Source organism: Bufo bufo, chromosome 4, assembly GCF_905171765.1.
Source record: "Bufo bufo chromosome 4, aBufBuf1.1, whole genome shotgun sequence".
Lineage (NCBI taxonomy): Eukaryota > Metazoa > Chordata > Amphibia > Anura > Bufonidae > Bufo > Bufo bufo.
In genome coordinates, this window is record NC_053392.1 from 374,258,843 (window position 1) to 374,403,021 (window position 144,179).

A 144,179-nucleotide genomic window follows, 5' to 3' on the forward strand; every position below is an offset into this window, starting at 1 on the left:
GCGTCATCCACAGATATCCCCCATAAGTGCGTCATCCACATCTGCAGACAAGTTTAATAAAAGTAAAAAATGATAAAGATAAAATGAAATAATAATCAAGATCCAAATAAAAGAAAGTACATATAAAAGTATGTAAAAACACACTTTGGGCTCATGCCAACGAATGTAAGGGCGCCGTGCAAATAGCGGTCCGCAATGCACGGACACAGACCATGGGGCAGCTGCATGAGGATTGTGGACCCATTCACTTGAATGGGGTTCGCGATCCACATCCGACTGCCCGCACCGCAAAAAAGTAGCGCATGCTGAAGTGAATGGGTCCATGATGCGGGCTGCACACAGCCAGTGCCCGTGTATTGCGGACCCACCGTTTGCGGCCTGCAATATGGCAACGGCAGCCACACGTCGTGTGCATGAGCCCTAATAGTCCTCACTGGTACTGTTGACGCAATATTTTAGGTTTTAAAAATGTGGCTCTCGAAAGAAATTTCAATCGTGGTTTTGGCGATATTTGGCTCAGTTGACAAAAAAGTTTGCCCACCACTGGGTTAGGTGAACCCCTGCATCCACTGCATACAAAAAGTAGAGGACAATCTGCTTCCTAGCTTTCTTACATTAACTCCAAAGCAGCCTTAGTTAGGATCAGGGAGTACATTATAGAGAAATATTGGCCTGTATGGATATAAATAAAGCACTTTGGCTGAGACAGAAACTGTCTATTCATCCTTCATGGAGGATTGTGTCTCTTGTCTCCGAGGTCTTGCCCACTTCTCCTCCATATTCATAGACTTGTATTGATATTTGATCTTTCAATGAGCTGCTTTATGGTGGTGATTTTAAAAGAAAGTTCAAAGAGAAAAGCATTTAGCAAGTTGTGGGAGGGAAACCGCTTATAACAGGAGAACTAAATATTTATTTCTGATAAAATATACAGTTGCAAGAAAAAGGATGTGAACCCTTTGGAATTATATGGATTTCTGCACAAATTGGTCATAAAATGTGATCTGATCTTCATCTAAGGGCTCTTTCACACTTGCATTGTCCGGATCCGTCGTGCACTCCATTTGCCGGAGGTGCCCGCCGGATCCGGAAAAACGCAAGTGAACTGAAAGCATTTGAAGACGGATCCGTCTTCAAAATGCGTTCAGTGTTACTATGGCAGCCAGGACGCTATTAAGGTCCTGGCTGCCATAGTAGTAGTGGAGAGCGGGGGAGCAGTATACTTACAGTCCGTGCGGCTCCCGGGGCGCTCCAGAATGACGTCAGAGCGCCCCATGCGCATGGATGACGTGATCCATGTGATCACGTTGATGTGATCCATGTGATCACGTCATCCATGCGCGTTGGGCGCCCTGACATCACTCTGGAGAGCCCGGGGAGCCGCACAGACGGTAAGTATACTGCTCCCCCGCTCCCCACTACACTTTACCATGGCTGCCAGGACTTTAGCATCCTTGCAGCCATGGTAACCATTCAGAAAAAGCTAAACGTCGGATCCGGCAATGCGCCGAAACGACTTTTAGCTTAAGGCCGGATCCGGATTAATGCCTTTCAATGGGCATTAATTCCGGATCCGGCCTTGCGGCAAGTGTTCAGGATTTTTGGCCGGAGCAAAAAGCGCAGCATGCTGCGGTATTTTCTCCGGCCAAAAAATGTTCCGGTCCGGAACTGAAGACATCCTGATGCATCCTGAACGGATTTCTCTCCATTCAGAATGCATTAGGATAAAACTGATCAGGATTTTTCCGGCATAGAGCCCCGACGACGGAACTCTATGCCGGAAGAAAAGAACGCAAGTGTGAAAGAGCCCTAAGTCACAACAATCGACAATCACAGTCTGCTTAAACTAGTAACACACAAATAATTAAATGTTACCATGTTTTTATTGAACACACCATGTAAACATTCACAGTGCAGGTGGAAAAAGAATGTGAACCCTTGGATTTAATAACTGGTTGAACCTGCTGTGGCAGCAATAACTTCAACCAAACGTTTCTTGTAGTTGCAGATCAGACGTGCACAACGGTCAGGAGTAATTCTTGACCATTCCTCTTTATAGAACTGTTTCACTTCATCAATATTCTTATGATGTCTGGTGTGAATCGCTTTCTTGAGGTCATGCCACAGCATCTCAATCGGGTTGAGGTCAGGACTCTGGGCCACTCCAGATGTCGTATTTTCTTCTGTTTAAGCCATTTTGTTGTTGATTTACTTCTATGCTTTGGGTCGTTGTCCTGTTGCAACACCCATCTTCTGTTGAGCTTCAGCTGGTGGACAGTTCTCCTGCAAAATGTCTTGATAAACTTGGGAATTCATTTTTCCTTCGATGATAGCAATCCGTCCAGGCCCTGATGCAGCAAAGCAGCCCCAAACCATGATGCCCCCACCACCATACTTCACAGTTGGGATGAGGTTTTGATGTTGGTGTGCTGTGCCTCTTTTTCTCCACACATAGTGTTGTGTGCTTCTTCCAAACAACTCAACTTTGGTTTCATCTGTCCACAGAATATTTTGCCAGTACTGCTGTGGAACATCCAGGTGCTCTTGTGCAAACTGTAAATGTGCAGCAATGTTTTTTTTGGACAGCAGTGGCTTCCTCTGTGGTATCCTCCCATGAAATCCATTCTTGTTTAGTGTTTTATGTATCGTAGATTCGCGAACAGGGATGTTAGAATATGCCAGAGACTTTTGTAATTCTTTAGCTGACACTCTAAGATTCTTCTTCACCTCATTGAGCAGTCTGCGCTGTGCTCTTGCAGTCATCTTTACAGGATGGCCACTCCTAGGTAGAGTAGCAGCAGTGCTGAACTTTCTCCATTTATAGACAATTTGTCTTACTATGGACTGATGAACAGCAAGGGTTTTGGAGATACTTTCATAACCCTTTCCAGCTTTATGCAAGTCAACAATTCTTAATCGTAGGTCTTCTGAGAGCTCTTTTGTGTGAGGCATCATTCACATCAGGCAATGCTTCTTGTGAAAAGCAAACCCAGAACTGGTGTGTGTTTTTTTATAAGGCAGGGCAGCTGTAACCAACACCTCCAATCTCATCTCATTGATTGGACTCCAGTTGGCTGACACCTCACTCTAATTAGCTCTTGGAGATGTCATTAGTCTAGGGGTTGACATACTTTTTTCACCTTCACTGTGAATGTTTACATGGTGTGTTCAATAAAAATATGGTAACATTTAATTCTTTGTGTGTTATTAGTTTAAGCAGACTGTGATTGTCTATTGTTGTGACTTAGATGAAGATCAGAGCACATTTTATGACCAATTTGTGCAGAAATCCATATCATTCCAAAGAGTTCACATACTTTTTCTTGCAACTGTATCAAAAAGTTTCTTATGGCTGCTTGCATAAAAGCAAGTATATTTTTTAGTAATTGCAAAAAATGTAATGGGACAAAATAAATTGCAGTAAACACATTTTTGTTATACACTTTATGAAATGAATGTCACAAAACCATTCATTATAGTAGCAAAACTTAAATTAAAGGGAGGAGTGTTTCCATCAAATGATGGAGATGAATACCACCTGATAGGCTGCACTGACTATAATGGAATATGGTTTCCATTAGCAAACTTGATATTTTGCAAGATAAGAAATTGCAGCATGCTGCTTTACTGTCCAGTATTTTTGACAGCATCTGCAACAGAGCGTTTGGGCAGATCCTCCAATATAGATGTGGGTGAAACCTGGCATGGACTTTTGTATATGTTATCAGTCCACCTCTGCATCAGTCACATCATACCTAACTGTCACATATGGCGGTCTTATTCTATAAAAACAGTGAGAAGATGATCACTTCCCCTGTTCCTAATTAGGCTGTTTTATTGACACTATGACCCAGACATTTATTGGTGTCTGGATCACAGTATCACATTAATTGCATCAAAACTACATATTGTAACAGCGGTTGCTGTCCACCGATGTCCCTCTGCTTACCGCCGCAGTCCCGGGCTCTGTGTTCGGCGGTGAAGCTGCTCCATGGGTTCCTTCCAGCCCTGGGCACAGCATACTTTCAGCTTGTTCCCTGTAGGACTTCCTTAAGGGCTGACACGTGTCACTTCCTGTAATTTATGGGTTTAGCACATGTGACCGTGCTGACCAGTCCTAGCCCTCTTGCACCTCTATAAGTGGTTCACCTCCCTTCCCAGATGACTGAGCATCAAGGCCTTTGTGTCCTGCAAAGGTTGCTGTTATTTCTGCTTGTTTTCCTGTTTACCTGACCCGTGCTTGTGTTTCTGGATTACGCTACCTGTTTGATCCCTCCCTTCTTGCCTCAACTCTCCTGTTGCTGAACCGGATTGCCTGACCTGTACCTATGCCGCCTGCCCTGACCAATTGCTAGTTTGACTTTCCCTCTGCCTCAGCCTTCAGTCCTACACCGTTGTTCCTGGTTACGACTTGGCCTGCTGACTATGCCTGTTCCTCTGGTACCTTGCTCTGGTACCCCCTGGTTCACTTGGACTAGTTGCCTTGTGTGCCAATCCTCCTCAAGAGGTAGCAACCTGGTGTTCCCCTCAGGAAAGTCTATTCCCACCATCAGGGGTATTGCGAAGAATGAGAGGGTCACTTATACAACACCCTTAGAGGAGGTTGGTCATGTTGCACAGTGGGTTCATAACTGCTGGTTCGTGACACATATACTGGTTAAATTTCTGTTACAATGGTGGTTCATGGCAACTACTATCCTATGCACACAGGTGCTGGCTTCCCGTGTTTGAATTAGAGCTTGCATTCTTTGTACCTCTGTCTTCTACACTGCTAGGATTAATCTTTTCCTACTCTGTGAACTTCTGCATGGCTGTGTCCAATTGTGAGTAAGCTGCTCCAGCAGGTGAAATAAGTATTGAACATGTCACCAATTTTCTAAGTAAATATATTTCTAAAGGTGCTATTGGCATGAAATTCTCATTGGATGTCGGTAACAACCCATCCAATCTACAAATTAAGTTATGTGTAATAATGAGAAATGACACATGAAAAAAGTATTGGACATGTGAAATAGAGGTGCAAAAAGCCATGGAAAGTCATGACACCAGCTGAAATCTATCAGTAATTAGAAAGCAATCCTCTCACTTAGAGAAAAAAAATAGCTGGTTTAACTGATGGCCTATAAAAAGGTGTCATTACCAAGGTGCCACACAAGCATCTCATGACAGGTAAAACCAGTGAGCTCTCTCAAGACTTTTGCAATTTTATTGTTGCAAAACATACTGGTGGCATTAGTTACGGAAGAATTTCTAAACTACTGAAGATTCTGGTGAGCACTGTTTGGGCCATAATCTGGAAGTAAAAAAAGAATATCATTTTACCATACACTGGCCATAACCAGGTGCTCCCCGCAAGATTTCAGACAGAGGAGTGAAAGGAATTATCAGAAGAGTTGTCCAAGAGCCAAGGACCACCTGTGGAGAGCTACAGAAAGACCTGGAATCAGCAGGTACAATTGTTTCAAAGAAAACAATAAGTAATGCACTTAACCTCCATGGCCTGTATGCACGCTCACCACGCAAGACTCTGAACAAATGCATGTTCAAGCACATTTAAAGTTTGCTCAACAACATTTAGAAAAGACAGTAAAATACTGGGAGAATATAGTCTGGTCAGATGAGACCAAAATTGAACTCTTTGGATGCTATAATACACACCATGTTTGGAGGCCAAAAGGAACTGCATATCACCCCAAGAACACCATACTAACAGTAATGTTTGGAGTTGGGAACATCATGGTGTGGGGATTTTTTTCCATAATTTTCTACAATTTCATATAATTTACGGAAGGATGAATGGACAAATGTACCAAGACATTCTTGATAAAAATCTGCTGCCATCTAACAGGATGATGAAGATGAAACGAGGGTGAACATTTCAGCAAGACAATGATTCCAAACTAACAGTCAAGGAAACTCTCATTTGGTTTCAGAGAAAGAAAATAAAGCTGCTAGAATGGCCCAGCCAAACACCTGACCTGAATCTAATAGAAAATCCATGGAAGGAACTAAAGCTCAGAGTTCATAAAAGGAGCCCATGGAATCTTCAGGATTTGAAGAGTGTTTGTGTGGAACCATGGGCCAAAATTATACCTGAGCCGTGCATGTGACTAGTTTCTCCATATAGGAAGCGTCTTGAAGCTGTCATCACCAACAAAGGCTTTTGTTTGAAGTATTAAATAAATTTCAGTAAGCGTGTTCAATGCTTTTTTCCTTTGTCGTTTTTCATTATATCTTAATTGTTGTTACCGATATCTGGTTAGACTTTCATGTCAATATCACCTTTAGAAACCTGCTTGTATATACCTGGCTGTTTCCTTGAGTCCTTGCCTGTGTAATTGGTCTCTACAAATCTTGCTAAGCTCTGTCTAGCTAACTAGAGCCTATGATAAAGCTATTATGCCTGTCTGATTTCTAATCCATGGTTTCTGACCTGTGCCTGTTTGCATTCAGATCTTGTGCTTGCCTGCTCATTACCTTTGTACAGTTTCACAGATTCGCACAAGCTCTGCCAGCCTGACCTCTGCCTGTATTCTGAAAACATCTATTGTCTGTTCCTTCCGGTGTCTCCGATGCCCCTGGGTTAGCATCCAACCATAGCAGGACCATTCCAAAAGGTAGCGGCGTGGTGGCTCCCCTGCAGTGAAGTGTAGATCCCTGAAAAATTGGGGAATGCAATGATAATGTCCCCAGGACTGTAACAGTTTCCATGCTACTCTGTCTTGTCTATCAATACCCATTATAGGCTGCAGTAATCGTGATAATAACTATTGCAAACGAGGAGTATCTAATATATTTCTGACAGATGGAGAAGGTTGCAAAACAGTCTGACATTTTCTGTCACTGACTTTCACCATAAACAATTAGTTTTACAAAGCAAATCAGTATGACAAACCAGGGCAAACTGAGCTGCTGCACAGGACTGCATGGTTCGGGGGTAGCACTGGAATAAGTGGAGAGGATATTTTTTTTTAGCTTTCTTGCTATTTGCTTTTCCATATAAGCTCATTCATTACACCTGTCCAGCGTTCACGCATGAAGCAGCTCATTTTTGGCTGCATTTTAAATTTAAAATTACAGGGAAACTTTTTTTTTTTTTAAGGTGGTGCAAAACTCAAAATATAATCAAACTATTAATGTAAAAAAACACCCCAAAACCACAACTCCTTTTTTATCCATGTAAGCTTGGCTTGGGAAGGGTGCAAATAGTGAATGAGGCTCAGGTGAATACGCCTCAATATTATTTCGAGATGCAATATGAATATGGGCCCACCATACAGGGGAGGTGGCAAAATATACTTGTTAATATATAACTTTTAATATGATATACAATAAAAATACACCACGAGGATGCATCAACATAACATACATGCAAATAAGGGGTCCAAGCCTGGTACCCCAATACTGGTAGAGAACAAATAAGTAATTAGATCTGCGGCACCTGTGCGGGTGCACGCAGTCTTACCCGACCAACCAGATGGCTAGGATCAGCTTGGCTTAGGTATTGCCTGGACCGGACGGCGTCCCGTGATGGCGTGATATCAAAGGAAGTGATGATGGAACTGTTCCCTATATCACCCTAAAAAGAGGGGGAAGGGGACTGCTCCTATACTGCCTACCTACACAGAGCACTTGCCCCGAAAAGGGCGACCCCGTCCGGATACCTGTCCCTAGTTTGGGACCTGCTCACTAGCACAAAAAAAATTTAAGTTCCTTCAGACCTCCCTTGGGAAGGGTGGCAACCTTGACTGTAAAGACTCCTTCAGACTCCATGGAGGAAATGTATCATAAGGGAAACATTTGAAGTCTGTCTTGCTTGAGTTGGCATTGGCATGCTTTGTTTCAAATTTATTAAATGTTGCATATTATTTGTTAAATTTGGCCCATTTTTAAATCTAGCATGCTACTCCAGTTTTCTACTCCCCCCTATTGTAGTGAGTTTTCAAATTTTAGTGACTTTTAAAAAATTCACAGTGGTAAATCTGGAGCGAAATTAATTAACATGGCAAATCACTGCCATTTTCCACCAATTTTTCAAAACTGGAGTAAGGGTACTTTCACACATGCGTTAAACTTTTCCGGTGTTGAGTTCCGTTCTAGGGGCTCAATACCGGAAAAAAACTGATAAGTTTTATCCTAATGCATTCTGAATGGAGAGCAATCCATTCAGTATGCATCAGGATGTCTTCAGTTCAGTCACTGTACGTTTTTTGGACGGAGAAAATACTGCAGCGTGCTGCAGTATTTTCTCCACCCAAAATTCCAGAACACTTGCTGGAATGCCGGATCCGGCATTATTTTCCATTGAAATGCATTAATGCCGGATCTGGCCATAAGTGTTTTGGAAAAGTGTTCTGGACCCGGAAGGGGTACTGAGACCGCTCTGGTCAATGTCCAGGACGATCTACTGATGGCATTCGACCAGAACGACTCTATGGTCCTAGTCCTTCTGGACCTATCATCCACTGTCCTGTGGAGTACCACAAGGCTCGGCACTATCTTCAGTCTTGTTCAACATCTATCTGAGACCATTAGCCGACATCATCAGGAGCCACAATATTCAGTTTCATGTTTATACGGATGATACACAACTGTACTTTAGGCTTGCCAAAGGAACAGTTGATCAAGTCGATCTGGCCAGATGTCTCTTGGAGATCGATCACTGGATGAGTGCCAATTATCTAAAGCTTAATGGCACCAAAACTGAATGTATTACATTCAGTGACCAGAAAATTACACCCTCAGCACCCCAATGGCCATTGTCTTTTGGACCTGTCCCTGAGACAGCCATCCAGGTCAGGGACTTGGGAGTGGTCTTGAACTCCAGATTAACCCTGGCTCCTCAGATAAATCAGGTGGTTAATATCTGCCACTACCAACTGAAACTTCTGAGGAGGATCTTAAAATACATTTAATCCCCTCTCAGGAAAGAGTTGGTCGGAGCAGCGATCAGCAGTCGGTTGGACTATTGTAATGCCTTGTACATAAGACTCCCTAAGAAGAACTTGCATAGACTTCAACTTGTGCAGAATGCCGCAGCAAGGCTACTAACGGGTGTTGCCCGCCGAGAGCATATCACTCCCTCTCTTAATGCCTTGCATTGGCTCCCCGTCCAACAACGGGTGATGTTCAAGATTGGATGCTTCATGCATAGGGTATTCCATGGTGTGGGGCCATTGTACCTGCGACGTAAATTCACCAGGTACGCCCCGTTAAGGACATTGAGGTCTAGTAACTCTGCAAATTTTAACATCCCACACATTAATAAGATCAGACGTGGAGGTAGATCCTTTTCGGCTCAAGGGGCCAGATTTTGGAACCACCTACCTCTGGTCCTGAAAATGATTCCCAGTCTTCTCTCATTCAGACGTGCACTGAAAACCTTACTTTTCAAGCAGGCGTTTGATCTTCCTATATAACATTTATTTTTGGTTCATATAATTTTGGGGGTTTTCCTAAATCTTAGTTTATAAATTCACAGTTGGTAATGTCCCTTCTATTTTAAAGATACCTTTCCCTCACGTTTATAAATTTTTGTTCTCTTCACATTTTCTATATCTCGTCCGAACCCTTTGAACCTTGAGATCCTCCTACCTTCCCTCCTTTCCCTCCCTTCACTACCTTCCCTTTTTCTTGATTTTCCATTTGATAAGTGCTAGGAAATTGGTCTCTGGAATAGGTGCCTTATTCTCTAGGCCTTTGCGGCCCATGGCAAAGTGTCATGCCTTCTTTTCAGCCAGCTAAGCGCATCGAGGCCCTAAGGGTAAGTCTGCGTGTACACAAGACTATACATCATCATCAAAAACGGATCCGGTTTTGCGGTCTGCGCATGCGCAGACCTTTAATTATGTGAAAAAGATAAATACCGGATACGTTTTCCGGATGATAACCAGAGAGATGGATCCGGTATTGCAATGCATTTGTGAGACGAATCCGTATCCGAATCCGTCTACAAATGGTGTCCAGAACAGCCTGCCGGAATCCAACAACGCAAGTGTGAAAGTACACTAATGGGTGTAAAAGTACAAAAAGTTGCAAATTCTGAGCAAATAAGCCCAAAAAGCCACAAAACCCAATTTTGCTATTTTTTTTTTATTATTATTATAATTATTATTATAAATTATTCCACCCCACCACCACAACTATGTGTATTTTACATATGGAGTCTAATGGAGCTTTCTACACTTTTTATTTCTTATTTCAGATGCATACAGAAGTACAGTAGAGGCATTCACACCTATATGGCACTACTTACAGCTCCATACAGAATAGAGAAATAAGACAGCCATGCGCATGAAGTACTGGTCACATACCTGAGAACTGAAACCCATAACTTTCTCATCTGTCGACTGCTTCTGAGCGCTTTTATCTGCAGTTACATTTTTGTTGGTGCTACACTGCCTAATATCACATTTGCTCTTTGCCATTCTAGTTTTCGCAATAAATCAGGGCAAGAAACATAAAAGAAGAAAAAAAAAAGTACATTCTAAACGTTTCAATATAAAAAAAAAAAATACTAGGGGCACTATAGAGGGGCATATATCAACTACAGGGGCACTATAGAGGGGCCTATATCAGCTACTGGGGCACTAGAATGGGACATATTTCAACTACTGAAGGCACTATAAAGGGGCCTATATTAACTACTAGGGGCACTATAGAGGGGCATATATCAACTACAGGGGCACTATAGAGGGGCCTATATCAGCTACTGAGGCACTATAGAGAGGCCTATATTAACTTCTGGGGCACTATAGAGGGGCCTATATCAACTACTGGGGCACAATAGTGGAATGTGAATTAACTACTGGATCACTATAGAGGAACCTATTATAACTACTGGGGCAATATATAGGGCTCTATATTAACTACTAGGGACACTATATAGGGGTCTATACTAACTACTGGGACACTATAGAGGGTGCCTATAATAACTATTGGGGGCATTATAGAGGGGTCTATATTAACTACTGGCGGCACTGTAGAGGGGGCTAAATTAACTGCTAGGGCACTGTAAAGGGCCTATAACTCCTGGGACAGTATAGAGCAGCTTATATTAACTACTGTGGCACTATAGATGGGCCTATATTAGGTACTGGGCCACTATAGAGGAGCCAAAATTAAATAATGGGGGCATTATAGAGAGGCCTATGAAAACTACATGGGGCACTATAAAGGGCCCTTACAACTTGGGGCACTATCGGGGGGGGGGGGTATAGAGGGGCCTTATTACTAATGAGGGCACTTTAAGGGGCATTATTACAACTGGCGGTACAGTGGGGGGAATTTTTATTGAGCACAATATGGAAGGCACTACTACCAACAGGGGCACTCTTAGGAAGTATTATCAGTGTAGGGGGCACTATTAGTATTTAGGGGACTTTGGAAGAGAATTATATTCAGTGGGACCTTTGCGAGCACTATTAGTATGTGGGGACTGTATGGCACTGTTATGTCTTCAGTATAGTGTTTGGGGGCATTGGGGAGCACAAAAGGCACAGAATTGGGGGTAGCAGCATGATAGCACTGATGGAGCACCAGAAGGGGAAGAATGTTAAAAAGGGGGGAACAAAAATGTCTGTGGTAAACTCTGCAGATATAAGGCATGACTGGAAGATGTCATTATAGTTGCTCTCAATAAAAAAGTTGAGGAGATGGAACATCTACATCAGAGGAGATGTCACTGGAAGTAATAGGCATTTAGTGCTCTGTTCTCCTGGATGTGTGTAGTGGTAAATGTATTGTCCTTCCAAATAATCCATTAGCACTGGGGTGCAAACATATTTCACATGCACCGCGCAAAAAGTGGGCTTGTCTGTTTTAAAATGCCACGACTGAATTTCAGTCCCAGTCCAGCCCTGTCCATAGCAATATACGTCACTCTCACCCTGACAGTACTAATGCAGTCTTCGCGTTAAAGACCTTGAAAAGGGAGAGAGATAGAAATTAATTAAATAAATAAATAAATAAATAAAAAGACAAGAGAGAAAAAAGAGTCTTAGGAAACCTCAGATTTTTAGGTCAACTGTAGCACTTTTGATCAGGATGAATTTATTTGTACCCAAATTAAATCTTTTAACCGATTAGTTAGATTCGGACCCGAAATGAATTTCAAGACATTCACTCATCTCTCATGTTTATTAATGCAATGTTTAGTGCCCCGCTTCTGATAGGAGGTCCAAATTACTTGCGTAGACAAAAAGTAACATTTTACAATTCTAGCTGCCGTTAGAAACCACCAGGGGAGTTTTGGAATTGCTGCATACTGTTGTTACATTATCCTTAAGTAATCATAATACAGTAATATTTATATATATTTATATATATTTATATATATATATATATATACACTCACCTAAAGAATTATTAGGAACACCTGTTCTATTTCTCATTAATGCAATTATCTAGTCAACCAATCACATGGCAGTTGCTTCAATGCATTTAGGGGTGTGGTCCTGGTCAAGACAATCTCCTGAACTCCAAACTGAATGTCAGAATGGGAAAGAAAGGTGATTTAAGCAATTTTGAGCGTGGCATGGTTGTTGGTGCCAGACGGGCCGGTCTGAGTATTTCACAATCTGCTCAGTTACTGGGATTTTCACGCACAACCATTTCTAGGGCTTACAAAGAATGGTGTGAAAAGGGAAAAACATCCAGTATGCGGCAGTCCTGTGGGCAAAAATGCCTTGTGGATGCTAGAGGTCATAGGAGAATGGGCCGACTGATTCAAGCTGATAGAAGAGCAACGTTGACTGAAATAACCACTCGTTACAACCAAGGTATGCAGCAAAGCATTTGTGAAGCCACAACACGCACAACCTTGAGGCGGATGGGCTACAACAGCAGAAGACCCCACCGGGTACCACTCATCTCCACTACAAATAGAAAAAAGAGGCTACAATTTGCACAAGCTCACCAAAATTGGACTGTTGAAGACTGGAAAAATGTTGCCTGGTCTGATGAGTCTCGATTTCTGTTGAGACATTCAAATGGTAGAGTCCGAATTTGGCGTAAACAGAATGAGAACATGTATCCATCCTCTGATGGCTACTTCCAGCAGGATAATGCACCATGTCACAAAGCTCGAATCATTTCAAATTGGTTTCTTGAACATGACAATGAGTTCACTGTAATAAAATGGCCCCCACAGTCACCAGATCTCAACCCAATAGAGCATCTTTGGGATGTGGTGGAACGGGAGCTTCGTGCCCTGGATGTGCATCCCTCAAATCTCCATCAACTGCAAGATGCTATCCTATCAATATGGGCCAACATTTCGAAAGAATGCTATCAGCACCTTGTTGAATTAATGCCACGTAGAATTAAGGCAGTTCTGAAGGCAAAAGGGGGTCCAACACCGTATTAGTATGGTGTTCCTAATAATTCTTTAGGTGAGTGTGTATATATATATATATATATATATATATATTCTAAGCCTAGTGACAGTTGAATGAGCACAGAATACCAAACATAAAACAATATGGTAGTAAAAATTAGACATTTACTTTGAGGGTACTTTCACGCTAGCATTAAAGTTTTCCGGTATTGAGTTCTATCATAGGGGCTCAATACCGGAAAAAAATGCTTCAGTTTTGTCCCCACTCATTGTCAATGGGGACAAAACTGAACGGAATGCTCCAAAATGCATTCCATTTCGTTTAGTTGCCTTCACAGACCAGAGAGGAAACCGCAAAATGTTGTATTTGCTTTCTGTCCTGGGAAAAACAATCTGCCACAAAAAAAAAACGGATCCGTCCTCCATTGACTTTCAATGGAATTTTAAATGGATCTGTTTTGGCAATGTTAAACAAATGTTAAAGATAATACAACCGGATCCAGCAAAAAAGCTAGTGTGAAAGTAGCCTAAGAAAATTGATACTTAGATATTTAGATAAATTAAAGTAGTCATCTAATTGTGTCTCGTGTATATTTTGAGATAATATACATAGATACCGGTATATAGATAGACACCCATAGTTGTATATAGTAGTATAGTGTATGATAGAATATTGCTTGGGTTTTCTATTTATGTAAAGTATACTTATTCAGACAGTCATATTGTTTCAGTGTTCATTATTTTCTAAATTTTTTGCTTGTCTTGATGGATTACTCATAATATAAAATAGTTCTAGAAGAATCAAACTGAAAAACTTTTCCAAATAAAATCAGTTTTAGTGCTCTCCGGAACCACATATAGAAGAAAGCATAAACTATTGGGTTGAAAGCTGAATTTAAATATCCAATCCATACAAATGCATCAATGACAATGGGTGGAATACCATAGTTCAAAAATGGACCAGTAGCTGTGGAGAAAAAGAAAGGTGACCAGCAAAACAGAAAAACTCCCATAATTGTTCCCAGGGTTTTAGCTGCTTTCCTTTCTCTGCATCGGGATCCATGTTGTCTTCCATTAAGATCAATCTGGAATTGCATCTGACTTGGAATGTCTTTAATCGATCTTGCTTGTCTTCTGGCAATGACGTATATTTTTCCATAAATACAGATCATAATGAATCCGGGAATAAAGAAGGACAACATGGAGGCCACTATCCCTGATATTTCAGTGAAAAACACAAAGCAGCCTCCAATGCAGCTGACCTCATTGTAGAAATATGATTCAGAACCCTTTATATTAAGTTCAAGGAAGATCATACCAAAGGCAAAAATAGCAGGTAGCACCCAACTGACAATAATCATTATAAGTACAGTAAAAAGATTCATTCTTGTCTTATATCTCAATGGATCACATACTGCGTAATATCTATCCACGGAGATAAATGAGAGGTGGAATATGGAAGCTGTACTGAGCATTATGTCTATTCCAGTATGGATTTTACAGAAGATTTCTCCAAAATACCAGCAGTTCTCCACTGACCTAACCATGCTGTATGGCATAACAAGACACCCCAATAGTAAGTCCACAGTGGCCATGGAAAGAATCAGGTAATTTGTTGGGGTGTGAAGCTGCTTGAAATGAGCTATGGAGATGATCACGGCAAGATTTCCAGCTATTGTAGCCAAAATGGTGCTTACCATGAACACATACATGGGAATCCTTATGTTGTTTGCCCAATTATTCTTTTCACATGACTTGTTTATTGTCTCAAAGCAGTACTGTAGTTGCATTGTACCTTCAGATGGCATGCTTCACCTTGATGCATGTGTTGCAGTGGGTAAAGGTAGGGTAGTGAGTCTTATAATAAATAACTTTGCTTTTTTAACTGCCTCTTTTTGAGAAAATCTGTAAAACAAAATATTGGATGTAAAAGAGTTTGTGTGGTGGATAATAAATCATGAGAAAAGAGGTAAAATGGATTGAAAAAAGGAAATCAGGAAATACCTACCTGGTTAATCCCCTGACACTGCCATTTCAATTCTTCCTGTGTCTCCTGCTGTTTCTGCATCCATGTGTCTCATGATAACTGATTCAAGTAGGTCACCACCACCAAGAAGCAGAAACCAGAAGGGGACATAGAAAGTATCAAAATGCCAGCATTGCAGATTGGTGGTCACTATTGCTAAATATAGCACATAATAGTTAGGCCACTATTTTGACAGGGAAACAGGGTCAGAACCATTCTACAAAAATCACCTCAAATCGGCCTACCATGGTTTTCTATGGGAGGCAATGACTGCAGCTTCTTTTTTCAGAAAGCTGAAAACCTCGGTGGGTGGGCGCACACTGACCCAGCCCCGTTGGATGGGACTAATCATTGTGCAAATCCATCGCAGAACCTGCTGATGAAAACCAATGCTCTGCCTCAGATTTCTGCCAAGGTTTCCAAAAGCACAATATTTGTTGGATTTTTCAAACAATTATTTTGCTCAAGTGAACATACCCTTAAACTACTTAATAGTGAGCTTGTGCACCCATGCATATGTCATGAACCATCCACGTTTCCTATTTTCTATGTTTTAAATAAACAGTATACATGATACTATCTACTATTTGTACATTATATGTATGAAAAGTAAAGAGAATGAAGAAAAGGAAACACTATTCTGGCACTGACAGCAGGGACATCATTCTTGGTAGGTATAATAAGAATGTGTTTATTAAAGTCAACATTTCAAGGTCAAAAAGCCCTCTTCTTCAGAACAATTACATACTAAAAGACTGGCATGACATGCGGTTTAAAAAACAGAGTTTTGGTGCACTGGCCAGGAAGTACGGGGCCCGATCGAAACGGACAACAGAAACATTATATCATTCAATACATACAACATTTGGTTAGGCAAAACATGGTTAGGTAAAACATGTACTTAATAACAGCTTTAATAAGTGGGTGAGAAAGGGGACAGGCTGGTAGGCCCATCTCATTTACCATTTTCTATGCCTGTTTTTATACATAGAAAATGGTCATCCTTGCTGTCTTACATTTAGAAAGGAAGGCGGATACACCGAAGTTATGTAGAGGCCGGCGACTCTACATAACTTCGGCGGAACCACCGCTAGCGCAGGAACTTTTTAAGACCGGAGTCTAAAACGCCAGTCTTAATAAATGTGGCCCTTAAAGCTCAAACACACAGTGAGACAAATTAAAATCCTAAAAACTGACATATGGGATGCCTACCTAACATGTCATATCCTCTTGGTATAAGTAATAATAAACAGATATATGAATCCCAGATAAACCAGAAATATGGTTGTTTAAAAGCAGTTGTTTGTTTAACCCCTTAAGGACAGGGCGTAACAGTATGCCCAATTTCCCGAATCCTTAAGGACTCAGGGCGTACCGGTACGTCCTAAGTTTAAATCGCGATTGCGGCGCCGCGGGGGTTAATCTGAACAGGATGCCGGCTGAAATCATTCAGCCGGCATCCTGTCACAACGCCAGGGGGGTCATGTGACCCCCCCGTATCGGCGATCGCAGAAAACCGCAGGTCAATTCAGACCTGCGGTTTGCTGCGTTTCCGGTCCATTCGGGTCTCCGGTGACCTGATGAACTGGAAAAAGACTGCGATCGGTGGCGTGATTACACACCACCAATCGCAGTACGAAGATTTGTAGAGGCGGTGCTGGCCATGGTGCTGATGCCTGCTGTCCAGGGTGCTGATTGGTGCAGTTAGAGAGGTGCGAGATTCAAACTTCCTGCGCTCCTCTCTTCCCTCCTCTTCCTGTTCTGCACGAGCACCCTGCAGCACCGTCCTCACCAGGCTCCTGAGATCCCCCCTAATCGGCACCCATCACCGTCTAGTGCAAAAACCCAGTGTCAGGCAATACTGGAGTGGGGACGTCCTCTACCAGACCCCACTCTACAGTATGGCCATGGCACGTCCCCGGTTTGAGGCCATCCGGAAATGTCTGCATTATTCAGATAATGCAGCATGTCCCCCCCGAGGTGATCCTGCCCATGAACGTCTGTATAAGATACGGCCGGTCATCGATCACTTCGGGGCCAAATTTGTACAGGCCTACGGACCTGGAACGGAGGTCGTGGTTGATGAGTCGCTCGTTGCGTTTAAGGGGAGACTCAGTTTCCGCCAATACATTCCCACTAAGCGGGCGAGGTATGGCGTGAAAATGTACAAAATTTGTGAGAGCGCCTCAGGGTACACTTACAAATTTCGTGTGTACGAGGGGCGAGATTCCCATATTGAACCCCCAGAATGTCCCCCCACTCTGGGTGTTAGCAGGAAACTCGTGTGGGACCTTATGTACCCACTGCTAAATAAGGGTTACCACCTTTACGTGGATAACTTTTATACTAGCATTCCCTTGTTCAAGTCCCTTGCCGCCAGATCCACGTTCGCTTGTGGGACCGTGCGGAAAAATCAACGCGCCTCCCTGCCTACCCCCTCCAGGTACCTATCCCCAGGGGTGAGACCCGTGCCCTTACTAGTGGAAACCTTTTGCTGGTCAGGTATAAGGACAAGAGGGATGTCCTTATGCTGTCCACAATCCACGGTAACAGCACCACCCCCGTCTCTGTGCGAGGTACCGTGGCAACGGTCCTCAAGCCCGATTGTATCGTCAACTACAATCGGTATATGGGAGGAGTTGATCTCTCTGATCAAGTCCTCAAGCCATATAATGCCATACGCAAAACCCGGGCATGGTACAAAAAAGTTGCGGTCTACTTGGTGCAGGTTGCCATGTACAACTCTTTTGCACTATCCCGAAGCGCTGGCAGCACAGGGACATTCCTCCAATTCTATGAGGCAGTCCTCAAGGTCCTGATCTTTTCGGACTGGGAAAGAGCAGGCCGGAGTACCTTGGGAATTGGAGGCGCCCGGATCGTCCCTGGCCAACATTTTCCAGGTGTGGTCCCCCATACTGGAAAGAAGGGACGAACCCAAAAAAAGTGCAGAGTGTGTCGCAGGAGGGGGATACGGAAGGACACCACCACTCAGTGCGACACGTGCCCTGATCATCCGGGCCTCTGCGTTATCAGATTGCTTCAGGGTGTATCACACTTCCATGGAGTACAACATTTTTATAAACCCCAACAGTCCCCTAGAGAACATAAAAAACTATGGCTCTCAGACTTTGGAGACACGGAAATTTTTTTTTTTCCCAAATAAATATTTGTTTTAGTGCAGGCATCCTCAAACTGCAGCCCTCCAGATATTGTAAAACTATAACTCCCAGCATGCCCAGACAACCTACAGCCATCAGCTGCGGCATGGTGGGAATTGTAGTTTTACAACATCTGGAGGGCTGCAGTTTGAGGATGCCTGCTTAGTGTCTCCAAAGTCTGAGTGCCATACATATTAGGCATCGACGCGTCCGTAAAAATCTTCTCTATAAAAGTAACATGTAACCCAACCCCCCCCTGATGAACAGCGTTAAAAAAGAAAAAAAAAGTGTAAAAAAAAGCTATTTTTGTCACCTAACATCACAAAAAGTGTTATAGCAAGCGATCAAAATGTCATATGCACCCCCAATTAGTGCCAATAAAACCGCCATCTCATCCCGCAAAAAATTAGCCCCTACATTAGATAGTCGCCCAAAAAAAAAAAAAAACTGTAGCTCCCAGGCTATGGAGATACTAAAATAATTTTTTGGGTTCCTAAAATGATAATATAGTGTAAAATCAAAATAAATTTAAAAAAGTAGACATATTAGGTATCGCCGCGTCCGTAAGAATCTGCCCTCGGATGAACAGCGTTAAAAATATAAAATAAAAACGGTGCCAAAACACCAATTTTTTGGCAAAATTTCCATTTGAGTCCTTTTTTTCCAGTAATAAAAGAAGGGTTAACAGCCAAACAAAACTAAATATTTATTTCCCTGATTCTGTAGTTTGCAGAATCACCCCATATGTGGTCGTAAATGGCTATATAGCCACACGGCAGGGCATAGAACGAAGGGAACTCCATATGGTTTCTGGAAGGCAGATTTTGATGGACTGTTTTTTTTTACACCATGTCCCATTAGAAGCCCCCCCTGATGTAGCCTAGATTATAAACTCCAAAAAGTGACCCCATCTAAGAAACTACACCCCTCAAGGTATTCAAAAGTTACTTTACAAACTTTGTTAACCCTTTAGGTGTTCCACAAAACTAAATAGCGAATGTAGAAACAATTTTAGAATTAAAATTTTTTGTTACCTTGCCTCAAAAAAGTGTAATATAGAGCAACCAAAAATCATAATTACCCTAAAATAGTCCCAAAACAACAACCACCTTATCCCGTAGTTTCCTACATGGGGTCACTTTTATGGAGTTTCTACTCTAGGGGTGCATCAGGGGCCTTGAAAGGGTACATGGTGTAAATAAACCAGTCCAGCAAAATCTGCCTTCCAAAAACCATATGGCGTTCCCTTTCTTCTATGTCCTGCCGTTTAGCCAAATAGTAGTTTATGACCACATATGGGGTGTTTCTGTAAACTACAGAATCAGGGCAACCCATATTGAGTTTTGTTTGGCAGTTAACCCATTTTTTCCAGTAAAAAAGTAAGGGATAAAATAGAAAATTTTCCAAAAAATTAAAATTTCTAAATTGTTTCTCCATCTGCCATTAACTCTTGTGGAACACCTAAAGGCTTAACAAAGTTTGTAAACCCAGTTTTGAATACCTTGAGGGGTGTACTTTCTTAGATGGAGTCACTTTTTTTGAAATTTCTATTCTAGGTGTTCAACGGGGGGCTTAAAATGGGACATGGTATAAACGAAACCAGTCCTGCAAAATCTGCCTTCCAAAACCCATATGGCGTTCCCCTCCTTCTATGTCCTCCCGTTTTGCCAAACAGTAGTTTACGACCACATATGGGGTGTTTTTGAAAACTACAGAATCAGGGCAACCCATATTGAGTTTTGTTTGGCAGTTAACTCTTACTTTATTACGGGAGAAAATGGGTTAAAATTGAAAATTTTCAAAAAAATAGAAATTTCAAAATTGTTTCTCCATCTGCCATTAACACTTGTGGAACACATAAAGGGTTAACAACGTTTTTAAACCCAGTTTTGAATACCTTGAGGGGTGTACTTTCTTAGTTGAAGTCACTTTTTTGAAATTTCTATTCATGGGGTGCAACGCGGGGCTTCAAATGGGACATGGTATAAACAAAACCAGTCCTGCAAAATCTGCCTTGCAAAAACCATATGGCGTTCCCCTCCTTCTATGTCCTCCCGTTTGGCCAAACAGTAGTTTACGACCACATATGGGGTGTTTCTGCAAACTACAGAATCAGGGCAACGCATATTGAGTTTTGTTTGGCAGTTAACCCTTGTTTTTTTCCTGGAAAGAATTGATTATATTGGAAAATTTTCCAAAAAATCTAAATTCTTACATTTTATGTCCATTTGCCATGAAGTCTTGTGGAAGACCTAAAGGGTTAACAAAGTTTGTAAAAACTGTTTTGAATACCTTGAGGGGTGTAGTTTCTAGAATGGGGTCATTTTTGGATGTTTCTATTATGTAGGCCTCACAAAGTGACTTCAAACCTGAACTGGTCCATAAAAAGTGGGATTTGGAAAATTTCAGAAAAATTTCTAAATTTGCTTCTAAACTTCAAAGCTATGTAACATCCCCAAAAAATAAAATATCATTCCCAAAATGATACAAACATGAAGTAGACATATGGGGAATGTAAAGTCATCACAATTTTTGGGGGTATTACTATGTATTACAGAAGTACAGAAACTTTATGCAAAAAAATTTACTTTTTTGACCCAATTTTAGCAGTGTCATGAAGTACAATATGTGACGAAAAAACAATCTCAGAACGGCCTGGGTAAGTAAAAGCGTTTTAAAGTTATCAGCACTTAAATTGACACTGGTCAGATTTGCAAAAAATGGCCAAGTCCTTAAGGTGAAATAGGGCTGAGTCCTTAAGGGGTTAAAAGTTTCCATTACATGAGCATGCTTGGTTTCTCTAAACAAAACTATAGTCTAAGATCAAACATTTATTTTGCAGTCTATTTTTTTGGCTTATTGTATTAAAAATACTAATTAATTGCTCAATACTGGAAAATGTAGCATATAATTAGATAAAAATGTAGACAGCGTCATAACAAATGGGCTGATAATGTGCATTCATTTCAATTCATTTTAGAACTACTACTTAACAGAAGATCTGTTAATTATTAATCTGTTAACCAGTATACACAATAATTCATGTTCATTGTTCCATGTTACATAAATGTTTTTTATTTTAAGATTATTTAATTCAATACAATTAGTATCAGTTCACAAACATCAAAAAGGAATATTTTTTTAAGGAAGTATCATTTCATTAAAGTAGCGTAGGGTGTTTTAAGTATAAAGACAAAAAAAATGAATGAGGTATTAGAAAAAAATATTGTAGAACTGACCAGATTTTAAAAAAACGCAAAACATCAATACAGGGCTGTTTCTGACATCAAAGGAGTCTTGTGGCTAATCGCAATGTCGTTCCTCAAACAGTTTACATCGTAAGGCCCAGTGGTTTATATCCCTCCTCTAACCCCAGTGTGATAGACCAACAAAAAGTAGCAAGTATGTGTTAAGTGAAAAGAAAATTATACAAGGTTTTTAAAAGTTTTAATAAATAAAAATCTGGAAAATGCAGCGTGCATAATTAGCCCCCCTGAGTCAATACTTTGTAAGACCATCTTTAGCTGTTATTACAGCTGCAAGTCATTTGGGGTATGTCTCTACCAGCTTTGCACATCTGGTGTAACGCCTGTAGGTAGGAAACAGACACAGACAGTGAGCCCTAACCTAGAATCCAGCCTGCTTTGCCTACCTACTTGCAGTGCAAGCCCTAGGTAGCAAGACTGCAACTGGTCAATAGTCCCTATGCTACAAAGGTGCAGAGACAGACAAACACCTAGAGACAAACGACACAAAGATAGAGTCACACATAAATGGGTCAGAACCAGGAGGACAACGCAGTACAACAACAAGAGACAGAGAGAGGTCAAAAGACAAGCCAAATGGGATGCACAGTACAAATCACAAAAGACAGAGAATGGTCAAAGGACAAGCCGAGGTCAAAAACACGAGCAATCCAAATAAGCACAGGAGCAAGAACCAGGACCCAAGCTAGTGAACCCAAACAAGTCTATCACTGGCACTGGTGTATGGCCACGAAGGTGTTTAAATAGAGCACTGGGTCAATGGATTAGCACCTGATAGGCACTCCATTAATCAGAAACACTAGCACACAGGAATAGAACAGCTCAACAAATGATCCACTGTTCATCTCCTCCAGCACACGCCTGCTGCAGGGGGAAACAAAGCATTGCTCCACATCCCCTGATGCTGTCCCATCACCAGGATATGTAGCTCAGTAGCGCCTCTCTCCCGTGCGGCCATGCCCAGGTGAAGGATCGTGCCACTGGAGCTCGGACAGATAATTTTATAATATTTAGAGGCTGAAATTTTTGCCCATTCTTCTTTGCAAAATACCGTAGCTCAAGCTCAGTCACATTGGATGGAGAGTGTCTGTAATCAGCAATTTTCAAGTCTTGCCACAGATTCTCAATAGGATTTAGGTCTGGACTTTGACTTGGTCATTCTGACACATAAATGTATTTTGATCTAAGGGCTCTTTCACACCTGCGTTATTGTCTTCCGGCATAGAGTTCCGTCGTCGGGGCTCTATGCCGGAAGAATCCTGATCAGGATTATCCTAATGCATTCTGAATGGAGAGTAATCCGTTCAGGATGCATCAGGATGTCTTCAGTTCCGGTACGGAACGTTTGTTGGCCGGAGAAAATACCGCAGCATGCTGCGCTTTTTGCTCCGGCCAAAAATCCGGAACACTTGCCGCAAGGCCGGATCCGGAATTAATGCCCATTGGAAGGCATTGATCCGGATCCGGCCTTAAGCTAAACGTCGTTTCGGCGCATTGCCGGAGCCGACATTTAGCTTTTTCAGAGTGGTTACCATGGCTGCCGGGACGCTAAAGTCCTGACAGCCATGGTAAGTGTAGTGGGGAGCGGGGGAGCGGTGTACTTACCGTCCGTGCGGCTCCCCGGGCGCTCCAGAGTGACGTCAGGGCGCCCCAAGCGCATGGATCACGTGATCACATGGATCACGTCATCCATGCGCATGGGGCGCTCTGACGTCATTCTGGAGCGCCCCGGGAGCCGCACGGACTGTAAGTATACCTCTCCCCCGCTCCCCGCTCCTACTATGGCAACCAGGACTTTAATAGCGTCCTGGGTGCCATAGTAACACTGAAAGCATTTGGAAGACGGTTCCGTCTTCAAATGCTTTCAGTACACTTGCGTTTTTCCGGATCCGGCAGGCACCTCCGGCAACGGAAGTGCATGCCGGATCCCAACAACGCAAGTGTGAAAGAGGCCTTAACTAGGCATGCTCAACCTATGACCCTCCAGCTGTTGTAAAACTACAACTCCCACAATGCCCTGCTGTAGGCTGATAGTTGTAGGCTGTTCGGGCATGCTGGTAGTTGTAGTTTTGCAACAGCTGGAGGGCCGCAGTTTGAGCATGCCTGATCTAAACAATTCTATTGTAACTCTGGATGTATGTTTAGGGTTGTAGTCCTGCTGGAAGGTGAACCTCTAACCAGGTTTTACTTCAGAACGGCCGTGTCAGAGGGGCCCAATGATAGAGTGTTGAGGTGGCAGCAGCATGATGACACCACAGAGTGGCCAAGTGACAGAATTGTGAGGTGGAAGCAGCATGAGGAGACCACAGAGTGGCCCAGTGACATAGTGGTGATGTGGCAGCAGCATAAGGAGACCACAGAGTGGCCCAGTGAAAGAGTGGAGAGGTGGCAGTAGCATGAGCAGACCACAGAGAGACACAGTGACAAAGTGATGAGGTGCCAGCAGCATGAGGAGACCACAGAGTGGTGAGGTGGCAGCAGCATGAGTAGACCACAGAGTGGCCGAGTGACAAAGGTTGCAGCAGCATGAGTAGACCACAGAGTGGCCGAGTGACAAAGTAGTGATGTGGCAGCAGCATAAGGGGACCACAGAGTGGCCCAGTGACATAGTGGTGAGGTGGCAGCTGCATGAGGAGACCAGGGTGGTGAGGTGGCAGCATCAAGAGCAGACCACAGAGTAGCCAAGTGACATAGTGGTGAGGTGGCAGTAGCATGAGGAGACCACAGAGTGACCCAGTGACATAGTGGTAAGGTGGCAGCTACATGAGGAGATGACAGAGTGGTGAGGTGGCCGCAGCATGAGAAAACCACACAATAGCCCAGTGACGTAGTAATGAGGTGGCAGCAGAATGAGGAGACCAAAGGCTGGTGAAGTGGCAGAAGCATGAGGAGACCAAAGGGTGGTCCAGGGACATAGTGTTGAGAAGGCAGCATAATGAGGAGGCCACGGAGTAGTGAGGTGTCATCAGTATGAGGAGACCACAGAGTGGCCCAGTAAAAGAGTGTTGAGGTGGCAGCAGCATGAGGAGACCAAAGAGTGGCCCAGTGACAGAGTGGTGAGGTGGCAGCAGCATGAGGAGTCCACAGATTGGTGATGTGGCAGTAGCATGAGGAGAGCACAGAGTGGCCCAGTAAAAGGTGGCAGCAGCATGAGGAGACCAAAGAGTGGCCCAGTGACAGAGTGGTGAGGTGGCAGCAGCATGAGGAGTCCACAGATTGGTGAGGTGGCAGAAGCATAGGGAGACCACAAAGAGGCCCAGTGACATAGTGGTGAGGTGGCAGCAGCATGAGCAGACCACAGAGAGACAGAGTGACAAAGTGATGAGGTGCCAGCAGCATGAGAAGACCACAGAGTGATGAGGTGGCAGCAGCAGGAGTAGACCACAGACTGGCCCAATGACATACTAGTGGCCGAGTGACAAAGTAGTGATGTGGCGGCAGCAGCATGAGGAGACCACAAAGTGGTGATGTGGCAGCAGCATAAGGAGACCGCAGAGTGGCCCAGTAAAAGAGTGTTGAGGTGGCAGCAGCATGAAGAGACCATAGAGTAACCTAGTGACAGAGTGGTGAGGTGGCAGAAGCATGAGGAGTCCACAGATTGGTAAGGTGGCAGCAGCATAGGGAGACCACAAAGAGGCCCAGTGACATAGTGATGAGGTGGCAGCAGCATGAGCAGACCACAGACTAGCCCAGTAACATAGTGATGAGGTGACAGCAGCATCAAAAGGCTATAGAGTGGCACAGTGACATACTGGTGAGCTGGCATCAGCATGAGGAGACCACCCAGTGGAGCAGTGACATAGTGGTGAGGTGGCAGTAGCATGAGAATACCACAGAGTGGCCAAGTGATAGAGTGGACAGGTGGAAGCAGCATAAGAAAACCACAGAATAGTATTGTGGCAGCAGCATGAGGAGACAACAAAGTAAAACTGTGACAAAGCGGTGAGGTGGCAGCAGCATAAGAGGACCACAGAGTGACCCAGTGACATAGTGGTGAGGTGGCAGAAGCACGAGGAGACCACAGAGTGGTGATGTGGCAGCAGCATAAGGAGACCACAGAGTGGCCCAGTAACATAGTGGTGAGGTGGCAGCTGCATGAGGATACCAGAGTGGTGAGGTAGCAGCAGAAGGAGACCACATAGTAGCGCTGTGAAATATTAATGAGGTGGCAGCAGCATAAGGAGACCACAGAGTGGCCCAGTGATATAGTGTTGAGGTGGCAGCAGCATGAGAAGATCACAGAGTGGCAAAGTGATAGAGTGGAGAGGTGGTAGAAGCCTAAGAACACCTCAGAGTAGTGATGTGGCAGCAGCATGAGGAGACCACAGAGTTAAACAGTGACAGAGTGTTAAGGTGGCAGTAGCATGAAGAGAGCACAGAGTGGCCCAGTGACATAGTGGAGAGGTGGTAGCAGCATAAGGACACCACAGAGTAGTGATGTGACAGCAGCATAAGGAGACAACAGAGTGACACAGTGACAGAGTGGCTAAGTGGCAGCAGCATGAGGAAAACATAGAGTGACACAGTGACATAGTGGTGAGGTGCCAGCAGCATGAGGAGACCACAGGGTGGTGATGTGGCAGCAGCATGGGGAGACCACAGAGTGGCCTAGTGACATAGTGGTGAGGAGGCAGCAGCATGAGCAGACCACAGAGTGGCCGAGTGACAGAGAAGTGATGTAGCAGAAGCATGAGGAGACCACAGAGTGGTGATGTGGCAGCAGCATGAGGAGACCACACAGTATCCCAGTGACATAGTAGTGAGGTGGCAGCAGCATGAGAGGACCATAGAGTGCCACAGTGACATAGTGGTGAGGTGGCAGCAGCATGAGAAGACCAAAGAGTGGCCAAGTGATAGAGTGGAGAGGTGGTAGCAGCATAAGGACACCACAGAGTAGTGATATGGCAGCAGCATGAGGAGACCACAGAGTGACACACTGACAGAGTGGTGAGGTGGCAGCAGCATGAGGAGACCACAGAGTGACCCAGTGACATAGTGATGAGGTGCCAGCAGCATAAGGAGACCACAGAGTGGTGAGGTGGCAGCAGCATGAGACCACAGAATGGCCCAGTGACATAGTGGTGAGGTGAGAGCAGCATGAGCAGACCACAGAGTGGCCGAGTGTCAGAGTAGTAATGTGGCAGCAGCATGAGGAGACCACAGAGTTGTGATGTGGCAGTAGCATAAGGAGACCAGAGAGTGGCCCATTGACAGAGTGGTAAGGTGGCTGCAGCATGAGGAGAACATAGAGTGGTAAGGTGGCAGCAGCATGAGGAAATCACAGACTGGCCCAGTGACATAGTGGTGAGGTGGCAGCAGCATGAGGAGACCTAAAAGTGGCCCAGTGACATAGTGGTGAGGTGGCAGCAGCATGATGAGAACATAGAGTGGTAAGGTGGCAACAGCATGAGGAGAACACAGACTGGCCCAGTGACATAGTGGTGAGGTGGCAGCAGCATGAGGAGACCACAGAGTGGCCCAGTGACATAGTGATAAGGTGGCAGCAGCATGAGGACACCACAGAGTGGCACAGTGACAAAGTGGTGAGGTGGCAGCTGCATGAGGAAACCACAAAGTGGCCGAGTGACAAAGTGGTGAGTTGGAAGCAGTATGAGGAGACCATATAGTGGTAAGTTGGCAGCAGAACGAGGAGACTGCAGACTGGCCCAGTGACATAGTAGTGACATGGCAGCAGCATGACGAGACCACAGAGTGTCACAATGACATAGTGATGAAGTGGCAGCAGCATGAGGAAACCACAGAGTGGCCCAGTGAAATAGTGGTGAGCTGGCAGCAGCATGAGGAGAACATGGAGTGGACCAGTGACAGAGGAGTGAGGTGGCAGAAGCATGAGAAGACCACAGATTGGCATAGTGACATAGAGATGAGGTGGCAGCAGCATGAAAAGACCACAGAGTTGAAAAGTGATAGAGTACAGAGATCGTAGCAGCATAAGGACACCACAGAGTAGTGATGTGGCAGCAGCATTAGAAGAGCATAGAGTGACACAGTGACATAGTGGTGAGGTCGCAGCAGAATAAGGAGGACCACAGAGTGGTGAGGTGGCAGCACCATGAGGAGACTACAGAGTTGCCCAATGACATAGTGATGAGGTGGCAGCAGCATGAGGAGACCACAGAGTGGTGAGGTGACAGTATCATGATGAGGCCACCGAGTGGTGAGGTGGTAGCAGCATGAGAAGACCACAGAGTGGACCAGTGACATAGTGGTGAGGTGGCAGCAGCATGAGGAAACCACAGAGTGGCCCAGTAACATAGTGGTGAGGTGGCAGCATCGTGAGGAGACCACAGAGCGGTGATGTGGCAGCAGCATGAGGAGACCACAGAGTGGTCATGTGGCATTAGCATGAGGAGACTACAGAGTGGTAATGTGGCAGCAGCATGAGGAGACCATCGAGTGGTGAGGTGGCAGCAGCATGAGGAGACCACAGAGTGGCACAGTGACAGAGTGGGGAGGTGGAGAATCATTGTGCAAACCCATGGCAGAACCTGCGGCTGAAAACCAATACTCTGCCTCAAAAGCACAATATTTGTTGGATTTTTCAAACAATTATTTTGCTCAAGTGAACATACCCCTAAACTACTTAATAGTGAGCTTCTGCACCCATGCATATGTCATGAACCATCCACGTTTTCTATTTTCTATGTTTTAAATAAACAGTATACATAATACTATCTACTATTTGTACATTATATGTATGAAAAGTAAAGAAAATGAAGAAGAGGAAACACTATTTCGGCACTGACATCAGGGACATCAGTCTTGGTAGGTATAATAAGGATGTGTTTATTAACACATCCTTATTATACCTAAGGGCGAAAAGACCCCTTCTTCAGGACAATTACATACTAAAAGACCGGCATGACATGCAGTTTAAAAAGACAGTGTTTTGGTGCGCTGGCCAAGGGAGTACGGGGCCGGACCGGGGGGGTGATTTACATGACTGACTGAAAATATATCCAAACAGACAACAGAAACATTATATCATTCAATACATACAACATTTGTAACTAGTTAGGTAAAACATGTACTTTAATAACAGCTTTAATAAGTGTGTGGGAAAGGGGTCAGACTAGTAGGTCAATCTCATTTACCATTTTCTATGCCTGTTTTAAGCATAGAAAATGGTCATCCAAGTTGTCTTACATTTAGAAGGGAAGGCGGATACACCAAAGTTATGTAGAGGCTGGCGCCTCAACATAACCAGCGGATACACCGCTAGCGCAGGGCATTATTAAGAGTTTCCTCACTGAGCAAGGACTCTCTGGGGTAGATGTGGGGGATGGTGGTAGCGAGGAGGTGGAGGAAAGTGAGGGAGCTAGCTGGGTAACAGTTAGAAAGCAGGGTAGAGGGAAGAGTACAGGGAGGCTAGCCCTGATCTGACACAGCCCAACAAGTTTGCAATCTTGGCAGATGAGGAAGATGTCGGTTCAGGGAGAGCACTGCTGCAGCCGGACACTTCCTCTGCCAGTCAGGGGAATTTTAGCTCCAGTAAGCAGGGGACCAGGAGAGCAGGGCAGGCCAGACAGGTGCTGGTAGTGGGAGACTCAAATATTAGATAGGGCGATCTGTCACAAATAACGGGATCGTCGAACGGTGTGTTGTCTTCCTGGCGCTCGAGTTTGGCACATCGCGGATTGGGTTGACAGATTACTGGGAGAGGCTGGAGAAGATCCAGCAGTCATGGTCCATATCGGAACCAATGACAAAGTTAGAGGTAGGTGGAGCATCCTTAAAAATAATTTTAGGGATTTAGGTCACAAGCTTTGGGCAAGGACCTCAAAGGTAGTGTTTTCCGAAATTCAACCTGTGCCACGAGCGACACAAGAAAGGCAACGGCAGATAAGGGAGGTAAACAAGTGGCTCAAGAACTGCTGTAGGAAGGAGGGGTTTAGGTTCCTGGAAAACTGGGACAACTTTTCTGTCGGCTACAAGATCTATCGTAGGGATGGGCTGCACCTCAATGGGGAAGGGGCAGCTCTATTGGGGGAAAATATGGCTAGAAAGTTGGGACTGGGGAGGGTAATTATAGGATGGGAATATAGTGCAGATAGAGACTGAGGCAAGTTAATGGGACTGGGGCAGGAATGGAAGGAGGGACTAGAACAGTTCAGAAGGAAAGGTGTAGGCTAACAAATATACATAAACCTCTTAATTGTATGTATACTAATGCCAGAAGCCTGGCTGATAAAACTGGGGAACTGGAATTAGTGATGTGTGAGGAGGACTATGATATAGTGGGGATAACTGAGACATGGCTGATTGATAGCTATAACTGGGCAGTTAACATACAGGGTTACAGTCTGTATAGAAAAGATCCCCAAAACCAAAGAGGGGAGGGGTCTGCCTTTATGTAAGGTCCTGTCTAAAGCCCACAGTCCGAGAAGATATAAGTGAGGGACGTGAACATGTGGAGTCACTGTGGGTAGAAATACATGGAGGCAAAAATAATAACAAAATACTAATAGGTCTCATGCACACGACCGTTGTGTGTTTTGTGGTCCGCAAACTGCGGATCCGCAAAACACGCATGGCGTCCATGTGCGTTCCGCAATTTGCGGAACGGCACAGGCAGCCTTTAATATAACTGCCTATTCTTGTTCGCAAAGCGCGGACAAGAATTGGACATGTTATATTTTTATTGCGGACCACGGAACAGAGCAACAGATGTGGACAGCACACGGAGTGCTGTCTGCATCTTTTGCGGCCCCATTGAAGTGAATGGGTCCGCATCCGAGCTGCCAAAACTGCGGCGCGGATGCGGACCAAAACAACGGCCGTGTGCATGAATGAGGCCATAGGAGTTTATTATAAACCGCCTAGTATACCAGAGTCCACAGAAAATCTACTAATAAACATGATAGACGAGGCGGCAAATCAAAATGAGGTGGTTATTATTGGGGACTTCAACTACCCAGATATATACTGGGAAACTGAAACCTGTATATCTCATAAAGGAAAAAGATTCTTAGCAATAACCAAAGACAATTACCTTTCCCAACTGGTTGAGGACCCGACTGGAGGGACGGTCATACTAGACTTAGTATTAGAGTTGAGCGTGAATATTCGAATAGCGAATTTTAATCACGAATATCGGCTCTTCGAGAATTTGCGAATATTTAGAATATAGTGCAATATATTTGAAAATTCGAATATATATATTTTTTTTTCCACAGTACACATGATCCCTCCCTGCTTCTAGCTTGTGGGACAATGAGAAGGCTGCAAGAGCTTAGCAACTTCCCTAGCAACCAATAGGAAAGTTGCCTACCCCTTACTATATAAGAGAACCTCCCCACAGCCATTTTGTGCTGTTTCATGCCGTTGTGAGAGAGAGAGGAGTGTGATCTTTGTGCTGTGCTGAATTCCTGTGACTTCTGATACCTCATATACAGTATATAATCCAGATAGTGTTAGATAGTGTAGGTTAGTGAGTGAATAGTGTAGCTGATAGGTTCCAGTGTAGGGTGTTAGTGACATTATATAGTAAGCTCATATATACAGTGGGATGCGAAAGTTTGGGCAACCTTGTTAATCGTCATGATTTTCCTGTATAAATCGTTGGTTGTTACGATAAAAAATGTCAGTTAAATATATCATATAGGAGACACACACAGTGATATTTGAGAAGTGAAATTAAGTTTATTGGATTTACAGAAAGTGTGCTATAATTGTTTAAACAAAATTAAGCAGGTGCATAAATTTGGGCACTGTTGTCATTTTATTGATTCCAAAACCTTTAGAACTAATTATTGGAACTCAAATTGGCTTGGTAAGCTCAGTGACCCCTGACCTACATACACAGGTGAATCCAATTATGAGAAAGAGTATTTAGGGGGGTCAATTGTAAGTTTCCCTCCTCTTTTAATTTTCTCTGAAGAGTAGCAACATGGGGGTCTCAAAACAACTCTCAAATGACCTGAAGACAAAGATTGTTCACCATCATGGTTTAGGGGAAGGATACAGAAAGCTGTCTCAGAGATTTCAGCTGTCTGTTTCCACAGTTAGGAACATATTGAGGAAATGGAAGACCACAGGCTCAGTTCAAGTTAAGGCTCGAAGTAGCAGACCAAGAAAAATCGCGGATAGACAGAAGCGACGAATGGTGAGAACAGTCAGAGTCAACCCACAGACCAGCACCAAAGACCTACAACATCATCTTGCTGCAGATGGAGTCACTGTGCATCGTTCAACCATTCGGCGCACTTTACACAAGGAGATGCTGTATGCGGGAGTGATGCAGAGGAAGCCTTTTCTCCGCCCACAGCACAAAAAGTGCCGCTTGAGGTGGGCTAAAGCACATTTGGACAAGCCAGCTTCATTTTGGAATAAGGTGCTGTGGACTGATGAAACTAAAATTGAGTTATTTGGCCATAACAAGGGGCGTTATGCATGGAGGAAAAAGAACACAGCATTCCAAGAAAAACACCTGCTACCTACAGTAAAATATGGTGGTGGTTCCATCATGCTGTGGGGCTGTGTGGCCAGTGCAGGGACTGGGAGTCTTGTCAAAGTTGAGGGACGCATGGATTATACTCAGTATCAGCAGATTCTGGAGACCAATGTCCAGGAATCAGTGACAAAGCTGAAGCTTCTCCGGGGATGGATCTTTCAACAAGACAACGACCCTAAACACTGCTCAAAATCCACTAAGGCATTTATGCAGAGGAACAAGTACAACGTTCTGGAATGGCCATCTCAGTCCCCAGACCTGAATATAATTGAAAATCAGTGGTGTGACTTAAAGAGAGCTGTCCATGCTCGGAAGCCATCAAACCTGAATGAACTAAAGATGTTTTGTAAAGAGGAATGGTCCAAAATACCTTCAACCAGAATCCAGACTCTCATTGGAACCTACAGGAAGCGTTTAGAGGCTGTAATTTCTGCAAAAGGAGGATCTACTAAATATTGATTTCATTTCTTTTTTGTGGTGCCCAAATTTATGCACCTGCCTAATTTTGTTTAAACAATTATAGCACACTTTCTGCAAATCCAATAAACTTAATTTCACTTCTCAAATATCACTGTGTGTGTCTCCCATATGATATATTTAACTGTAATTTTTTATCGTAACAACCAACTATTTATACAGGAAAATCATGACGATTAACAAGGTTGCCCAAACTTTCGCATCCCACTGTATAATCCAGATAGTTATTGGTAGATAGTCAGTGTAGGTTAGTGAGTGAATAGTGTAGCTGTAGTGTATTTTTCTGTGTTTTAGGGTTAGTGTTTTACGGTTTCATGTTGGTAGTGATTAGTGTCAGCGTCTTTTTCTGTTAAAAAAAAACAAAAAAATAAGTATTTTTCCTTGTTTTAGGTTTTCGTGTATTTTATTTAACCTTTTTTGCCCCATTGTCCCCAACCCAATAAAGTTTGCCCAAATTCCCTCATTATTTTTTTGTATATAAAAACACATCATGAGTGCACATGGGCGTGCCGGCAGCCGTGGTCGTGGTAGGGGAGTTGGTTCCAGTGTTGGACTGCTGCCAGCATGGGGCCGCTCCTCTACCCACGGAGGGTCGGGCGCAGGTGGCAGGGGCGTCTACCTCATCCGTGATTTTTTTTGGGCGTGGAAGTCTCCCCATTTCATCTCAAGATGCCGAGGCAGTGGTGTCATTCGTGACACAAGCTAGTGGCACAGAGTCCTCTGTCCCGGCTCTGAGCAGCAGCAGCTCTCTGCCACCTGCAGGACCAGCTCCCAGCCCCCAAGAATCCACCCTGATGCTGTTTGACAGCGACAGTGAGAGGGACATCTTGGGTAATGCAGGAGAGTGAGCTAGAGCTTGGTCCGGATGCTCAGGACCTTTTTGAAGGGATGGAGGAGGAGTAGGAGGAGGAGGGGTACCGCCCATCAGTACCCCAGTGACATCCCTTCCAATTGGTGTGGGTGGTTTTAACCACAGAACCCCCACACCTAGTCAGACCCAGGCGTCAGCGAGGGGACAGCGGAGCCAGGTCAGGGGCTCCACGTCTGCTGTTCCCCTCAGTCAACCACTGGTCGACCTTGGGTTTGACATTACAGGGGATGAAGAGGAGGGTGACTTAGAATGGGTGCCACCCCTTTGTCAGGTGATAGCAGCACTGATGAGGAAGGTAGGGACCCAAGGCAAACGGTGCGCCAGGTCACCAGGGAGACCAGTGGCAGGGGCTCCACTGGTAATGGTAGCAGGTGGAGGCGGCAGCAGCAGGTGCCGCCTCCACCTGTGCGCACCGAGCCTGAACAGGCACAAGCCAGCACCACCCCATCTGAGAGGAGGTCGGTGCATAAGTCGCCTGTTAGGGCTTACTTCACCCTGGCATCAGACGATGTGACAATTGCCATCTGTCATCTGTGCCATGCCAGGGTGAGGAGAGGGAGGTCTGTTGCTCGGCTGGGTACCACTACCTTACCCAGCACCTGAGAGTCAACCACTGGCAGGAGTGTGAACAAATGCAGGGTGGTCGCAGCAGCACCAGCAGCAGTGTGCAGGAGACAGCAGCTCCTGCCACTGTCCTGCAGCCACCCCACCCCCTTCCAACAATGCATTCTCACTCCCCCACTCCCTCTCCTAGAGGTACTGGTAGCGGCAGCCAGACCTCTGCCTCCTCTGCACACTCCTCTATTGCCTCCACCGCTGTCCGGCACTAGCCGTCGGTTGACGACACATTTGAACGCACAGCGCCCTTCGCCCCCGGGGACTGATGCGTGCGTTCACTCAATGCGCTCCTGGCAAGGGTTATCGCCCAATATCTGCTGCCCTTCAATATTGTGGACTGCAATCCATTTTGGCAGATGTTGGAGCATGCCCAACCCAGATGGCGTGTCCCCAGCTGCCATTTCTTTGCCAGGACCGGCGTCCCTGCCCTACACCAGCACATTGTGGGTGCATCTGACAATGGATGCCTGGACCAGCAGACATGGGCAGGCACAATACATCAGTTTTACAACCCATTGGGTGTCCCTCTGAGGCACCGGGGAGGGATCATCAGATGTGGCATCTCAGTTTGTGGTGCCGCCTGGGGTGTCCGGGGGAGAACTGCTGCTCTCTCTCAAGCCACTGTCTCCACCACACCTGAGCCCCCCAGCAAGCATCCCCGTAGCTACACAAGTGTGGGGCAGGTCCACTGCCAGGCCGTGCTTCAGCTTGTGAGCTTAGGGGAACATAGACACACTGGACCTGATGTTCTGGCCACCCTCCTGGCTCAGGCAGGTATGGTTGTCTGTGAAAATGGCAGCTAACTCCTCGCCGCCCTCAATGCTGGCAGTATAACACACGTGCCCTGCATGGTACATGTCTTCAAACTTGTGGCACAGAAGTTCCTATGCACATACCCAAGGTTGAGCAACATCGTGCAATGTGTACATAGGATTGGCACACACTTCTAATTCTCCCCAACTGCCACCGCATCCCTGTCCAAACTGCAGCAGGACAACAACCTGCCACCCCACAGGCTGATTGTTGACAGCGTGACTCGGTGGAACTCCACCCTCCACATTCTGGAGAGGTTGTGGGAGCAGCGACGGGCGGTGAAAAAATACCTGCTGGACCAAGGCACTTCCGGGCCATCACACCCACTCCCCTACATCACCAATGCGGAGTGGGGGCAGATACATCAGGTATGCCATGTGTTGGCCCCATTTGAGCAGGCAATGACATGCTCCCCATAGTGTTCCTGCTGGACAGGACACTAGATCGCCTGCTCGATGCTGGGGAGAGTACCTTGGTGGAACAAGAAGAGGCAACAATGCTCCACCAAGATCAGGCCCCGGACGAGGAGGAGAAAGAATTTGTTGAGGATTTTTACGATGTCCAGGAGTCTGGGCCTGGTCAGGAGGGAGAACCGGTGCTGGGGGCACCGTTAGTCCAGGGGTGGGGTGGCTACCACAGGGAGCAGCAGGAGGACCAAGATATCATGGTCCCGGGCAGCCAAGAAGAGTCACAGCGGGCTGTCCTCTTCCCCATGGCTGCCCACATGCTGTGATGCCTCAGGAGGGACCCCGGATCAAGAAAATTAAGAAGAGGGATGATTTTTGGTTGGCCACCCTTTTAGACCCTCGCTGCAAGGGGAAACTGGAGCAGTTCATCCCAGCCAGCCAGAGGGATGCCCGTATGAATAACCTGCAGGCCTGTCTGATCCGGCTGGAGCAGGCAAACCCTCAGCATCACGCTCCAGTTCTCCTCGCCCATCTCACCCAGCAGTTGGCTTGCCCATGCAGCTCCAGCCAAGTGATCTTATGGGTGAGATGAGGTTGTTCTACCAGTCTGCGCGATCCAGTAGCAGCAGCAGTAGCATCAGCAGTCACGACCAGTGGCTGGCCCGCATGGTGGCAGACTACATGGGGTCCGTCGGTGCTTCCGACAGCATAAGCACCGATGACCCCATGGAGAACTGGGTTGCCAGGCTGGACACCTGCCATGAGCTCGCTCAGTATGCGCTAGAAGTACTGTCTTGCCCCCCCTTAGAGCATACTGTCTGAGCAGACATTTAGCGCAGCAGGTGGGGTGGTCACCGACAAGCGGACCCGTCTGTCCACTGACTCCATGGACAGACTGACATTTATCAAAAGGAACGAGTCCTGGATCTGGCGCTGAAGGGTCCTTTGCCATTCCCTCTCCTTGGCTCTAACTCCCAAACTTTGTTGTTTTTTAACTTATATATATTTTTCTTGATGAATTAATTTATTTTTTTATATATTTATTAATTTATGGATGAAGTTTTTTATATATTTATTTATAACTTTATTTATATATTTCTGTATCGATGAATTTATTTATGTATTTATTGATGATTTTATTTATGTATTTATTGATGAATTTATTTATGTATTTATTTATTTATGGTTGCAATTTTAATATATTTATTTATTTATTGATGACTTTATTTATATATTTCTCTATTGTTGAATTTCTTGACTTATTTTTTTGGCGAACAATATATATATATTTTTCCAATCGATGAGTTTATTTATATATTTTTTTCATTAATTTATTAAACCTCTTATTGATTTATTCATTCATTTAACTAATTTTTTAAATACATACCCATACATGATCAGCGCCATACATACGCCGTGCTCTAGCCATCGGCAGCACCCAGCCGTACTCTGCCCATCAGAGCACAGAAGCCAGTGAGGAACCAGGTTGCCTCAGCCCGGGTGTGGAAGTGTTCCCTGGCTCTGCCGCTGGGATCAGTTCCCCTCCCTTCGATGATGACTCAGTCACGGTTCCCGGCTGCTGGCGGGGTCCTCGGCGGCTGCCTCTAGTGCGCAGCCAGGATCATCGATCGCAGATCATGCTGCAGAATAAGCCTTTAGCTGCGAGGCTTGGCTATACATGGCGGGTAGTTTCAGACAGTCGGGGGCAGACTTCACCAGGAAGGGGCTGACAGGCACTGGGGAGCACCTACACTGTCATCCAGCAGAGCGGAGTTTGAAGTCTGTTTTGAAGGCACAATGTGTTCTCGAGTTACATCGAACAGCCGGTAAACTTACCCCACAAAACAAATGCAGCTTTGCTTCATCTTTGTGGACTTGACATAGAAATTCATATTCCTTTAAGTTCATGAAAAACATACAGTAATCCGGTCCTCTACAATGCAGATGTCTGTAGGGGGAGAAAATTTCAGGGCTTCCAGGCAAGATGGGGTAGATAGATAGATTATAGCATGATGGACAACATGTATATATCTATCTACGCCATCTCTCCCTGGAAGCCCTGCATTATTCTACCCCTCCAGACCTCTGCATTGTATAGGACTGGATTACTGTACGTTTTTCATGAACTTAAAGGAATATGAATTTCTATGGCAAGTCCACAAAGATAAAGCAAAGCTGCATTTGTTTTGTGGGGTAAGTTTACCGGCTGTTCGATGTAACTCGAGAACACATTGTGCCTTCAAAACAGTCTTCAAACTCCGCTCTGACAGTGTAGGTGCTCCCCAGTGCCTGTCAGCCCCTTCCTGGTGAAGTCTGCCCCCGGCTGTGTAAAACTACCCGCCATGTGTAGCCAAGCCTCACAGCTAAAGGCTTATTCTGCAGCATGACCTGCGATCGATGATTCGGGTAGTGATGAGCGGCAGGGGTCATATTTGAATTTGTGATATTTGGCTACTATTTTGTAGAATATTCGTCATATATTCGCGAATTTGTATATTCGGTATATTCTACATTATTATTATTTTTTGCGCAAAATTCGGCAAGGTAATGATCGCGTAATATGTGAATATTACGCGCTCAATACAGGCGTGGGTCAAAAACAAATATATAGCACTATAGAATATAGTGCTATATATTTGTTTTTAGAATATTCGTCATTTTTTTCCATCTGAAGTCAGGATTCCTCCCTGCTTAAGTTGCTTGTGGGCCAAGAAGCAGGGAGGAATCTTGTGTTCAGATAGAAAAAAATGACGAATATTTGTCATTAAATATACCGTATAGCACTATATTCTAAATATTCGCTAATTTTCGAAGTGCCGATATTCGAGATTAAAATTTGCTATTCAAATATTTGCGCTCAACACTAGATCCAGGCTCTGCACTGGAGGCAGTTGCTGAGGACCCCGTCAGCAGCTGGAGACCGTGACTGAGTCATCTCCAAGGGGAGGGAAACTGATCCCGGTGGCAGAGCCGAGGACACTTCCCACCCAAGCTGGTTCCTCACTGGCTTCTGTACTCTGACGGGCAGAGGATGGCTGGGTGCTGCCGATGGCTGGAGCACAGCGTGTGTGCGCCGTTGATCATGTATGGGTCGTGCGATCTGCGGTAACCATGCCTCTTCACAGACAAAAGGAGAATGACAGAGCTGCTGCTAAACCACACCAGTCCTGCTGCCCTCTGGCTTGGAGGAATCAGTACACGGGGCGGCAGGCTGCGTTACCGCAGTGTTCTTCTCTAGACTCGATGTGCCCAATATGGAAACTGAGAGCAGACCGGTGTGGGCAGCATGTGGAGCTAATGTAGTACTAATTTATTGTGGGCTGTACAAACTTAAAATACAATCGATAAACAATTTTGTCAAAGGAAAATATTGTTTTTTGTATGTATGGGAGCACATTCCTGCTCTAGACGATGAACCTGCTGCTATAAGAGGAGTCTAAGTTTATTTTTGTTGTTGCCCAGGTCTGGTGGGGGTCCATTCCTGGGAACACATTCTTGCTGCAAACAAAGAACCTGCTGCTGCTTTCAGAGGTGTCTAAACTTAAAATACAATCGATAAACAATTTTGTCAAAGGAAAATATTGTTTTTTGTATGTATGGGAGCACATTCCTGCTCTAGACGACGAACCTGCTGCTATAAGAGGAGTCTAAGTTTATTTTTGTTGTTGCCCAAGTCTGGTGGTGGCCCATTCCTGGGAACACATTCCTACTGCAAACAAAGAACCTGCTGCTGTCTGTTCCTGCTGAGTTAGGCCAGGCTATGTGTAGGCCTAAGGCTCCATTCACACGTCCGCAAAATGTGCAGTGTGCTGTCCGCATTTGCGGAGCGCGGCCCCGATCTTTGGGTCCGCAGCTCCGCAAAAAGATAGAGCATGTCCTATTCTTGTCCGCAGCTGCGGACAAGAATAGGCATTTCTATAGGGGTGCCGGGCGGGTGTGTTTCGGATCCGCAATTTGCGGGTCTGCAACACAGCACGGACGTGTGAATGGAGCCTTAGACTCGACCATTAACATGTACCTTCTGCTGTCTGTCCTGATCATATTAAGTTATGTGTAGGCCTTATACTCCACCGTTACCTTTATCTGCTGCTTCTGCTGTCTGTCCTGATCTTGATGAGTTATGTGTCGGCCTTGTCCTACAGCGTTACCATTTTCCTGCTGCTGTCTCTTCTGTTCCTGCTGAGTTAGGGCCAGCTATGTGTATGCCTTATACGACAGCGCTACCATTTCCCTGCTGCTATCTGTTCTGTTCCTGCTGATTTACACCCAAATATGTGTATGCTTTACACTACAGCGTTACCATTTACCTGCTGCAGTCTGTCCTGCTCCTGCCGAGTTTGGTCTAGCTAGGTGTAGGCCTTATACTATACCCTTAACAATTCCCTGCTGCTTCTGTCTGTCCTGATCCTGCTGAGTTTTGTGTAGGCTGTTTACTCCACCATTACCTTTACCTGCTGCTGCTGTCTGTCCTGATCCAGATGAGTTTGCCCCAGGACTAAAGGGGCTATCCTGCAACCTTATAGGTTAACATTAATCAAAAACATAACAATATCTAAAAATGAAAGCACACGTTAGAACGTAAAGAAATATTTATTAACAATGTTAAGGCAACTTTTTCAGTTGTTTATAGAGGTCCAGCAACTCCTGGATCCCCTTATGATGGAACTCCTCCAGCTGATGCACCTTCTTATCCAGATGCCGCTGCTGCTGATGTAACCTCATTTACTGTTAGGATTTAAAAAAATATTAAAATTACTTTCAATTAAGATTAGGAGGCAATTAGTGCATTGTGTGTATTATTTGTTAAAGCACTGATAATTTACATTACAATTCATTAGTTAATGATATTTATGATGATTATATAGTTTGTTAGTTTGTGATAATTCAGTATATTATAATGTTATTTAGTTGGTTAGTTAGTGCTAGTTCAGTACAGTATAATTGTATTTAGTTGGTTAGTTTGTGATAGTTATGTAGAGTATAATGTTATTTAGTTGTTTAGTTAATGTTTTTTATGTAGATTACATAGTTAGTGTCCAGTATTGTTGTTTTCTATTACTGTAGTGTGTGTTGTCCCCTCATTTTTGGCCTTTTGTTTCTGTACATGTTATGGATACAGAATTATATTGCTGTGTGCACATATTTACCCTCCTGGCTGGCTGGTGACAACCTCCTCCTCCTCTTCTTCCTCATCAGGAGCTTGGGGGGGGGGGGGGGGAATGTGGCGGCAGAGAGGGACCAGCCTCTTTGGCCTCCACCATTTCTCCAATATCAGGTGGTGTTGGAGCATTTGCATGCTGGGAGGGTCCAGCATGCTCTCTCTTCTCCTCCTCCAATGCCGATAATACAACCACCACCATATCCTCTGAAGAAGGCCTGCGCCGTACAGAGGGAACTGGAACCCCTGTAATCACACAATGTTTAGAATTTAGACAAACAACTCAGAACTCATAATGAGAATTCACCCCTTAATGACGGGGCCATTTTTCTCATTTCTGCCCAGGCTATTTTGAGAAAATCTGACATGTGTCACTTTAAAACGCTTTTACTTATCCAGGCCATTATGAGATTGTTTTTCTCGTCACATATTGTATTTCATGGCAGTGGAAAAATTGAGTAAAAAATTTTCATTTGTATTTTTTTAAAATACAAAATTTACCAAAAATTTAATCACTTGGCATTACGCTTTTTGTGATGTAAGGTGTAAAAAACAATAGCTTTTTTGACAGTTTATATTTTCTTTTTTTTTACGGTGTTAATCTGAGGTGTTAGGTCATGTGATATTTTTATACTGCTGGTTACTACGAACGTGGTGATACCTAATATGTATATTTCTTTATTTATTTTATTATTACACAATAATAGCATTTTTTAACCAAAATAAATCATGTTTTAATGTCTCCATATTCTGAGAGCCATATTTGTTTTTTGTATTTTTTGGGCGATTGTCTTAGGTAGGGGCCAATTTTTTGCGGGATGAGGTAACAGTTAAATTAGTACTATTTTGGGGGTCATACACTGTTTTGATTGCTTCGTGTTGCACTTTTAGGCTGTAATGTGACAAAAAAAATGATTTATTTAGCACAGTTTTTATTTTATTTTGTTTAACGGTGTTGACCTGAGGGGTTAGATCCTGTGATATTTTTATAGAGCCGGTCGATACGGACGAGACGATACATAATATGTCTACTTTTCTTTTTTCACTATTTTTTTCAATTTTTATTTAACTTTATTTTGGAAAAAGGACACTTTTTTTTTCTTGAATTTTTTTTTTTGTTTTAAAACCAATTTTTTTTTTTTACTTTTTTTCAGTTTATTTTTTGTCCCCCTCTGGGACTTCAACTTTTGGGGGTCTTATGCCCTTTACAATACATTACAATACTTCTGTATTGTAGTGCATTGGCTGTAAGTGTATTACCAGTGTAATACAGGGGGCTGGATCTGACAGGCCCTCCCAGAAGGCAGCCACGATGCCTAAGAAAGGCATCGGGCTACCTTCCCTGCCATCAGGTGCCCATAACAGCAGCGCAGGGACATGATGGACACCCCGCACATGTCTGAAGCTCGCACGTGCCGCAGTCAGCGCTAACCGCTGCCGTGCAGTGGTTAATGCGCAGGCATCTGTGATTTCACCAATGCCAGCGCATACAGCAGGGGTCCGGCTATCAGTGACTGCCGGTTCCCTGCCCCCAATCACCATGCAGTACATTTACGTGACTGGGCTTTAAGTCACATCCAGATCTGACATACATGTACTTCATCGGGCGTTAAGGAGTTAAGTGAGGGATGTATCTAATGTAATGATGAACGGGGCCTTTTATTGGAATACAAAATGATGATTTCAGTTTATGTATATATACACACACACACACACATATATTTCTGTGTGTATAAAATGCACAAAATGAGCCGGTTACATCATACATCTGTACCTCGCTGTGTATATAAATATATATATATATATATACACTCATGGCAAGGTAGAGATGTATGATGTAACCGGCTGATTTGCTACATGCCACACCAGTTAATAAGTAATCATTTGTAAAGGGATGAAATACTTATTTTCATAACTGTATATACTGTATACATTACAGAGTGCTGGCGAGAGATACACGGATCTCTCTGATCCGCTCCGAATTCCTCCTCTTCAAATCTGACCATTTTTTTAATATGGCCATCCTAGGGTGATTGCCCTTAAACTTCCTCTTGAGCTCGGAACGGATCTCACTGACAATGGCCTGCTTCTTAGCGTGGACCCGGGTCCTGTCAAAGCCCCGCTCCAACATGCGCTGCAGGATAAAGATGCAAGCATATAATCCCAATTTTTTTTAAATACAAGTATTGTAAATATTGTCCTCAGCAAAACATCAAAAAGTATTTTGTCTTCGAATTGGAAATATTAGATTTAATGTTACCATTGTAAGATGGGATTGTATTGCGATTGTATGTGTGTGGGGTCTGAGCAATCGGATATTGGCCAGAGATGTACCTGTCTAGTGAAGTGAAGGTACTGTATGGGGTGTACAGCTGGTGCACCCTGGGTAACTCTAAATGAACCAGCAAATACTGGCGGTAAGACAAAGAAAGCTTCTCCTGAGTCCTGAGCAACAGGACACAAACTCTAATTTATAGACTGTGTTTGTGTGTGGGGGCAGGAAAATGGATGTGCAATGTGCATGTGAGAGATATTTCTATGCTGTCCATACGTACATTCTACAGACATAGTGCTGTGATGTTACAACAATACTTAGTGCACCAATCAGTAATATCTACTTAGACCTGATAAAAAGTAAAGTTATATGTATGCCGAAAAAAAATTCTGATAATAAGTGACGATTTTCGCAATCGTGAATATTTTATAACACTCTATCTGCATATAAAGCGATTGGTCTGACATGCATGTGAAATGTAATTATTATTATTATTTATTATTAAAGCGCCATTCATTCCATAGCGCTGTACATATGATAAGGGGTGCACATACATAATACAGACAATTGCACTAATCATAAACAAAACGAGTTACAGACTGGTACAGAAGGAGTGAGGGCCCTGTTCGTGAGGGCTTACAATCTACATGGTATGGGAGAAGGACACAGTAGGTGCAGAAGGACACTGGTGTAATGTGAAATTACTTACAGTGATCAGGAATTCTTCCTCACTGTCTCGAAAATTTGCTTCCGACCATCCTTTCCAATCGCCTCAAACTTCGGTAGTTCGAAAACAGTTGCTAGGCCACGCCCCTTTTTGCGCATGCATATTAAGCAAATTTTACATTGCGATTTTATTAATGAAAAAAAAAAACTACTTAGTATTAACCAATAGATCTGACAGAACAACAGATGTGCAGGTTGGGGGACACCTGGGAAATAGTCACCATAAAGTAATAACCTTCCAATTGTCATTCAAAAGAGTGTTACTTCAGGGAGGAACAAAAATACCAAGCTTAAAAAAAAAAAAATTTAGCCAACTAAGAGAGGCCATAGGCCTAACTAACTGGGACAAAGTCCTAAAAAATATATATACAGCCACAAAATGGGATATTTTTAAAAGCATCCTAAAATCTAATTGTGAGAGCTACATACCTTATGGGAATAAAAGGTTAAGGAACAAGAAAAAAAGAAAGCAATAAATGACAAAAATAAATCATTTAAATCACTTAACCACCTCAGCTCCCCTAGCTTAAACCCCCTTAATGACCAGACCACTGTCACGACTGTGACTGATCCAGACAGGTCTGGGAGGAGAAGGTCGCAGCGACTAGCTACTCGCAATAGCTTGTGAGTTTGCTCCGTGGTTCAGGGTATGTCATCTGGGTTTTGCCTTGTGAACCTTTTTGTCCTGACTGGGAGTTTGTAGGCATCCTTCTCAGGTGAGTCCTGTCTGCCACTCCCAGCTACTATATTAGTTTCAGTTTCACTTGCAGTCATTGCCAGATATAGTCCTTACTTCCAGTGCTACTCTGACCTTGGAAGGAGATCGTTTGATGGTGTTGCTGTGGAGCTCTTGTCCGGCGTGGACTGTCGTGTTTGGGATCGCCTTCTCTGCTCGTGACTGGATAAGTCTATCTCTGCTGTTGTTTGTTTGTTGCTTTCTTCCCCTGTTGTTTTCCTAGACGTGAGTGATGGTGACTAGCGCTCCCATCGGCCTTTCCCCAGTCCAGTCTTGTTAGGGTGACTGAGGGTTTAGGCATCCTGCTCGCCGCACGGGTTCACACCCCGTCTAGGGTATCAGGTCAGACAGGTGCCAGCTTAGGGTTAGTCAGGGGTGGCCATTCTATTTCCCATCTGTAGATAAGGGTCCCCCTTCCCCTCCGTCTGGTGCGACACGACTGCTGCTGGGCTAGCGGTCGTGACAGTATATATGGCCTTTTAAAAAAAAAAAGTGACATTTCTTTTTTTTTTTTTTTTTTTTCACATCGTGAAGATTATTGACCACATCGTGAAGCTTCACGGGGTCCCTTCCGATATTGTTTCGGATCGTGGTACCCAATTCGTTTCTAAATTTTGGAAAGCTTTTTGTTCTCGTTTAGGGGTTCATCTGTCGTTTTCTTCATCTTTCCATCCACAGTCCAACGGTCAGACTGAACGTACCAATCAAAACCTAGAGACATATTTGAGATGCTTTGTTTCCGAAAATCAGGAGGAATGGTCATCTTATTTACCGTTAGCCGAGTTTGCCATTGTGAAGGACTTTTATGCAATTGCCTATATGCTTCAGTTTGATTCTCTCCCTGCTATTTTGAGGACTATATTGTTCGGTTCCAAATGTCAAGAATGAATGTATTCGTGTACCGGACAATGATGTTGAGATTATGTTTGTATGTGGGATAGAAAGTACTTGTCTGAAATTGTTAAGAATTGTAAATGTTCTGGCCAGCAGATAATTGAGCTGTGTGTATTGGTAAAACTCAATTATCTAGTCTGGCCCAGAGGAGGAGTTTTTGCTGCATAAATTGAGTTCTGTGTACCAGTAAATCAGTCTTGTTCCAGCATTAAGTTGACTCATGTGTGGATTATTCGGCGATTCCAGGGATATTCCTACTCGTGGAATATTGGGTGATTTTCTTTTATGAGAAGAAGGGAATGCTTGACGAGGATATTTTCTACTACCGTCACAATTGGTTGGCAGCAGCGGGATTTTCCCTTCTACTTTCCTTTACACCAGGATTCCAAGCAGACACTGGGAACAGTGAATGGAAGGCTGGTACACCCCGCTTAAAAGAAAAACACTGAAAGAACTACTGGAAGTCCGTGGAAGGATTGCTAGCAACAAAACCAAGCGGGTCATTATAGCAGAATTAATGGAGCTAGACCAGGAGAACTTGGTTGCAGCAACGCCAGCAGTACAAGAGATGGGGACACCAGTGATTCAGGAGGAGGAATCACCAGCCAACAAGGCAATGAGAGAGAAGCTAGCATGGTTCGGTCCGAACCCAACGGCGGATGTGGTGCTGAAAGTGATGAACCTGTTAGCGGAGGAGGCTAAACAAATAAGAGACGCAGAGCTACAGTTAAAACTGGCAGCAGTCCAACAAGCCGCCGCACATTCTCCAAACAGTGAGTACAGTACAACAGACACAAGGAAGATTCCGTTTAGCGCTTTTAAAGCTTTTGATGAAAAAGACTGTGACATTGATAATTACCTGGCAGATTTTGAGCGACAATGTAACCTGCACCGTATAGATAGAGGAGAGTGGGTCGCAATATTGTCAGGCAAACTGTCAGGCAAAGCTTCTGATGCTTTCCGGACCGTGCCAGAGCAGGAGATCCATAGCTACGCCAGGGTTAAAGAAGTGCTCCTGGCTCGTTATGCAGTAACCCCAGAGTCCTACCGACAAAAGTTCAGGGACTCACGCAAAACCACGAAAGACTCTTACGTGGAATGGGCATGCCAGTTATCCCTGTCGGCCTCTAACTGGGTCAACAGCAGCCAGGCCACCTCCGCAGAGGACATTTTGCAACTAATGCTCCTGGAACAATTTTACGATCACATCCAGACGGATGTCAAAGACTGGGTGAGAGATCGCAGGCCCATGACTCTACCAGAGGCCGCTAAGTTGGCGGATGAATATGCGGATACTCGCAAGACGAACCTGGTCACACCACGGGTACAACCTCCACGACCAACGGTGCCCTCACACCCACCAGCCGCTAGATACCAACCTCCTAACAGACCGGTGACATCTAGCCCTCGCTATCCACGCCAGGAGGACAATGAACAACGCTGCTTCCGGTGCAAACAGCTGGGTCACTACAAGCAGAATTGCCCCATGGACAACAACACCAGGTCAAATTGGTCTCGACCTGGGTACCGCCCACCAGCAGCAGCCCATTGTGTAGACTCGGCTTGGGATCCCCAGGAACTGGGTCAGGAAGAACCATTGGGCACCCTTTACGAAGCCCTCATGGTACAATCTGTTATTACGGACAACAGGAAACACCATTGTCAGCTGGTCATGGTTAACGGAAAAACCGCCCGGGGATTAAGAGACAGTGGGGCAACCATCACGTTGGTACAAAGACACCTTATTAAGGCATCAGAGAAACCGGGGAAATCAATTGCTGTGAGAGTGGCAGGGGGGACAGTATACCGTATTCCTACTGCACAGGTACACCTAGACTGGGGTGCGGGAGCTGGCAATGTTCATGTGGGCGTCATGAAAGACTTACCTTCTGAAGTCATCCTGGGCAACGACATTGGCCCCCTGACTTCGGCGTTCGCCTCTACCCCCGCTCAGGAGGCCCACGCAGTAACCACCAGAGCACAAAGTCGCGCTGCCGAGAGCCATCCGCTTCCTACTGAGACCCAGGTAAGCCAACCCAACCTACCCTTGACTGTAGAACCCCTACCCTGGGACACCCCAGAGGATTTTGGGCGGGAGGTGACCGGAGACCCTTCCCTCAGAAAGTATCGAGAGAAAGCCAGGAGGGGCCAAGGGGGGTTAGAGAAGGAGCAATTTATCTGGGAGGAAGGCCGCTTGTACAGGCTCACCGAGACCCGGGGTAATACACCAGGGCCTAAGCAAAAACGCCAGCTGGTAGTTCCCCGGAAATACCGCCAGGAGTTATTGAGGATTGGGCACGACGTACCCTTGGCAGGCCATTTGGGAATACGCAAGACAGGGTATCGGAAAACCCAGAACTTCTTCTGGCCTGGGGTGTCCGACGACGTCAGGGCGTATTGTCAAACGTGCGAGGTATGCCAACGTATAGGTAAAAAGGGAGACCACCCAAAGGCTAAACTAGTTTCCATGCCCATTATTGAAGAACCGTTCACAAGGGTAGCCGTGGACATTATAGGGCCCCTGGCCCAACCTAGCCGTTCCGGCAAGCGGTATATACTCACCATAGTAGACTACGCCACCCGTTACCCTGAAGCGGTAGCTCTCTCTAACATACAGGCTGAGACCGTAGCAGAGGCCCTAGTTAAAGTATTTTCCCGAGTAGGCTTTCCCAAGGAGGTTCTGTCCGACCAAGGTACCCAATTCACAGCCGAGGTAACCCAGCAGATATGGAAAATCTGTGGAGTTAAATCCCTGACTAGCTCCCCATACCATCCCCAGACTAACGGCCTGTGCGAGCGCTTCAACGGAACGCTAAAGCAAATGTTGAAGTCGTTCACGGGGGCATACAAGGATTGGGAGCGATTCCTGCCACACCTTCTCTTTGCCTACCGAGAGGTGCCGCAGGAATCGACCGGATTCTCACCCTTCGAACTTCTCTATGGGAGGCGGGTGAGGGGGCCCTTAGATCTCATCAAGGATCACTGGGAGGGGCAGACAGAGATTGAGGGGACCCCGGTTGTACCTTATGTCCTGGAGCTGAGGGACCGCATGGAGGAATTAGCCCAGACAGTGCGAGAGAACCTCCGGGCGGCCCAACAGCGCCAGAGGGTATGGTATGACCGACGGGCTAGGCACCGGAGCTTTCAGATAGGCCAAAAGGTCATGGTATTAAGGCCGGTCCGAACAGACAAGCTCCAGGCCGCCTGGCAGGGCCCCTATAAAGTTATAGGACAGATATGCGACACTACCTACACGATAGCCAGCTGCGAGGATGAAGATGTGAAACGAACCTTTCACATCAACATGCTCAAGGCCTATCAGGAACGGGCAGAGGAGGTAGCCGCTATCTGTGCACCAGCAGGAGAAGACACAGAGACCCTACCCCTTCCCGACCTATTGGGCAGTAACGAAGGGATGACCCAGATAAAGAAAGTCCAGCTAGGTGAAGAGCTGGAGCCGCAAGAGCGGGATCAAGCTGTCCGCTTACTAGAAACAAAACAGGCCACATTCTCTCAGGAGCCTGGATACACACTCCTAGCCATACACAAGGTAGAGACTCCAGGACAGGCACCCCTGAGACAGCCTCCCTACCGTATCCCCGAAGAAGTCCGGGAAGGGATGCGGAAGGAAATAGATGAGATGCTTCGGCTAGGCGTAATCGAACCCTCAGAAAGTCCTTGGGCCTCGCCGGTAGTCTTAGTGCCAAAGAAGGATGGGACAACCCGCTTCTGTGTAGATTACCGGCGCCTCAATGACAAGACAGTTACGGACGCCTATCCGATGCCACGGATGGACGAGCTGCTTGACCGTATCTCTGCAGGGAAGTATCTGACCACAATAGACCTATGCAAGGGATATTGGCAGATTCCCCTAGCAGAAGATGCCATACCCAAGTCGGCCTTCATCACCCCGTTCGGCCTATACCAATTCCGGGTTATGCCGTTCGGGATGAAGAACGCCCCGGCCACCTTCCAACGGATGGTGGATCAGTTACTTAGGGGTCTCCAGAGCTTTGCAGGCGCTTACCTGGATGACATCGCCATCCACAGCGATACCTGGGAAGCGCACCTAGAGCACGTAGGGGTAGTATTAGATAGGATCAGGGGGGCCGGGCTGACCCTGAAACCCGACAAATGTCACTTGGGTATGGGCGAGGTACAATATTTGGGCCACCGAGTAGGATGTGGTAAGCAACGGCCGGAGCCGGCTAAGATCGAGGCCGTTGCCAATTGGCCCACTCCCCACACCAAGACACAAGTCATGGCTTTCTTAGGCACAGCCGGCTATTACAGATGCTTTGTACCCGACTATAGTGCCCTGGCCAAACCCCTGACCGACTTGACCAAAAAGAAGCTACCCCGACAAGTCCTGTGGTCCCCGGAATGCGAGGTGGCTTTCCAAGCACTAAAGACTGCTCTGGTTAATGCTCCGGTGTTGGTTACCCCAGATCCTAACAAAAGATTTATTGTCCATACAGACGCTTCAATGTTTGGACTGGGGGCAGTACTAAGCCAGATCGGGGAGGATGGAGGAGAGCACCCGGTGGCATACCTGAGTCGGAAGCTGTTGCCAAGGGAGGTCAGTTATGCCACCATTGAAAAAGAGTGTTTGGCCTTGGTATGGGCACTCAAAAAGCTCACACCTTACCTTTATGGCCGGGCGTTCACTCTCATCACCGATCACAACCCCTTGGTGTGGCTTAACCGGGTTTCAGGGGACAACGCCCGTTTGCTACGCTGGAGCTTGGCCTTACAGCCCTATGACTTTACGATTCATTATCGCCCAGGCAAGCAAAACGGGAATGCCGATGGATTGTCACGCCAAACGGATTTAACCTCGGACTAAAAGCTCTGAACCCGTCAACCCTACTGGACCAGGAAAGGTCCAACCGAGTTGCCGGAGCAGGGAGAAAAAGGGGGGCCATTGTGAAGGACTTTTATGCAATTGCCTATATGCTTCAGTTTGATTCTCTCCCTGCTATTTTGAGGACTATATTGTTCGGTTCCAAATGTCAAGAATGAATGTATTCGTGTACCGGACAATGATGTTGAGATTATGTTTGTATGTGGGATAGAAAGTACTTGTCTGAAATTGTTAAGAATTGTAAATGTTCTGGCCAGCAGATAATTGAGCTGTGTGTATTGGTAAAACTCAATTATCTAGTCTGGCCCAGAGGAGGAGTTTTTGCTGCATAAATTGTGAGTTCTGTGTACCAGTAAATCAGTCTTGTTCCAGCATTAAGTTGACTCATGTGTGGATTATTCGGCGATTCCAGGGATATTCCTACTCGTGGAATATTGGGTGATTTTCTTTTATGAGAAGAAGGGAATGCTTGACGAGGATATTTTCTACTACCGTCACAGCCATTAATAATCGTTGTCAAGAATCCACCGATAAGTCACCATTTTTTGTGACGGCTGATAGGAAGCGCTCTGAAGGTCCGGACCTTGGGGTGAATGACTTGGTGTGGTTGTCTACCAGAAATATCAAGTTGAAGGTTCCCTCGTGGAAATTAGGTCCGAGATTTATTGGTCCTTATAGGGTAATTAAGATCATTAACCCGGTGGCTTTTCGTCTGGAGCTACCTCAGACTCTAAGGATCCATAATGTCTTCCACAGATCTCTGCTTAAGAGATATGTAGAACCTCCTGAACCATTGCCACTACCGCCTCCACCGGTGGTTGTTGATGGCAGTCTTGAGTTTCAGGTAGAAAAGATTGTTGATTCACGATATGTTCGCCGCTCTCTTCAGTACCTGGTGCACTGGAAAGGTTATGGTTCCGAAGAGAGAATGTGGGTTCCAGCATCAGAGATAAAAGCGGACAGACTCATTCGGGCTTTTCATAGCTCCCATCCGGAGAGGCCTGGTCTTGAGGGTCCAGGGGACCCTCGTAGAAAGGGGGGTACTGTCACGACTGTGACTGATCCAGACAGGTCTGGGAGGAGAAGGTCGCAGCGACTTGCTACTCGCGATAGCTTGTGAGTTTGCTCCGTAGTTCAGGGTATGTCATCTGGGTTTTGCCTTGTGAACCTTTTTGTCCTGACTGGGAGTTTGTAGGCATCCTTCTCAGGTGAGTCCTGTCTGCCACTCCCAGCTACTATATTAGTTTCAGTTTCACTTGCAGTCATTGCCAGATATAGTCCTTACTTCCAGTGCTACTCTGACCTTGGAAGGAGATCGTTTGATGGTGTTGCTGTAGAGCTCTTGTCCGGCGTGGACTGTCGTGTTTGGGATCGCCTTCTCTGCTCGTGACTGGATAAGTCTATCTCTGCTGTTGTTTGTTTGTTGCTTTCTTCCCCTGTTGTTTTCCTAGACGTGAGTGATGGTGACTAGCGCTCCCATCGGCCTTTCCCCAGTCCAGTCTTGTTAGGGCGACTGAGGGTTTAGGCATCCTGCTCGCCGCACGGGTTCACACCCCGTCTAGGGTATCAGGGCAGACAGGTGCCAGCTTAGGGTTAGTCAGGGGTGGCCATTCTATTTCCCATCTGTAGATAAGGGTCCACCTTACCCTCCTTCTGGTGCGACACGACTGCTGCTGGGCTAGCGGTCGTGACAACCACTTTTTACAATTCTGCACTACACTACTTTCACGGTTTATTGCTTGGTCATACAACTTACCACCCAAATGAATTTTACCTCCTTTTCTTCTCACTAATAGAGATTTCATTTGGTGGTATTTCTTTGCTGCTGACATTTTAACTTTTTTTGTTATTAATCGAAATTGACCGAAATTTTTGCAAAAAAAGTAATTTTTCACTTTCTGTTGTAAAGTTTTTCAAATAAAACTACATTTTTATATAAATTTTTCTCTAAATTTATTGTTCTACATGTCTTTGATAAAAAAAAAATGCAATAAGTGTATATTTATTGGTTTGCGCAAAAGTTATAGGGTTTACAAACTATGGTACAAAAATGTGAATTTCCGCATTTTGAAGCAGCTCTGACTTTCTGAGCACCTGTCATGTTTCCTGAGGTTCTACAATGCCCAGACAGTAGAAACAGCCCACAAATGACCCCATTTTGGAAAGTAGACACCCTAAGGTATTTGCTGATGGGCATAGTGAGTTCATATAAGTTTTTATTTTTTGTCACAAGTTAGCAGAAAATGATGATTATTTTTTTTTTTTTCTTACAAAGTCTCATATTCCAGTAACTTGTGACAAAAAATAAAAACTTCCATGAACTCACTATGCCCATCACGAAATACCTTGGGGTGTCTTCGTTCCAAAATGGGGTCACTTGTGGGGTATTTATACTGCCCTGGCATTTTAGGGGACCTAAAGCGTGAGAAGAAGTCTGGAATCCAAATGCCTAAAAAATGCCATGTGAAATCCTAAAGGTGATCTTTAGAATTTGGGCCCCTTTGGGCACCTAGGCTGCAAAAAAGTTTCACACATGTGGTATTGCCATACTCAGAAGAAGTAGGGCAATGTGTTTTGGGGTGTATTTTTACATATACCCATGCTGGGTGAGAGAAATATCTCTCTAAAAGTCAACTTTTCCCATTTTTTTATACAAAGTTGTCATTTTAGAGAGATATTTCTCTCACCCAGCATGGGTATATGTAAAAAGACACCCCAAAACACATTGCCCAACTTCTCCTGAGTACGGCGATACCACATGTATGACACTTTTTGCAGCCTAGGTGCGCAAAGGGGCCCAAATTCTAAAGAGCACCTTTAGGATTTCACAGGGCATTTTTTACGCATTTGGATTCCAAATTACTTCTCACGCTTTAGGTCCCCTAAAATGCCAGGGCAGTATAATTACCCCACAAGTGACCCCATTTTGGAAAGAAGACACCCCAAGGTATTCAGTGAGGGGCATGGCGAGTTCCTAGAAATATTTTTTTTTTTGGCACAAGTTAGCGGAAAATGATGATTTTTTTTCTTTTCTTTTTTTTTTCTTACAAAGTCTCATATTCCACTAACTTGTGACAATTTTTTTTTTTTACATGAACTCACCATACCCCTCACGGAATACCTTGGGGTGTCTTCTTTCTAAAATGGGGTCACTTGTGGGGTATTTATACTGCCCTGGCATTTTAGGGGCCCTAAAGTGTGAGAAGAAGTCGGGAATTCAAATGATTAAAAAAATGCCCTGTGAAATCGTAAAGATACTTTTTGGAATTTGGGCCCCTTTGCGCACCTAGGCTGCAAAAAAGTGTCACACATGTGGTATCGCCGTACTCAGGAGAAGTAGGGAAATGTGTTTTGGGGTGTATTTTTACATATATCCATGCTGGGTGAGAGAAATATCTCTGTAAAAGTCAACTTTTCCCATTTTTTTATACAAAGTTTTCATTTTAGATAGATATTTATTTCACCCACCATGGGTATATGTAAAAAGACACCCCAAAACACATTGCCCAACTTCTCCTGAGTACGGAGATACCACATGTTTGACACTTTTTTGCAGCCTAGGTGCGCAAATGGGCCCAAATTCCAATGAGTACCTTTTAGGAGGGCATTTTTAGGCATTTGGATTCCAGACTTCTTCTCACGCTTTAGGGCACCTAAAAGGCCAGGGCAGTTTAAATACCCCACATGTGACCCCATTTTGGAAAGAAGACACCCTAAGGTATTCCGTGTGGGGCATGTCGAGTTCATAGAAGTTTTTTTTTTGGGCACAAGTTAGCGGAACTTTTTTATTTATTTATTTTTCTCACAAAGTCTCCCTTTCCGCTAACTTGTGACAAAAAGTTCAATCTTTCATGGACTCAATATGCCCCTCGGCGAATACCTTGGGGTGTCTACTTTCTGAAATGGGGTCATTTGTGGGGTGTGTTTACTGTTCTGGCATTTTGGGTGGGGCTAAATTGCGAGCAACCCTGTAAAGCCTAAAGGTACTCGTTGGACTTTCGGCCCCTTTACGCACCTAGGCTGCAAAAAAGTGTCACACATGTGGTATCGCCGTACTCAGGAGAAGTAGGGAAATGTGTTTTGGGGTGTATTTTTACATATACCCAAGCTGGGTGAGAGGAATATCTCTGTAAATTGACAACTTTTTCTGAAATGCAGAATGTAAAAGTAAATTCCCCATTAAAAGTGCCCTGTCTGACCCAGGAAGAAGTACAGTGGCGTCTTAAAAAGCTTAAAATAGACAAATCGCCAGGACCAGATGCATACACTTCCGTATCCTAAGAGAGTTAAGTAATGTCATAGCCAGACCCTTATTTCTGATATTTACGGACTCTACAGGGAGTGCAGAATTATTAGGCAAGTTGTATTTTTGAGGATTAATTTTATTATTGAACAACAACCATGTTCTCAATGAACCCAAAAAACTCATTAATATCAAAGCTGAATATTTTTGGAAGTAGTTTTTAGTTTGTTTTTAGTTTTAGCTATTTTAGGGGGATATCTGTGTGTGCAGGTGACTATTACTGTGCATAATTATTAGGCAACTTAACAAAAAACAAATATATACCCATTTCAATTATTTATTTTTACCAGTGAAACCAATATAACATCTCAACATTCACAAATATACATTTCTGACATTCAAAAACAAAACAAAAACAAATCAGTGACCAATATAGCCACCTTTCTTTGCAAGGACACTCAAAAGCCTGCCATCCATGGATTCTGTCAGTGTTTTGATCTGTTCACCATCAACATTGCGTGCAGCAGCAACCACAGCCTCCCAGACACTGTTCAGAGAGGTGTACTGTTTTCCCTCCTTGTAAATCTCACATTTGATGATGGACCACAGGTTCTCAATGGGGTTCAGATCAGGTGAACAAGGAGGCCATGTCATTAGATTTTCTTCTTTTATACCCTTTCTTGCCAGCCACGCTGTGGAGTACTTGGACGCGTGTGATGGAGCATTGTCCTGCATGAAAATCATGTTTATCTTGAAGGATGCAGACTTCTTCCTGTACCACTGCTTGAAGAAGGTGTCTTCCAGAAACTGGCAGTAGGACTGGGAGTTGAGCTTGACTCCATCCTCAACCCGAAAAGGCCCCACAAGCTCATCTTTGATGATACCAGCCCAAACCAGTACTCCACCTCCACCTTGCTGGCGTCTGAGTCGGACTGGAGCTCTCTGCCCTTTACCAATCCAGCCACGGGCCCATCCATCTGGCCCATCAAGACTCACTCTCATTTCATCAGTCCATAAAACCTTAGAAAAATCAGTCTTGAGATTTTTCTTGGCCCAGTCTTGACGTTTCAGCTTGTGTGTCTTGTTCAGTGGTGGTCGTCTTTCAGCCTTTCTTACCTTGGCCATGTCTCTGAGTATTGCACACCTTGTGCTTTTGGGCACTCCAGTGATGTTGCAGCTCTGAAATATGGCCAAACTGGTGGCAAGAGGCATCTTGGCAGCTGCACGCTTGACTTTTCTCAGTTCATGGGCAGTTATTTTGCGCCTTGGTTTTTCCACACGCTTCTTGCGACCCTGTTGACTATTTTGAATGAAACGCTTGATTGTTCGATGATCACGCTTCAGAAGCTTTGCAATTTTAAGAGTGCTGCATCCCTCTGCAAAATATCTCACTATTTTTTAATTTTCTGAGCCTATCAAGTCCTTCTTTTGAGCCATTTTGCCAGAGGAAAGGAAGTTGCCTAATAATTATGCACACCTAATATAGGGTGTTGATGTCATTAGACCACACCCCTTCTCATTACAGAGATGCACATCGCCTAATATGCTTAATTGGTAGTAGGCTTTCGAGCCTATACAGCTTGGAGTAAGACAACATGCATAAAGAGGATGATGTGGTCAAAATACTCATTTGCCTAATAATTCTGCACGCAGTGTATAGTGACAGGGAGTGTTCCACAAGATTGGCGCATAGCCAATATTCAAAAAGGGTCCAAAAACTGAGCCCGGAAACTATAGGCCGGTAAGTTTAACATCTGTCGTGGGAAAACTGTTTGAAGGTTTTCTAAGAGATGCTATCTTGGAGTACCTCAAAGAAAATAAGCAAATAACGCCATATCAGCATGGCTTCATGAGGAATCGGTCATGTCAAACTGATTTAATTAGTTTCTATGAAGAGGTAAGTTCTAGACTTGACAGCGGTGAATCAATGTATGTTGTATATCTGGACTTCTCCAAAGCATTTGACAATGTACAGCATAAAAGGTTAGTATATAAAATGAGAATGCTTGGACTGGGAGAAAATGTCTATATGTGGGAAAGTAACTGGCTCAGTAATAGAAAACAGAGGGTGGTTATTAACGGTACACACTCAGAATAGGTCACTGTCACTAGTGGGGTACCTCATGGGTCAGTATTGGGCCTTATTCTCTTCAATATATTTATTAATAATCTTGTAGAAGGTTTGCATAGTAAAATATAAATTTTTGCAGATGACACTAAACTGTGTAAAGTAATTGACATGGAAGAGGACAGTATACTGCTACAGAGCGATATGGATAGATTGGAGGCTTGAACAGATAAGTGGCAGATGAGGTTTAACACTGACAAATGTAAAGTTATGCACATGGGAAGGAATAATGCAAGTCACCAGTACATACTAAATGGTAAACACTGGGTAACACTAACATGGAAAAGGACCTAGGAATTTTAGTGAACAGCAAACTAAGCTGTAGAAACCAGTGTCAGGCAGCTGCTGCCAAGGCCAATAAGATAATGGGTTGCATCAGAAGGGGCATAGCTGCCCTTGATGAGAAAATAGTCCTGCCACTTTACAAATTACTAGCCAGATCATACATGGAGTACTGTGTACAGTTCTGGGCTCCTGTGAACAAGGCAGACATAGCAGAGCTGAAGAGGGTTCAGAGGAGGGCAACTAAAGTAATAACTGGAATGGGTGTACTACAGTACCCTGATAGATCATCAAAATTAGGGTTATTCACTTTAGAAAAAAGAAGACTGAGGGGAGATCTAATAACTATGTATAAATATATCAGGGGTCAGTACAGAGATCTCTGCCATCATCTAGTTATCCCCAGAACTGTGATTGTGACAAGGGGACATCCTCTGTGTCTGGAGGAAAGAAGGTTTGCACACAAACATAGAAGAGGATTCTTTACGGTAAGAGCAGTGAGACTATGGAACTCTCTGCCTAAGGAGGTGGTGATGGTGAGTTCACTAAAAGAGTTCAAGAGGGGCCTGGATGTATTTTTGGAGTGTAGTAATATTACAGGCTATAGCTAGTAGAGAGGGGTCGTTGATCTAGGGAGTTATTCTGATTTCCTGATTGGAGTCGGGAATAATTTTTTTTCCCCCCTTAAGTGGGGAAAATTGGCTTCTACCTCACAGTTTTTTCCCCCCTTCCTCTGGATCAACTTTCAGGATAACAAGCCGAACTAGATGGACAGATGTCTTTTATCGGACTTATAAACTATGTTACTAGGTCTAAAACGCCAGTCTTAATAAATGTGGCCCTTAAAGAAGAAACACACAGTGAGACAAATTAAAATGCTAAAAACTGACATACGGGATGCCCAACTAACATATCATATCCTCTTGGTATAAGTAATAATAAACAGATATATGAATCCTAGAAAAACTAGAAATATGATTGTTTAAAAGCAGTTGTTTGTTTAAAAGTTCCCATTATATGAGCATGCTTGGTTTCTCTAAACAAAACTATAGTCTAAGATCAAACATTTATTTTGCAGTCTATTTATTTGGCTTATTGTATTAAAAATACTAATTAATTGCTCAATACTGGAAAATGTAGCATATTATTAGATAAAAATTTAGACTGCGTCATAAAAAAATGGGCTCATAATGTGCATTCATTTCAATTCATTTCAGAACTATTACTTAACAGAAGATATGTTAATTATTAATCTGTTAACCAGTATACACAATGATTCACGTTCCATGTTACATAAATGTTTTTCATTTTAAGATAATTTCATTCAATACAATTAGTATCAGTTCACAAACATCAAAAAGGGATTTTTTTTAAGGAGATATCATTTCATGAAAGTAGAGGAGGGTGTTGTAAGTATAAAGACAAACAAAAAAAAGAGGTATTAGAAAAAAAATATTGTAGCACCGACCAGATAAAAAAAAAAAAAACACAAAGCATCAATACAGGACTGTTTCTCACATCAAAAGAGTCTTTAGGTGTGGCTATTCGCAATGTTGTTTCTCAAAAAGTTTACATCATAGGGCCCAGTGGTTTATTTCCCCCCTCTAACCCCAGTGTGATAGACCAACATAAAGTAGCAATATGTGTTAAGTGAAAAGAAAATTATACAAGGTTTTTAAAAGTAAAAAAATAAAATAAAATCCGGAAAATGCAGCGTGCATAATTAGCCGCCTGAGTCAATACTTTGTAAGACCATCTTTTGTTGCGATTACAGCTGCAAGTCCTTTGGGGTATGTCTCTACCAGCTTTGCACATCTGGTGTCACGCCTGTAGGTAGGGACAGACACAGACGGTGAGCCCTAACCTAGAATCCAGCCTGCTTTCCCTACCTACTTGCAGTGCCAGCCCTAGGTAGCAAGACTGCAACTGGTCGACAGTCCCTATGCTACGAAGGTGCAGAGACAGACAAACACCTAGAGACATACGACACAAAGATAGAGTCATACATAAATGGGTCAGAACCGGGAGGACAACGCAGTACAAAAATGAGAGACAGAGAGAGGTCAAAAGACGAGCCAAAGTCAGAACCACATGGGATGCACAGTAAAAATCACAAAAGACAGAGAGTGGTCAAAGGACAAGCCGAGGTCAAAAACACGAGCAATCCAAATAAGCAATAACCAGGACCCAAGCTAGTGAGCCCAAACAAGTCTATCACTGGCACTGGTGAAGGCATTTAAATAGAGCACTGAGTCAATGGACCAGCACCTGATAGGCACTCCATTAGTCAGAAACACTAGCACACAGGAATAGAGCAGCTCAACAAATGATCCACTGTTCATCTCCTCAAGCACACGCCTTCTGCAGGGGGAAACAAAGCATTGCTCCACATCCCGTGATGCTGTCCCATCACCAGGGGCTATGGCTCAGTAATGCCTCTCTCCCGTGCGGCCATGTCAAGGTTGAGGATCGTGCCACTGGAGATCATAGAGTGGAAACGTGGCAGCAGCTTAAGGAGACCACAGACTGTACCAGTGATATAGTGGTGAGGTGGCAGCAGCATAAGGAGACCACAGAATGGCCATGTGACATACTGTTGAGCTTGCAGAAGCATAAGGAAACCACAGAGTGGCCCAGTGACATAGTGATAAGGTGGAAGCAGCATGAGGAGCTCCAGTGACATAGTGGTGAGGTGGCAGCAGCATGAGGAGCCCACAGAGTGGCTTAGTGACAGAGTGGTGAGGTGGTAGCAGCATGAGGAGACTACAGAGTAGTGATGTGGCAGCAGCATAAGGAGACCACAGAGTGGACCAGTGACATAGTGGTGAGGTAGCAGCAGCATGAGGAGACCATAGAGTAACACAGTGACATAGTGGTGAGGTGGCAACAGCATGTGGAGACCACAAAGTGGTGAGGTGGCAGCAGCATGAGGATACCACAGAGGGGCCCAGTGACATAGTGGTGAGGTAGCAGCAGCATGAGGAGACCACAGAGTGACACAGTGACATAGAGGTGAGGTGGCAGCAGCACGTAGAGACCACAAAGTGGGGAGGTGGCAGCAGCATGAGGATACCACAGAGTGGCCCAGTGACATAGTGGTGAGGTGGCAGCAGCATGAGGAGACCACAGAGTGGCCAAGTGAAAGAGTGGTGATGTGGCAGCAGAATAACGAGACCACAGAGTAAAGATGTGGCAGCAGCATGAGGAGACCACAAAGTGGCCCAGTGACATAGTGGTGAGTTCGCAGCTGCATGAGGAGGCCAGAGTCGTGAGGAGGCAGCAGCATGAGGTGACCATAGAGTGGTGATGTGGCAGCAGCATGAGGAGACTACAGAGTGGCCCAGTGACATAGTGGTGTGTTGGCAGCTGCATGAGAAGACCAGAGTGGTGAGGTGGCAGCAGCATGATGAGACCACAGAGTAGTCCAGTGACAGAGTAGTGAGGTGGCAGCAGCAAGAAGAGACCACAGATTGGCACAGTGACATAGTGGTAAGGTGGTAGCTACATGAGGACACAACAGAGTAGTGAGGTGGCAGCATCATGAGGAGACCATAGAGTAGCCCAGTGACATAGTGGTGAGGTGGCATCTACATGAGGAGACTACAGATTGGTGAGTAGGCAGAAGCACGAGGAGACCACAAAGTAGCCTAGTGACATATTGCTGAGGTGGCAGGAGCATGAGTAGACCACAGAGCGGTGAGTTGGCAGCATTATTAAGAGACTATAGAGTGGCCCTGTGATATAGTGGTGAGGTGGCAGCAGCATGAGAAAACAGAGTGGCCCATTGACATTGTGGTAAGGTGGCAGCATCATGTGGAGACCATAGAGTGGAAAGGTGGCAGCAGCAAGATGAGACCACAGACTGGCCCAGTGACATAGTGGTGAGGTGGCAGCAGCATGAGGAGACCACAGAGTGGTTAGGTGGCAGCAGCATGAGGAGACCACAGAGTGGCCCACTGACATTGTGGTGAGGTGGCAGCAGTATGAGGAGACCACAGAGTGCCCAGTGACATAGTGGTGAGGTGGTAGCAGCATGAGGAAACCACATACAGTAGGTGTTTGTGAGATTGTGTTTTCAGCACGACAGCGTCGCGCTGATACTCGGCGATGTGGTGCCGAGATCTCGCACTCACTGGGATAGCGACAGCACATCCCAGCAGCGCGTCATAGAAGCGACGGGAGATCCGACTTGGATTCCCGCCAATTCTACACGTGTGCGGCGTTTGTTATGAATCCTGAGGGGGAAGTCCCCGCCGGATTTTAAATAAAAATCCGGCCTGGGTCCCGCCCTCAGGAGCATACCGGGCCCTTAGGTCTGTTATGGGTTGTAAGGAGAGCCCCCCCTTACGCCGAAAAAAAACGGCGTAGGGGTCCCCCTACAATCCATACCAGACCCGTATCCAAAGCACGCTACCCCGGCCAGCCAGGAAGGGAGTGGGGACGAGCGAGCGCCCCCCCCCCTCCTGAGCCGTACCAGGCTGCATGCCCTCAACATGGGGGGTTGGGTGCTCTGGGGCAGGGGGCGCACTGCGGCCCCCCCCACCTCAGAGCACCCTGTCCCCATGTTGATGAGGACAGGGCCCCTTCCCGACAACCCTGGCCGTTGGTTGTCGGGGTATGCGGGCGGGAGGCTTATCGGAATCTGGGAGCCCCCTTTAATAAGGGGGCCCCCAGATACCGGCCCCCCACCCTAAGTGAATGAGTATGGGGTACATCGTACCCCTACCCATTCACCTGCAAGAAAAGTGGTAAAAACACAAATAACCACACAGTGTATTAAAATATTTTATTTTTCTGCTCCGGAGGCCGCCCCCCTGTCTTCTTTATTAGCTCTTTTACCAGGGGGGGGCTCTTCTTCTTCCGATATCCCGACGGGTCTTCTCCGCTATCCGGGGGGGTCTTCTCAACTCTCCGGGGTTCTCCTTCTGTCTTCTCCTTCTGTCTTGTTGTCTCCTTCTGTCTTCTGTCTCCGGGGGGGGCTCTTCTTCTTCCGATATCCCGACGGGTCTTCTCCGCTATCCGGGGGGGTCTTCTCAACTCTCCGGGTTCTCCTTCTGTCTTCTCCTTCTGTCTTGTTGTCTCCTTCTGTCTTCTGTCTCCGGGGGGGGCTCTTCTTCTTCCGATATCCCGACGGTCTTCTCCGCTATCCGGGGGGTCTTCTCAACTCTCCGGGGTTCTCCTTCTGTCTTCTCCTTCTGTCTTGTTGTCTCGGCGCACCCCGATTCTTCGTCTTCTCTTCTTGTTTTCGCCTCTCTCTGTTGTTGACTCGGCGCACCCCCGGTTTCTTCGTCTCGCGAGACTCGGCGCACCCCGATTCTTCGTCTCGCGAGACTCGGCGCACCCCGATTCTTCGTCTCGCGAGACGAAGAACCGGGGGAGTGCGCCGAGGTCAACAACAGAGAGAGGCGAAAACAAGAAGAGAAGACCGAAGAATCGGGGTGCGCCGAGACAACAAGACAGAAGGAGAAGACAGAAGGAGAACCCCGGAGAGTTGAGAAGACCCCCCCCGGATACCGGAGAAGACCCCGTCGGATATCGGACGAAGAAGAGCCCCCCCCCGGAGACAGAAGACAGAAGGAGACAACAAGACAGAAGGAGAAGACAGAAGGAGAACCCCGGAGAGTTGAGAAGACCCCCCCGGATAGCGGAGAAGACCCGTCGGGATATCGGAAGAAGAAGAGCCCCCCCCGGAGACAGAAGACAGAAGGAGACAACAAGACAGAAGGAGAAGACAGAAGGAGAACCCCGGAGAGTTGAGAAGACCCCCCCGGATAGCGGAGAAGAACCGTCGGGATATCGGCAGAAGAAAAGCCCCCCCCCCTTGTAAAAGAGCTAATAACGAAGACAGGGGGCGGCCTCCGGAGCAGAAAATAAAAATATTTTAATACACTGTTGTGGTTTATTTGTGTTTTACCACTTTTCTTGCTGAGTGAATGGGTAAGGAGTACGCTGTTACCCCATACTCATTCACTTAGGGTGGGGGGCGGTATCTGGGGGCCCCCTTATTAAAAGGGGGCTCCCCGATTCCGATAAGCCTCCCGCCCGCATACCCCGAAAACCAACGGCCAGGGTTGTCGGGAAGGGGCCCTGTCCTCATCAACATGGGGACAGGGTGCTCTGAGGTGGGGGGGCCGCAGTGCGCCCCCTGCCCCAAGAGCACCCAACCCCCCATGTTGAGGGCATGCAGCCTGGTAGGCTCAGGAGGGGGGGGGGGCGCTCGCTCGTCCCCACTCCCTTCCTGGCTGGCCGGGGTAGCGTGCTTTGGATACGGGTCTGGTATGGATTGTAGGGGGACCCCTACGCCGTTTTTTTTCGGCGTAGGGGGGGCTCTCCTTACAACCCATAACAGACCTAAGGGCCCGGTTATGCTCCTGCAGGGCGGGACCCAGGCCGGATTTTTTTTAAAATCCGGCGGGGATTCCCCCTCAGGATTCATAACAAACGCCCGCTCACGTGTAAGAATTGGCGGGAATCCCAAGTCGGATCTCCCGTCGCTTCTATGACGCGCTTGCTCTCCATCGCGGCAAGCCAGCTCGGCGCTGGCTCCCGCGATGGGGCTCGTATGTGCTCAATCTCGCCGAGAAATACAGCGAGATTGACACAAAATCGGGTTCACCTACTGTAGTGGCCCAGTGACATAGTGGTGAGGTGGAAGCAGCATGAGGAGACCAAAGAGTGGAAAGTTGGCAGAAGCTTGAGGAGACCACAGACTGTCCCAGTGACATTGTGTTGAGTTGGCAGCAGCATGAGTAGACCACAGAGTGGCCAAGTGACAGAATCATGATTTGGTAGCAGCATGAGACCACAGAGTGGTGATGTGGCAGCAGAATGAGGTGACCACAAAGTGGACCAGTGACCTAATAGTGAGTTGTAAGCTGCAGAGGAGACCAGAGTTGTGAGGTGGCAGCAGCATGAGGACACCACAGAGTGGCCAGTGACAGAGTGGTGAGGTGGCGGCTACATGAGGAGACTACAGAGTGGTGAGGTAGCAGCAGCATATAGAGACACCACAAAGTAGCCCAGTGGCATAGTGGTGAGGTGTCAGCATCATAAGGAGATCACAGAGTAGCCCAGTGACATAGGGGTGAGGTGGCACCAGCATAAGGAGACCACAGAGTGGTAAGGAGGCAGCAGCATGAGACCACAGAGTGGCCCAGTGAAATCGTGCTGAGGTGGCAGGAGTATGAGTAGACCACAGAGTGGTGAGGTGGAAACAGCATTAGGAGACCATAGAGATGCCCTGTGACATAGTGGTTAGGTGGCAGCAGTATGAGGAAACAACAGAGCGGCGCAGTGATATAGTGGTGAGGTGGCAGCATCATGAGAAGACCATAGAGTGGTATGGCGGCCTCAGCATGAGAAGACCACAGAGTGGCCCAGTGACATAGTGGTAAGGTAGCAGCAGAATGAGGAGACCACAGAGTGGCCCAGAGACATAGTGGTGAGCTGGCAGCAGCATAAGGATACCAAAGAGTTGCCCAGTTACAGAGTGGTGAAGTGTCAGCAGCATGAGGAGACCACAGAGTGGCCCAGTGACATAGTGGTGAGGTGGCAGCAGCATGAGGAGACCACAGAGTAGCCAAGTGACAGAGTGGTGAGGTTGTTGCAGCATGAGGAGACCACAGAGTAGTGATGTGGCAGCAGCATAAGGAAACCACAGAGTGCCCAGTGATGTAGTAATGAGGTGGCAGACCATGAGGAGACCACAGAGTGGTAAGGTGGCAGCCGCATGAGGAGAACACAGAGTGGCCCAGTGACATAGTGTTGAGGTGGCAGCAGCATGAGGAGACCACAGATTGGCCCAGTGACAGAGTGGTAATGTGGCAGCAGCATGAGGAGACCATAGAGTGTTGATGTGGCTCCACCATGAGGAGACCATAGAGTGGTCCAGTGACATAGTGGTAAAGTGGTAATCTGCATGAGGGGACAAGAGTGATGAGGTGGCAGCAGCATGGGGAGACCACATAGTAGCCCAGTGACATATTGGTGAGGTGACAGCAGCATGTGGAAACCATAAAGTGGACCCATGACATAGTGGTGAGGTGGCAGCTGCATGGGGAGACCACAGAGTGGTGAGGTGGTAGCAGTATGAGGAGACCACAGGGTGGTCCAGTGACATAGTGGTGAGCTGGTAGCAGCATGTGGAGACCATAGAGTGGTGAGGTGGCAGAAGTATGAGGAGACCACAGAGTAGCCCAGTGACAGAATGATCAGGTGCCAGCAGCAAGAGCAGATGACAGAGTGGCCCAGTGACATATTGGTAAGCTGCAAGCAGCATGAGAAGACCACAGGGTGGCCCATTGACATAGTGGTGAGGTGGCAGCAGCATGAGGAGACCACAGAGTGGTTAGGTGGCAGAAGCATGAGGAGACCACAGAGTGGCCCAGTGACATAGTGGTGAGGTGGCAGCAGCATGAGGAAACCACAGAAAGGCCAGTAACATAGTAATGATATAGCAGCAACATGAGGAGACCACAGAGTGGTGATGTGGCAACAGCATGAGGAGACTACAGAATGGTGATTTGGCAGCAGTATGAGGAGACCACGGAGTGGTGAGGTGGCAGCAGCATGAGGAGACCACAGAGTGGCACAGTGACAGAGTGGGGAGGTGGCAGCAGCATGAGGAGTACACAGAGTGGTCCAGTGACAGAGTGGAGAAGTTGGGACAATACCAGTACCAGCTGAAGATGGTGGGTGGCAGTAGGATCACCTGGCAGCAGGTGTGGCATCATGCGGTTGGCAGCATCAGAATAGTAGCTGAAGCAGGTAGCCATAAGAAACAGGTCTCTTTTGACAAAGTTTAGGTATGGCACTATGGATGATCTAGTCTCATGCATCAGGCACTGGTGTTTGAAAATCCTGGCTGATCCACGCCTGATTCATCTTTACAAAGGTCAGTTTCTCCACATTTTGGGTGGATAGGCGAGTTCTCCTTGGGGTAACTATGGCTCCCGCTGCACTGAACACCCACTCTGATGCCACACTGCTGGCAGGGTAGGAAAGCTTGTTTAGGGCAAATTCAGCCAGTTGCAGGGTGCACTCCAAGTATGACCTGTCCTGACGACTGACAAATAAAGTGGCCTCCTTAAAGGGCCCGAGCAAACGGCAGGTATCACGCATGAGCTGCCGCTGGCTAACATCAAAGTTACACAGGGGAGTACTTCTGTCCGCCTGTATCATCAAAAAATCATTTATGGCCTTTCTCTGTTCATTTAATCAGTCCAACATATAGAGGGTGGAATTCCAACGGGTGGAAACGTCGCATATCAGCCTATGTTGGGGAACTCCGCTCTGCCCTGCAGGTCAAGGAGGGTGTGCTTTGCGGTGTATGAGTGGCTGAAGTGCATGCAAAGTTTCCTGGTCATTTTCAGGATGTCTTGCTGATGGAGTGAAGACTTCATGAACCGCTTACAATCAGATTGAACATGTGCGCCGACACCATGTTCTTCCCGTTGTCGTTCACCATGATTCCAATTTTGAGTTGTCGAGGAGAAAGCCAGTATTCGATTTCTTCATGAAGGAGCAGTTCCTCCACTGTGTGACTCCGTTCGCCTAGGCAAACTAGGTGCAGAACAGCTTGACACCGCTGTGCCATGCACATGTGGTATGCTGGAGGAGCACTGTATATTGTCCCTGCAGTGGAGGCTGAGTACACGGTGGAGGATGAGGAGGCAGAGGGGGACATTGTCAAAGGACCAATGGTGTAAAAACGTGGAGGCGGAAGCGGCGTCACCTAGCCAAGTTGCTGGTGTGGCTTTGAAGGACATATATTGTCCTTGACCGTAGTTATAGATCCACACGTTGGTGCTACCGTGCACTTCGGCAGACACCGAGAGGCTCAAGGACTGCCCCACCTTTTGTTCTACATATGTGTGCAGGGCTGGTACTGCCTTTTTGGCAAGAAATGACGGCTTGGGACTCTCCAACTCGGCTCGGCACAAGCCATCAGTTCTCTGAAAGGTGCAGAGTCCACCACTTGGAAAGGGAGGGACTGCAACACCAGCAACTTGACCAGGAGCACATTCAGAGTGCACGCATACTGTTGTCTTTTGGCAATCGCTTCGGTGATCAGTTGCTGACGGAATGACTGACGAGGAGTAGGAGGACGAGGAGTAGAAGCATCAGGATCAGCAGAAGGTTAGAAGGACAGACAGCTTCCTACGTGCCACTGGGTGATGCAGCGGTTGCTGCGGAAGGCTGGACCATCACATCGTAGCCACGGTTCTCCCAAGCCATTTTATGGTGACACTGCATGTGTTCACACAGGGCCTTGGTGCCAACATTGGCACCCTGGCCACGCTTCACCTTCTGCCCACAAATTCGGCAAATGGCCATGTTCACCTTCTCCGGCGGCCTAAAAAAAAAAATTGCCACACCCCCGAGTATGGCATTTTTACCCCAACACTTCGAGCTGACTGCCTGCTACTGCTGCCTCTGTAAACCCCTGCACTCCTACTTTCAAAGCAGGTAGGCTTCTGCGGAGAGGGTGGTCTACCGTGGGCACGTTTGGCTCCCGACCTCCCACTGCTGCCACCCTTCTAACTCACGGCCACTTTACCACCCTGTGCGATCGGGTACATCATCATCATCCGCTACTATCTGCACATCACTCATGTCCCCCTCTCAGGGCCAGGAGCCTGACCGCTCGCAGCACCTGCTCCCACGCGACTCTCATTATCACTACTTCTCCACCTACCGGAGGAGGCTGCGGATGTCTCCTCCAGATCTTGGCTGGGCAGTAGCTGCTGTAGTACAATGTAACTTCACCGCAGAATGGCAATTAAGACATATTTGTTTTCCGATTAATAAACCCCCTCAACAAAAAATATGTTTACGTTTATTTCCTTTCAATACACCCTGTAAATGGTTGTAGTACAATATAACTTCACCGCAGAATGGCAATTAATATGTATTATTTTTCCTATTAATACACCCCAAAAAAAGAAATATAACAATCACAATTCACCGCAGAACAGCTAATAGGACGAACTTACTTTCCTAATAATACACCCCATAAATGGCTGTAGTACAATATAACTTCACTGCTGAACAGCAATTATTACATATTTTTTTCCTTTTTTTTCTTCCTATGAATGCACCCCACCAAAAAAAAAATCGAAATTCACCGCAGAACGGCTACTAGGACGGAGCTATATTTCCTATTAATACACCCCATAAATAACTATAGTAACTTCACCGCAGAATGGCAATTAAGACGTATTCTTTTTCCTATTAATACACCCCAAAAAAAAATATATAACAATCACAATTTACCTGCAGAACAGCTAATAGGACGAACGTACTTTCCTATTAATACACCCCATAAATGGCTGTAGTACAATGTAACTTCACTGCTGAACGGCAATTATTACATATTTTTTCCTTTTTTATTTTCCTATGAATACACCCCACCAAAAAAAAAAAATCTAAATTCACCGCAGAACGGCTACTAGGATGGAGCTATATTTCCTATTAATACACCCCATAAATAACTATAGTACAATGTAACTTCACCGCAGAATGGCAATTAAGACGTATTCTTTTTACTATTATTAAACCCCCAAAAAAGTATAACAATCAAAATTCACCACAGAACGGCTAATAGGACGTATCTTTTCTATTAATACACCCCTAAATGTCTGTAGTACAATGTAACTTCACTGCTGAATGGCAATTACATTTTTTTTTTCTTTTTTTTCCTATTAATACACCCCCCCTCCCAAAAAAAAGTAAAACAATTTAAAAACAATACAGAATGACTAATAGGACGTAAGTATATTTCCATACGTAAATAGCTGTATCACACAGCACTTTCACCCCAATAACAAGCAAGGTTTGCTGGAATTACTGATGTATCATATAGTGCAAACAACCTAAAAGCAGCAGTATAACTGCAATTTGGATCCCTAATTAGTGCAGCAAGGTGTAATAGAATCGCTCCTATTACCCAGGCTGTACACTCTCCTATTGCACCGTGTTCTCCTTTTATAGTGTAGATCAGTGTTTCCCAACCAGTGTGCCTCCAGCTGTTGCAAAACTACAACTCCCAGCATGCCCGGACAGCTATTGTAGATGTTGCCTCCCTATCCTTTCCCTACACCTTGACTAATCTTTCCCTGAACTTGTAAATTGATTTTTCAGCACAATAAAGTCTTTCCTAGCACTGTCCCTAGCGCCTGCTGACGTCTCTCCCTGCACTAAGCACACTGTAAAATGGCTGAATTCAAGATGACTGAGGCTATTTATAGGGCTGTGACATCATAGGGGCTGGCTGCTGATTGGCTGCATGCATGGCATTGTGGGTGATTCCTCGTTCCCAGAGTTCTTTGCTCCATATCCTAACACGTGCAGGAGTCATTTTAGGAAAAAATGTGATTCGTTACCACAAAGCGTGAGGAAATTCGGTTTCAGTGCAAATCAACTTCAATTCGCTCATCTCTATTTGCAACATCTGGACAGAACCACACAAACCTCTCTGTGAGATGACTCTCCAGTCTTATCAACACTCAGGCTAATGCACAAGTAAGGGAGGCCAATGTGTGCTAAGTTGGGCCTTCCCTACTTGTGCATTAGCACCATCTACTGTAAAGGCTTAGTCTACCATTGTATTTTGGCATTGAACCCACTTACCAAATTGGCTATAGCAAAGAGTTCACTGACCCCGCCAACTTGTTGTCCCCATCTGCTACAATATTGGACCCACCTACAACATGTGGCCACTTTTATATTATTTTTACAAGACCACTTTAAATTGTCAATCCACCCCAGGTAAAACCACCAAATAAAGTTTATTTCCATCCAGCACATTTGCACCTTTCACACCTACAGTTGATAGCTTTACAACAGCAGATTGCCAGTGTGTATAATTATAGGAGGCAACGTGAGGTCACAGACAAAGGAAGTAAGTACTGGTGCCCTAAGGAAAGAATATTTCAGTGGATAGATTCTCTGGTGTCTAACTCGTAGTACTGTAGGTTACTGTATTTGGTATTCAGGGGGAGTTAATCTTCCTCCCTTTATCTTCTTACCTACTACACCCTATCATAAGCACTATAGTGATGCCAGGTGATGTTATTAGTGCCCATACCTTGAATGACTGGATATTTCAGGGCCCATTAGAGATCTCAAGGCATAGCTTCCACCCTTCTGACAGATGCAAGTCAGGGATATCAGCCTTCTCCAGACTTCGCATCCTGTCATAAAATAACTACAAGTTATATGTAAATGTGCAGCTTGAAGTCAGTTTCTTGACACTTCAAATGAAGTTTGCCCCTCCATCTTCCTGCCTCTTCATTCTATTGATGGATGCTTTTTTCTTCTTCAGACCAAATGTGCCTGAGATTCTACACATGTACAATCCTCTATCCTTCGCAGTGAGCCCAACTGCAGTATACTTGGCTTCAGAGGCTCATTGTTCAGGCACTGACTCCTGGAAATGAGCACTCCAGGGAACGCTCTTGCTCTCCTGGTCCTGTGCGTGACATTGATGCATGAGAATGTTCCATCGTGTGCTCACTCCCAGGAGTCGGCATCTGTGCAATCTTAATGTGCCTCTGAAGCCAAGAAAATGTACTGAAAAGGATAGAGAAAGGCACATGTGCGGGATGTCAGGCACATGGTGTCTAAAGATGAAAAAAAGGCATCCATCAACAACCAAGGTCGCTGCCCCTTTGACTTCAAGCTGCACGTTTGCATACAGCAAGCAGAGGGAATAAAGTTGTTTTCCAATGAACGTGGCCATCTGGTGAAATAGCAAAGGGGACATCATTAGTGACAAGATGATTTCAGCTGTGAGGTACTGTGGCGGTTGGGGCATTATGGTGGTGAGAGGTTCCCTTTAACCTGTTTTAGTTACTTAATGAGGACTTGTAACCTCTCCTGACAGGTCTATTTTAGCAAGCACATACATTTCCCATGTAATAACAATTCTGGAGCATCTATTTTATGACCCTATGATGTTCCTTTATTATTCCTGCTAGAAGTGAACAAATTACTAGCAGTCTGCAACAAAAGTCTAGGGGGGTGATAACAATTGTGTATGTGTTTCTTCACAGTCTGAAAGTATCCAATCAGTGCTGCCAGTGTTTGACTGTGCCAGGACCATCTGGATCTTTATTAAAAACTGTTATTCATTCAATAATTCATCAACTTCTAGCAGGAATAATTAAGGTAATAATAAATCTATGTCCCATGACTGGCTATCACATCTGAGATGGCAGGTAACAAACCTGCGGAGCAGAGGGGAGGGAAGAGGAGTACCCTTCCACTAGGGAGAGGGAGGAGTGGTGACCCCTATCTCACCTGGCACTGTCACCTGGCTGTCCTGACGTCCCTAGAAAGGCTGCTAACCCGTACGCCGATCATGTGCCTTGTCCCTGGCTTTCCCTGAAATAAGCCCTAGGTAGTGAATAGGGCGGTGGGAGCACTAGTCCTCACCACTGACACCTAGGGTAACAACAGGGAAAGGACAAACAACACAAACACCACAAACAATCCGCAAAGGGAGGCAACAACAACAGGAGTGAACCGGAGATCCAACAGCTCCAGTTCCCAACAGCTCCACAAGCAAATCAGTTATGCACTCCTGAGAGTCAGCATAGGAAGATTATGGAGGTGTAATGACCCAAAGAAACATAGAAACATAGAATGTGTCGGCAGAATAAGAACCATTTGGACCATCTAGGCTGGCCAATATATCTGAATCACTATGACTAGTCCCTGGCCCTATCTTATATGATGGAAAGCCCTTATGCCCTATCCCATGCATGCTTATAATCCTTCACTGTATATGCAGCTACCACTTCTGCAGGAAGGCTATTCCATGCATCCACTACTCTCTCAGTAAAGTAATACTTCCTTATATTACTTTTAAACCTTTGCCCCTCTAATTTAAAACTGTGTCCTCTTGTGGTAGTTTTTCTTCTTTTAAATATGCGAACGCGCATTCACGATCAAATGTTTGTGAATCACCGCATTCGCAACGGGCCACAATTCACTTGATGGCAGGCGAACCTGAATAACCTTCAGGTTATATTCGTAGCCAGCAAACACTTACTAGAAGTACACAAATAGTCACACAACATAGACAGTGATCAACCAGAGGGGGATCATTGACAAAAATTAGCAATTTTTATGTATCTTATAGGGAAACTCTCAAAAATGTGCCCTGCTGGAGCATAGAAAAATTGTATTTTAGGCCACAGGAGGAGAGGCCCCAAAAATTAGGCATTCACCTGACAGAAAAGAACTTGTGATTATGTGGCTGGAGGTACATTAGGCGGTCACTGGCTAAAAATTCTACTGTTGGCCAGTACAGGCCCCAAAAATTAGGCATTCACCTGACAGAAAAGAACTTGTGATGATGTGGCTGGATTTACATTAGGCAGTCGCTGGATAAAAATAGAACTGTCGGCCAATACAAGCCCCAAAAATTAGGCATTCACCTGACAGAAAAGAATTTGTGATTCTGTGGCTGGAGGTACATTAGGCGGTCACTTGATAAAAAATTTACTGTAGGTCACTGGAGTACAGGCCCCACAAATTTGGCATTCACCGAACAGAAAAGAACTTTGGCTGATGTGGCTGGAGGTACATTAGGCGTTCACTGGATAAAAATGTTACTGTAGGCCAGTACAGACCCCAAATATTTGGCATTCGCCGGACAGAAAAGAACTTTCGCTGATGTGGCTGGAGGTACATTAGGCTTTCACTGGATACAAATGTTACTGTAGGCCACTGGATTAGATGCCCCACAAATTTGACATTCACCTGACACAAAAGAACTTGTGATTCTGTGGCTGGAGGTACATTAGGCAGTCACTGGATAAAAATTTTACTATAGGCCACTGGAGTATAGGCCACAAAAATTTAGCATTCACCGGACAGAAAAGAACTTAGGCTGATGTGGCTGGAGGTACATTAGGCATTCACTGGTCAAAAATGTAACTGTAGGCCACTGGAGTACTGGCCCCAAAAATTTGGAATTCACCGGACAGAAATAAACTTTGGCTGATGTGGCTGGAGGTAAATTAGGCGTTCAATGGATAAAAATGTAACTGTAGGTCACTGAAATAGAGGCCCCAAAAATTATGCATTCACCTGACACAAAGAACTTGTGACACTGTGGCTTAAGGTACATTAGGCGGTCACTGGATAAAAACAGAACTGTAGGCCACTGGAGTATAGACCCCAAAAATTAGGCATTCACCTGACACAAAAGATCTTGTGATTCTGTGGCTAGAGGTACACCAATCTCTTCCAGAGACAGGGCGTCCCGATGCGCCCTGTGTCCTTAAGTACCGGGACATCAGGGCGCACCGGTATGTCCTGTGTATTTCCGATCACCGTCGCGCGGCGGGCGGTGATCGGAACAAAGTGCCTGCTCAAATCAAATCATTGAGCAGGCACCTTGGGTCAATGCGCGGGGGGTCCCGTGACCCCCCCCGTGTCGGCGATCGCCGCAAACTGAAGGTGCCATCGGGTCTCCATGCAGCTGTAGGGGGGACCCGATGGCATGGAAGGCATCGCGCTGCCTTCCGATGACGAGCCTGTGAGATCCAGCCCCTTGGATCTCACAGGCAGGAAGCTGTATGAGTAATACTCACAGTATTACTCATACAGCCAATGCATTCCAATACAGAAGTTGAAGTCCCAAAGTGGGACAAAAAATAAAGTGAAAAAGAAGTTGAAAAAGTAAAGTTTCAAGTAAAAATAAACAAAAACGTCATTTTCCCCAAATAAAGTTAAAAAAAAATGGTAAAAAATAGGGGGGACATATTAGGTATTACCGCGTCCGTATTGACTGGCTCTATAAACATATCACATGACCTAACCCTTCATATGAACACCGTTAAAAAAATAAAAAATAAAAACTGTGCTAAATAAACAATTTTTTGTCACCTTACATCACAAAAAATACAACAGCAAGCGATCAAAAGGCATATGCCCACCAAAATAGTACCAATCTTACCGTCACCTCATCCCGCAAAAATTGAGCCCCTAACTGAGACAATCGCCCAAAAAATACAAAACTATGGCTCAGAATATGGAGACACTAAAACATAATTTTTTTTGTTTTAAAAAAGCTGTTATTGTGTAAAACTTACATAAATAAAAAAAAGTATACATATTAGGTATTGCCGTGTCCGTATCTACCAGCTCTATAAAAATATCACCCAACCCCTCAGATGAACACAGTAAAAAATAAAAAATAAAAACTGGGCTAAATAAACAATTTTTTGTCAACTTACATCACAAAAAGTGTAATAGCAAGCGATCAAAAAGTCATATGCACCCCAAAATAGTGGCAATCAAACCGTCATCTCATCCCGCAAAAAATGAGACCCTACCTAAGATAATCGCCCAAAAACTGAAAAAACTATGGCTCTCAGAATATGAAGACACTAAAACATGATTATTTTTTTTTGTTTTAAAAAAGCTGTTATTGTGTAAAACTTACATAAATAAAAAAAAGTATACATATTAGGTATTACCGCATCCGTATCGACCGGCTCTATAAAAATATCACATGACCTAACCCCTCAGGTGAACACCGTAAAAAATAAAAAATAAAAACTGTGCTAAATAAACCATTTTTTGTCACCTTACATCACAAAAAGTGTAATAGCAAGCGATCAAAAAGGCATATGCACCCCAAAATAGTGCCAATCAAACCGTCATCTCATCCCGCAAAAATCATACCCTACCCAAGATAATCGCCCAAAAACTGAAAAAACTATGGCTCTCAGACTATGGAAACAGTAAAACATGATTTTTTTTGTTTCAAAAATGAAATCATTGCGTAAAACTTACATAAATAAAAAAAAGTACACATATCAGGTATCGCCGCGTCCGAGACAACCTGGTCTATAAAAATACCACATGATCTAACCTGTCAGATGAATGTTGTAAATAACAAAAAATAAAAACGGTGCCAAAACAGCTATTTCTTGTTACCTTGCCTCACAAAACGTGTAATATAGAGCAACCAAAAATAATATGTACCCTAAAATAGTACCGACAAAACTGCCACCCTATCCCGTAGTTTCTAAAATGGGGTCACTTTTTTGGAGTTTATACTCTAGGGGTGCATCAGGGGGGCATCACAATGGGACATGTGTCAAAAAAACAGTCCAGCAAATCTGCCTTCCAAAAAACCGTATGACATTCCTTTCCTTCTGTGACCTGCCGTGTGCCCGTACAGCGATTTACGACCACATATGGAGTGTTTCTATAAACTACAGAATCAGAGCCATAAATATTGAGTTTGGTTTGGCTGTTAACCCTTGCTTTGTAACTGGAAAAAATTATTAAAATGGAAAATCTGCCAAAAAAGTGAAATTTTGAAATTGTAGCTCTATTTTCCATTAATTCTTGTGGAACACCTAAAGGGTTAATGACTTTTGTAAAATCAGTTTTGAATACCTTGAGGGGTGTAGTTTCTAGAATGGGGTCATTTTTGGGTGGTTTCTATTATGTAAGCCTCACAAAGTGACTTCAGATCTGAACTGGTCTATGAAAAGTGAGTTTTTGAAAATGTCTGAAAAATTTCAAGATTTGCTTCTAAACTTCTAAGCCTTGTAGCATCCCCAAAAAATTAAATGTCATTCCCAAAATGATCCAAACATGAAGTAGACATATGGGGAATGTAAAGTAATAACTATTTTTGTAGGTATTACTATGTATTATAGAAGTAGAGAAATTGAAACTTGGAAATTTGCAAATTGTTCAAAATTTTTGGAAAATTTTGTATTTTTTTATAAATAAAAAATAATTTTTTTGACTCCATTTTACCAGTGTCATGAAGTACAATATGTGACGAAAAAACAATCTCAGAATGGCCTGGATAAGTCAAAGCGTTTTAAAGTTATCACCACATAAAGTGACACTGGTCAGATTTGCAAAAAATGGCCTGGTCCTGAAGGTGAAAATGAGCCCGGGCCTTAAGGAGTTAAGCAGTCACTGGATAAAAATAGAACTGTAGGCCACTGGAGTATAGGCCCCAAAAAGTAGGCATTCACCTGACACAAAAGAACTTGTGATTCTGTGGCTGGAGGTACATTAGGCGGTCAGTGGATAAAAATTTTACTGTAGGCCACTGGAGTAAAGGCCCCAAAAATTAGGCATTCACCTGACACAAAAGAAATTGTGATTCTGTGGCTGGAGGTACATTAGGCGGTCACTTGATAAAAATTGCACTGTAGGCCACTGGAGTAGAGGCCCCAAAAATTAGGCATTCACCTGACTGAAAAGGCCTTTTATGCCGCTGCATATACTTAAGACAAGGATCATTCTTTGTTCTGTGTGGTGGCGGATATGTGTGGGTTGGTATGAGGAAATTCAATTACACGTGAATGCAGGTATATGTAACCCCTTAATCAGTCTTTTGTGGAAGCTGGTATAACACACCCCTCAAGCAGATTTTTTGGGGGCAACTGTATATCACACCATTGCAATTAGTTGTTCCAATAGCGTTTGCCCTCTATATAGCTGCAGTATCGCAGCAGAACCGCTCACAACCTGCGTGCACAGTTCAATGCACTATATATAAAAGTATATTATAGGTTAATGAACACCCCTGCCTCAATCAGTTTTTTTGGGGGGCAACTGTATATCACACCCATTGCAATTAGTTGTTCCAATAGCGTTTGTCCCTCTATATAGCTTGCGGTATCACAGCAGAACCGCACACAACTGCTGCACAGTACAAAATGCACTATCATATACTTTCCATGTTAGAAAGTATATAATAAGTATATCACAACCCTCTGTATATCACACCTATTTATAGCACACCTATACCGGTCCTTAAAAGGACTTTTGAGGCCCTATTAGCTAGCGTTTGGTGTCCCTAACAGCCTGTCCCTGCTCCACAAAGCAACCTCTCCCTACACTGACAAAATACAGAATGTAAAAATGGCAGCCAGATCGGGTTTTGTTATAGGGTGGGCGTGTGTCCATGTGCTGAAACATCTCAATTGGCTGTCCTGTCCCACCTGACGGATGTGTCATGGGTCAAAGTTTGGCGCAATGCAAAATAATTTGGCGTGCGTGAACATCACCATATGTTCGCATGTACGGCGGATCGCGAACGCTCAAAGTTCGCCGCGAATCGACCGCCAGGCAAACCGGAAGGCCATCACTAATTGCCAATACACAAGCTAAGTGAGCTTGATGCCAGGAAGAGTTTCTAGGATTAAAGTAAGAAACAGAGTATAGTTAAACTAAGTTCCAGCAGAAATGGAAAAGTTCCTATTTACTCCAGATAGCATAGCAGAGCTGAGAAAGCTACAGATACAGCAGAGCTGAGATTGTTGCAGAAGTGTTTGCCTGCCAAAATTAAGCCAATACCTGCTGATGACCAAGACATTTGGAAGCAGTTTGGATTACCGTTTATGCCAAGTAAAGCTGTGTTCAACATTACTACGAGTTTAGACTCCATTTATTCTACTTATTCATCATCCAAGTTCAACTACCCTTTTTGCACTGCTTCGGACCACTTCACATCTGGGATCCAAGGATATCCAGGTAGGAACACTGTGACACGTGTATACAACATCTACAGAGACTGTAGGCCACTCTGCTCCACTCTGGCAATCCTACATCTGGGTACCCACACTACCATCTACAAAGGGGACTCCATGTCCTCGTTGCTTAACGGCAACTGGCGTCACGTTTATTTGCTCTATAAGAGGGACATATTTCAAAGAAATCTCCTAAGGGGCAAGGGATACCCCAGAGGCCCTGATAGTGGGCCCATTGCAGAAGGTCTATATCTGGCAACAAGGGAAGCAGAAAGGGAGAATATATAGTAGCTGGGAGTGGCTGACAGAGAAAAGCTGAAAGGATTCTACAGATTCCAAAATGGGACAAAAAGGATCACAAACCTAAGCAGGAAAACCTGGACCGGAATCTATTCTCACCATTAGGTCATGGAGCAATCCCTTGAGAAACAGAGGGTCATTGATAGGTCGTGAGTCGTGACACCCTTGTGACAGTACCCCCCTTTCTATGAGGGGACACCGGACAATCAGGACCAGGTTTCTCCGGGTGAGAAATGTGTAAAGAACGAATTAACCTTCTGGTGTTAACTTCTGAAGCTGGCACCCACATTATTTCTTCTGGACCATAACCCCTCCAATGCACCAGATATTGAAGGGAGTGACGGCCGAAACGAGAATCTACAATTCTTGCCACCTCAAACTCCAAATTGCTATCGACAATGATTAGAGGGGGTGGTAATGGTGATGGTTCCAGAGGTGCAACATACTTTTTGAGCAACGATTTTGGAAAAACATTATGAATTTTCTAAGTTTGAGGTAGCTCTAGGCGAAATGCCATGGGGTTAATGACGGCGACTATTTTATAAGGACCGATAAACCTAGGACCCAATTTCCAAGAGGGAACCTTTAACTAAATATTCCTAGTCGACAACCACACAGTCATTCACCCTTAGGTCCTGACAAGGCAAACGTTTTTTATCAGCCATACGTTTATATCTGTCTCCCATATTTTTCAAGTAGCTTTGAACCTTTCGCCATAGAGAAGAGAGTGATGACGTAAACCGTTTTTCCTCAGGGATCCCAGACGGCTCCCTCTCACTGAAATTGCTAAATTGTGGATGAAAACCATATGCACCAATAAATGGTGACTTACCAGTTGATTCTTGATGTCAATTGTTTATAGCAAACTCTGCTAAAGGTAAGTAAGATCACCATTCCTCCTGATTTTCAGACACAAAACACCTAAGGTAAGTCTCTAGGTTTTGGTTGGTGTGTTCGGTCTGGCCGTTCGACTGTGGATGGAAGGCTGAGGAAAAAGACAAATGTACCCCAAGCCCGAGAACAAACAGCTCCCCAGAATTTAGAAATAAACTGAGTTCCATAATCCGAACATTGGAAGGGACCCCGTGAAGCTTCACTATTTCACTGATAAAAACCAGGGTTCTAGCATTTGGCAACGCGGCTGAGGCAATGAAATGCACCATTTTACTGAACCTGTCTACTACTACAAGGATAACAGTTTTACTCGCAGATACAGGTAGGTCAGTAAAAAAATCCATTGACAGGTGTGTGCACGGTCTATTGGGAATGATCATTGGCAACAGAGACTCCACCGGATGAGTATGAGTGACTTTAGCGAGTGCACAGGTTGTACAAGGAGACACAAAATAAACGACATCCTTGTGAAACATCGGGACAATAGATCCGAGGTTGCCCTACTACCTGGGTGCCCAGCGAGTGCAGAGTTATTGTATTCTTTTAATATTTTAAGGCGCAAATTCAAAGGCACAAACAACTTTCCTGGGGAACAGAAAACCGGGGCATCCGCCTAAACCTCCAACACCATCCCCTCCAGGTCTGAGTGTAATGCAGAGACAACCACCCCCTTTTGTAAAATCGGCACCGGATCGTCAACATCACCCCCTCCAGGAAAACTTCGGGACAGCGTATCAGCTTTGGTATTTTTTGCCCCCGGACGTTAGGTGATAACAAAATTAAACCTGGCAAAAAACAAAGACCACCTAGCTTGTCTAGGAGTAAGACATTTAGCAGACTCAAAGTATAACAGGTTTTTATGATCAGTAATCACCATAACGGGATGAGCTGCCCCCTCCAAAAAGTGACGCCATCCCTCAAACACTAATTTAATAGCTAAAACTTCCCTGTTGCCTATATCATAATTCTTCTCGGCTGCCAACAATTTCTCAGAAAAGAATGCTCAAGGATGCCATTTACTTGGAGACGGACCCTGGAACAGTATTGCCCCCACCTCCACCTCCGATGCATCAACCTCCACAATAAAAGGTTGACAAACATCAGGCTGGACCAATATGGGTACCAAGGTAAAACTCTCCTTCAGAGGGGAAAAAGACAGTTTAGCAGAGTCAGACCATTCAGAAAAATCAGTCCCCATCTTAGTCATGTCAATAAGGGGTGTGGCGAAAATAACCTCGCCACTGGGTTTTGGAGGGGCCTGTTTGCCAGCCTCTTGCCTCAGGATTATGGCCCATACTAACTTTGAAGGAGAAGACAGACCGGCCGCACAGCTTAAATCTGTGGAACTGTTTTGGGCAGGAAAGCCATGCTTGCGGTCAGCCAAATGGGACTTCCATGGAATTCGGGAACCCCTGCTCGGATCTGGGTGATCTTTGGATATGTTGTTCACCCAGATCAGAGCTATCCATGGATGTATACATTATGGGGATATGTGGGGTTTGGAGGTGTGTGACAGAACCATCTGTCTTTGGAATTGTATTGTATGTTATGTGAGGGTACCCAGATAGCTATGCCATGGAGCCTGTTTGTGAAATTAAAGACTTTGGCTCCATGTCGATTTTATTGTATTCGTGTAGTCTGAGTGGCCATTCACCAGACTTGAGCTATCTGGGGATATGTTAAATGTCTGTGTTTACTGTAAGGGTTGTGACATTGTATGTTTAAATGGTGATTTCTGTCCTGTTGTCCCCACATGTGTATTGGCGATTTCCCTTTGTCCTGAGAGATAATTGAATTGCTCCTCGGGTGTCTCCAGGGCAGAGAGGAGGAAACCATGATGCATTGTGGGGATGTATTGTGTCTGTGTATCCTGAATTGCTGCATATCTGTCCTGTGTCACAGTCTTCCATCTGGTCCCCTAGGGGAGTGTCCACCAGATGGGGACCTGCATAAATACGGGCGGGTAGCCCTCAATAAAGAGTTCCTGTTTTACACTCAACATAGAGCCTCGTCTCATGTGTGTGGGGATTGCTATACGTGTATACTCCCCTGGCTATTACTGCTAGCTCTTGTAAGAGATGTTCCTGTTCCTGTTCCTGTGGTGGTATCGGTGTCGAGCGGAGTGCTTGGAGTCCTCGGGAGGCACTGGGAGCATTTATCAACGGAGGTACCCGGTCGGGGTGCCAGGAGATCCGTTACTTTGGTGGCAAGCGGCGGGATCATTCCCACAGCCAGAAGGACAGCTACAGGAGACACCATTCCATGGATTTTACAATTTGAGGGCAACGCATGTCCTAGTACAGCGACCCTGACAGCACCAGAATGGAAACAGCAGTGGAGTACGATGAGGTTGTCATGGATGACCGAGATGCAGTCCACAAAGGCATCTGGTACCAGGCACTGGGTATTGTGGGAGTATATGCGGGACGAGAGACTCCCCACGGAAGACCAGCGGTTGCAGAAGCGAGTAGCCCTGCGGATGCCCTTCCTGGGAGAGCAGCCCTGGGAGGAATGGGTAAAGAAATTGGAACACGTAGCATGGCAGGAGCTGTGGCTGGAAGATGCCTACCAGGCGCTCTGGTGGTATGGGGCACAGTACCTACCCAGGACAGCTGAGCATGACAAGCCAGAGGGAGAGGAGTTTGATGGTCCTGGCTTGTTATGGGAGACTTTTTCAGAGCTGGAGTTTGGGAGCCCTACACAAGCCCGGTTCAGGGACCTCTTTGAGTGCCGGGAGAGCAGGTATGACTGGGACGACACTCATGAGATTGAGCAGGACCTGGTCCAGCTGGTGACCCGGGAGATGGAGCTGGAACAGGGCTACCAGCAGCTGTTCCACTCCAGTGAGATGGCTCAGCAGGAGAGCAGAGTGACAGACCCAGAGCCAGACCTCTTCAGCTGGGAAGATATTGTGGAGTTTTTCTGGGAAGAACCCCAGGGTGCGGGTGGAGATGGGACCGAGGTCTCTCCACCGGTCCTGCAGGGAATTGGGAGCCCAGTCTCCATTCCCCAGCGGCAGGCTGAGTTACAGGGGGCAGAGACAGTCGGTCTTGTCCCCCAGCAGCAATGTGATTTATTGGCAATTGGGAGCCCAGTCTCCATTCCCCAGCGGCAGGCTGAGTTACAGGGGGCAGAGACAGTCGGTCCTGTCCCCCAGGGGCAGAGTGTCCAGCAGGGAATAGAGAGCCCAGTCTCCTTTCCCCAGCAGCAGGACACTGTATTGGGAGCGGAGACAGTCGATTGCCCTCCCCAGCGGCTGGAAGTATGTATAGGAGAGGATCTCGTTACCCCCTCTCCCCAGCGGCAGCTTAACGCACCAGGGGGAGACAGTAAGCCCCACAACAGTGCAGATGGGACCGTGGTCTCTGCACTTACAGCACAGGGGGTAGGGACAGTCGGTCCTTTCCCCCAGCAACAGGGCTGTTTAGCCAAAGGGGAGACAGTCGGTCTCCCCCTCCAACAACCAGGCTCCAACCAGGCTTCTTTCGTGGTAGCGCTGGCACCAGGGCAGAGTACCGCTGATCCCTGCCCACAAAGCAACCTCCACTCCAAGCCAGGGAGCAACACAGAGACCGGGAGTACCAGCTACCAATATAACCTTGGTGGACTCACTGGACAGAGACAGGCTACCAAATTCAACAGGTCCAATATTTGGTTGTGGGTGGGCTGCCAGACTAACTCAGGTACCGACCGCCGTGAGGTCAGGTATCTGGTTAGTCTTCCCTGGGAGGGGGAGATGTGTGGCGAAAATAACCTCGCCACTGGGTTTTGGAGGGGCCTGTTTGCTAGCCTCTTGCATCAGGATTATGGCCCATACTAACTTTGAAGGAGAAGACAGACCGGCCGCACAGCTTAAATCTGTGGAACTGTTTTGGGCAGGAAAGCCATGCTTGCAGTCAGCCAAATGTGACTTCCATGGAATTCGGGAACACTTGCTCGGATCTGGGTGATCTTTGGATATGTTGTTCACCCAGATCAGAGCTATCCATGGATGTATACATTATGGGGATATGTGGGGTTTGGAGGTGTGTGACAGAACCATCTGTCTTTGGAATTGTATTGTATGTTATGTGAGGGTACCCAGATAGCTATGCCATGGAGCCTGTTTGTGAAATTAAAGACTTTGGCTCCATGTCGATTTTATTGTATTCGTGTAGTCATTCACCTAATAATATGCACTCTGACTCAGCCGGATCAGCTTGCTGCAGATGCGAACGTGGCCTTGAAGGGGTTGTGTCACCTCAGCAAATGGCATCTATTATGTAGAGAAAGTTAATTACAAAATGTATTGTGATTGTCCATATTACTTCCTTTGCTGTCTTGATTCATTTTTCCATCGCATTATGCACTACTCTTTTCCATGGTTACAACCACCCTGCAATCAAGCAGATATAATATCACATCTGAGATGGCAGTTAACAGATGTGCGGCACAGAGAGGAGGGAAGAGGGGTACCCTTCCACTAGGGAGAGGGAGGAGTGGTGACCCCTATCTCACCTGGCACTGGCACCTGGCAGCCCTGACATCCCTAGACGGGCTGCTAACCCGTACGCCGATCATGTGACTTATCCCTGGCTTAACCTGAAATAAGCCCTATGTAGTGATTAGGGCAGTGGGAGCACTAGTCCTCACCACTGACACCTAGGGTAACAACAGGGAAAGGACAAACAACACAAACACCACAAACAATCCGCGAAGGGAGACAACAACAGGAGTGAACCAGAGATCTAACAGCTCAAGTTACAACGGTTCCACAGCAACAGTTGTCCACCTGAGGTCAGAATAGACGATCTGGAAGGAAGCCTATGGAGGCAGAAGCGCAAAAGCTTCAGGAGCCAGTAGGATAGTTCCCTAGCATAACCTAGAATCAGACTACAGAAAGAAAGTGCAGCATCAAGAAGAAAGCAAAGATACTAGTTAAGCTTGTCAGTATAGCAGAATCAAAGAGAAAGATATAGCAAAGTTGAGTTTGCCTGCCAGTTTAATGCTAAAGCCTGCTGGAACCAAGACAAAGCCTGAAAACTGTTGGAAGAAACGTTTATTCAAAGTAAAGCTGCCATTGAACTTCATCTCAATGTCTGGACTCAAGTTATTCTTTTATTCCTCAATTATTCCCCCTATTTATTGCTTTGGAGCTAAAGCCTGGGGTCCAGCAGTATTCAGATAGGAGCACCGTGACACAAAGAGACATTTAGGCCGTACTACACCACTCGGCATTTCCTACACCTGGGATGCGATATAGAGGGCCCTGGGGGGAGGTGCCCGTTGCAACTGCATAACAGATTCAATAAAGAGTCATAAGAGTAGATGCTAGTAGTTACTAAAACTGACATGTTAGGAGAGGTTACAGGTCCTCTTTAATACCATACTTTAGGTAATGTAGGTTTCTTTCACTCAGATTACTCCCTGTCCAATCTATGCTATCAATTTTCACCATGAGCACACTTGCTGAAAACTTAGAGCTCATTGGCAGAACATCTCTGGCAATAATTTCTGTTGTTCAACTCTGTTACATAAGCAGAACAGTGAAAATTATGTAAGTGCTGGTTCCATCATATGACAGCATACTGGATTATTCTGTGCAGATTCTATAGCTGAATCTGCTATGGTGACTCCCAACAGATTCTATAACGTACAGTTGTGTTCAAAATAATAGCAATCAGACATCACTAACCTGATCAATCACTGTTTTTGGTAGAAATGATATTTCTACATGGCAAATAATTTACTAGCAGGTGTAGTAGAGTAATAGAAATCCAGCAGACCAGACAGTCATGACATGCATGCTGCTGATTCTCTGTAATTCAATCACTTATTGAAAGGGGCAAGTTCAAAATAATAGCAGTGTGGAGTTCAATGAGTGAGGTGATTCATTCTTTGAAAAACAGGTGGCAATTATTGCCCTTATTTAAGGAAGGAAGGCAGCAAATGTTGTACATGCTGGTTACAGTGCATTTCTCTCTGAAATTCTGAGTAAAATAGGTCGTTCAGACATTGTTCAGAAGAACAGCGTACCTTGATTAAAAAGTTGATTGGAGATGGGAAAACATATAAAGAAGTGCAGAAAATGATAGGCTGCTCTGCTAAAATGATCGCAAATGCTTTAAAATGGCAACCAAAACCTGAAAGATGTGGAAGAAAGCGAAAAACTACCATTCAAATGGATAGAAGAATAGCCAAAATGGCAAGTACTCAGCCAACAATCAGCTCCAGGAAGATCAAAGAAGGTTTAAAGTTACCTGTGAGTACTGTTACAATTAGAAGATGCCTATGTGAAGCCAAGCTATCTGAAAGAAGCCTCCGCAAAGTCCCACTGTTGAAAAAAAGACATGTGCTGAAGAGGTTACAATTTGCCAAAGAGCACATTGACTTGCCTAAAGAGACATTTTGTGGACTGATGTAAGTAAGATTTTTTTTTTGGGGTCTAGAGACAGTTTTGGGGTCTAGAGACAGTTTCTCAGATGACCCCCAAACACTGAATTCAAACTATAGTACACTGTGTGAAGCATGGTTGCGCAAGAATCATGATATTGGGATGTTTCTCATACTACGGTGTTGGGGCTATTGATCGCATACCAGGGATCATGGATCAGTTTGAATACATCAGAATACTTGAAGAGGTCATGCTGCCTTATGCTGAAGAGGAAATGCCCTTGAAATGGGTGTTCCAACAAGACAACGAGCCCAAACACACCAGTAAACGTGCAACATCTTGGTTCCAGACCAACAAGATTGATGTTATGGAGCGGCCAGCCCAATCCCCGAATCTTAATCCAATAGAAAACTTGTGGGGTGACATCAAAAATGCAGTTTCTGAGGCAAAACCCAGAAATATAGAAGAACTGTGGAATGTAGTCCAATCATCCTGGGCTGGAATACCTGTTCACAGGTCCCAGAAGTTGGTTGACTCCATGCAACATAGATGTACAGCAGTTCTCAGAAACAGTGGCTATACAACTAAATATTAGTTAAGTGATTCAAAGGAAAGCAAAATCTTCAAACATTTTTCAGTTTCAGTTTATAAAGTGAGTTTGTAAAGAATCAAAAAAAAAACACTGCTATTTTTTTTTAACAGTCATATATTTACTTTTCGTCAATTTTTTTTGTTTTTTTAGAGGAACAACACAAATTTGATATATTTTTCTTCATGTTTTGATTTGGAATAGAAATGTGTAGTGTTCCCAATGCATTTGTGTGTATGGAAATAAAAGCAATTAGAAGGATTTTGAGCTTTATTCACTTTTTTAAACACACTGCTATTATTTTGAACACAACTGTAGATGTGAAACCTGCCAGTAGATGGCTGTATTCACACTTAGGGGACGGCAACATGGTCATGTTTCTGCATGCAGTTTTTGAAGCCAAAATCAGGAGTGGATCATAAAAGGTGAGAAAGAATAAAATAAAGAATTTTCTCTTTTTTTTAATTCTCTCCTGTTTTTGGCTTCCAAAACTGTTTGTGACCATGTGGCCGTACATTCACAGTTCAGGATTTTGTTGCTTTTTGACATCAAGAATAGTATAGTCTGCACCACTATGCTCACAGTCGAGAATACCAAAACCTTCATGGACCTTATTGTAAGTCATAGAATATGTTAGGATTTGTCTGAAAAGGTCTATCATAATATAGTAACATAGTAACATAGTACTGTACATAAGGCCAAAAAAAGACATTTGTCAATCCAGTTCGGCCTGTTATCCTGCAAGTTGATCCAGAGGAAGGCAAAAAAAAAACTGTGAGGTAGAAGCCAATTTTCCCCACTTTAGGGGAATAGAAAATTCCTTCCCGACTCCAATCAGGCAATCAGAATAACTCCCTGGATCAGCGACCCCTCTCTAGTAGCTATAGCCTGTAATATTATTACGCTCCAGAAATACGTCCAGGCCCCTCTTGAATTCCTTTATTGTACTCACCATCACCACCTCCTCAGGCAGAGAGTTCCATAGTCTCACTGCTCTTACTGTAAAGAATCCTTTTCTATGTTTGTGTACAAACCTTCTTTCCTCCAGACGCAGAGGATGTCCCCTCGTCACAGTCACAGTCCTGGGGATAAATAGATGATGGGATAGATCTTTGTACTGATCCCTGATATATTTATATATATTAATTAGATCTCCCCTCAGTCGTCTTTTTTCTAAAGTGAATAACCCTAATTTTGATAATCTTTCAGGGTACTGTAGTGGCCCCATTCCAGTTATTACTTTTGTTGCCCTCCTCTGGACCTTCTCCAGCTCGGCTATGTCTGCCTTGTTTACAGGAGCCCAGAACTGTACACAGTACTCCATGTGTGGTCTGACTAGCGATTTGTAAAGTGGTAGGACTATGTTCTTATCACGGGCATCTATGCCCCTTCTGATGCAACCCATTATCTTATTGGCCTTGGCAGCAGCTGCCTGACACTGGTTTTTGCAGCTTAGTTTGCTGTTTATTAAAATTCCTAGATCCTTTTCCATGTCAGTGTTACCGAGTGTTTTACCATTTAGTATGTACGGGTGACTTGCATTATTCCTTCCCATGAGCATAACTTTACATTTGTCAGTGTTAAACCTCATCTGCCACTTATCTGCCCAAGCCTCCAATCTATCCAGATCCCTCTGTAGTAGTATACTGTCCTCTTCAGTGTAAATTACTTTACACCGTTTAGTGTCATCTACAAAAATTGATACTTTACTATGCAAGCCTTCTACAAGATCATTAATAAATATATTGAAGAGAATAGGGCCCAATACTGACCCCTGAGGTACCCCACTATTGACAGTGACCCAATCTGAGTGTGTACCGTTAATAACCACCCTCTGTTTTCTATCATTGAGCCAGCTACTTACCCACATCCAGATGTTTTCTCCCAGTCCGAGCATTCTCATTTTATATGCTAACCTTTTATGTGGTACAGTGTCAAATGCTTGGGAGAAGTCCAGATATACGAAATCCATTAATTCGCCGCTGTCAAGTCTAGAACTTACCTCCTCATAGAAACTGATTAAATTAGTTTGGCATGACCGATCCCTCACGAAGCCATGCTGATATGGCGTTATTTGCTTATTTCCGTTGAGATGCTCTAAGATAGCATCTCTCAGAAAACCTTCAAACAGTTTACCCACAACAGATGTTAAACTTACCAGCCTATAGTTTCCAGGCTCTGTTTTTGGACCCTTTTTGAATTTTGGCACCACATTTGCCATGCGCCAATCCTGTGGGACATTCCCTGTCAGTATAGAGTCTGCAAATATCAGAAATAAGGGTCTGGCTATGAGATTACTTAATTCCCTTAGGATACGGGGGTTTATGCCATCCGGTCCTGGCGATTTGTCTATTTTAATCTTTTTAAGTCGCTGATGTACTTCTTCCTGGGTCAGACAGGACACTTTTAATGGGGAATTTATTTTTACATTCTGCATATCATCTGACAGTTTATTTTGCTCAGTGAATACACGCTCTCTGCGACTCCCCCCTCAATACTCTTTAAAGGGCCGACACCTTCAGATTTATACTTTTTAACATTTATATAATTGAAGAACATTTTAGGGTTAGTTTTACTCTCTTTGGCAATTAATCTCTCGGTCTCTAGTTTGGCCGCTTTTATTTGTTTTTTACATGTTCTATTTTTTTCCTTATAGTTTTTCAGTGCTTCCGTGCTACCCTCCTGTTTTAGTGATTTATATGCTTTCTTTTTGTCATTTATTGCTTTCTTTACAGTTCTATTTATCCACATTGGTTTCTTTTTGTTCCTTAACCTTTTATTCCCATACGGTATGTACCTCTCACAATGAGATTTTAGGATGTTTTTAAAGATATCCCATTTTGTGGCTGTATTTTTATTTTTGAGGACTTTGTCCCAGTTAGTTAGGCCTATGGCCTCTCTTAGTTGGCTAAATTTAGCTTTTTTGAAGTTTGGTATTTTTGTTCCTCCCTGTAGAAACGCTCTTTTGAATGATAATTGGAAGGTTATTACTTTATGGTAACTATTTCCCAGGTGTCCACCAACCTGCACGTCTGTTGTTCTGTCAGGCCTATTGGTTAATACTAAGTCCAGTATGGCCGTCCCTCTAGTCGGGTCCTGAACCAGTTGGGAGAGGTAATTGTCTTTGGTTATTGCCAAGAACCTGTTTCCCTTATGAGATATACAAGTTTCAGTTTCCCACTCTATATCTGGGTAGTTGAAGTCCCCCATAATAACCACCTCATTATGATTTGCCACCTCGTCTATCTCGTTTAGTAGTAGATTTTCTGTGGACTCTGGTATATTAGGTGGTTTATAGTAAACTCCTATTAGTAATTTATTGTTGTTTTTAGCTCCATGTTTCTCTACCCACAGTGACTCCACATGTTCATGTCCTTCACTTATATATTCCCGGAGTGTGGGCTTTAGACAGGACTTTACATAAAGGCAAACCCCTCCCCCTCTCCGGTTTTTACTATCCTTTCTAAACAGTCTGTAACCTTGTACTTTAACTGTCCAGTCATAGCTATCATCCAGCCATGTCTCAGTTATTCCCACTATGTCATAGTCTTCCTCACACATCACTAATTCCAGCTCCCCAGTTTTATTAGTCAGGCTTCTGGCATTGGTATACATACATTTGAGAAGTTTATGTATATTTTTTACCCTACACCTTTCCTTCTGAACTGTTCTAGTCCTTCCTTCCATTCCTCCCACAGTCCCACTACCTTTCCCCCGGTCACTATCTGCACTATCTTCCCCTCCTATAGTGTAATTTCCCTCCCCCCCAGTCCCTAGTTTAAACACTCCTCCAACCTTCTAGCCATCTTTCTCCCCAGCACAGCTGCCCCTTCCCCATTGAGGTGCAGCCCGTCCCTACGATAGAGCTTGTAGCCGATAGAGAAGTCGGCCCAGTTCTCCTGGAACCCAAACCCCTCCTTACTACACCAGTTCTTGAGCCACTTGTTAATCTCCCTAATCTCCCACTGCCTTTCTTGTGTGGCTCGTGGTACAGGCAGTATTTCGGAAAATACTACCTTTGAGGTCCTTGCCCTAAGCTTTTGACCTAAATCCCTGAAATCATTTTTAAGGACGCTCCACCTACCTCTAACTTTGTCATTGGTTCCGATATGGACCATGACCGCTGGATCTTCTCCAGCCCCTCCCAGTAATCTGTCAACCCGATCCGCGATGTGTCGAACTCTAGCGCCAGGAAGACAGCACACTGTTCGGCAATCACGGTCTTTGTGACAGATATGTGATTGAATTACAGAGAATCAGCAGCATGCATGTCATGACTGTTGGGTTTCTATTACTCTACTACACCTGCTAGTAAATTATTTGCCATGTAGAAACATTTTCTACCAAAAACAGTGATTGATCAGGTTAGTGATGTCTGACTGCTATTATTTTGAACACAACTGTTCATTTCTATGGAAATTAATGCTGGATTCGGCAAGTACGGTAGCATGCTGCAGTATTTTGTCCGGTCAAATACCGTATATGGGACAGAACGGATGCACAACATTCATGTGCAAGAGGCCTAATTGTGACATTTTGGACAGAACTGAGAAAACTTGGGTTTCTGAAATGTATGGCATAAAGATGGTGGTGGCTATCTATGTATACAAATCTACAAACAGAATGCTATCGATCACTAATAATAACCTCCAAATTGAAAATGTAGCACAAACTACAGGAAACATTACATTCACAATAGAATAATGGTAAAATGACCTGTATTATTATATTAAAACACAGTCAGTATAACCAAAATGTAATAAAAGATAAACGTAGAAGGGTACTTTAAAAAAAAAACTTAGATGTATTGCCATTTATAATCTCACTGTGGGTCCAATCTAAAAGACATGTCTCAAATTAAATAATTTTAAACATGTATTATGTAAATATTAACCTTAAAATAAAAAAAATAGAAGACTATGAAAAATAAAAACATCTTGGGCTAAAATATTTTAAAAATAGTTAAAAAATAAATTCATTTAATTCATTTTTTTTTATAATTCGTGATTAGAAGTCTAATTCTATCTAACATTTACTTTTACAAGCCACATCCCCTCATCAGTTTATCATGAGCTCTATAAAACCCAACACCCATTCACTGCCATTGCCACTCAGCATAGATAAAGCATAATAAAGGTAATAAATACGTATCACCATAATAAGTATTTATGCATACCTTGTGAACAGTAAGGTCATACAAAATGGTTTGTTGACTTGAACATATGCAGCATCAGAAGAAACATTAGAAGCAGGTAATCCATGTAGACCGGCATCTTCAGCCGAATGGAATCTTACACGTTTTGAGACAGTAGAATTCTCATAATATTCATTGATGATGACGTGCACAGTGAATGCGTAAGAAGAGATAAGCAGGATATAAATCTTTACCCTGGCATCCTGACAGAATAAAATGATAACAGCTTTTTTGTCTATACTAGTCGCCACAGATCACAGTGACAAATAAGGACATTTATGATGTTTGACTGGAAACTCCCACTTTGTCTTTTGTTAGGAGCGATTATCTAAAATGCATCAGCTCTTTGTGCTGTTTCCCTTATGTCCCTTCTGCTTTTTTATAATTGCTCCGTTACTGTTTTTCTGTTGCCAAATATAAAAATGCACTGAGCTTTGGCAATGAATAATACTTAGCTTATATTCAGCGATTCTATTTACTAAAAATACCATGGGAATCATTCTCCATTGGGACAGAGGGTTCTTACTACATTTCAAACATATTTAAGCAATGAGTAAAAAATACACTACATGGGAAGTTTGTGGGCTGACCCCTCCAAATTTAAAAAGGACCCGTAACCTCGCCTGACATGTCTGTTTTAGCAACTACTTGAATTCCCCATGTAATAACTATTCAGGAGCATCTATTCTTATGACTCTGTGTTGTACCATTCACATATTAATCTTTCTAGAAGTTATAAATAAATTACAAACAGTTTGCAATGAGGGTCCAGCTGGGTGTTTCTAGTTGGGAGTGTGCCCCAGCATAATCTGACACTGGTAGCACTGTTTGAATAGTGTCACACCCCCAACCCCCGGATGAGCCTTCATTGCAAACCGCTAAAAATATATTTATAACTTGTAGAAGGGATAATAAATTAATGGTTATAAGAGTAGATGCTCCAGCATTATAACAAAATGTTTAGCAAAGCATCCGAAGTTGCTTCGCTCATCTCTAGTATATGTGTTTGTAAATTACCCCCTTAGTTGCTAAAACAGACATACCAGAAGACAGATACTCTTTAACCCCTTCCCGACCCGGGTCTTTAAAGATGGCACCCACTCCTGAGCGGAATGGGCAGCATAGCCGCTGGATGCCTGCTGTTTCATATAGCAGACACCCCTGGCTCATGTCTGCCACCGGCGATAATTCCAGTCGCAGACAATTAAAATTTCAGATGCTGTGGTCCGCACATTATGACAGGGGCTGCTGCATACAAGCTCTGGCTCCCCATGTGGCGATCGAAGGAGCCGGAGCTTGTATGCAGCAGCCCCTGTCATAGAGAATGACAGGAGGCTGCTGCATAGTTTTTCCTAAAAAAGGAATCGCCATGTGCAAAAACACCCATGCTATAAAAATATTATCCCCATAAGCAAACAGAGAAACAGAAAAAAATGTCTAATTAGCCGTTTTTGGTCGCTTAATTTCCCACAAAAAATGTAATAAAAAGTGATTAAAAAGCCGTACACACCCCAGAATGGTATCAATGAAAAGTACAGATGGCCCCACAAAAGAATTTATGTTCACACAGCTCTTTATCTGTATCAAAATGCAAGAAAAACTATACATATAAGGTATCGTCGGATTTGTACTGACCTGTAGAATGAAAGTAACTGGTTAGTTTCATCGCACATCGAACGTCATAAATTAAAAAAAAAAAACTATAAAACTGTGGTGGAATTGCATTGTTTCCAATTCCACCCCATTTAAAAAAGCTTTTCATGCTTCTCACTACAACATATGCAATATTAAATGGTGGCATTGGAAAGTACAACTTGTCTTGCAAAAAACAAGCCCTTATATGGCCATGTGAACAGAAAAATAAAAAAGTTATGGCTTTGGGAAGGCAGTGAGTGCAACATGAAAACTCAAAAACGTCAGGGTAGAAAGGGTTAAAGCTCCCAGCTGATTGTTTATTTTCAGTATGCAGAAATACAATGTAAATCATTTGAATAATGTGATCCTAATCTCTCAGTATTCAAATGTGTTGTACACCTATTTCCAAGGAATTCAAAGGTAATATAAGGGTGTTCCTGATCTATAAGCTTGACAGACAGTGGCTCATCACTCACTGGAGGACAGAGAACATGCAAAGATTACCAGGGCAGTCCATTGATATTAATGGGCATCATGCAATGTGTTATTTTACTTTTGCTGGTACTACAGCTGATCTGTGGGACTTCTAGACTGGGAATTCTTGCGATCAGTTAGTTTAATGGAAACATTTCTAAGAAAGAAAGTGAATGTAAAGAATGAGCATGCCCTTTAACTGAAACAAAAGTATGGTAATATTTAAATTGTCAACAGCATTGCATCATTGCAGAACAAAGGCATGGCTGTTAATTATTACAATATTTCAAGAGAAAATGTAATGTAAAGTGTACCTTCAATTAGAAACACAGTGTCACACGCTAAGGAGGCGTGAGCGGCCGGGTCCTCTCCGCCCCCCGTTGCCTTGGAGACGAGGATGCAGCGCACGTCTTCGATCCAAAGTTATCGCAGGGCGCCGGCGGTCCTGAAGGGAAGGAGGGCGAAACCAGCGCTCTGCAATAACTTCGGAGCGAGGACGTGCGCTGCGTCCTCGTCTCCAAGGCAACGGGGGGTGAGAGAACCCGGCCGCGCACGCCTCCTTAGCGGGGCCAGCGTCCTCCACTCCCGTAAGTTCGACTAAAAGTCAGAGCGCCGAACTGGACACTCGGCACTCAGCAGTGTGCAGGGGGATGAGTCATGTGACGCTGGCCACGTCACATGACTCCTTCTCTCCCCTATTTAACAGGCAGCCTGCTGGCCACAGGTTGCCTGTGATTAAGATCCTATACCTAGTTAATATTCTGTTGCCATTTTTACTTGGTATTTGTCTTAGGCTAGTTATTTGACTTCGTCTCTTGCTTGCTCCTTTTGTCTGACTTGCTTCTCCGGGTATTGACACTCGGTTTGTTCTTTGACGCTGCTTCTGCCTTTTCCCTTGTGCCGCCTTGACCTCCTGGTTTTGACTTTGCTTTTCGACCTCGCTTTGTTTCTATGTTTGATTGTCCCTCAGCACTTACGCAGGTTAGGGATCACCGCCCAGTTGCGCTCCGTTGCCTAGGATGGGTAAGTGCAAGTAGGCAGGGACAGAGGAGTGGGTGGAGTCAGTTTGCACCTTCCACATCCCCTTCTCGTGACAGAATCACAGGCCTTACTATCATATCATGGATCTGTTACAAACTCTCACGGATCATGTCCAAAACCTGGCTCAGATTGTCCAGGAGTTAGGGGAGAGGTTTCAAGCACAGGAAACAGTTTCTTCGTCATCTGCACTACAGGCGGAACCTCATGTTAAGCTTCCTGATCGGTTCTTGGGGGATCACAATTGGTTTTTGGCCTTTAGGGAGAGCTGCAAACTGTATTTCCGTTTGCGCCCTTACTCTTCTGGTTCTGCTCAACAAAGAGTGGTAATCATTATGTCCTTATTACAATGCGACCCCCAAGACTGGCCATTTTCGTTACCCCCCGAATCTCAGTGTCTTAGGTCTGCTGACGCGTTTTTTCAAGCTCTCAGGGTTTTGTATGCTGAACCTGACAGAGAGTCTGTAGCGGAAAGTTAGTTAGTAAAAATCTCTTGTGCAGGGTGACCGACCGGTAGAAGAATACTGTACTCAATTTTGTAAATGGTGCGTTCCCTCTGGTTGGAATGAACCTGTTCTTAAAAGTCAGTTTAGGTCTGGCCTATCTGAGACTCTCAAAGACATGCTTGTATGTTATCCCTTTCCTGGGACTTTGGAGCAAACCATGACTCTTGCTGTGGAACTGGACAGACGCATTAGGGGGAGACAACGGGATTATTTGCTTTTTCAACAGGTTATGTCCAAACCAGAGACCAATCCTGAGGGGAACAAGTCCGAGCCTTGTACTGACGAACCTATGCAGCTCGGTTTGACCAAAATAGATCAACGTCGTCGCCATGGTAAATTTTTTAACTGTGGCGTCTGCAATCATTGGATCTGGCAATGTCCCAAGGTCCCTCCTTCCGGAAGATCACCTAAACCAGGGGGATCTAAAGTTAAGGTACTCCCTTGGGTGGTAAAGCAGAAGTTATTGGTACCGTTTACTATTTCATTTGGTTTAAACAAGGGGTCAGGTTGTGCTTTGTTGATTCTGGGTCGGCCTCTAACTTTATTGATTTTAAGTTTGCTCTTCAGGTGGGGATACCTATGTTGGACTTTCCCAATCCTATTTACATTGTAGCCATCGACTCTAACCCCTTGCTGGGGGGCACTAATAAGTATTGTACACCTGAATTAACCCTGACAGTAGGGGTCACCCACACTGAGAATTGCTCCTTGTTGATCTTAGAAAATTTACCCCCTGAAATGGTTTTAGGTATGCCCTGGCTCCAAGTACACAACCCTGTCATTAATTGAACCAGAGGTGAGGTTGAAAAATGGGGTCCCAAATGTAACTTGTTTACCCATTTTACAGGCGGGTATCTCTGCTGAATCTAAGACGTTACCTTCATATATAAAGGAATTTGCTGATGTGTTCTTCTTCTCTGACCTGGGGAGTCTGTCCCCCCCCATAGATCTTATGACTGTGCTATTGATTTAGTGATGGATTCCAAGTTCCCTAAGGGCTGGATATATAATTTATCTGCACCAGAGCGCAATTCTATGAGGGAGTATATTAAGGAGAGTCTAAATAAAGGACACATCAGACCCTCTGTGTCTCCTATGGGGCGGGGTTCTTTTTTGTAAAAAAAAAAAAAAGGATGGAGACCTCAGACAGTGAATTGATTATCGTGAATTGAACAAAATCACCATTAAAAATCAATACTCTCTCCCATTGATCCCCAATCTGTTCAATCAGGTTCTGGGGGCATCATGGTTCTCCAAACTAGATTTGAAAGGAGCATATAATTTGATCCGTATCAAAGAAGGGGACAAATGGAAGACTGCTTTTAATACTCCGGAGGGGCAATTTGAAAACACTGTCATGCCTTTTGGGCTCATTAATGCTCCACGAGGTCCATATGGAGTAGGAGGTTGAGGAGGCAGTGGATGTGGTGGTGTAGGTGGAAGCAGCGGTGGAGGAGGTAGCCTACACTGCTTTTTGGTTTTAAATGTATTTCTATTTTTTTAAATTAGGGCACACCCCAAAACATTGGGAAATAAAACCTGTGATAACCCCCTCCAGTCATGATAAACACAAGTTCAGATAATACACTGCAGGGCAGGCAAGCACCTCCAAGGCATAAAGGGCAAGCTCAGGCCATGTGCCCAATTTGGAGACCCAGAAGTTGAAGGGGGCAGACCCATCAGTCAGTTCGTGTAGGCGTGTGCAAAAATACTGCCCCACCATGTCACACATCCCGTGATGTTCACGATCCAATTGATTTTCTTTTCTGCGCCTACCATGTTGATCATGGTTAGCGGCGAATCAGGGTTCCACGCTGGAGAGGGAGCGTGAGAAAGAGAGACCACATCCAAGGGAGATCAATGGATGATACTTTATTGTGATTGAGGGGAAATGTGGGACAAATTATTAAAGCAAGAAGAATTGAAGGAAAGGAGGGGGGCCGCGACAATTACCAACTCCTGGCTCGGGGAGGTAGTGACGATAAATAACTATAAGCCTACCATGTTGATCACAGTTATTGGCGAATCAGGGTTCCACGCCTGAGAGGGAGCGTGAGAAAGAGAGACCACATCCAAAGAAAATAAATGGATGAAATGTAATTTTGATCGAAATATGGGAAAAGTTATTAAAGCTGAAGGATTGAAGGAAAGGGCCAATGAAAGACGAATTTTAGAAATTTAAGTCCCTGTCACCTATGCAGAGTAGGGGTTTTTCATCGCCAGAAATGGGTTAATGTCACCCACCAATGGAACAGATTATTTTTAAAAAATTCGGTCCCTGTCACCTATGCAGAGCAGGGGTTTATTCATATCAAAAATTGTAAAATGTCAACCCAAGAATGTAACATAAAAATTTTTTGAAATTTATTAACCGGTCTACTAGGTAAAGCAGGGGTCTATCACAGCCAAAAATTGTTGAATGTCACCCGAAAATGTAAAAGAAAAATTAGTGAAATTTATTAAGCTGTCAACTAGGTAGAGCAGGGGTATATCACAGCCAAAAAAAAAATCATTTCACCTAAAAATTTAACAAATTTGACAAATTAGTGATTTTGTTTTACCTGTCTACTAGGTATAGGAGTGGTATATCACACCCAAAAATTGGTGAATTTCACCTGAAAATGTAACAGGCAAATTAGTGAATTTTTTTAACCTGGATACTAGGTATAGCAGTGGTATATCACACCCAAAAATTGGTGAATTTCACCCTAAAATGTAAAAGACAAATTAGTGAAATTTTTTTACCTGTCTACTAGGTATAGCAGTGGTATATCACACCCAAAAATTGGTGAATTTCACCCGAAAATGTAACAGACCAATTAGTGAAATGACATAAAATAAAATACGTACAAAAAAAATAAAAATTTGATTTATGATGTGGAGGTCCATATGAAGTAGGAGTTTGAGGAGGCAGTGGACATAGTGGTGTAGGCGGAAGCGGCGGTGGAGGAAGACGAGGTAGCCAAAACTGTTTTTTGGTTTAAATTTTTTAATTTTTATTTTTTAATAGGGTACACCCCAAAAGAGTGGAAAATATCAAAATACAACAATGAGCAATTGCGCTGTAGTATAACAATGGCTGGGTAAGGTCGGGATACATGTCTATTCTGCACAAGTTATGGACAAGTCCTGTGGGATCCATGCCTGGTTCAAATGAACGTGAGCTTGTCCACATTGGCTGTGGACAGGAGGCTGCGCTTGACTGTGATAACGCCCCCGGCAGTGCTAAACACACGTTCAGATAATACACTGGCTGCAGGGCAGGCCAGCACCTCCAAGGCATAAAGGGCAAGCTCAGGCCATGTGCCCAATTTGGAGACCCAGAAGTTGAAGGAGGCAGACCCGTCATTCAGTATGTGTAGGCGTGTGCACACATACTGCTCTACCATGTTGGTGAAATGCTGCCTCCTGTTAAGACGTTCCATATCAGCTGGTGGTGCTGGTTGTTGTGACTTGCTGACAAAGCTTTTCCAAATTTCGGCCATGGTAACCCTGCCTTCTGAGGAGCTGGCGGTGCCCCAGCTTCGTTGGCGACCTCTTCCTCCTCCTCTGCCTTCGCATTGTGCTTCCATTGTGCCCCCGCTGTCAGGTGTGAATGCCACCAGCAGCGCGTCTACCAGCATGCACTTGTACTCGCGCATCTTACGATCACGCTCCAGTGACGGAATTAAGGACGGTACATTGTCCTTGTAATGGATATCCAGCAGCGTTGCCACCCAGTAATCAGCACAAGTTAGAATGTGGGAAACTCGGCGGTCGTTGCGGAGACACTGTAGCATGTAATCGCTCATGTGTGCCAGGCTGCCCAGAGGCAACGAAAAGCTGTCCTCTGTGGGAGGTGTATCGTCTGTGGCCTCTGTATCCTCCCAGCCACGCACCAGTGATGGCCATGAGCTGGTCTGGGTGAAACCTTGCTGTGAACTCGTTTCCTCCACATCCATCTCCTCCTCCTCATCCTCCACCTCGTCATCCTCCAGAACTGTACTGAATTGTGTACCTGGCATTTGTGGGTGCAGGAACCCACCCTCGGAGCCACTTGTTAATGACTGGCCGGAAACCCTACGAAATTATCCCTCTTCTTCCTCTTCCTCCTGTGCCACATCCTCTTCTATTATCGCCAGCAGCGTTTTTTCAAGGAGGCATAGAAGTGGGATAGTAACGCTGAAAACGACGTTATCAGCACTGGCCATGTTGGGGGAGTACTCGAAACAGCGCAACCACGAACACAGGTCTCGCATGGAGTCCCAGTCATTGGTAGTGAAGTGGTTCTGTTCCGCAGAGCGACTCACCCATGCGTGCTGCAGCTGAAACTCCACTATCGCAGAATAGAACCACAGTATGTAAAGGGTGTATCTCACACGTACAGATGCAAACTAGGCCACAATTAAAGATTTTTGCCCTAAAGGGGTGTTTTATTAATAGTAGAATAGAACCACAGTATCTAAAGAGTGTATCTCACAATGACATATGGAGTAAAGGCTGCAAAATTTAGTTTTTTGTCCAAAATGGCTGTTTTTCATATAACAAAAGAGAACCACAGTATATAAAGGGTGTATCTCACAATGACATATGCAGCAAAAGCTGCAAAATTAAGTTTTTTGCCCAAAATGTTTTTTTTTTTTTTTCAAATAACAGATAATGACAGCAGTATATTGCCTTTGAATTTCACAGGTGCAGATGCAGCAAGGGCTGTAAAATTGTGTATTTTGCCCAAAAAGGGTGTTTTTCTAATAGCAGAATAGAACCACAGTATCTAAAGTGTTTATCTCACACGTACAGATGCAGACTAGGCCACAATTAAAGATTTTTGCCCAAAATTGGTGTTTTATTAATAGCAGAATAGAACCACAGTATATAAAGGGTGTATCTCACACGTACAGATCCAAACTAGACCGCAATTAAAGATTTTTGCCCAAAATGGGTGTTTTATTAATAGCAGAATAGAACCACAGTAACTAAAGGGTGTATCTCACAATGACATATGCAGCAAAGGCTGCAAAATTTAGTTTTTTGCCCAAAATGGCTGTTTTTCAAATAACAAAATAGAACCACAGTATCTAGAGGGTGTATCTCACAATGACATATGCAGCAAAGCTGCAAAATTATGTTTTTTGCCCAAAATTTGTGTTTTTTTAATAACAGAATATGACAGCAGTATATAACGCTTGAATTTCACACGTGCAGATACAGCAAGGGCTGTAAAATTGTGTATTTTGCCCAAAAAGGGTGTTTTTTAAAACCCAGAAAATTATAGCTGTATTTCTAGCTTAAATTGCACACTGACTAATGCGGTAGAGGCCCAAAATGAAGGTTATTGCCAAAAATGGGTGTTTTTTCAAAGCCAGAAAATTATTGAAGTATTTCAAACTTGTTTTTAACAATCACAGATGCAGCAATCGCTTCAAAATAAAAATCACTTTTAAATTCTGATATAAAGATTTTTGCGAAAATACTCGCAAAAAGGTTGTCCAATATCTTACCCTCATTAATCTCCAATGACCAGATAGGATTTGTTTCTAACAGGCAATCATCAGATGGTACTAGAAGATTTATAGACTTACTGGATGTGGCACATTATACCCGAACCCCTTCTCTGCTCCTATCCTTGGACGCAGAGAAGGCATTTGACAGAATACACTGGGATTATATTTACGCAACATTGAAAAAGTTTGGCTTTGGGGACTTCTACTTATCTGCAGTAATGTCTTTATACTCTAATCCAAGTGCCTCTATATATTCATCCAGTTTTCTGTCCAACCCATTTAATATTAACAATGGAACCAGGCAGGGATGCCCTATGTCACCCCTGATATTTGCGCTTGCAATGGAACCATTCGCAGAACACATTAGATCTTCTGCGCTTATTAAAGGGATAAAAGTAGGGGAAGTAGACCAACGCATAGGTCTCTTTGCAGACGATGTCTTAATTATTACATCAAACCCAACTATAGCTTTGCCTGCCATTAATGACATCATCTCTAAATTTGGTAAAGCTTCCTTTTATAAGGTAAATGTAAATAAATCTCAAATTCTGGACTTGGGTTTACCCCCATCTACTAAACGTCTAATTTCCAGATTATATAAATTTTCCTGGGCAAACGAGTCCTTGACATATCTGGGTATTCAACTTGCCTTTCCTACTAACAAACTATTCAAGGTCAATTTTTGGCCCTTATATGATAAAATTAATAGCTCCTTGAACAACTTAAGGTTGGAACACATTTCTTGGTTAGGGAGAATAGCTGCTTTGAAAATGGTTATTCTACCCAAAATTATCTATATGTTTCGTAATATTCCTATATCTATTCCCTCTGGATACATAAACAAGCTCCAATCACTAATCAATCGCCACATTTGGGGTAAACTTAGACCCAGAGTGAAATCCCTTATACTTAACAAGCCACTCAAAACAGGAGGTCTTAATGTACCTTCTATTAAGCATTATTATGCCTCTTCTATACTTGACCAACTGAGATACTTACTTAAGGATGACTCTACAAAAAAATGGGTAGCACTAGAAAAAACTATTATGGGTCCCTACAACATAAATTTGCGCCTTTCTGCCGTAGCGGCTTTTGGTATCAAACATAACTCCCCATTATTAACCCTGACAACAATCCTAAACTCCTGGTATTCTGTTGCTAGAATAGATAAATTAATTAATACCTCAATCTTCGCAATGCCCCTGAAGGTTTGTGAGCTAGCTATCCCAGACATTAGACTAGACAATTGGGTGAGGCTGGGCATTACTGAAGTCAAACAACTATGGAAGGATGAAGTGTTTGTAGAGTTTGCCCAACTTCATAAAAATTTTAATATCCCCAATTCAGATTTCTACAAATACCTAAGGTTAAGACACTTACTGAAATCCTCAAAATTTTTTACACATGCTACAAACAATCAAGCTTTCTTACAATGGATACACATGACCCAAAAATTGGATAAAGGTATTACTAAAGGCTATACCTTACTGAAAGAGTCAGGCGCTAATCCCTTACAGCATATCCTAGACCTATGGAATCTTGAATTAGGTTCTCCCCTATCGGACACAGAGTGGTCTGAAGCCTTCACCTCTGTACCCAAGCTGTCTAAATGCTCTGGATCATCTAGAAGGGGCGAGAAAAAATTCTCTATAGATGGTTAGAACACCCATATACCTTAACAAAATCTTTCCCGATTCATCCCAGATTGGTTGGAGATGCGGCAAGCTATAGTTAGATTTTTACATATGTGGTGGATTGCCCGATCGTTAAAGTCTTATGGATCTCAATATTTAGTTTTATATCATCATTAGCTTGCTTTCCTATTGAACCTTCATCTAAGATGGCCTTGTTGTCTGTAGGGCTGATAGACCTACCTTATCATTTTAGATTCATAGCTAGGTCATTTAATATTATAACCCGATTGAAAATAGCTGCTTGCTGGAAATCTGGGAACCTTCCCAACATTAGTAGGATTCACAGATCTCTAGATAATAGTTGCTTATATGAAGGTTTATGGGCATCTTCTAATAATATGAAAATTACATTTCTGAAGAGATGGGAAGTCTGGTTGAACCACAAAAGATGTAATTTTACCTCCTAGTGCATCATTAGAATGTAAGGTTTTTTTTTTTGTTTTTTTTTTGGACTTATGCTGATTTTCATGACAGCCTTATCAAGTACCTATTTTTATTTGTCTTCTGTCTTCTCTCACCTATATTGTACCCATACAACTTTTCTACCTTTTCAAGCTCAACATTTGCAACGTTGCTGTGAAAAATAATGTAACTATATATTAGCTACATATCTGCCATATTGTTACCTATCTCTAGATGTACATTGTGAATGCTTTTCATTTGCTATGTAACCTATTGTTATAAAACTTTTCAATAAAAACTATTGTTCAAAAAAATTAAAATAAAATTTTGCCCAAAATGGGTGTTTTTTTAACCCCTTCCCGACTGCAATCCTTTTATATACGTGATATTTGCACATGCCCCGCGCAGCTACCACGTGTTTAAACGTCAAGCCAGTTCTTTAATCCAAGCGCTGCAAAACAATTGGATTAAAGCTTCTGGCCCTGTCCTGCTGCTGTCACAGACAGCATACAGTTCAGTAATGCCGGCAAGGGACCAATCAGAGTGGCCCCTTGCCGGCAATCGATCCGATTGGTTAGTCTATGAAGTGAAAAAATGCCGGTTTCAGGCTCTGATTTGCGCTCTGCAGATCAGAGCCTGAAATCAGGTAGTGTTCCTCGTGCCAGCCCGATCTGTGCCCCTCCAAGCCCCCCCTTGTGTCTGCCTGCCCCTGAAGCTCATCTCCACAGCACCTGCCCTGATGCGATGCAACTCCTGCCCTGATGCGGTCCGCCCCCTCCCCGCCCCATACATTCCTTCGTGCTGCCTCAGCCTCCCCCCCTTTCCAGCGCCGCCCCCTGCCGCCGATGCGGTCCCCCTGCTGTGTGTGATGGCGGCGGCTCCATTCCTGAGCCGCCGCCATCATCAGAGAGTGTCAGCTCTATGCTGACACTGTGCTGTAACCCCATAGATGCCGCGGCTCCCTCTCTCCACCATCGGGGCTGCAGCGCTGTGATGGCAGCGCCCGATGGTTGCCATGGCAACCGGACGCTTTGCAAAAGGCATCTGATAGTATTATACTTTGCAATGCAAGAGCATTGCAAAGTATAGTACAGCCATCAGCCCCACTAGATCTTCAAGATCCAAGAGGGACTTGATAAAAAAAAGTGAAAATAATAAAAGTAAAAATAAATAAATAAATAAAAATGTAAAATGAAAAAAATAAATTGCCTTTTCCTATAAAAAATGAAAGAAAAAAATTACACATATTAGGTATCACCGCGTCCGTAACGATTGTCTCTATCAATATATCACATGATAGACCCCGTCCGATAAACACCATAAAAAAAAAACTGTGTAAAAAAAGCCATTTTTGTCACCTTACATCACAAAAAGTGCAACAGCAAGCGATCAAAAAGGCTTATGACCCCCAAAATAGTACCAATCAAACCATCACCTCATCCCGCAAAAAATGATACCATATTTAAAACAATCTCCCAAAAAATAAAAAAGCTATGGCTCTCAGACTATGGAGACACTAAAACATCATTTTTTTGGTTTCAGAAATGCTATTATTGTGTAAAACTTAAATAAATAAGAAAAGTATACATATTAGGTATTGCCACGTCTGTAACGATCTGCTCTATAAAACTTTCACATGACCTAACCCCTCAGATAAAGGCTGTAAAAATAAATAAATAAAAACTGTTCCAAAACAGCCAATTTTTTGGTCACCTTGCCCCATAAAGTGTAATAATGAATGATCAAAAAATCCTATGTACCCAAAAATGGTACCAATAAAAACCTCAACTCTTTCTGCAAAAAATTAGCCCCAGCACAAGACGATCGGCAGAAAAATAAAAAACATATGGCGTTCAGAAAATGGACACACAAAAACATAATTTCTTTTTCAAAAATGCTTTATGTAAAACTGAAACAAGCAAACAAAGAAAGTAGACATATTTGATATCATTGCGTCCGTAACAACCTGCTCTATAGAAATAGCACATGATCTACCCTGTCAGATGAATCTTGTAAAAAAAAAAAAAAAACTGTGCCAAAACAGCCATTTTTCAGTTACCTTGCCTCACAAAAAATTTAATATAGAGCAATTAAAAATCATATGTACCCCAAAATAGTACCAATAAAACTGGCACCTTATCCCCTAGTTTCCAAAATAGGGTCACTTTTTAGGAGTTTCTACTGTATGGGTGCATCAGGGGGGCTTTAAATGGGACATGGCATCTAAAACCAGTCCAGCAAAATCTGCCTTCCAAAAACCATACGGGGTTCCTTTCCTTCTGCGCCCTGCCGTGCGCCCTTACATCAGTTTACGACCACATGTGGGGTGTTTCTGTAAACCGCAGGATCAGGGTAATAAATATTGATTTTTTATTTGGCTGTTAACCCTCAATGTGTTAAAGAAAAAAATGTAATAAAATGGATAATCTGCCAAAAAAGTAAAATTTTGAAATTTCCTCTCCATTTTCCTTTATTTCTTGTGGAACACCTAAAGGTTTAACAAAGTTTGTAAAATCAGTTTTGAGTAACTTAAGGGGTGTAGTTTCTACAATGGGGTCATTTATGGGGGGTTTACAGTTTGTAAGCACCACAAAGTGACTTTAGACCTGAACTGGTCCTTAAAAAGTGGGTTTTGGAAATTTTCTTAAAAATGTTAAGAATTGCTTCTAAACTTCTAAGCCTTCTAACGTCCTAAAAAAATAAAATGACATTTCCAAAATTATGCCAACATAAAGTCGACATTTGGGAAATGTTAAGTAATAAATATTTTATTAGGTATGACTTTCTGTTTTAGAAGCAGAGAAATTTAAATTTTGAAAATTGTGAATTTTTCAAAATTTTTGGTAAATTTGGGATTTTTTCATAAATAAAGGTCAAATATATTGACTCAAATTTATGACTGACTATCATGAAGTACAATATGTCACGAGAAAACAATCTCAGAATGGCTTGGATAAATAAAAGTGTTCCAAAGCAATTACAACTAGGGATGAGCGAACCCAAACTGTATAGTTCGGGTTCGTACCGAATTTTGGGGTGTCCGTGACACGGACCCGAACCCGAACATTTTCGTAAAAGTCCGGGCTCGGGTTCGGTGTTTGGCGCTTTCCCGCCGCTTTTTGAAAGGCTGCAAAGCAGCCAATCAACAAGTGTCATACTACTTGCCCCAAGAGGCCATCACAGCCATGCCTACTATTGGCATGGCTGTGATTGGCCAGTGCAGCATGTGACCCAGCCTCTATATAAGCTTGGGTCACGTAGCGCTGCACGTCACTCTGCTGTTACAACTGTAGGGAGAGGTTGCAGCTGCGACGTTAGGGCGAGATTAGGCAGTGATTAACTCCTCCAAAACACTTAAGACAGTCATCGATCTACAGCTGTGGATCAATGAACTGCTGCTATTCAATTGCTCACTGTTTTTAGGCTGCCCAGAGCGTTTTTCAGTCACTTTTTTCTGGGGTGATCGGCGGCCATTTTGTGGCTTGTGGTGCGCCAGCACAAGCTGCCACCAAGTCCATTTAACCATCAATAGTGTGGTTATTTTTTGGCTATATCCTACATCAAGGGCAAGCTGCCACCAAGTCCATTTAACCATCAATAGTGTGGTTATTTTTTGGCTATATCCTACATCAGGGGCAAGCTGCCACCAAGTCCATTTAACCATCAATAGTGTGGTTATTTAAATCTATCCCTAAAAGGGTATATTAGATTCAAGGTGCTGATAGGGTCATTCTCAATAACTTCACACACACGCTACTGTGCATATCCAAGTCTAATTCTGTCCGTAAACGTATACCTGTCACCCAGCGCCTAAATAATAGGCCTCAAATTTATATTCAGCTAAATCTGTGGCTATTGCTGTAGCTGCTCAAGTTATTTTGTGTCTGTCAAAGCACAGTTTTTGTTCTGGGTTGAAATACATTTCCCAACCTAGCAATTTTCTAAATTAGTGGTTTCTGCTGTATCAGGCCTACTTTATATCTATCCCTAAAAGGGTATATTAGATTCAAGGTGCTGATAGGGTCATTCTCAATAACTTCACACACACGCTACTGTGCATATCCAAGTCTAATTCTGTCCGTAAACGTATACCTGTCACCCAGCGCCTAAATAATAGGCCTCAAATTTATATTCAGCTAAATCTGTGGCTATTGCTGTAGCTGCTCAAGTTATTTTGTGTCCGTCAAAGCACAGTTTTTGTTCTGGGTTGAAATACAATTCCCAACCTAGCAATTTTCTAAATTAGTGTTTTCTGCTGTATCAGGCCTACTTTAAATCTATCCCTAAAAGGGTATATTAGATTCAAGGTGCTGATAGGGTCATTCTCAATAACTTCACACACACGCTACTGTGCATATCTAAGTCTAATTCTGTCCGTAAACATATACCTGTCACCCAGCGCCTAAATAATAGGCCTGAAATTTATATTCAGCTAAATCTGTGGCTATTGCTGTAGCTGCTCAAGTTATTTTGTGTCCGTCAAAGCACAGTTTTTGTTCTGGGTTGAAATACAATTCCCAACCTAGCAATTTTCTAAATTAGTGTTTTCTGCTGTATCAGGCCTACTTTAAATCTATCCCTAAAAGGGTATATTAGATTCAAGGTGCTGATACGGTCATTCTCAATAACTTCACACACACGCTACTGTGCATATCCAAGTCTAATTCTGTCCGTAAACGTATACCTGTCACCCAGCGCCTAAATAATAGGCCTCAAATTTATATTCAGCTAAATCTGTCATTACTGCTGTGCCTGTATTAGTGTAATACGGTACCTAAATAGATAGCCAGATAGTGTTAGGTGTCTGTAAAAAAAGGCCTGAATTTGAATTCAATACATTGGGCCAAATAATATTTTTCTTATTGTGGTGAACGGTAACAATGAGGAAAACATCTAGTAAGGGACGCGGACATGGTCGTGGTGGTGTTAGTGGACCCTCTGGTGCTGGGAGAGGACGTGGCTGTTCTGCCACAGCCACACGTCCTAGTGTACCAACTACCTCAGGTCCCAGTAGCCGCCAGAATTTACAGGGATATTTGGTGGGGCCCAATGCCGTTCTAAGGATGGTAAGGCCTGAGCAGGTACAGGCATTAGTCAATTGGGTGGCCGAGAGTGGATCCAGCACGTTCACATTATCTCCCACCCAGTCTTCTGCAGAAAGCGCACAGATGGCGCATGAAAACCAAGCCCATCAGTCTGTCACATCACCCCCATGCATATCAGGGAAACTGTCTGAGCCTCAAGTTATGCAGCAGTCTCTTATGCTGTTTGAAGACTCTGCTGGCAGGGTTTCCAAAGGGCATCCACCTAGCCCTTCCCCAGCGGTGGAAGACATAGAATGCACTAACGCACAACCACTTATGTTTCCTGATGATGAGGACATGGGAATACCACCTCAGCACGTCTCTGATAATGACGAAACACAGGTGCCAACTGCTGCGTCTTTCTGCAGTGTGCAGACTGAACAGGAGGTCAGGGATGAAGACGATGCAGGGGACGATGAGGTCCTAGACCCCACATGGAATGAAGGTCGTGCCACTGACTTTCACAGTTCGGAGGAAGAGGCAGTGGTGAGACCGAGCCAACAGCGTAGCAAAAGACAAAGTGGGAGCAGTGGGCAAAAGCAGAACACCCGCCGCCAAGAGACTCCGCCTGCTACTGACCGCCGCCATCTGGGACCAAGCACCCCAAAGGCAGCTTCAAGGAGTTCCCTGGCATGGCACTTCTTCAAACAATGTGCTGACGACAAGACCCGAGTGGTTTGCACGCTGTGCCATCAGAGCCTGAAGCGAGGCATTAACGTTCTGAACCTTAGCACAACCTGCATGACCAGGCACCTGCATGCAAAGCATGAACTGCAGTGGAGTAAACACCTTAAAAACAAGGAAGTCACTCAGGCTCCCCCTGCTACCTCTTCTGCTGCTGCCGCCTCGGCCTCTTCTGCTGCTGCCGCCTCGGCCTCTTTCTCAGCCTTTGGAGGAACGTTGGCACCTGCCGCCCAGCAAACATGGGATGTACCACCAACACCACCACCTCCGTCACCAAGCATCTCAACCATGTCACACGGAAGCGTTCAGCTCTCCATCTCACAAACATTTGAGAGAAAGCGTAAATTCCCACCTAGCCACCCTCGATCCCTGGCCCTGAATGCCAGCATTTCTAAACTACTGGCCTATGAAATGCTGTCATTTAGGCTGGTGGACACAGACAGCTTCAAACAGCTCATGTCGCTTGCTGTCCCACAGTATGTTGTTCCCAGCCGGCACTACTTCTCCAAGAGAGCCGTGCCTTCCCTGCACAACCAAGTATCCGATAAAATCAAGTGTGCACTGCGCAACGCCATCTGTGGCAAGGTCCACCTAACCACAGATACGTGGACCAGTAAGCACGGCCAGGGACGCTATATCTCCCTAACTGCACACTGGGTAAATGTAGTGGTGGCTGGGCCCCAGGCGGAGAGCTGTTTGGCGCACGTCCTTCCGCCGCCAAGGATCGCAGGGCAACATTCTTTGCCTCCTGTCTTCTCCTCCTCCTACTCAGCTTCCTCCTCCTCTACTTCCACCTGCTCATCCAGTCAGCCACACACCTTCACTACCACCTTCAGCACAGCCCGGGGTAAACGTCAGCAGGCCATTCTGAAACTCATATGTTTGGGGGACAGGCCCCACACCGCACAGGAGTTGTGGCGGGGTATAGAGCAACAGACCGACGAGTGGTTGCTGCCGGTGAGCCTCAAGCCTGGCCTGGTGGTGTGCGATAATGGGCGAAAACTCGTTGCAGCTCTGGGACTAGCCGGTTTGACGCACATCCCTTACCTGGCGCATGTGCTGAATTTGGTGGTGCAGAAGTTCATTTGCAACTACCCTGTCAGAGCTGCTGCATAAAGTGTGGGCCGTCTGTTCGCGCTTCCGGCGTTCACATCCTGCCGCTGCTCGCCTGTCTGCGCTACAGCGTAACTTCGGCCTTCCCGCTCACCGCCTCATATGCGACGTGCCCACCAGGTGGAACTCCACCTTGCACATGCTGGACAGACTGTGCGAGCAGCAGCAGGCCATAGTGGAGTTTCAGCTGCAGCACGCACTGGTCAGTCGCACTGCGGAACAGCACCACTTCACCACCAATGACTGGGCCTCCATGCGAGACCTGTGTGCCCTGTTGCGCTGTTTCGAGTACTCCACCAACATGGCCAGTGGCGATGACGCCGTTATCAGCGTTACAATACCACTTCTATGTCTCTTTGAGAAAACACTTAGGGCGATGATGGAAGAGGAGGTGGCCCAGGAGGAGGAAGAGCGGTCATTTTTAGCACTTTCAGGCCAGTCTCTTCGAAGTGACTCAGAGGGAGGTTTTTTGCAACAGCAGAGGCCAGGTACAAATGTGGCCAGACAGGGCCCACTACTGGAGGACGAGGAGGACGAGGATGAGGAGGAGGTGGAGGAGGATGAGGATGAAGCATGTTCACAGCGGGGTGGCACCCAACGCAGCTCGGGCCCATCACTGGTGCATGGCTGGGGGGAAACGCAGGACGATGACGATACGCCTCCCACAGAGGACAGCTTGTCCTTACCTCTGGGCAGCCTGGCACACATGAGCGACTACATGCTGCAGTGCCTGCGCAACGACAGCAGAGTTGCCCACATTTTAACGTGTGCGGACTACTGGGTTGCCACCCTGCTGGATCCACGGTACAAAGACAATGTGCCCACCTTACTTCCTGCACTGGAGCGTGATAGGCAGATGCTCGAGTACAAGCGCACGTTGGTAGACGCGCTACTGAGAGCATTCCCAAATGTCACAGGGGAACAAGTGGAAGCCCAAGGCAAAGGCAGAGGAGGAGCAAGAGGTCGCCAACGCAGCTGTGTCACGGCCAGCTCCTCTGAGGGCAGGGTTAGCATGGCAGAGATGTGGAAAAGTTTTGTCGCCACAGCTAACTGCACCACCACCTGATACGGAACGTGTTAGCAGGAGGCAACATTTCACTAACATGGTGGAACACTACCTGTGCACATCCCTCCACGTACTGACTGATGGTTCGGCCCCATTCAATTTCTGGGTCTCCAAATTGTCCACGTGGCCAGAGCTAGCCTTTTATGCCCTGGAGGTGCTGGCCTGCCCGGCGGCCAGCGTTTTGTCTGAACGTGTATTCAGCACGGCAGGGGGCGTCATTACAGACAAACGCAGCCGCCTGTCTACAGCCAATGTGGACAAGCTGACGTTCATAAAAACGAACCAGGCATGGATCCCACGGGACCTGTCCATCCCTTGTGCAGATTAGACATTAACTACGTCACCTTAACCATATATTATTGTACTCCAGGGCACTTCCTCATTCAATCCTATTTTTATTTTCATTTTACCATTATATTGCGGGGCAACCCAAAGTTGAATGAACCTCTCCTCTGTCTGGGTGCCGGGGCCTAAAAATATCTGACAGTGGCCTGTTCCAGTGGTGGGTGAAATGAAGCCTGATTCTCTGCTATGACATGAAGACTGATTCTCTGCTGAGTCGCTGACATGAAGCCTGAATCTCTGTTATGGGACCTCTCTCCTCTGTCTGGGTGCCGGAGCCTAAATTATATGACAATGGACTGTTCCAATGTTGGGTGACGTGAAGCATGATTCTCTGCTATGACATGAAGACTGATTCTCTGCTGACATGAAGCCATATTCTCTGCTATCGGACCTCTCTCCACTGCCTGGGTGCCTGGGCCTAAATATGTGACAATGGACTGTTCCAGTGGTGGGTGACGTGAAGCATGATTCTCTGCTATGACATGAAGACTGATTCTCTGCTGACATGAAGCCAGATTCTCTGCTATGGGACCTCTCTCCTCTGTCTGGGTGAAGGGGCCTAAATATATGACAATGGACTGTTCCAGTGGTGGGTGACGTGAAGCCTGATTCTCTGCTATGACATGAAGACTGATTCTCTGCTGAAATGAAGCCTGAATCTCTGTTATGGGACCTCTCTCCTCTGTCTGGGTGCCTGGGCCTAAAAATATCTGACAGTGGCCGGTGACATGAAGCCTGATTCTCTGCTATGACATGAAGACTGATTCTCTGCTGAGTCGCTGACATGAAGCCTGAATCTCTGTTATCGGACCTCTCTCCTCTGTCTGGGTGCCGGGACCTAAATTATATGACAATGGACTGTTCCAATGTTGGGTGACGTGAATTATGATTCTCTGCTATGACATGAAGACTGATTCTCTGCTGACATGAAGCCAGATTCTATGTTATGGGACCTCTCTCCTCTGTCTGGGTGTCGGGGCCTAAAAATATCTGACAGTGGCCTGTTCCAGTGGTGGGTGACATGAAGCCTGATTCTCTGCTATGACATGAAGCCTGATTCTCTGCTATGACATGAAGACTGATTCTCTGCTGACATGAAGCCAGATTCTCTGCTATGGGACCTCTCTCCTCTGTCTGGGTGCCGGGGCCTAAATATATGACAATGGACTGTTCCAGTGGTGGGTGACGTGAAGCCTGATTCTCTGCTATGACATGAAGACTGATTCTCTGCTGACTTGAAGCCTGAATCTCTGTTATGGGACCTCTCTCCTCTGTCTGGGTGCCTGGGCCTAAAAATATCTGACAGTGGCCTGTTCCAGTGGTGGGTGACATGAAGCCTGATTCTCTGCTATTCCATGAAGACTGATTCTCTGCTGACATGAAGCCAGATTCTATGTTATGGGACCTCTCTCCTCTGTCTGGGTGTCGGGGCCTAAAAATATCTGACAGTGGCCTGTTCCAGTGGTGGGTGACATGAAGCCTGATTCTCTGCTATGACATGAAGCCTGATTCTCTGCTATGACATGAAGACTGATTCTCTGCTGACATGAAGCCAGATTCTAAGTTATGGGACCTCTCTCCTCTGTCTGGGTGTCGGGGCCTAAAAATATCTGACAGTGGCCTGTTCCAGTGGTGGGTGACATGAAGCCTGATTCTCTGCTATGACATGAAGACTGATTCTCTGCTGAGTCGCTGACATGAAGCCTGAATCTCTGTTATGGGACCTCTCTCCTCTGTCTGGGTGCCGGGGCCTAAATTATATGACAATGGACTGTTCCAATGTTGGGTGACGTGAAGCATGATTCTCTGCTATGACATGAAGACTGATTCTCTGCTGACATGAAGCCAGATTCTCTGCTATGGGACCTCTCTCCACTGCCTGGGTGCCTGGGCCTAAATATGTGACAATGGACTGTTCCAGTGGGGGGTGACATGAAGCATGATTCTCTGCTATGACATGAAGACTGATTCTCTGCTGGCATGAAGCCAGATTCTCTGCTATGGGACCTCTCTCCTCTGTCTGGGTGCCGGGGCCTAAATATATGACAATGGACTGTTCCAGTGGTGGGTGACGTGAAGCCTGATTCTCTGCTATGACATGAAGACTGATTCTCTGCTGACATGAAGCCTGAATCTCTGTTATGGGACCTCTCTCCTCTGTCTGGGTGCCTGGGCCTAAAAATATCTGACAGTGGCCTGTTCTAGTGGTGGGTGACATGAAGCCTGATTCTCTGCTATGACATGAAGACTGATTCTCTGCTGAGTCGCTGACATGAAGCCTGAATCTCTGTTATCGGACCTCTCTCCTCTGTCTGGGTGCCGGGGCCTAAATTATATGACAATGGACTGTTCCAATGTTGGGTGACCTGAATTATGATTCTCTGCTATGACATGAAGACTGATTCTCTGCTGACATGAAGCCAGATTCTATGTTATGGGACCTCTCTCCTCTGTCTGGGTGTCGGGGCCTAAAAATATCTGACAGTGGCCTGTTCCAGTGGTGGGTGACATGAAGCCTGATTCTCTGCTATGACATGAAGCCTGATTCTCTGCTATGACATGAAGACTGATTCTCTGCTGACATGAAGCCAGATTCTAAGTTATGGGACCTCTCTCCTCTGCCTGGGTGCCGGGGCCTAAATATCTGACAATGGACTGTTCCAGTTTTGGGTGACGTGAAGCCTGATTCTCTGCTATGACATGAAGACTGATTCTCTGCTAACATGAAGCCTGATTCTCTGCTATGGGACCTCTCTCCAATTGATATTGGTTAATTTTTATTTATTTAATTTTTATTTTAATTCATTTCCCTATCCACATTTGTTTGCAGGGGATTTAACTACATTTTGCTGCCTTTTGCAGCCCTCTAGCCCTTTCCTGGGCTGTTTTACAGCCTTTTTAGTGCCGAAAAGTTCGGGTCCCCATTGACTTCAATGGGGTTCGGGACGAAGTTCGGGTCGGGTTCGGATCCCAAACCCGAACATTTCCGGGAAGTTCGGCCGAACTTCTCGAACCCGAACATCCAGGTGTTCACTCAACTCTAATTACAACATAAAGTGACGCATGTCAGATTTGTAAAGTTTGACCTGGACACGAGGGCATTAATGACCCTTGGTCATGAAATATGACAGCAGTATATAACACTTGAATTTCACACGTGCAGAAGCAACAAGGGCTGTAAAATTGTGTATTTTGCCCAAAAAGTTTTTTTTAAAACCCAGAAAAATATAGCTGTATTTCTAGCTTAAATTGCACACTGACTAATGCGGCAGAGGCCCAAAACTAAGGTTATTGCCAAAAATGGGTGTTTTTTCAAAGCCAAAAAATTATTGAAGTATTTCAAACTTTTTTTAACAATAAGAGATGCAGCAAGGGATGCAATGTTAAGTATTTTGCCCAAAAAGAGTGTTTTTTTACTAACAGAATATGACAGCAGTATATAACGCTTGAATGTCACACGTACAGATGCAGAAAGGGCTGTAAAATTGTGTATTTTGCCCAAAAAGGGTGTTTTTTAAAACCCAGAAAATTATAGCTGTATTTTTATCTTAAATTGCACACTGACTAATGCAGCAGAGGCCCAAAATGAAGGTTATTGCCAAAAATGGGTGTTTTTTCAAAGCCAGAAAATTATTGAAGTATTTCAAACTTGTTTTTAACAATCACAGATGCAGCAATCGCTGCAAAATGTAGTTTTTTGCCCAAAATGGGTGTTTTTTTTTAGAACAGAATATGACAACAGTATATAACACTTGAATTTCACAAGTGCAGATGCAACAAGGGCTGTAAAATTGTGTATTTTGCCCAAAATGGGTGTTTTTTTAAAACCCAGAAAAATATAGCTATATTTCTAGCTTAAATTGCACACTGACTAATGCGGCAGAGGCCCAAAATTAAGGTTATTGCCAAAAATGGGTGTTTTTTCAAAGCCAGAAAATTGTTGAAGTATTTCAAACTTTTTTTTAACAATAACAGATGCAGCAAGGGCTGCAATATTAAGTATTTTGCCCAAAAAGGGTGTTTTTTTACTAACAGAATATGACAGCTGTATATAACGCTTGAATGTCACACGTGCAGATGCAGCAAGGGCTGTAAAATTGTGTATTTTGCCCAAAAAGGGTGTTTTTTAAAACCCAGAAAATTATAGCTGTATTTCTAGCTTAAATTGCACACTGACTAATGCTGCAAAGGCACCAGATGTAGGATATTGCCAAAAAAGAGTGTTTTCTTTAAAACCAGATTATTATTGCAGTATTTCAAGCTTGGATTTGAATGTCACAAAAGCACAGATGCACTGCTGGTGCACTGAGCTTTCATTAAAATGGCCACCGCCGCCCACTTACTAACAGATGGATAAAAGTTATTTTTCTCTGTCACAGGGCTCAGAGCAGGGTAAAAAGATTGTGCACTGCACCCACACAACTAAATCTATGTAGATCGCTAAATTCAATTGGCGTTCTGATTAAAGATTTTGTCCTCTCCCTCTCCATCACAGCAGCAGCATCATCTCCCTACATTAAGCACAGCAGAGTGACGTGCAGCGCTGCGTGAATGAATGAATGAATAACTTATATAGCGTTGCAGGTAGAGTGTTCCATAGCCAGGGTCCTTGGACTGCGAACCTTCGTTCACCTTTTGATTTGTAGCGGGTCTTGGGGATATGGAGGAGGTTCTGGTTAGCTGACCAGAGGGGGCGACCTGGGGTGTAGTGCTTTATTTTGTTGCAGAGGTATTGGGGTGCTTTCCCTTGTGTACATTTATGGGTGAGGCAAAGGGTCTTGAATGTAATCCGATCATTCACGGGTAGCCAATGGAGGGTCTTCAGGGACGAAGTGATAGATTCACAGTTTTTTTTTTCAGTTATCAGTCTGGCGGCTGTGTTCTGGACAACTTGTAAACATGAAATTTGGTATTTGGAAAGTCCTAGATAGAGGGAGTTTGCGTAGTCAAGTCGGGAATTGATGGTTATTCCAACTACTGCTGCTGCGTCTCCTTCAGGGATGAAGGGAATGAGTATGCGCAGCAGGCGAAGAAGATGATGGGATCCGCTGACTACTGATCCTATTTGTGCATCCATTGTCATGTCTGAGTCAAAGATGACTCCGAGGCTTTTGACTTTGGTGCTGGGAGTGATGGTTAGTCCGAGGATGGTGGGTGGCGTACATGTCATGCTAGAGTTTTTGTTTTGGTTTGCATGAAGGAAGAGGAGTTCTGTTTTGGAACCATTGAGTTTGAGAGAGCTCTCAGTCATCCACTCGTTGATCAATGAGAGGCAGATTTCCAGCGCGTGGTATTGGTCTTTTTTGTTGGTAATGCGTAGGTAAAGTTGGGTGTTATCAGCGTAGGAATGATAGAGCAGGTCCTGGTTGCTGACGATTTTGAGGAGTGGTCGGAGGTAGATGTTGAAGAGCACGGGCGACAGGGGTGGTCCTTGAGGGACTCCGCATGTGATTTTACGTGCTTCTGAGGTGAAGGCTCCTAGTTTCACTTTCTGGGATCGGTTCTCCAAGAAGGATATGAACCAGGGTAGATCCGAGTCTGCGACTCCGGCTACTTCTGTGAGACGAGTGAGCAGGGTTTGATGATTTACTGTGTCGAAAGCTGCGCTGAGGTCCAGCAGCACCAGGAGGCATGATTCTCCTTCATCTGCTGCTTCGAGGTCATCATCCCAGATTTTGAGGAGCGTCGTTTCTGTCCCATGGCAAGGGCGGAATCCAGATTGAAGTGGGTCCAAGAGTTTGTGGGTGTCCAGATGGGGTTATAGCTGTTGTACTACTGCTTTCTCGATAATCTTGGAGATGGTGTTGAGGCTTGTAATCGGACTGCGGTAATTTGGGTCTTTGGGGTAGTGATTGAGCTTCTTTAGGAGGGGTTTGATTAAGCCTTGCTTGAGGGCGATCGGGACTATTCCTTCTTTGAATGACTGGTTTATGAGGTGTGTTATGGTGGGTGACAGAATGTCGGTGCATTCTTTCAGAAGTTTTGTGGGAATAATGTAATTTGGGGATGTGCTGTCTCTAAGGCTTCTGATGATGGTTTTAGTGTTGTCAATGGTGATTGGAACCAGAGTAAATCTCGGTGATTGTGAAGTATTTGTGTGGTTTTTGTCTTCTTGCCTTGGCCGAATGGGGTTGCTTGCTATGTTCTGTTGGATTATTTCTCGAATGTTTGTGATTTTGTCAACAAAATATTCAGATAGCTCATTACAGAATTCTTGTGTTTCGTGTGCTGGAGGCTCTAAACAGTTAGGGTTCATAGTCTGAGCGACTAGTTTGAAGAGTTCGCGGGGACAGTTTATGGCTTTTGAAATGGTGTTGTAAAAATATTCTTTTTTTGCTGTGAAGATGGCTTTGTGGTATTTTTTGGTGAGTGATTTGTAGTTTGTGTGGTATTCCATTGTTGGGTTCCTTCTCCAGGCTCCTTCAGCTCTTCTACGTTCTTGTTTCAGTGAAGTAAGGTAGTCGTTGAACCAACTAGAATTATTTTTGCGGGTGGGTGCTCTACGTATTGGTGCGACTGTGTCTGCTGTCTGTAATAGTGCTGTGTTAAGGGTGTTGAGTGTGTCTTCAGTTGTGCAATTTTGTGTTAGCGCAGCTATTTTGTTAGATAGTGTGGTTTTGAAAAGTTGTGAGTGTAATTTCTTCTGTGATCTTGTCCAGTGTGTAGTTTTTAAGTGTGTTGGTTTTTGGCTCCAGCTTATATACAGGCTGGGTCACACGCTGCACTGGCCAATCACAGCCATGCCATTAGTAGGCATGGCTGTGATGGCTTCTAAGGGCACACAGTCAAACGCTTGTTGATTGGCTGCTTTGCAGCCTTTCAAAAAGCGCCAAGAAATCACCGAACACCGAACCTGAACTCGAACTTTTACTGAAATGTTCGCATCCGGGGTCCAAAAATCCTAAAGTTCGGTACGAACCCGAACTTTACAGTTTGGGTTCGCTCAACCCTAGTTATATCCTTACTCCACACTTATTTAAGATGGATCCTGGTAAGATACAGGCTATTCAAGATTGGGTAAGGCACTCTTCCCTTAAAGCATTACAGCGCTTCCTTGGGTTCTTGAATTATTATCGTAAATTTATCAAAACATTTTCAGTAATTGCTAGACCCTTAACCGACTTAACCAAGAAAGGCACTAACTGGCGGAGCAGGCAGGTGTAAGATGGATCATAAAAGCCAAAGGTCCATGCCATATAATCAGTGTGTCAGAGTCAGAGTGTGTTTTAATAATCAGGTGAGACTATAAGTGTTAGACGGTCCAGGGTCAAATCCAGGTCTGAATAGCAAAAGATATATATTGTACCGTGTTAAGGACACTCATCACTACACAGTAAAAGAAGAAAGGAAAGATCAGCCGGTACCAAAACACTTTTGCCCCTCAGACCTCTTGGATTCATCACTAGATACCTATTAGAGGACATGATATCTATTACAGGACAATAAAACTTTCACACTTATTATCTATAATTACTACAACAATTTACTGGTACACCTGTTTGTTTACTCTTCTACTCATATTAACCTCTAGTGATGAATCCTCTTGGCTTCATCACTAGATACCTATTAGAGGACTAGATATCTATTAGAGGACTAGATATCTATTAGAGGACAATAAAACTTTCACACTCCTTATCTATAATTGCTACAACAATGTCCTGCTACAACTGTTTGTTTACTCCTCCACTCTATTTATCTGTTTTATATCTCTTGTCTAATTTACCTAATTATTATTATGTAATTTGGTGTATAAATATCTGTATCTTCAGATACTGTCTTAAATGATGCCTGAGGAGGAAGCCTAAGCAGTCTTAAAGGCTTGAAATTGTGTTATCATCTTTTCAGTAAGCCATTAAACAGTATCAACCACTGAAGGGTCAGAATAGCAGGTATTTATCCAGAGGAGTAGAGAGACAAGTTGGGTCAGATAATCAGTCTAAATATCAAGCACCCCAGAATGAAATGAGAATAACTGGCACTGACTGAACAGCATAGCAGATTTAAATAGAGCCAAGCTCTCAGAATGATTGCTGTAATCGTTCCCTTGATTAGGCCACATTCACACAACCATGTTATGGTCATGTCCATTTTGCAGACAGCAAACCATGGGTCTGCAAACCACAGGACGTGTGCTATCTTTGGCCTCAACTTGTGGATCGTGGACCCTCCTTTGAAGTCTATGGGTCTGCTAAGTGGGGTGCACACAGCCGGTGCCAGCATTTTGCACATCCATGGTTTGTGTCCACAAAATGGACATTGTTGTCTCCCAGTTGTGTGAATGCGGCCTTAGTCAGATGATCGAGTCTCAGCAAGCCCTCCTTGTGCTTGTCTGGATGGAGCTCTGAGTGTTAGTTGCCTGGTCACACTGCTAGTGTCACTGGACAACTGAAGCATTGGACGGACATAGCTGGTAGGTTTCTTACATAGTACACTAGCTGCTGTAACAGCTTTAATACAAGGCACTAAGAGAGAAGATTCTGCTCCCCTACAACTCTGTTGCACAGCCCCCAAAAGCATATGCATCATGGAGGATATTATACAGCAGTAATAAGCAGTGCAGCTCTTTCCTTCTTCTCTCCTTCATTCTTCTCCTCCTGTTTCCATATACTTCTATTGGCAGCATTCAGTCTGATTTCTTTGTTAAGCTGAAAAGCTATCTCCTCTCTGGAGATGGATATGATCAGTGAATTTAGAATGAATGAAAAATTCAGGGGTTCAGGGAAGGAGCCTGATAGGTGGAGAAAGAGGCATTTTTCTCTCATGAGAAATATTACAAATTTTCATATCTTTGTTTGCATTATTGATTTGTGGATTCTATATAGGTTCTATATTGCAGTAGCATATGGTGATTTCACTGCCCTTCCATTCACAGCTTGAGGGGAGAAGATGATCAAGAGACAGGCAAAGTCCTCCTTCCTTGGTCTAAACGCTCAGATGCTGCAGTTGCTACTCACTCAATTTGAAGGATGCTGAGCTCAACATCTTCCTAGACTCCATCCCCCTCTGACATGAGTTTCAGGAGACTCTGCCCCCTTATGCACGTGGGAGGAAAAGGAGACATGGTATAAATAGCAGAGACATACACAAAACCATGATTACAATACAAACATATACATATACAGTACATAAATGTCTCCTTTCATCCTTATTACACAATTGCCTTGCACTACACCTTTTCTCAGAGAAATAATAGAGTATACCGTGTTTCCCCTAAAATAAGACATCCCCCGAAAATAAGACCTACTTCCAGTTTTTCCTCTTGCTGTAATATAAGGCATCCCCCCGAAAATAAGACCTCCCCGATAATAAGGCCTCCCCGATAATAAGGCCCTCCGGAATATAAGGTCCCAGAAGCTACTGTAAGGCGTCTGACTCCTCTGGACCGTAGCGGCGGGCGCCGCCATGCAGCTCACTGATTGGCCGCAGTGCAGCCAGAGCTTTTCAGGCAGTGCGAGGTCTCTTTAAATCAGAGAGCCCGCACCGCCGCCAGGACAAGCTGCCGCCTGCTGCTCGCTCTGCCCTGACGGAGTCTGGCTGACTCACATTTAGACAGTGAGGGAGTCGCGCAGGGCAGGAGTCGGGCACATTGTGTGGAATCTGGCCGGCACGGACACACAGGGGTGACTGAGGTAGGGGGGGGGAAACATCTGATAAAGTGGTTGGGGGATGTCTGGTGACGGTGGGAGGGGGAGAAACTAAATAAGCCACTCTCCGCTGGCACAGGGGAGGGGGATCACTTAAAATGACACAGGGGGATCAGAGGGGGGAATCAAAATGACACAGGAGGATAAGAAAGGGGTACTAAAATGGTAATCCCCCCTCAGATTCTCCTGTGTCATTTTGATTCCCCCCTCTGATCCCCTTGTGTCATGGAAAAATAAGACATCCCTGAAAATAAGACCTAGCGCATCTTTGGGAGCAAAAATTAATATAAGACACTGTCTTATTTTCGGGGAAACAGGGTATTATAATAGCATCACTAAAACTAAAGCTGCAGATCTCATTTAATCTCTGTGGGGTATATGAATCCAGTCTCACTGTCAATTTTGTACTAATGGTCACCTATGGTCATCTTCTTTTACCTCTACCATCTCCAACACCTGGCATTTAAGATAAATGTGATGAGCCATTTCAAATTCTACCCAAAAATGATGCAGTTTGTGTGCATGATTTCCAATACTGAGGAACAGATTAAAAATGAAGTCTCTGGAGGAGTTTAATTTAAGAAAAATGTGTAAGAGTTTAGTTGATGACACTATTATTAAAAAGGCGGACATAGATGGGGCAATAATTATCATTAGAGATGAGCGAATCGAATCCCACGAAGTGGAATTCGATCCGAATTTCAGGATAAATTCTATTAGCCTAAAAGCCGAGTTTCCTCGTGCTTCGTTTTAGTGAATCAATTGTAACCTGAAATAGCATAAAAAACGAAAAAATTAAAAACTACTGCCTCCATTTGCTCGCGACTGGCCGCCGGCCTCCATCTTGCTTGAAGATCTCGGCTGAAATCCCGAGTGGGGCTAGATTCCACATCACGCCAGCCGGCGTGATGATGTCATACGTCACCACGCCAGCCAGCGTGAAGGCGTAATCTCGCGCCGCGCTGGATTTCGGCCAAGATCTTCAAGCAAGATGGCGGCGGCCAGCCCATCGCGAGCAAATGAAGGCGGTAAGTTTGAATTAATGTTTTTTTTATTTTTTATTCTTAATTTTACACTCAGATGCCGCGATCATGTATAAACGCTGCATCTGAGGGGTACAATGACTGGGGTGGCGCTATCGCAGATCCCTGTCATTGCACCCGCTATTTTCAAGAAATTCGCTCATCTCTAATTATCATGAATAGATCAGGAGATTCTCATTAAAGGGCTTCTGTCACCCCCCAACCCCCAATTTTCAGTTTTTGACTTATTATATTTGTTAATGTAAGCAGATTCCATATATGTCCCTCTTACCTCGGGCTGTGTAGTAATTACAGTAAAAAACATACTTTTATTATATGTAAATTTCTTCACTACCAGCAAGTTGGGCGGACTTGCTGGTAGCCGCCGCATCCTCTGTTTGAAAAAACGCCCCCTCCTCCACTTGATTGACAGGGCCAGCGAGTGGGCTCCTCCTCTCGCTGGCCTGCCTGCAGCCTCAAATCCCGCGCCTGCGCCGTACCGGTCGTCATCCGGGTGTAGGGCTGACGTCATCGGCGCAGGCGCACTGAGGAAGGAGCGGCCGTCCTTCTCTCAGAGCGCCTGCGCCCAATGACGACCGGTACGGCGCAGGCGCATGATTTGAGGCTGCAGGCAGGGCCAGCGAGAGGAGGAGAGCGCTCGCTGGGCTGTGCACATGATCGGTGATTTTCACGCATTACTTGTGCGTTGCGTTAAAATCGCAGCATGCTCTATATTGTGCGTTTTTCACGCAACGCAGGCCCCATAGAAGTGAATAGGGCTGCGTGAAAATCGCAAGCATCCGCAAGCAAGTGCGGATGCAGTGCGATTTTCACGCATGGTTGCTAGTTGACGATCGGGATTGGGACCCGATCTTTATTATTTTCTCTTATAACATGGTTATAAGGGAAAATAATAGCATTCTTAACCACCTCCGGACCGCCTAACGCAGATTCGCGTTCCGGAGGTGGCAGCGCTGCGCACAATCACGCATATACGCGTCATCTCGCGAGACGCGAGATTTCCTGTGAACGCGCGCACACAGGCGCGCGCGCTCACAGGAACGGAAGGTAAGAGAGTTGATCTCCAGCCTGCCAGCGGCGATCGTTCGCTGGCAGGCTGGAGATGTGTTTTTTTTAACCCCTAACAGGTATATTAGACGCTGTTTTGATAACAGCGTCTAATATACCTGCTACCTGGTCCTCTGGTGGTCCCCTTTGTTTGGATCGACCACCAGAGGACACAGGTAGCACAGTAATATGTTGAACCAAGCACCACTACACTACACCCCCCCCCACTTGTCACTTATTAACCCCTTATTCACCCTTGATCACCCCTGATCACCCCATATAGACTCCCTGATCACCCCCCTGTCATTGATCACCCCCCTGTCATTGATCACCCCCTGTAAGGCTGCATTCAGAGGTCCGTATGAATTTTACGGATCCACTGATAGATGGATCTGATCCGCAAAACACATACGGACATCTGAATGGAGCCTTACAGGGGGGTAATCAATGACAGGGGGGTGATCACCCCATATAGACTCCCTGATCACCCCCCTGTCATTGATCACCCCCCTGTCATTGATCACCCCCCCCTGTCATTGATCACCCCCCTGTCATTGATCACCCCCCTGTCATTGATCACCCCTCTGTAAGGCTCCATTCAGACATTTTTTTGGCCCAAGTTAGCGGAATTTTTTTTTTTTTTTCTTACAAAGTCTCATATTCCACTAACTTGTGTCAAAAAATAAAATCTCACATGAACTCACCATACCCCTCACGGAATCCAAATGCGTAAAATTTTTTAGACATTTATATTCCAGACTTCTTCTCACGCTTTAGGCCCCCTAGAATGCCAGGGCAGTATAAATACCCCACATGTGACCCCATTTCGGAAAGAAGACACCCCCAGGTATTCCGTGAGGGGCATATTGAGTCCATGAAAGATTGAAATTTTTGTCCCAAGTTAGCGGAAAGGGAGACTTTGTGAGAAAAAAATAAAAAATATCAATTTCCGCTAACTTGTGCCAAAAAAAAAAAATTCTATGAACTCGCCATGCCCCTCATTGAATACCTTGGGGTGTCTTCTTTCCAAAATGGTGTCACATGTGGGGTATTTATACTGCCCTGGCATTCTAGGGGCCCCAAAGCGTGAGAAGAAGTCTGGTATCCAAATGTCTAAAAATGCCCTCATAAAATGAATGTGGGCCCCTTTGCGCATCTAGGCTGCAAAAAAGTGTCACACATCTGGTATCGCCGTACTCAGGAGAAGTTGGGGAATGTGTTTTGTGGTGTCATTTTACATATACCCATGCTGGGTGAGAGAAATATCTTGGTCAAATGCCAACTTTGTATAAAAAAATGGGAAAAGTTGTCTTTTGCCAAGATATTTATCTCACCCAGCATGGGTATATGTAAAAGGACACCCCAAAACACATTCCCCAACTTCTCCTGAATACGGCGATACCACATGTGTGACACTTTTTTGCAGCCTAGGTGGGAAAAGGGGCCCATATTCCAAAGAGCACCTTTAGGATTTCACTGGTCATTTACCTACTTACCACACATTAGGGCCCCTGGAAAATGCCAGGGCAGTATAACTACCCCACAATTGACCCCATTTTGGAAAGAAGACACCCCAAGGTATTCCGTGAGGGGCATGGCGAGTTCCTAGAATTTTTTATTTTTGTCACAAGTTAGTGGAAAATGATGATTTTTTTTTTTTCTTACAAAGTCTTATATTCCACTAACTTGTGACAAAAAAATAAAAAATTCTAGGAACTCGCCATGCTCCTCACGGAATACCTTGGGGTGTCTTCTTTCCAAAATGGGGTCACTTGTGGGGTAGTTATACTGCCCTGGCATTCTAGGGGCCCAAATGTGTGGTAAGGAGTTTGAAATCAAATTCTGTAAAAAATGACCAGTGAAATCCGAAAGGTGCTCTTTGGAATATGGGCCCCTTTGCCCACCTAGGCTGCAAAAAAGTGTCACACATCGGGTATCTCCGTATTCAGAAGAAGTTGGGGAATGTGTTTTGGGGTGTCATTTTACATATACCCATGCTGGGTGAGATAAATATCTTGGCAAAAGACAACTTTTACCATTTTTTTATACAAAGTTGGCATTTGACCAAGATATTTATCTCACCCAGCATGGGTATATGTAAAATGGCACCCAAAAACACATTCCCCAACTTCTCCTGAATACGGAGATACCAGATGTGTGACACTTTTTTGCAGCCTAGGTGGGCAAAGGGGCCCATATTCCAAAGAGCACCTTAGGATTTCACAGGTCATTTACCTACTTACCACACATTAGGGCCCCTGGAAAATGCCAGGGCAGTATAACTACCCCACAAGTGACCCCATTTTGGAAAGAAGACACCCCAAGGTATTCCGTGAGGGGCATGGCGAGTTCCTAGAATTTTTTATTTTTTGTCAAAAGTTAGTGGAATATGAGACTTTGTAAGAAAAAAATAAAAATAAAAAATCATCATTTTCCACTAACTTGTGACAAAAAATAAAAAATTCTAGGAACTCGCCATGCCCCTCACGGAATACCTTGGGGTGTCTTCTTTCCAAAATGGGGTCACTTGTGGGGTAGTTATACTGCCCTGGCATTCTAGGGGCCCAAATGTGTGGTAAGGAGTTTGAAATCAAATTCTGTAAAAAATGACCAGTGAAATCCGAAAGGTGCTCTTTGGAATATGGGCCCCTTTGCCCACCTAGGCTGCAAAAAAGTGTCACACATCTGGTATCTTTGTATTCTGGAGAAGTTGGGGAATGTGTTTTGGGGTGTCATTTTACATATACCCATGCTGGGTGAGATAAATATCTTGGTCAAATGCCAACTTTGTATAAAAAAATGGTATAAGTTGTCTTTTGCCAAGATATTTATCTCACCCACCATGGGTATATGTAAAATGACACCCCAAAACACATTCCCCAACTTCTCCTGAATACGGAGATACCAGATGTGTGACACTTTTTTGCAGCCTAGGTGGGCAAAGGGGCCCATATTCCAAAGAGCACCTTTCGGATTTCACTGGCCATTTTTTACAGAATTTGATTTCAAACTCCTTACCACACATTTGGGCCCCTAGAATGCCAGGGCAGTATAACTACCCCACAAGTGACCCCATTTTGGAAAGAAGACACCCCAAGGTATTCCGTGAGGGGCATGGCGAGTTCCTAGAATTTTTTATTTTTTGTCACAAGTTAGTGGAATATGAGACTTTGTAAGAAAAAAAAAAAAAAATCATCATTTTCCGCTAACTTGTGACAAAAAATAAAAAGTTCTATGAACTCACTATGTCCATCAGCGAATACCTTAGGGTGTCTACTTTCTGAAATGGGGTAATTTGTGGGGTGTTTGTACTGTCTGGGCATTGTAGAACCTCAGGAAACATGACAGGTGCTCAGAAAGTCAGAGCTGCTGCAAAAAGCGGAAATTCACATTTTTGTACCATAGTTTGTAAACGCTATAACTTTTACCCAAACCATTTTTTTTTTACCCAAACATTTTTTTTTTATCAAAGACATGTAGAACAATAAATTAGAGCAAAATTTATATATGGATGTAGTTTTTTTTTGCAAAATTTTACAACTGAAAGTGAAAAATGTCATTTTTTTGCAAAAAAAATCGTTAAATTTCGATTAATAACAAAAAAAGTAAAAATGTCAGCAGCAATGAAATACCACCAAATGAAAGCTCTATTAGTGAGAAGAAAAGGAGGTAAAATTCGTTTGGGTGGTAAGTTGCATGACCGAGCAATAAACGGTGAAAATAGTGTAGTGCAGAAGTGTAAAAAGTGGCCTGGTCTTTCAGGGTGTTTAAGCACTGGGGGCTGAGGTGGTTAATACAGAATGCTTAGTAAAATGTGCATTGAGGGGTTAAAAATAATAAACAAATTTAACTCACCCCATCCACTTGGTCATGTAGCAGATCTCCTCTTCTTTCTTCAGGACCTGGCTAAAGGACTTTTGATGACATCACTGTGCTCATCACGTGATCCATCACATGGTCCATCACCATGCGCAAACAAGTGGATGAGGTGAGTTTAATTATTTTATTTTATTTTTAACCCCTCCATCCCTAATTTACTTAGCATTCTGTATTAAGAATGCTATTATTTTCCCTTATAACCATGTTATAAGGGAAAATAATAAAATCTACACAACACTGATCCCAAACCCGAACTTCTGTGAAGAAGTCCGGGTTCGGGTCTGGGTACCAAACAAGCCGATTTTTATCACGTAAGTGCAAAACGCATTAAAACGCTTTGCACTTGCGAGGAAATATCATGCATGTTCCCGCAACACACCCGCATCTTTTCCCGCAACGCCCGTGTGAACCCAGCCTTAGTCTCTGGGTTTCTGTTGTCTCAAACAGCAGAGACCCGAGGCTAATGTCTGAGATTAGCCATAGGGCAGTTCAAATCACCCCCCTTTCCCCAAAATTAAAATAAACAATAAAAAAATAAAAAAAGATCATAGGCACCAACGATTCTGAAAACACCTGTGCTATTAAAATCTAACAATATGTATCCCATATGGTAAATGACATAACGGAAAAAAAGTTATAGGGCTTTGAATATGGCAATAAATATAAAAAATTTTTACAAAAGTTTTTCTTTTTTGTCCAGTATTTAAACACAAGAAAAGCTATAGAAGTGTAGTATTGTTGTAATCATACTGACAAAAAAATAACTGCGGCAGAATTGCATTTTTTTTTCAATTCCATTTGGAATTTTTTCCCAGCTCACCACTGCATCACATGCAATATTAAATGGTGTCATTAGAAAGTACATAGTCCTCATACGGCTATGTGAACAGAAAATTATGGTTCTGGGAAGGCGAGGAGTGAAAAATGAAAAATTGCAGGGTCCTCTAGAGGTTAGCAACCATAGTCCGACATCACACCATACACATAATGCCATGAAATCACAAAGATCCCAAAATTAAAGTGTCTGCTCAGTGGAAAAAGAAACTTGCAGCACTATGTGAAAAACTCCTGGTCAGTCCATATAAGGGCTCATACACACAAACGTATTTTCTTTCCGCTTCCGTTTCGGGTTTTTTGCATACCGTATGCGGAACCATTCACTTCAATGGGTCTGCAAAAACAACGGTGTGCATTCCGTTTCGCAAAGAAGTAGTGCATGTCCTATTATTTATTGTCTGCAAATCCCGGTCCAAGGACCCATTCAAGTCAACAGGTCCGCCAAAAATACGAAACACACATGGAACACATCCGTATGTTATCCGTATTTCATCCGTATTTTGCAGATCCATACTGTAGAAATGCTATGCCCAGCCCATATTGCTCATTTGTTTGGTGATTAATAAGTTACTGTTTCCATTTCCGATCCGCAAAAAATGGTTCGCATACAGAAATCTTACGGATATGTTTTGTGGAATAACGGAAGAGGACTTAAATCAGAAAAAAAAACGGATCCGTAAAAAATAGACCACAAAACAACAACAGTCGTGTGCATGAGCCCTAATTCTGATCTGTTCCTCAGAGCCCTGGTTGCAGAAAAGGCTGAGCAGCTGGCTTGCACTGTGTACGTCATGCATAGTGGAAATAAAACATCTGATAGTGGACTCTAAATTTACAAATGGTTGGCATTTGGCAACCTTGCTGTGCAGTGCCCATAAATGCAGTATAAGACTAGATACTGAGAATTACACCCAGTATATCGGAAAGTAGAAGTGGTACTGTGCAGTGTCCATATATACAGCATAAGATCAGATACAGAAAATTAACACCCAGTATACAGAACAGGAAAAGTGATACTGTGCAGCGTCCATATATATAGAATAAAGCCTCACGCACACGACCGTATGTATTTTGTGGTCCGCAAAAAGTAAGGATGACGTCCGTGTGCATTCCGCATTTTGCGGAACAGAACAGCTGGCCCCTAATAGAACAGTACTATCCTTGTCTGTAATGCGGACAATAATAGGACATGTTCTATTTTTTTGCGGAACGGAAATATGGACATACGGAAACGAAATGCACACGGAGTACCTTCCGTTTTTTTTTTTGCAAACCCATTGAAATGAATGGTTCCATATATGGTGTGCAAAAAAAACAACGGAACGGACACGAAAAGAAAATACGTTCGTGTGCATGAGCCCTAAAAGCAGATTCTGAGAATTACATGTACACCTAGTACACAGGACAAGACAACTGGCACTGTGCAGTTTCCATATATAATAATAATAATTATTATTATTATTATTTATATAGCGCCACCATATTCCGCAGCGCTTTACAAATTCACAGAATAAGAGCAGATACTGAGAATTACACCCAGTATACAGGATAGGGGAAGTGGTACTGTGCAGTGTCCATATATACAGAATAAAAGCAGATACTGAGGATTACACACAGTATACAGGACAAGAAAAGTGGTACTGTGCAGTGTCCATATGTGTGAAGGCCGATTCATTGGCCTGTATTTGTGGCAGGGGCGCCGGCAGCTCACTTATACCCAGCTAACGCCTCCCCCTGAGGCTGACATTTTATTGCAACATATCCTGTTCGGTTCAGAGTCAGCACGAGTGAGTCTCATACCTCTGCAGGATCTGTCCCAGCCAGCGGCGAGGAGTCCGCTAGGGAGTTCGTCCCGGCTTCGGGTAAGTATATGCTGTGCGCTTGTGCAGCCCGTCCACTCCACAGTCTGGTCGGCGGTGTGTCAGCTCCTTTGGTAAGGAGGAGCGGCGCGCCTGGTAGTCCACGCTTTGGTTACCCACGCGGCAGAGAGAATAGGATGCAGGAGTCAGCGGGACTCCGTCATGATTTTCTCATTGGTGCGTTTCTCGCACGGGGCGCCGTGCCTCACGCAAGGGTGGGGGTGAAGTGTGCCCCACTATACGGTATCATCAGCGACGCTGATTCCTGCTGTTTGATGTTTGTTTTGGCGGGACTCTGCGATCTACTTGTGCTGCGCACTGGGGGCGCAAGTGGATTGCGCCTTCCAGTTGCGCGGATGCTTTGAGTGGAAGCTAGTTTCAGATGCTACGCTACAGTCAGTGACATAACATACAACGTTTTACACATGTGCTGGGGGGCATGTGTTTGCTGCTAAAGTTTGTGCACGCATCAGACATATACATGGTCATTTGTGGCCTGCCCCTATGCGTTATGCCACCATGCTCTCTGCTACTACGTTCTCTGTCATTTCGTGCTCTGCAGGCATCCAAACGCTGCAGTCACTTACATGGGGAGGTTACATGCACTACGGCCCACTCCTGAGTAACCCGTGGCCCCCTACCACTCAGCAGGGGCTGGCAGTTTGGCAGGTGTTATCTGCTAGCCACCACTGCCTGAGGTTATAGCCTGCCATCAACCGTTCTGTCACCGATCTCAGCAGCTGCACTTCACCTTAATCAGTTGGGGTAGTCATAGTGCACCTTTTCTCCTTTCAGATCACCTTTCAGTTGTCCTTTTCAACTAGCTGTCGTCCTGTACAGCGTGGGCGCAGGCTGAAGGTAGTAGAAAAAATATATATATACAGTACAGACCAAAAGTTTGGACACACCTTCTCATTCAAAGAGTTTTCTTTATTTTCATGACTATGAAGGCATCAAAACTATGAATTAACACATGTGGAATTATATACATAACAAACAAGTGTGAAACAACTGAAAATATGTCATATTCTAGGTTCTTCAAAGTAGGCACCTTTTGCTTTGATTACTGCTTTGCACACTCTTGGCATTCTCTTGATGAGCTTCAAGAGGTAGTCCCCTGAAATGGTTTTCACTTCACAGGTGTGCCCTGTCAGGTTTAATAAGTGGGATTTCTTGCCTTATAAATGGGGTTGGGACCAACAGTTGCGTTGAGGAGAAGTCAGGTGGATACACAGCTGATAGTCCTACTGAATAGACTGTTAGAATTTGTATTATGGCAAGAAAAAAGCAGCTAAGTAAAGGAAAACGAGTGGCCATCATTACTTTAAGAAATGAAGGTCAGTCAGTAAGCCGAAAAATTGGGAAAACTTTGAAAGTAAGGGCTATTTGACCATGAAGGAGAGTGATGGGGTGCTGCGCCAGATGACCTGGCCTCCACAGTCACCGGACCTGAACCCAATCGAGATGGTTTGGGGTGAGCTGGACCGCAGAGTGAAGGCAAAAGGGCCAACAAGTGCTAAGCATCTCTGGGAACTCCTTCAAGACTGTTGGAAGACCATTTCAGGGGACTACCTCTTGAAGCTCATCAAGAGAATGCCAAGAGTGTGCAAAGCAGTAATCAAAGCAAAAGGTGGCTACTTTGAAGAACCTAGAATATGACATATTTTCAGTTGTTTCACACTTGTTTGTTATGTATATAATTCCACATGTGTTAATTCATAGTTTTGATGCCTTCATAGTCATGAAAATAAAGAAAACTCTTTGAATGAGAAGGTGTGTCCAAACTTTTGGTCTGTACTGTATATATATGTATATATGGGGATACAGGTGCATCTTAAGGTAATCAGGAACTCCAGAGCTCTCGGGTTGCACGTGCATGGCTCATGTTACGCATGGGTTCCTCAACACGTCTCAGGGTTTGCTGTTTGTCGCCCCTCAGGCTGTTATCGGTGCGTTACCTTGGTAAGACACGTTTGCCAGCATTGAACAAAAGATTGCATACCTGACACGTCATTCAGGTTCGTCGATCCGTTCCACATTTGTTATTTTGCATAGCACGCAGTCACCAGGGGTCATGAACATGTTCAAAAGAAAAAAAAAAGCTTATTTACACTCGTGCCTCCAAGGCTATCATAACACTGGATTTGTTGATTTCCTGGTTGCAGGTTTCCACACAGTTCTAATCGTGCTGCCTGAAGCCACATATGAGTTTAAAAACTTACAGTCCGCGGTGAGAGTCCGCACAACAGTGGACAGGTTGATAGAGGCTGAATTAGAGAAAGAATTCCTCATAGGCCCCTTGTCGGTCCCCCCGTACGACCACTGGTGGGTCAACCCGGTGGGGGTAGTCCCAGGTAAATTCAGCAAGAAGGAGAGGCTGGTCTATGACCTTTCAGCCCTGCATGCCTCTCATGTTTCCAGCCTCAATTCCCTCATCCCATCTGAAGAAGTGAGTATGAAGTATTCGTCCATAGGTCAGGCTATAGCCATCAACATGCAGGCAGGGCCTGGGGCTCATCTGTCCAAGGCAGACATATCAGATGCCTTCAAACTACTTCCCATCATGTCTGTGCTCTGGCAGTGGCATTGTATCAAATGGAAGAACCTGTATTATTTTGCCACCAAACTGACATTTGGCTCCAAGAGTAGCCCCTGGCTATTTGACCAGTTCGCTCAGGCCCTGCACTGGGTGTTGGAAGTCAAGTTTAACTGCAGTCATGTTGTTCACTATCTGGATGACTTTCTGCTGATTGAATACCCAGGGCGCACACCCCAGTATCTGGACACCCTACGAGTAGTTTTTCCCAGCTAGGCGTGCCAATGTCGCCTAAGAAAATTGAAGGCCCATCCATGGTGATCACTTTCCTGGGTATCGTACTAGACTCCATCAACATGTTAGCCAGTTTACCGGAAGATAAACGGATCCAGATCAGGGAAGTCATACACAGATCCACAGTCACGAGAGTATCAACAAAGGCGGAGTTACAGTTGCAGCCAGCCAGTAGTGCGGGGGCAACACTTGAGGTGCACGGTGGACCGATGAGGGGCCAAATAATAACACACAGTTCATCAGTTTACTCACAGTTAGCAGAAAGCCTCCCTACAACTTTTACTGATGTTGGTTCCAGTTGCAATAGGTACATCAATCAAAATGCAGTCTTTTGTTAGCAGTAGAGTTAATCTGTAAATCCACTGTTTATAGGCTTTCTTGGCTGGATTTAGACTCTGGTTATGGAGTACCTTACTTCAATTGGTATGCTCAGTCCTATACCTTGTCCTTTCCCTCCAAGCTGAATATTGGGACAGGTAGCTAATCTTTTTCCCAGAATTATGGTGTGGCTGCCAGAAGCTATAAAGTCCTCCACCATGCGCAAAGGTGTCTGTGGCCCTAAATAACGGCTGTTATCACCGATGAATCTTTCTGATGCTTGTTTCTATTCCAGAGAGGCAAACTCTCTCCTACTGGTCAGGGATGCAAGTATATAGTCCGGTCACAGAAGGAAAACGTTCTTCTGCGTCTCACACCTTGGTACTACCACATAGCGAAGGTGGCTCCACTCACTAATCTGTGGTGTGAAGTCTTCACTCTGCATTCTCAATTAGAATCCCCACTAATCCTCTAATCTGTCTAATCTAATCTGTCTCACTAGGCCTGACCTAAGTATTTATAGGACCTAAGTGTTATCCCCATCTAGTGGTGGGATGTATAAATTACACCTAATCTGCCTAGTAACAGGGATTTTGCAGATAAGTTAGTACAAAATTGCATAGCATAGCATAATACAATTCTCAGGAAGAAAATTGCTGTTAAGCAGTGCCCACACACATGTAGTGGGAAGCTGCATACCCCCATAGTAAAATATAAGTCGCCCTCGACGTTGGTAATGTCTGAAGCTGTGGATCTCTAAGCCGTGTCCTGAAATACACCAAATACACACCACCAAATATGCACATGTGAATATAGACATTGCAATGTATTATCATGACTCTTCAATAACCTCCTGTAAATAAAGGGTTATGCACAAAAATACATTCTAGGCAAATATATAAAATATATCACATACATTTTTTTATTTTTATGGTAGATGTGTTACGGCCAAAAATGGTTATTAACCACCTCCGGACCGCCGTACGCAGCGACGCGTCCTGGAGGTGGTTGATTCATTCCGACTGGACGCGCCGGCGTGTCCTCTCGCGAGACGCGAGATTTCCTGTGAACGCGCGCACACAGGCGCGCGCGCTCACAGGAACGGAAGGTAAGAGAGTGGATCTCCAGCCTGCCAGCGGCGATCGTTCGCTGGCAGGCTGGAGATGTGATTTTTTTAACCCCTAACAGGTATATTAGACGCTGTTTTGATAACAGCGTCTAATATACCTGCTACCTGGTCCTCTGGTGGTCCCCTTTGTTTGGATCGACCACCAGAGGACACAGGTAGCTCAGTAATATGTTGCACCAAGCACCACACTACCCTACACCCCCCCGTCACTTATTAACCCCTTATTCACCCTTGATCACCCTTGATCACCCCTGATCACCCCATATAGACTCCCTGATCACCCCCCTGTCATTGATTACCCCCCTGTCATTGATCACCCCCCTGTAAAGCTCCATTTAGACGTCCGCATGATTTTTACGGATCCACTGATAGATGGATCGGATCCGCAAAACGCACACGGACGTCTGAATGAAGCCTTACAGGGGCGTGATCAATGACTGTGGTGATCACCCCATATAGACTCTCTGATCACCCCCCTGTCATTGATTACCCCCCTGTCATTGATCACACCCCTGTAAAGCTCCATTCAGACGTCCGCATGATTTTTACGGATCCACTGATAGATGGATCGGATCCGCAAAACGCACAAGGAAGTCTGAATGGAGCCTTACAGGGGCGTGATCAATGACTGTGGTGATCACCCCATATAGACTCCCTGATCACCCCCCTGTCATTGATTACCCCCCTGTCATTGATCACACCCCTGTAAAGCTCCATTCAGACGTCCGCATGATTTTTACGGATCCACTGATAGATGGATCGTATCCGCAAAACGCACACGGACGTCTGAATGGAGCCTTACAGGGGCGTGATCAATGACTGTGGTGATCACCCCATATAGACTCCCTGATCACCCCCCTGTCATTGATCACACCCCTGTAAAGCTCTATTCAGACGTCCGCATGATTTTTACGGATCCACTGATAGATGGATCGGATCCGCAAAACGCACAAGGACGTCTGAATGGAGCCTTACAGGGGCGTGATCAATGACTGTGGTGATCACCCCATATAGACTCCCTGATCACCCCCCTGTCATTGATCACACCCCTGTAAAGCTCCATTCAGACGTCCGCTTGATATTTACGGATCCACTGATAGATGGATCCGCAAAACGCACACGGACGTCTGAATGGAGCCTTACAGGGGCGTGATCAATGACTGTGGTGATAACCCCATATAGACTCTCTGATCACCCCCCTGTCATTGATCACCCCCCGTCATTGATCACCCCCCTGTCATTGATCACCCCTCTGTAAGGCTCCATTCAGAATTTTTTTTGGCCCAAGTTAGCGGAAATAATTTTTTTCTTACAAAGTCTCATATTCCACTAACTTGTGTCAAAAAATAAAATCTCACATGGCATTCTAGGGGCCCAAATGTGTGGTAAGAAGTTTGAAATCAAAATGTGTAAAAAATGACCGGTGAAATCCGAAAGGTGCTCTTTGGAATATGGGCCCCTTTGCCCACCTAGGCTGCAAAAAAGTGTCACACATGTGGTATCTCCGTACTCAGGAGAAGTTGGGGAATGTGTTTTGGGGTGTCATTTTACATATACCCATGCTGGGTGAGAGAAATATCTTGGCAAAAGACAACTTTTCCCATTTTTTTATACAAAGTTGGCATTTGACCAAGATATTTATCTCACCCAGCATGGGTATATGTAAAATGACACCCCAAAACACATTCCCCAACTTCTCCTGAATACGGAGATACCACATGTGGGACACTTTTTTGCAGCCTAGGTGGGCAAAGGGGCCCACATTCCAAAGAGCACCTTTCGGATTTCACTGGCCATTTTTTACAGAATTTGATTTCAAACTCCTTACCACACACTTGGGCCCCTAGAATGCCAGGGCAGTATAACTACCCCACAAGTGACCCCATTTTGGAAAGAAGACACCCCAAGGTATTTGAAATCAAATTCTGTAAAAAATGACCTGTGAAATCCGAAAGGTGCTCTTTGGAATATGGGCCCCTTTGCCCACCTAGACTGCAAAAAAGTGTCACACATGTGGTATCTCCGTATTCAGGCTGGCACTGTGGAGGTCACTGTTAAAGAGGCGTTCACTGTGGATGTTACTGTTAAGGGGGCAGGCCGCTGTGGAGGTCACTGTTAAAGGGGCGGACACTGTGGAGATCACTGTTAAGGGGGCAGGAGCCACTATTAAAGGGTCAAATGTAGAGTTGAGCGGACACCTGGATGTTTGGCTTCGACGGCTGAACTTCACAAAAAAGTTCGAGTTCGGGACCCGAACTTCACCTTGAACCCGAACCCCATTGAAGTCAATGGGGACCCGAACTTTTGAGCACTAAAACGGCTGTAAAAATGTCATGCAAAGGGCTAGAGGGCTGCAAATGGCATCAAAATGTGGTTAAAAGCATGGCAAGTGCTCTGCAAACAAATGTTGATAGGGAAATTACTTTAAATAACATAAAATAAATAAAAATAAAAAATAATAATCTTGATCTAGGAGGACGAGGTCCATATGGAGTAGGAGGTTGAGGAGGCGGTGGATGTGGTGGTGTAGGTGGAAGCGGCGGTGGAGGAGGAGGAGGTAGCCTACACTGCTTTTTGGTTTTAAATTTATTTTTATTTTTTTAAATTAGGGTACACCCCAAAACATTGATTTTTTTTTTCACTTGTCTACTAGGTATAGGAGTGGTATATCACACCCAAAAATTGGTGAATTTCCCCGGAAAATGTAACAGACAAATTAGTGAATTTTATTAACCAGTCTACTAGGTATAGCAGTGGTATGTCACACCCAAAAATTGGTGAATTTCACTCGAAAATATAACAGACAAATTTGTGAATTTTATTTACCTGTCTAGTAGGTATAGCAGGGGTATATCTGCATCGTCCCACTACGTGTGTGTGGGCACTGCTTAAAAGCACTTTTTACAATATTAAAAGCACTAGGTTGTAATGTATGATTTTGTATGGATGTATCTGCAAAATCCCTGTTAACAGGCCTATTAGGTGCAATTTATACATCTCACCACTAGATGGGGGTAAAGTTCAGGTCCTATATACACTCACCTAAAGAATTATTAGGAACACCTGTTCTATTTCTCATTAATGCAATTATCTAGTCAACCAATCACATGGCAGTTGCTTCAATGCATTTAGGGGTGTGGTCCTGGTCAAGACAATCTCCTGAACTCCAAACTGAATGTCAGAATGGGAAAGAAAGGTGATTTAAGCAATTTTGAGCGTGGCATGGTTGTTGGTGCCAGACGGGCCGGTCTGAGTATTTCACAATCTGCTCAGTTACTAGGATTTTCACGCACAACCATTTCTAGGGTTTACAACGAATGGTGTGAAAAGGGAAAAACATCCACTATGCGGCAGTCCTGTGGGCAAAAATGCTTTGTGGATGCTAGAGGTCAGAGGAGAATGGGCCGACTGATTCAAGCTGATAGAAGAGCAACGTTGACTGAAATAACCACTCGTTACAACCAAGGTATGCAGCAAAGCATTTGTGAAGCCACAACACGCACAACCTTGAGGCGGATGGGCTACAACAGCAGAAGACCCCACCGGGTACCACTTATCTCCACTACAAATAGGAAAAAGAGGCTACAATTTGCACGAGCTCACCAAAATTGGACTGTTGAAGACTGGAAAAATGTTGCCTGGTCTGATGAGTCTCGATTTCTGTTGAGACATTCAAATGGTAGAGTCCGAATTTGGCGTAAACAGAATGAGAACATGTATCCATCCTGTGATGGCTACTTCCAACAGGATAATGCACCATGTCACAAAGCTCGAATCATTTCAAATTGGTTTATTGAACATGACATCGAGTTCACTGTACTAAAATGGCCCCCACAGTCACCAGATCTCAACCCAATAGAGCATCTTTGGGATGTGGTGGAACGGGAGCTTCGTGCCCTGAATGTGCATCCCTCAAATCTCCATCAACTGCAAGATGCTATCCTATCAATATGGGCCAACATTTCTAAAGAATGCTATCAGCACCTTGTTGAATCAATGCCACGTAGAATTAAGGCAGTTCTGAAGGCAAAAGGGGGTCCAACACCGTATTAGTATGGTGTTCCTAATAATTCTTTAGGTGAGTGTATATCTAGGTTAGGCCTAGTGAGAGAGGTTAGTTCTGAGTCCAGATCCTTGGAGTAAAGATGTAGTTCAGAAGAGAGCAGATCTGAGGTAGTCAGATCAAATTAGTGGGAGGAAAGATAGAGTGAAGACTTCGCAACACAGAATAGTGAGTGGAGTCAACTTCGCTAGAAGGTGTTTACTCAGATGTGAAGCGCAGAAGAGCGTTTTCCTTCTGTAGCTGGACTATAGACTTGCATCCCTGACCAGTAGGAGAAGAGTTTGCCTCCCAGGAAAAGAACCAAGCATTCCTAGGAATTCATCGGTGATAAGAGCCATTATTGAGGGCCACAGACACCTTTGCATGGTGGAGGTTTTATAGCTTCAGGCAGCCACACCAAACTTCTGAGAGACAGTTGAGTTTTCCTGTCTAAAAATATTCAGCTTGTAGGGAAAGTCAAGGAATAGGATCCAACACATCTAAAGGAACCAGATACACCTAACCCACTGCTCAAAAAAACAATAAACCTGACAAGCCTAAAACAGTGGATTTGCAGAATTAACTCTGTACCATCTAGAGACTGCATATTTATACTGCTGCAACTAAAAGACATCCAAAGTAAAAGTTGTGAGTTGCATCTTACCACTGTCTACCTCATTATTACTACCTATGGTTGTACCACCATTAACGGTACTGGCGTCAAGACAAAAACCATCAAGGGACTCAGCCGCAACAAGCACCCTAAGCACCCCTAACATCAAGGGCACCTCAACCACCATCTTGGCTGATGCTTCCTACCACAGAGCGTGCCCCGGAGGATTTCATGCTGTCCACCTCAACACTGTGCTGCCAGCCCAGGGAGGCCTTCTGGTAACCGTGAGTAAACTGATGAACTGTATGTTATATTATTTGGCCCCTCATCGGTCCACCGTGCACCTCACGTGTTTCCCCTGCAACTGGCTGGCTGCATAACTTTTTATTGGTGTCACGAACAGGATATTAACCCTTGCGCCATATTTGAGAGACTGTCACATGTGAATAAGCCCCTTTTTATTATCTTGAGAGACTGATGCTTATTGTGGGCTGTTTTGGGGTCCAGAACTGTTCAAACTGATTGCAAAGTATATGGAGGTGCTATAATAGTCCCCAGCATCAAAACCGCAGTGTCAAAAGTGAGAAAATTCAACATGTGTGTCACTATAACTGCTTGCTGTCAGTGAATAGACTGTTACTGTGAAATTAATATGGCCGCCGGAGCTCTAATTTGAAAAATAACACTGCACCATCACTGTGTGCAAATTGGCGACACCCTCTGCAGAGCGGGAAAACCAGTGTGCCGCCCCTTTATGCAAAATTGCCCGGTTAAAGCTAATCCTACCTGTACTGTGTGGGTTCTGAGAGGCCGTCCCTGTATGCAGTGCACACCTGATTTTGTCCCCTACTTGATTGTGCAGGGAAGGGATGGCTCGCCTGGAAAAGTAGTGGCGGCTGGGACGCCATAAGGCCTTTAAAACTCTTCGTCTCCACCAGACGCAATGACAGCATTTCAAAGGCCAGTATTTTTGAAATGCTGGCATTCAGGGCCAGGGATTGCGGGTGGGTATGGGGGTACTTCCTCTTCTGCTCCAGTGTTTGGGAGATGGAGAGCTGAATGCTTCCGTGGGACACTGTGGAGATGCTTGGTGACTCAGATGGTGGTGTTGCTGTCAGATCCTCTGTTTGCGGTGTGGCAGGTGGCACTGTCATTCCAGAGGTGGATGAAGAGGCCGAGACTGCAGCAGAAGAGGAAGCAGGAGGAGCCAGAGACCTTTCTTGGTAGAGGTGTCTACTCCACTGCAGCTCGTGATTTGCACTTAGATGCCTGGTCATGCAGGTTGTGCTCAGGTTTAGCACATTTATACCTCGCTTCAGGCTCTGCTTGCACAGCGTGCAAACCACTCGTGTCTTGTCGTCAGCACATTGTCTAAAGAACTGCCACGCCAGGGAACTCCTTGGAGCTGGCTTTGGTGTGCTCGGTCCCTTGCTGCATTGGGCAGTAGCAGGCGTACTGTCTAGGGGACGGCCGCTCCGCTTTTGCACCCTGCTCCCTCTTCTGCTGTGCTGGCGGCTCTGTGCGACCACCGCCTCTTCCTCCGAACTACACAGGTCACTCGCATGACCTTGATTCCATGTGGGGTCGAGGACCTCATCGTCCTCCACATCATCTTCCACCCAGTCTTCACCCCTGCCCTCCTTGTCGGTCTGCACACTTTCGAAAGCCCCAGCAGTTGGCACCTGTGTTTTGTCATCATCCGAGACATGCTGCGATGGTCCTCCTATGTACTCATCTTGAAACATAAGTGGTTCGGCATCGGTGCACTCAATCTCTTCCACTTCTGGGGCAGGGCTAGGTGGATGGCCCTGGGAAACCCTGCTAACAGAGTCATCAAAAAGCAGAAGAGACTGCTGCATGACTTGGGGCTCAGACTGCTTGGCTGATTTGCAAGGGGGTAAGGTGAAAGACTGATGGACATCGGCTGCAGGTGCCAACTCTGATCTTTCAGCAGTAGACTGGGTGGGAGACAATGTGAAGGAACTAGAGGCACTGTTAGCAACCCAATCTACGATCGCCTGTACTTGTTCTGGCCTCACCATTCTTAGAGACGCATTAGACCCGACCAAATACCGCTGCAGGTTCTGTCACCTACTCGTACCTGAGGAAGGGGTTTCACTTGTGCGTGTAGCTGGCACAGATCGACCACGTCCTCTCCCTGCAACAGGTGCTCCACCAGCAGCACCACGACCGGGGCCACGTCCCTTATTTGACGCTCTCCTTATATTTATCAAATTTAGGATCTTGCCCTAAATGGGTGTTTTATTAATAGCAGAATAGAACCACAGTATCTAAAGTGTGTATCTCACACGTACAGATGTAGACTAGGCCACAATATAAGATTTTTGCCCAAAATGGGTGTTTTTCTAATAGCAGAATAGAACCACAGTATCTAAAGGGTGTATCTCACATGTGCAGATGCAGACTAGGCCGCAATTTAAGTTTTTTGCCCTAAATGGGTGTTTGTTTGCTTTTTAATTAATAGAACAACAGTATATAAAGAGTGTATCTCACAATGACATATGCAAGAAAGGCTGCAAAATTAAGTTTTTTGCCCTAAAATGGGTGTTTTTTTAATAGCAGAAAAGAACAACAGTATCTAAATGGTGTATCTCACACGTACAGATGTAGACTAGGCCGCAATTTAAGATTTTTTGCCCAAAATGGGTGTTTTTTCAATAGCAGAATAGAACCACAGTATGTAAAGGGAGTATCTCACACGTACAGATGCAGACTAGGCCGCAATTTAAGATTTTTGCCCAAAATGGGTGTTTTTTTTAATAGCAGAATAGAACCACAGTATCTAAAGGGTGTATCTCACACGTACAGATGCAGACTAGGCCGCAATATAAGATTTTTGCCCGAAATGGGTGTTTTTCTAATAGCAGAATAGAACCACAGTATCTAAAGGGTGTATGTCACAATGACATGTAGCAAAGACTGCAAAATTTAGTTTTTTGCCCTAAATGGGTGTTTTTTTAATAGCAGAATAGAACAACAGTGTGTAAAGGGTGTATCTCACAATGACATATGCAGCAAAGGCTGAAAAATTAATTTTTTTACCCTAAATTGGTGTTTTTTTCATAGCAGAATAGAACAACATTATGTAAAGGGTTTATCTCACAATGACAGATGCAGCAAAGGCTGCAATAGTAAGTATTTTGCCCAAAAAGGGTGTTTTTTTACTAACAGAATATGACAGCAGTATATAACACTTGAATTTCACACTTGCAGATGCAGCAAGGGCTGTAAAATTGTATATTTAGCCCAAAAAGGGTGTTTTTTAAAACACAGAAAATTATAGCTGTATTTCTAGCTTAAATTGCACACTGACTAATGCGGCAGAGGCCCAAAATAAAGGTTATTGCCAAAAATGGGTGTTTTTTCAAAGCCAGAAAATTATAGAAGAATTTCAAGTTTGTTTTTAACAATCACAGATGCAGCAAAGGCTGCAATATTAGGTATTTTGCCCAAAAAGGGTGTTTTTTTTACTAACAGAATATGACAGCAATGTATAACGCTTGAATTTCACACGTGCAAATGCAGCAAGGGCAGTAATATTGTGTATTTTGCCCAAAAAGGGTGTTTTTTAAAACACTGAAAATTATAGCTGTATTTCTAGCTTAAATTGCACACTGACTAATGCTGCAAAGGCACCAGATGCAGGATATTGCCAAAAAAGGGTGTTTTTTTATAACCAGATTATTGCAGTATTTCAAGCTTGGATTTGAATGTCACAAAAGCACAGATGCTGTGCAGGTGCACTGAGCTTTCATAAAATGGCCGCCACCGCCCACCTAAATAAGGGTAATTTCACACTTGCGGCAGAGAGATCCGGCAAGCAGTTCCGTCGCCGGAACTGCCTGCCGGATCAGGCAAAAAGTATGCCAACTGATGGCATTAGTGAGACTGATCAGGATCCTTATCATTCTTAAAAATGCCTCATCAGTCAAAAAAATGCATTGAAATGCCGGATCCGTCTTTCCGATGTCATCCGGCAAAACCGATCTGGCATTTATTTTTTTCACCTTTTTTTCAGTCTGCGCATGCGCAGACCGGAAGGACGGATCCGGCATTCCTATGGTAAAAAATGCCGGATCCGGCATTCAGGCAAGTCTTCAGTTTTTTTTTCGCCGGAGATAAAACCGTAGCATGCTACGGTTTTCTCTTTTGCCTGATCAGTCAAAATGACTGAACTGAAGACATCCTGATGCATCCTGAACGGATTACTCTCCATTCAGAATGCATGGGGATAAAACTGATCAGTTCTTTTCCGGTATAGAGCCCCTGTGACGGAACTCTATGCCGGAAAAGAAAAACGCTAGTGTGAAAGTACCCTTACAGACGGATAAAAGTTAATTTTTTTTGTCACTGGGCTCAGGGCAGCATAAAAAGATTCTGCACTGCACCCACACAACAAAATCTATGTAGATCGCTGAGTTCAATTGGAGTTCCGATTAAAGATTCTGTCCTATTCTCTCCCTCACAGCAGCAGCATCCTATCCCTACACTAAGCACAGCAGAGTGACGTGCAGCGCTACGTGACTCCAGCTTATATAGAGGCTGGGTCACATACTGCACTGGCCAATTACAGCCATGCCATTAGTAGGCATGGCTGTGATGGCTTCTAAGGGCACACAGTTAAACGCTTGTTGATTGGCTGCTCTGCAGCTTTTCAAAAAGTGCCAAGAAATCACCGAACACCGAACCCGAACTTTACAGAAATGTTCGGGTTCGGGTCCAGGGGTTCGCTCAACCCTAGATATGATGTCACCGAAAGGGAGGAGTAGACAGAGAGCAAAGGCAATGGTATTTAGATAAAACATTCAGGAAACCTATAACAAGAATGACCACAGGGTGGCAGCATTACATAACATGGTAATGATATGATAACACAAATACAGCAATTTATCTTAAATGGAAGAAATAAATGCTGGGACAGCACAAAGTTCCTAGGATTAAAGTAAGTGACAGACTACAGACAGCGAAACTAAGTTCCAGAAGAAGAGGAAGAGTTCCTATTTACTCCAGATAGCATAGCAGACTGAGATTGTTGCAGAGAAGTATTTGCCTGTCAGATTAAGCCAATACCTGCTGATGACAAAGATACCGTTTATGCCAATCAAAGCTGTGTTCAACGTTACTACAAGTCTGGACTCTATTTATTCTACCTACTCATCATATAAATTTCAACAACCCCCTTTTTGCACTTGCTTTGAACTACACCACGTCTGGGATCCAAGGATATCCAGGTAGGAACACTGTGACACGTGTATGCAACATATACAGCATTTGGAAGGCCACTCTACACCACTCTGGCTATCCTACTGTCACCACCACTTCTGTGAGAAGGTCTGACAGACGTCCTTCTCTACCTCTTGCATGATGTTCTTTGTTTTGGTTTCACTTTCTCATCTCATTTTCATCTCCCAGGTGTCACCTATTTAGACTAATCCTCTTTCCTTTATATTCCCTCCCATACTGCCTCACTTTGCGGTTTATACTACTTCCTGGATTGAAGTGTTCACTGCTGGAGGCTTCTGCTACTGCTTGTTCAGATAAGTCCTTTCATGTATTGTGTTTCCTTGCTGTCTTGATTCTAGGTGACCCTGACTCCCTCCGTATGAAGTGCAGGGAGCCGGTGGTCGTGTCCCCTCACTATTATAGGCTTTTCAGGTGTCACACAGTCTAGGTACGGAGGCATACAATCGTCTACCTTTGAGACCCTTGTATGTGCTTAGCAGTCAGGGTGAGCTCTTAGGGTTTTATAGGGGTCACCTATATACTACTTAGTTTGGGATCAAGCCAGTCGGACGTTTATTCATAACTTCCAGCTATCTGTAACATCATCCGTGACACCTACCCTGGGTACCAACATTACCATCTACAAAGGGGACTCCATGTCCTAATTGCTTAACTGCAACTGGTGTCACGTTTACTTGCTCTATAAGAGGGACATATTTCGTAGAAACCTCCTCAAGGGCAAGGGATACTCCAGATGCTGGCAGTTGGCCGCTGCAGATGTAGTACAGTATGTACACCAGAAAATGCATACAAATTATTTATTTTTTAATGAAAGTGGAATCTGTGGGGGTGGGGGTATTTGTTCCTAGGTGACTCAACAAATGGCCCAACAAATTTAATGTACTTTACACCAGAAACTGGTTTAAATTATAGCTCAAATATATGCCAACTCAAAGCCACTATAGCTTCGATTGTATGGCACATGGACTGCCAGAAGATATGCCAAATTTATTAAGAAGCCTGCAACTTAGGGTATTTTTACACTAGCATTATTCTTTTCCGGCATTGAGTTCCGTCCTAGGGGCTCAATACCGGAAAAGAACTGATCAGTTTTATCCTAATGCATTCTGGAGAGCAATCCGTTCAGTATGCATCAGGATGTCTTCAGTTCAGTCTTTTTGACTTTTCAGGATGGAGATAATACCCCAGCATGCTACGGTTTTATCTCTGTCCAAAATTCAGAAATACTTGCCGGAATGTCGGTTCCGGCATTACTTTACATTAAAATGTATTAAAAATACTGCATGCGCAGACTGGTAAAAATGTGAAATTTTTTTTAACTGATCCGTTTGTCCATATGACAAATGGAGAGACGGATCCGTTCTTGCAATGCATTTGTGAAACGGATCCGCATCCGGATCCGTCTACAAATGTTGTCCATTTCCATGCAGATTGCCTGATCCGGCAGGCCGTTCTGGAAACGGAACTGCTTGCCAGATCACTCTGCCGCAAGTGTGAAAGTAGCCATACTCTAGCACGCTTCTCT

At 44.5% G+C, this 144,179-nt stretch overlaps 1 protein-coding gene across 1 annotated transcript; it reads right to left on the reverse strand.

Annotated features, from left to right (window-relative positions):
* Nucleotides 1–13,781: 13,781 nt before the first annotated feature.
* On the reverse strand, nt 13,782–90,898 carry LOC120997071 (trace amine-associated receptor 1-like). The gene is made up of 2 exons (XM_040426979.1): nt 90,607–90,898; nt 13,782–15,241 (listed from the first exon to the last, which is right to left on the reverse strand). Exon 2 carries the CDS (start codon nt 15,142–15,144, stop codon nt 14,107–14,109), a length of 1,038 nt encoding a protein of 345 aa, XP_040282913.1. The 5' UTR covers nt 15,145–15,241; nt 90,607–90,898; the 3' UTR covers nt 13,782–14,106.
* Nucleotides 90,899–144,179: the final 53,281 nt, after the last annotated feature.

Coding starts and splice junctions, on each gene's coding strand:
- LOC120997071 (XM_040426979.1), bottom strand. CDS start 15,144: ATGCCATCTGAAGGTACAATGCAACTACAGTACTGCTTTGAGACAATA.